General features: G+C 37.8%; 3 protein-coding genes across 3 annotated transcripts; 2 read left to right on the forward strand and 1 right to left on the reverse strand.

Moving 5' to 3' along the window:
* The first annotated feature begins 19191 nt into the window (after positions 1 to 19191).
* Positions 19192 to 19779, forward strand: LOC117336417 (proline-rich protein HaeIII subfamily 1-like). Its single transcript, XM_033896960.1, has one exon. The coding sequence runs from the start codon at positions 19192 to 19194 to the stop codon at positions 19777 to 19779; it is 588 nt and encodes a 195-aa protein (XP_033752851.1).
* An 11579-nt stretch (positions 19780 to 31358) lies between these two features.
* LOC117328774 (peptidyl-prolyl cis-trans isomerase-like) lies at positions 31359 to 73164 on the reverse strand. The gene is made up of 5 exons (XM_033886316.1): positions 72953 to 73164; positions 65849 to 65879; positions 55537 to 55722; positions 47929 to 48004; positions 31359 to 31753 (listed from the first exon to the last, which is right to left on the reverse strand). The coding sequence occupies exons 1-5, from the start codon at positions 73025 to 73027 to the stop codon at positions 31606 to 31608; spliced, it is 516 nt and encodes a 171-aa protein (XP_033742207.1). The 5' UTR covers positions 73028 to 73164; the 3' UTR covers positions 31359 to 31605.
* Positions 73165 to 89557: 16393 nt separating this feature from the next.
* Positions 89558 to 95187, forward strand: LOC117328784 (multiple inositol polyphosphate phosphatase 1-like). The gene is made up of 4 exons (XM_033886327.1): positions 89558 to 90404; positions 91741 to 91862; positions 93997 to 94112; positions 94694 to 95187. The coding sequence occupies exons 1-4, from the start codon at positions 89606 to 89608 to the stop codon at positions 95094 to 95096; spliced, it is 1440 nt and encodes a 479-aa protein (XP_033742218.1). The 5' UTR covers positions 89558 to 89605; the 3' UTR covers positions 95097 to 95187.
* The last annotated feature ends 14713 nt before the right edge of the window (positions 95188 to 109900 follow it).

A 109900-nucleotide genomic window follows, 5' to 3' on the forward strand; every position in this document is an offset into this window, starting at 1 on the left:
CCATCATACTCCTATGTAACACACACTGCCATCAAACTCCTATGTAACACACACTGCCATCAAACTACTATGTAACACACACTGCCAGCAAACTCCTATGTAACACACACTGCCATCATTACTCTCCTATGTAACACACACTGCCATCATACTCCTATGTAACACACACTGCCAGCAAACTCCTATGTAACACACACTGCCATCATTACTCTCCTATGTAACATATACTGCCATCATACTCCTATGTAACACACACTGCCATCATACTCCTATGTAACACACACTGCCATCAAACTCCTATGTAACATACACTGCCAGCAAACTCCTATGTAACACACACTGCCATCATTACTCTCCTATGTAACACACACTGCCATCATACTCCTATGTAACACACACTGCCATCAAACTCCTATGTAACACACACTGCCATCAAACTACTATGTAACACACACTGCCAGCAAACTCCTATGTAACACACACTGCCATCATTACTCTCCTATGTAACACACACTGCCATCATACTCCTACATGTATGTAACACACACTGCCATCAAACTCCTATGTAACACACACTGCCAGCAAACTCCTATGAAACACACACTGCCATCATTACTCTCCTATGTAACACACACTGCCAGCAAACTCCTATGTAACACACACTGCCATCATTACTCTCCTATGTAACACACACTGCCATCATTACTCTCCTATGTAACACACACTGCCAGCAAACTCCTATGTAACACACACTGCCATCAAACTCCTATGTAACACACACTGCCAGCAAACTCCTATGTAACACACACTGCCATCATTACTCTCCTATGTAACACACACTGCCATCATACTCCTATGTAACACACACTGCCAGCAAACTCCTATGTAACACACACTGCCATCATTACTCTCCTATGTAACATATACTGCCATCATACTCCTATGTAACACACACTGCCAGCAAACTCCTATGTAACATACACTGCCATCAAACTCCTATGTAACATACACTGCCAGCAAACTCCTATGTAACACACACTGCCATCATTACTCTCCTATGTAACACACACTGCCATCAAACTACTATGTAACACACACTGCCAGCAAACTCCTATGTAACACACACTGCCATCATTACTCTCCTATGTAACACACACTGCCATCATACTCCTATGTAACACACACTGCCATCAAACTCCTATGTAACACACACTGCCATCAAACTACTATGTAACACACACTGCCAGCAAACTCCTATGTAACACACACTGCCATCATTACTCTCCTATGTAACACACACTGCCATCATACTCCTATGTAACACACACTGCCAGCAAACTCCTATGTAACACACACTGCCATCATTACTCTCCTATGTAACACACACTGCCAGCAAACTCCTATGTAACACACACTGCCAGCAAACTCCTATGTAACACACACTGCCATCATTACTCTCCTATGTAACACACACTGCCATCATACTCCTATGTAACACACACTGCCAGCAAACTCCTATGTAACACACACTGCCATCATTACTCTCCTATGTAACACACACTGCCAGCAAACTCCTATGTAACACACACTGCCAGCAAACTCCTATGTAACACACACTGCCATCAAACTCCTATGTAACACACACTGCCATCAAACTCCTATGTAACACACACTGCCATCATACTCCTATGTAACACACACTGCCATCAAACTCCTATGTAACACACACTGCCAGCAAACTCCTATGTAACACACACTGCCATCATTACTCTCCTATGTAACATATACTGCCATCATACTCCTATGTAACACACACTGCCATCAAACTCCTATGTAACATACACTGCCAGCAAACTCCTATGTAAAACACACTGCCATCATTACTCTCCTATGTAACACACACACTGCCAACATACTCCTACTGGTATTCGATCACTAATTTCCCTCTCTCAATAAATATCATGTGTGTGGGCACACACACTGCCATCAATCAAGTCCGAATATATAGAAAAAAGTTTGTTTCTGTCATGAGTATCACTATTATTTAGAAAATGAAATGATGGCCATCAATGCAACGAATCCGGGAACATGCCTTAATGAATGTATCGAACCCGAGCCGATTGGGGCTTTTTATTACAAAAAGTTTGGACCTGCAGGAAACAAACTAGCCTATGACAACTTAGCCATGTTAAGGTTTGTGTGCTTGAACAAGAGACACAGAGGGCTTATATTGCTCACCTTAACCTTTAAACAGATTATACAGAATATATTCGCCTACATCCAATGATGCTTCAGGACAAATATAGACTGAATCCTTTTATTTCTACAGAATGATTTTAAAGAATTTGCTGTATTTCCCCTATTGGGACAAACCGTACAGTCCCTTTAGGGACAGGTAACTTATAAAATATTGGTTCCTCTTCATCCAAAGTTGCTTCAGACAACTATAGATCGAATCCTTTAATTTTTACAGATGAAGGATTAAGTCAAAATCCATCTAGTTCTTTATGACAGTAGCAATTTAAAGAGAAAATGTTAAGATGGACAACAGATGATGCGCCTTGACATATATGCTTACCGGTCCTTCGCACGGTGCTTTGCAGCATCATCTCAAAACTTCGTTTTCTGCAAACTTTTTTGTAGTTTTCAGTATTCTGATCACCTAAGTAGCTGTTTTGTTTTATAAAAACATTTCACAATTTTCACCGATTTTGGAAGCACTATGGTTTAAACGTCATATCAACCAAAGCCTAATAACTCAAAAATTTCCCCAAACTTCTATAAATTAATGACTTAATGGGCATTCGGTATGTTTACACACACATTATGATAATTGTAAACATGGCCTTAAAAACAAGCTAAAATGTATTTTACGAATCAGATTAAAGAGGGCTAGCTATTAGCTTGGTTCCGGTCGCGGTCATAATGGCCTTCAGAAAGGTTTAAAGCATTCAGGAACTACACAAGGGAATATAACAATGATATGTTACTCGTCAATTCCATCGGAACGAACCCACACTTGTAAATAGAAGACACACATGGTAGCTGTTGGAAAAAACTGACAAATTAAAATTTATGTTTATGTGATTTTATAGTGCTAGTTTTTTTTGTTTTTGTTATTGTTTGTTTGTTTGTAGCTCCAGTTCTTATCATTTCCATACGCCAATCAATTATAAGCTTGTAAAATTATAGTACATTTATTATTTGAAGGAAGTTACAACTGTACATGTTTGAGCGAGTAGAACATGGGGGCAAAACAAACAAGAGGCCCAAGGGAGATATTACAGACAACATTTTTGAGATTTGAAATTGCTTTCTGGATCAGATTCAAAATCAAATTGGCACAACTAGGGACCAAGGGAAAACGACGTATGAAGCTGAGACAAACGGAATAATTGAACAGCCCACCATCATCCCATGGTGGGGTATAAAACAAAACACAAGGTTAATCATCATGAAACTTTCACTCCCAGTGAGAGTCATTAAACATTGGAACAGTTTACCATCAACAGTCAATTACCCATCAATTAACTCACTGAAGAGTAATATCAACAAGACAATTAAGCAAATCCACAGTCCTCTTCCGAATGTAGAGTTAATGCCAAGAATACACATTTGATAAATAAATCAGATGCTCTAATTGAGGATACTTCTCATTTCCTCATTACATGTAATATTGTTTCCTATCTTCGACATAAGTTTATTCTCATGTTACCATATACATTGTACATAACTGTAAGTTTAATACCGTCTGGAGATGCTTCTCTTTCCGTCGACGATAACACGAGCATATTCCTTGCTGTGTAAAATATACTTGTAAAATCAAACAGATTTTCAATGCAAACCTAGCATGTACAACATTTTGTACATATTATTTTTTATTACATTTTTACCAGTGAAATATCAAAAATTATTCATTCTATAAAAGTGCTGATTTATAAACTTTTGCTGATTTGACCAATCAAATTAATGATTAGAAAATACCAAAATAATTGACCAATCAGAAAGCCCGACATATATGTCAGCACCTGGACAGGGGGAACTACTTTTTTGTATGCAAACTATCGCAATAGGCCTAGTCTAGTTAGCATACTAGGCCAGTGATATTACACTATATCATCAAAAAAAATGCAATAGTAACGATTTCTATCACAAAGTATTCATAAAATGTGAATAAATAACATATCAAAAGTATCGGAAAATATCGGTTGCGGAACATACTTAATTTTAGCGATCATTGTTGTACAAAATAACGCAAAATTTTTATAGCGCCACGGCCTTCCATACATACAAAGGGAGGTAACTAGATTGTTGTTGTTTGCCGAGACCTCCATGTGTTCGTCGGTTGACTGAAAGTGTTATTGCAAGGTACGACTTCAAATTACTTCGAATATTGTCTCAGTGATATTTGTTCATGTATTCAGTGATATTGTGTTATCATCTATGTCATGCCATACGAGTCAGTGTCGTATATTCATTCATATTAGACACGAAGTCCGGCGATTTCGTCTGCTTCGTATTATGACGAATGTATGATGCTTGCATCCGATATTATTATTATCCGATGCTATACTGAATTATCAATAAATATATCAGTATTTGATGAAGCACTCATTATAATAAAATGAAATACAGCATGAATTTGTACAATTTGGTGTCCTGTCACAGGAGGTTATTACTCGATCTTAAAAACTATGGAAGCCCATTATTGCAATACATTGATTGTGCAAAAGTGCCATATTTCAGACAAAAATACGTTTAATCTGTCATAGAACGGTCGTGTATAGAATTATTTTGATGTTATATATATTAACAACATAAGCAAAGTATTTGCAACTCATAATATTTATAGATTGTCCCGGTTTTGACAGTTTACTTTTTGTATTAAATATAATTTTTCATATTTTCTGTGTTTGTTTATTTTGTATCTTAATTTTCATTTATCTTTTTGCAACATCTCCCTGTTAAAATAGTGTGGGTATGATGAGGAGGATGCCGATGAAGGATTATGCGCGTTCTTAACAACAACACAACTATTTACAGAAACAAGTTTTAATATATGTACGGTGTATGCTAAGTGCTAAGAGTAAGGGGTAGGGGGTGTCATCTATAATAACTAATGTCTGTCAAATTAATATACATGCATGTAGTTAAAAATATGTTCTAAGATGAGAACATCACAATTGTATTTTTAACAGCACAGAAACCAGTTTAACTGGTACTTATATATGTAAGACCCGTCTATATATGATTTGTACCATGCTTACTGCAACCAATATATTCCGGAACTGCCAGGATGGAGACCATCGCAGATGTTTTGACCAGCTGCCCATAATTATCAGTTAAGTTTTTTGTTTTTGTTTATTTGCATTTCTTTATGTCATATTTTTTAATTCAATTTAAATTCAATTTGAGTTTGATTTTAACTACTATTATTATTTATTTTGTGTTTATAATTTTACGACATTGTTTTAACATGTTCATAGTATACTATTATATTCATGGCCAATGCAATAATAAAACAATGATAACAATTGTTTGATTAGGTATTTCGTTTTATTTCAGAGGCAAGACAATGAGCATATGCAAGATATGTAATATAGACATTTGTAATGAAGATGAGCGCGTGCAACTTCGCGAGAAAGGAAGTAGGGGAATTAATGTGGCAAGTAAATCACGAGGGGACAACATCATCACATATCCTGGGGACTACGTTCACACTGAGTGCCGTCGGACGTACATCAATCCTAATCAAATCAGCAAAAGTATCCGGGGAAAAAATGAACACGAGACAACAGGAGGGGAATGTTCCACGCCATCTGCCGTACTACGGTCGCAACAGCAATTTGTTTTTTCGGACCACTGCTTGTTTTGTGGGCAGCTGGCCAAAAATGTAAACAAGAAACGTGGAGGTGATATATATCCTGTACGAACGGAGGGCTTTAAACAACTGTTACTTGATATATGTAATGAGCGTGACGACGATTGGTCGGCAGAGGTCCGTGGCCGAATTGAGTTCGTTAGCGACCTGCATGCGGCTGACGCAGTCTACCACTGCACGTGCAGCACCAATTTTAGGACATTTAAACATATTCCACAATCATTTTCAGTAAAAAAGCGAAAAAGTGTAGGCAAGGGTAGACCTAGTCTACAAGAGACCTTTCTAAAAATTGTACAGTATATCGAAGAGAGTAATGAGTATCAGTTCACCGGGAAGTTTTATACAGTATGTTGCAGACAACGTGGACCACAACTCTTGTACCTTGGATGGAAAGAATACTTTTCATGGGATGGGAATCGTTGTGGGAGTTTCACCCGGGTCGAAACGTAAGAATCCAATCCCAAAACTGATGGTGTCAAAAACCGATTTGAAAGAACTAGGTGAAATAGAAATTAAATTTCAAGAGAAAACTCAGGATATCATAAAGGAAATAGCATATAAGAGACTTGAAAACATGAAAGTAACTGACGCATCATCTGGAGTTGACCTGCTATCACTTGCAGTATGGCCAATGAGATCGCCTACGCCCGGCTGGTCAGGGATAATGCAAATGTGCCAAAAAGGCTCCTACCCAGGCCAATCCGCAATAAACTTCCTTCCCATGATTGACATGAGCGCCAGCGACCCGACGTGTATATATTCCACGATGGTATTTGTATGTGAGCACTCCCGACGTTACGAATCGACGCCGGTCCTGACATTTGACCAACCACTATACTGGAAAGCCCATTCGATAATCAACAATGAGCCTTCAAACAGCCCCCTTCGATCAATCGTTCTGCGTTTAGGGGGATTCCACACCCAGATGAGCTTTCTAGGATGTATTGGACATGTAATGAGTGGATCTGGACTCCATGAACTCACTGAAACTGTTTATGCTGGCAATGCCGTAACCCATATGCTGAGTGGAAAAGCTGTCAGCCGTGCAGTTAGAGCACATTTTCTCGTAGACACTGCCATCCATGCCCTGCTGGTTTCACGGACATTTGGTATTGATATCCAATCATCAACTCCTTGCCCAAACAGCGAAGATGACAACGAAGTGCATAATGCTTCCACGTCTGTTCAATCCGAGGAAGACGATGAACCCGCACGTAGCTCGCCAGTGATAAACACGACTTCGGCAACGGAACAAAGTAAGGCCACAGTTGTAGATCAGGCAACTGAGCTGTATGACAAACTACTGAACGGAGATGTGTCGATGGAACATCTTTGTCGACATGAGGTGCTATTCAAGCTACGGGACCACCTCATGACAGAAAGACAGTCCATGCAATCAATGAGAACTGCATCTCTGTGGTTACAGTATTCCGATATGGTTGGCATTTTGAGACGATTCATCAAAGCTGAGCGAACAGGGAACTGGCCTTTGCATCTGAGCACTCTATTCGAGATGTTGCCCTACCTTGCCGCAACTGGACACAACCTGTATACGAAGTCGGTCTCTGTGTATCTTGCCGAGATGGCGGTTCTACAAGAAGATCACCCAGATGTATATTCAGCATTCACAGACGGACATCATGTGATGAGAAGGAGCGATCGTTATTTGGCGGGTCTTTCTTCCGACCTCATCATCGAACAAGTGCTAATGCGTAGTGTTAAAACATCAGGCGGCATGACAAGGGGTAGAGGCATGTCTGAAACACAAAGGGCAAAATGGCTCTTGTCGATGCCAGCGTGCGCCGATTTCAACAACGCCATGCAGGAAATAACCGGTGTTGGTTACCACACCAATGAACAGCACAAGGAAGCAACAAATGCAAGGAAGGAAAGAGATCGATCCGACACACTGACGATGCTCAGCTTTCTCAAGGACAGAAACCCATTTTCTGATGACGCAACTTTGAGAAATATTGAAACTGGAATTGTTTCAGAAAAAACAGTGAATGTTGACAGAGCCCTAAAAGTAGGAACAGACATCGTCCAGTCCATGGCCGGCCAAAGCGTATCGGAATTCACGTTCAGAAAGGCAAACCAAGTTGTCACAATGAACACGAAGTCCATTTTCAAAGTCGATGGGGAAACTGTCCAAGTAGATCCACAGCTTTTGTTTCAAAGGCTCACCACAGTAGCAAATGCTGGAGAATTTCAAATGGATGATGTAATGAAATACGAACTGTGCAGTTACCCATCATCCCTGTTTGATACATCAGGACTTCCCAGGGAGGCAAGCAAACCAGCCCTAGCAGATGCCATTTGGGGTATGGGGGATTGTGGAGTGGACCAAACGTTGCGTATCACCCCCGTATACGTTCTAGATGGGGGTTCCTTGCTGCAGCGCTTACCGTGGACCAAGGATGCGTTATTTTCATCGATCTGCAATTCGTATGTTGACCACGTTAAGCGGAAATACGACGATTCAGTTGTGGTATTTGACGGCTACCCTTCTCGGCCGAATACGAAGGACGTGACACACCTACGGAGATCCAACGGAAAAGTCTACCCGAAGGCAAACTTCACCGAAGACATGCCATGCAAGGCAAAAAAGGATTGTTTTCTTGGTAACACGGACAATAAACAGGATTTTATTAATATGCTTAGCAAGAAACTCTGTGAAAACAATATTCCAACAAGTCATGCCGTTGCGGACGCTGATAGAATGATTGTGCAAACGGCAGTTCAGTTGACTCTGACTAGGGATGTTGTTGTCATTGGCGAAGACACTGACCTATTGGTTCTCCTGTGTTTTTATGGACTAGTTGACGCACATCACCTGTATTTTCGATCTTCAGACACGTCAAAGCACATTAAGGTACGGGATATTAGAAAAACACAAGCAGTGCTCGGACCAGAAATGTGTCGGTTGCTGCCAGCCATTCATGCACTTACAGAATGCGATACCACATCCAGACTTTTCGGTATCGGTAAAGGAGCAGCATTGAAGAAAATACGGGCACATCAAGATATCAAAGACCGTGTGCAGGTCTTCTTGGACAGAGATTCAAGCAGTGAAGTCATAACGAGGGACGGAGAAGCTATCATTGCTTTCCTATATGGAGGTGTTACCCACGAAGGTCTAGATCTTCTCAGATTCAGACGATTCGCTCATAAAACCATGACAGCATCAATATGTGTGCAGGTCCACACCTTGCCCCCAACATCTGATGCAGCGTCCCTTCACAGCCAGCGGTCTTACCTACAGTGTCAAGACTGGGTACGAGATGAGAATGAAATGACTCTTGATCCACATGCGTGGGGGTGGTACACTGCCAATAACACACTCCATCCTACCAAGGCAACATTGCCACCTGCTCCTGAAAACCTATTGAAGATCGTAAGATGCAACTGTAAAGTGAACTGCGACACAAAACGTTGTACATGCAGAAAGCATGGCATCGTGTGTTCTGTTGCTTGTGGTGAGTGCCGTGGAGTTGGCTGCTCCAACGGTACCCGATTAGAAATAGATGACAATGATGATTTCGAATGACAAACTATCCGATGTGTGCAGGAAACGAAAGTTAAATTCGCACGTAGCTGTGCATACTAGTAAATGTAAAACAGTTGTAGATAGCACAGAGTCTGTTTTGTTAAAAAAAAAAAACGGGACCTGATATTCATTTGTGAACAGAACGTTAACTTGGTGAACAGTACAATATAAGGAAGTGTACATATACAAATAATACAGGTATAGAAAAAGCTTTCCGGGATTCTACAAAAAAGTACAAATTTATTAATGTGTTTTATGGCTAATATGAAACAAGGACATGAATAGACGATACAAATAGTAATGGTAATCGCTATCGTCAACAAAACAGTGTGATACCCAAGGCGTGTTTGGAATGAACAAAAGTAATGGATAAATGTTTGCATAAAAATAATCATGTGCAGGGGAGATAACTTTGGTATAGTAATGACGTCATATACGAAACTATTTCCAAATGTTTGTTTTTGTCCAATGGTTGTTATCGTATTATAGCACTAGACAATAATACACGAATACATACATATTCATTAAAAAATATAATGAAAAGTGTATCCCTACCTCTAACAGAGATTTGAACCAGTAACGAAATACATGTTCACTGCCACTATCATTCATCATTTGCCCATGTTCTTTAACTAGTTTCCTTTCGCTTATTGTTTCTATTGTATGTTAATAAGTTTATATAAGTGAATGTACCAACATATATTATGAAATTAATCAATGAAGGGAAGTTCAATGTATGAAATAATGAAAATTCTTCGATTTTGTTAAAGGGAGATAACTTTTGACGTGTGATGACGTCATGTAGAAAAAATATGTCTGCTCTCTCATATTTGTTCATTGCATGTTATCTAATCTTTACAATGAACCATTATTTACGAATATAGTGCTTTCCATTAATAAAATATAATGAAAAATTTACCCCTACCCCCCAACTAAAAATTGAATCGGAAAATCCTAACATGTCTTGAATATCTGTCGATTTAATCATTTTCCGAAAGTTTTATTGATCGATACTTTTTATATGGTGTTTCTAGAGTATGTACCGACATAAAAACAATGAAAAGAATACTATTGCAATTTCTTTGATGTTTGTCAAATTATCGTCCTAATATTACTGGCCTATACGGGGGGGTGAGTTCACCATGCATCGGACACATACCATTGGTCGGACACTTTTGTTTGAGCATTAAACATACACTGAATTGCTTACAGAGTTGTTTTTTTCACTATAAAAAAATATACAAATCAAACGTTGTTGCGATACCGACAACACAGGTCACGTGCCGTTGTAGCCCGCCAACTTACGAACTGGGATTGCCGGATAACAGAGGTCAGGTCAGTGCATTTTGACATTTAATTGCATCTTATGGTATAGGAGTTATCTCCCTTGCAGCAAATAACGTTAACAAGTCTTCATGTAACCAGATTATTTATTCTTTTAAAACATTTTATTACAGTATTTTATTGAAAAACTATTTGAAATCTCAGTTTTACCAAACCTTTTTTGCATTTTGCTGCGTAGTCCAAATTAACCATGCATCGGACGCTAATTCACCATGCATCGGACACTGTCCGATGCATGGTATGATAGTTATGTGCACTATATAAAAAGGTTTAGACGTAGGCAAGATTAATTGAAAATTATGAAATAAAATCTGCTTTCAGACAGAAATGAAGAATGTCATAATCAGAGGTGTTTATGCTGTCGGAATGCACCACTGGGGTCCAAGAAACCTGGAGATTGGCCAGGTGTTGTATCTAAAATATGAACCAGAAAACCCCTATGACAAAAATGCTGTTGCCATTTGCTCAGATATAGAGAGACGGAGGCATGTGGCATATTTACAGCGAGGTGATGCAAAACTTGTATCAATTCTTCTTAAAGATGATATTCCACGCAGCCTGGTTTACCTTAAAGCAAAAGACAAACCTTCCAAGTTTAGAAAACATAGTGGTCCGATGCAGATGTGCAATATTGGATTCAAAGCAGACAATGCAGATGTTGAAAAAATTAGATTCATTTGCAAAAATCAGCCAGTTGACATTACAATCAATTAAATTTACAATTACTGAATAAATGCATGTCAATGAAAATCGTGCTAACGTGTTTTGATTTCATTTTGATAGAAATGGGCCCAACACGGAATAAGTGGTCGGCTGAAGCCATGTCTGCCGCAGTGCACGAAGTTAAGTTTGGTGGGTGTAGCGTCAGACTTGCGGCCGCAAAATTTAACGTTCCCAAATCTAGTCTCGGGGACAGGCTGAGTGGGCGTGTCGAAGACGGTGCACTCAATGGAAAAGCCCCAACACTTAGCAGAGACGACGAAGAGTTTTTGATACAAACGGTAACACAAAGATCCCAAATGGGCATTGGATTTAACAAACTCAATTTCAAAAGGGCTGCTGCAGCTTTAGCCAAGAAAAAGGGCTTGTCGTTTAAGGGTGCCATTCCCTCAGAAAAATGGTGGATTTTGTTCAAGAAAAGAAACGGGGGGGGGGGGGGGGGGGGGTTGGTTTCTCTTAGACAGCCAGAGGGTACAGCAGGTGTCCGCCATAAACTGATGAAGCCGTAGAACTATTTACGGATGTGTTTGGCAAAATGTTACAAAACATCACGCTTTAATCCCCGATGCTATAAAACAGTTGTGTAATACGAAAAGAATTATTTTACACTTACCACATATGAGCACGTGGCTTATAAATGTGCTTTCCATTGATCGACGAGTCGGTGTCCAATTTGTCCCTCTACGACAATTTGCCGACAACATTTTGTAACGAGGTGGCTAGAATGTTCCTTTGATGTTAAGAAATCTACATTTCTCAATATCTTACACATATAATACATTTCGACAGCTGAATATATCACTGTCGATAGGGGCCGCGGTGGCGGAGTGGTTAAGGTGTACCGACACTTTATCACTAGCCCTCCACCCCTGGGTTGCGAGTTCGAAACCTACGTGGGGCAGTTGCCAGGTACTGACCGTAGGCCGGTGGTTTTTCTCCGAGTACTCCATCTTTCCTCCACCTCCAAAACCTGGCACGTCCTTAAATGACCCTGGCTGTTAATAGGACGTTAAAGAAAACAAACCAAACCAATCACTGTCGATAGCTACGATCTTCCAGCTCTGCTGTTGTTAACTCTTCATAACCGAGCATTTTCAGGAGGTTTTGTTTCTTGTTCAGCAATACTTGAATATAACTATATTTAATATAAATAATTTCGATATAGAGCGACTTGATTTAAACATATTTCATCCTGCTATACAAAGGAGTTGGGCACACGTTTTCCAACTTATACTTAGCCCTTTCCCTATAGATATTTCATATACATTTTTACAAGACGGCATATTTGCATTTCTAATGTGCTTAGTATTATTATTGAGAGAGAGAGAGAGAGAGAGAGAGATCCCTGCTTGTACTATTGTCCATCACTTACCGTGATAGGGCGATGAATTATGAAACATCGAGCTGAGAGTACAGATAACTTGTGCATACTGGTTTGATACTGTCTTTATTTTAGACACTATAGTCTATCCACGTAATTGTTTTAACCTTTCTCCCTATATAGGTAACGTCACCATCGGACACTGATTCGTCATGGCTCCTTGAAGTTCCGTCTGTGCCACTGCCCACCAAGAAATCATTTAACAATGGGAATAGCGGCTATTTTGTCATTTCCTGTGACAAGGCGTTTCAGGAAAAACAAGTTGCAGAAATGAAGAAGATCGCGCGGTTAGAGGAAAAAAAAGCTCGCGTGGCAAAAAAACTTGCAGCAAACAGTGGACCTAGTGTGAAGAAATGACATTTCGTTGTTACACACAGTATAAAAAATGGAATGTTTATTTGAATACGAGTTATTTGTTATTACACACATATTGGTTCATTCACTCCGTCAGTTAGATGTAGCTCATATTACCTCTTACGCAGTAGCATGCGTCATCACAGGACTTTGGGTATTAATAAACAATTGTATTTATTCGTCCCAATAAAATGAATATGCATTCCATTTCACTGTGTTCTCTTCTACAAGTGAACTTAGTTGACATGTGTAATAGCATATGTTACCAATTAATTTTAAGGCACGGAAGTGAATTACCCGATAGGCCTATAAGATAATTATGCGTCCGATGCTTACTCCGTCCGATCCATGGTGTCACCACACATATTAGAAATTAAATACCTTTCGTATTGTCTCTAGACTCATAGGCACCCATATCGTGCAAAAACGTTCGGAATGCGTTCAGTTACGATGTGTTGTACAGGGAGGGAGTACTGTATTACTAGCTCGAGGAGAGAACACGGAACAAGCGACAGAGGTGTCCGATGCATGGTGTTTTTCGTTGATAAAAAATGTAATAAACAGAATATCTAACAGCGTCTTCAGTAATACCAAATATATTTCACTCGTGTGGCTAAAATATTAGCCCCACTCGTGAAATATATTTGGTATTACTGAAGACACTGTTAGATATCCTCTATATATCAATACAACATAAAATATATATCTACAACCAGATGGAAGCAGCTAATCCCACTTTTACGTTTTCCTCCCATTTTATTAACTACAATGTATTTAGTTTAAATTGTATTTTATTTGTGATTCGATACAACATGTAGTACAGCAACATAAATGAAAATGATCGGATTCAGAAACAAGTGCAGTGTACTTATATTAATCTGTCTCCATAAGTTGTAACATATTGGCAAAATGACGGTACTGACAAAGTGGACTACATTATTTAATACAGGTAGTGAGGGGGTGCGGGGAGGGGAGGAAAGCGTGTGGGGTTGAGAAGAGGAAACTGTTACATGGATTTACCGATAGGATTAATTTGTTAATATATATATATGTATATCAATATTTTTGCACATGTATTAACCGAAATAATTGTATTACAACCTAACAACCTTATATCGGTAACCAGGTCTGCGGTATGGAATCGTATGGTGTTTTCGGTACGTATAGATATTGCGCATATAAAAAGCGTGTTAGACGTGTACCAGTGACTCTAGAATCTTTTAGAATGCATAATAAATATTTGAACAATATCAAAGATATTTTCGTTATACTGGTCTGGCATATCAGGGTTACCATATAATAAAATGTTAACATTGTAGTCGGGAGGTAAGTTTCTAAAACATTGAATTCTGATGTGCTGGTAGTTTGGACAGTGAAGAAGGAAGTGCTCTGTAGTTTCGTCAGATAAGTTGCATGAACACAGGGGACTGTTAACTAGATTGCGTATATATAAATGACTGTTCAGAGAACTACAATGCATCCTGAGTCGTGCGTGGTGAGTCTGACTGTGTCTAGTTTTACAACGATAGTAATATAGGGGTACGGTTTCAGTGCCAGCATTGAGGAATTTTTTAAGATTAATAATAGAGGGGTTAGTTTTTATGACCTCAGGGAGTGCGTTCCACAGAACAACAGAAGAGGGAAGGAAAGAGTCTTTGAAGAGATTAGTTCGGCAGGGAATTAATTTGAAGGAATCGGCTCTTCTTGTGTTGTAGGAGTGGATATTGGAGTGGCGAGCTGGAAGCAAGTTTGTTAAGTAGGTAGGACATTGGTCATGAACCATCTGATCAAATTTAATAATTTTATGTTTTCTTCTTCTGTTAACAAGAGTATCTAAACCAGACTCTAAATATAGGCGGTCGTGACTTGTAAGTTTTGTAGCCCCGGTAATGATCCTAGCAGCTTCAAGTATACTTTCCAATAATTTACTTCGGCCTGATGTTATATTGTCCCAGACAATGTCTCCATATTCTAGTAAAGGTCTAATAAATGAACAGTATAAAGTTTGAAGGGATTTCCGATCAATGCTAAATTTGAGATTTCTAAGGACAGCTAGTTTTTTAGAGGCTTTACTTATAATGTGCTGTAAATGATCAGTCCAGTTTCCGTTAGCTGAGAGTGTGATACCTAGATATGTGTGTGAGGTGACTTCCGTAAGTATGGTATTATTCATGAATAGGGAGGGGTGGATCGGTTTGTTAGTTTTTTTGCTTACGGTCATTGTTAGAGTTTTAGAAGTGTTAAAGTTAACAAGCCATGTTTTAGACCATTCGTTAATTTTACTAAAGTTATCATTTAACAGGTTAGCGCTAAGATGTGGAGATTCAACGATGACATACAGAGATGTGTCATCAGCAAACAGTTTTATGGTACAGCTAATGTTATTAACAATGTCATTTATGAAAATTAAGAGAAAAGTAGTGGGCCAAGGATTGAACCTTGCAGAACACCCGCTGTAATATAGGCTAAGTTGGATTGCTTACCGTTGATAACTACACTTTGGCAACGATTACGTAAATAATTTGAGAACCATAAAAAGAGATTTCCAGTTATTCTGAAAGATTTTAATTTGGATAGTAGGCCTCGATGCCAAACCCGATCAAACGCCTTGCTTATGTCACAGAATATCAATCTGATTTCGTTACCCTTATCAAGATTAGAGAAAATATCGTGGGAAATTGATAGAAGTTGATTGATGGTAGAATCACCAGATCTGAAGCCAGATTGGTACGGGGTTAGAAGTGATTTATCGATAAGGAAATTGTAGACATATTTATACACACATCTTTCCATTAATTTGCCAATAATAGACAATAAAGATATTGGACGGTAGTTACTGATAACAGAGGGGTCATCTTTTTTAAAAACAGGTGTGACATGTGCTTTTTTCCAGGGAGACGGAAATGTAGATGAGGTAAGTGATAGATTAAATAGTAGCTGTAGAGGGTAACTTAAAATATCGGCGGCTTCCTTTATCAATCGAGGACTTATCAAGTCAGGACCAGCCGCCTTTCTGGTGTTTAGAGAGTGTATTGCGTCGAGAACGTCTTGTCGAGAGATAACAATGTTAGCAAGGGTGTGAGGAGGTTGAAGTAGGTCAGGAGGGTGAATATTTGTGTCATTAATGGTAGATTGAGAGGAGAAGAAATTGTTGAATGCATTAGCTTTTTCCAGATCGTCATATATAATGCTATTGTTTACAGTGATAGGGGGAATTGAGCTTTTTTCAAAAGAGTTAGTCATGAAGTTATTTACAATTTTCCACCAATCCCTTGCACTAGTGTTAGTATTATTGTTTAACTTATTATAGAGTTTATTAAAGTAATCACTTTTGGATTTACGAATAGCATCAACACATAGATTTCGGAGTTTTCTAAAATTAGCCAACAATGTATTTAATTATTTGATCATTTCCAACTGTTTTCATATTAGACTCTATTGTCATTTTGATATGCTATTATGTAACGTCACTCTATATTATTATATATATAGGTGTCAGATTTATATAAGTGTTTTGACACTTGTTTCTGATTCCTTTTTGTATACATTATATGTAGTATTTATATTGTTAAATGGAAAGACAAATAAAACACAGTTTACACTAAATCTTATGTTTTTTTCTTCTGATAAGTGGTATCCTTTTACCGTGAAATTGGATCTGGTGACACCAATTCATTATTTGATTACAATGTGGAAATGCGCAGAAGATGGAGCGCGGACAAGACAATGTGCGGAAGGACGGACGGACAGAAAGACCCAACCCAGCCGGCCACCTCGGATTCCGGTTGGGGGACTAATGAGCACTGGCTTAACAATAACATTAAATACTCTCTTAGTTTGCTACCAGTATCAGAAATTACCAACATGCAGACTACAGAAATAAATTTATAGTGTAAACATCTGTTAGAGGTACAAATATGTATCTGGCGTATTTGTGACACAAAAAGTTTAAGTGAAAAGGAAGATAAAAAAAACCCACCAAACCACATGATTTAAGGAAACTTTGGAACTTGAGAAATGTCCTTTCTTAACAATACTTACTCGAGAATATGTATGAGAAAATATTGCGAAAGAAAACGATCAAGAAGCAAACTTGTTTAAAAGACCAAAGACACTTACTGCAAACACGGACGGGCGGCAAAGGTCCACTTGTGAGTAGTGTGTTGTTTGTCCACTTGTGGGGTGAACCGTCCAAGTCGAACCAAATTTCAAAATCAGTTTTTATTTCCATTCATTCCGTCGCTTAATAGGCACTTTCGTGAGATTTATTACTGAACAAGAGGCCCATGGGCCTAAACGGCCATCTGATAAACACTTGCAGAAGGGACATACCCATCAATCCATAATCATTACAATAAATTGTCTTCTCGCAGCCAGTTATGTTTCAGATCAAATTTGGTTTTAATCCGTTTTGGCTTAAAGCCACATACTCACGAAGAAACATATATCAATATTTACATTTTGAGCTTTTTATAGTTTTCGGACTTAATACATACCTAACAGATTATCGTGAATCAGAAACTGAAAGAAAATGTGTATTTTTGAAAGTATAGGGGGAATTCCCCCCCCAAAAAATAACTGTGGCTGCCGGACCAAGTTTCTTAGGAAAGGAAATGATTCGTTGGAACTTAACGAGAGAAGAAAAAGGAATTGACTCGAATTCCGATTTTTCCGGACGTCTACTGGATTGCTGGTTAGCTTTTGAACATTGTCAACTTCACAGATCTAAGATTTTATCGATGTTTTGTTGTATGCATATTGCTACATTTTAAAATCAAGTATTTTGTTCAGTTACCTGGGTATTACGCAAATATTCTGTTAATATGTTTAAATGAAAGCATTATTAGGCAAAGTTCACGTATGCTCGGTATGTGAACAACGGCCATGTGTGTAGTTTATGTGCAGTGCACGTTGTTATAGCTTCGATCTCGAGATAAATATAAATGCGGCGAGTTATTTTTATACACCGATGTCTCAAGGACTCCCCCGGTCAAGCGTCCAGGCCAGTGGTCATTTTAATGTTGGGGGAGTGTGAAAGAGCATCTTGGATTGCCATTAATACACGTGTGCAACTATAGAATTTTAGGTTGTTCGGGAGTATGTGGCTTTAAAGGAGGAGCAGCATCTTTAAGAAAAATGTCAGCAAAGTTCCCATTTTTGGACCACGCCCCTCTGTCCCATGGGTCGGAGCAGCCTCGTTTATATCAATCAGGATTGTCCTTCCCCATTGATGCTTTTAAAGCAATATTTAACCTAAGTGCTCCTTTTGGGGGCCCATCCTTTATTTATATCATGATTGCCGTCTCCTTATGATGTTTCAAACGAACTTTGGTTGTAATACATTAAGGCATTAAGGATGAGTAGCATTTTAAATAAAACAATAATTTTGGCAAAGTTCCCCTTTTGGGGCCTCTTCCCTCTGTCCCCAGGGGTCAAACCAGCCTCATTCATATAAATTTTACACCAAATTTGGTTGTAATCCACTGGAAGGTTGAGGAATGTAGGGTTTTAAAGCAAAATTACAGCAAAGTTCCCCTTTTTGGGCCCTACCACTCGGGGCCCCATTGGTCGCACTAACCTCATTTATAAAACAATATGATTGCCCTCCCCCAATGATGATTGACATTAAATTTGGATGTAATTCACCCTAGGGTTAAGGAAGATTAAGGTTTTAAAGCAAGATTTTAGTAAAGTTTCCCTATTTGAGCCCTGCCCTAGCTTGTCCCTAGGAGTTACACCAGCCTCGTTTATATAAAATATTATTGCCCTTCCCCAATGACGTTTCACATCGCTTTGGAGGAGTAGCGTTTTGAAAGTAAAAGTCTAACGACACAAGGCGCTCAGCGGATGATGACCACTAGGACGGCTGAGTGATACCCCTACAGTCTCATCACCAGAACCAGGATGGCTAAATAATATAATTTCTCTAATCACCACGACCAGGATGGCTGACAAATAAAATTTATGTCACCATCAGGATGGCTGAGCGATACCCCTACAGCCTCAACACCACCACCAGGATGGCCGACCAATTCCTCTACACTCTCAACACCACAACCAGGATGGCCGAGTGAGACCCCTACTCTCTCATCACCACCACCAGGATGGCCGAGTGAGACACCGACACTCTCATTACCACCATCAGGATGGCCGAGTGAGACACCGACACTCTCATCAACACCACCAGGATGGCCGAGTGAGACCCCTACTCTCTCAACACCACCACCAGGATGGCCGAGTGAGACACCGACACTCTCATCACCACCACCAGGATGGCCGAGTGAGACCCCTACTCTCTCAACACCACCACCAGGATGGCCGAGTGAGACACCGACACTCTCATCACCACCACCAGGATGGCCGAGTGAGACACCGACACTCTCATCACCACCACCAGGATGGCCGAGTGAGACCCCTACTCTCTCAACACCACCACCAGGATGGCCGAGTGAGACACCGACACTCTCATCACCACCATCAGGATGGCCGAGTGAGACACTGACACTCTCATCACCACCATCAGGATGGCCGAGTGAGACACCGACACTCTAATCACCACCATCAGGATGGCCGAGTGAGACACAGACACTCTCATCACCACCATCAGGATGGCCGAGTGAAACCCCTACTCTCTCATTACCACCATCAGGATCTTACTTGTACCAATACTCTCATCACCACCACCAGAATATCGGAGTGATACCCCTACACTACCATCACCACAACCAAGATGGCCGACTAATACATTCGCCTTAAGGACTAACCATGCGGATGCCTAGGGGAAGCAGATTATGGCAATATTTTGCCAGTTGAGTTATGATTGGTTGGTTGAAAGCTCAGTTGACCATGATATAGACATTTTTGTAAGTTATTAAATTTGGCTTCTTCATTTTGCCCTTGTTTGATCGATCTGAGTTTGAATTAAAGTTTCCTTGTCATTCTTAGTATTCTTTTTTATTTCCTACACTTGCGTCCATCTTGGTTTTTTTTCTCTTCCTTTCTATTTGGCAGGCTTTTGAACTATTTGTTTTACTGTCTTTCGATTTCGTTCATGTTCCATATCGATGAATTGGTGTAGTGTTCAGATAATGAAGTAGGACAGTTTTTCTTTTAAACCACCTGATGTAATTAGGGATAAACAGCATATGTCCTGGACTAGATCTTACGGGTAATCTAAAACTTTTGAGCATATTACATGTATGTTCCAGTTGTTCTCTTATTAATTTGTTCTTAATTATATAAGAGGTTCATGGCTTTAGAGATGGTAAAGGAGTGAGTTATTCTTTTTTTTTGATATCCACTACTTGTTACCTATCATCAAGTACCTGTTATTAATTGGGCCCATCTGATCAATCACTTGTTGCGGACTCAAGAGTGCGAGATAATAAATATTGTACATTTTACTTCCTCTGAGAGTTCACTCCAATGCTTAACAACTTTATGCAGTTCTTAAGAAGATGTTTACATAACAAGAGGCCTAGGTGGCCTGCAGTGTTCGCCTAGTTGGATTTGACCAAATGTCAAAAAAAATGTTTATGTTCATTTCATTAATAGCTTCATTTGTTTATGTCAAACAGTGCTATTTATGGTTGTGGTGAAGCAGGGATCTCAACTACTTTAAAGATATAACCCACAAACGCAGTCCAGGCTCCCTAGGGGTGTGAAAATAACCCACAAACGAAGTCCAGGCTCCCTATGGATGTGAAAAGTCCTCCAGGCCTATTTTCACATCAGGATTGTGTTTATCCCTTGATGCCCAACAATGCTATATATGGTTATAGGATGGGGATCTAAACAGTTTCAACAAGAGATCCTAGAGGGATTTTTGGGATCACCAATGCATGATCCATATCAGTCAAATGAAAGACTGATCTTTTCTCTTCTTTTTCCTTCTTTCACTCTTCCTTCAAAACATTTAAAAACTGTATATGACACAATATAGAGCAGAAGCAACCTGCAGTTATCAAAATCAAAGAAGGCCACTTGTCGGCCATGTTGTTTTCAGATTGGTCCAGAAATGCAGTATGCACAACAAGGCACCAAGGGAAACTTACATATGAAATTTGGGTAGGATACCTTTATTACTTTATGAGAAATAGCAATAGCAAACTTCAATTGTCAAAATCCTAGATGACTTCCTGTCAGCCATGATGTTTTCCTATCAGTCCCAAAATACAGTATGCAAAACAAGGGACCAACGGGAACTTGTATATGAAATTTGAGAAAGAATGAGAAATGTCAAAATAGAAGTTGGTCAATTGTCTGGCATGTTGTATTCTGATTGGTCCCAAAATGCAATATCCACAACTAGGGACAAAGGGGAACTTACATATGAAATATGAGAAAGATCCCTTTGAAACTTTCTGAGAAATTGTGATAACAATCTTCAACTATCAAAATCCTGAGAATGGACAAAATGGACTGAGACCGACGATTGACACTGCACCACAGCATAAGCGCTCCAGTCCTTTGGGCCAGGTGAACTAACAAGAGCTGTTGGAGAACAGCATAGCTCGTCTCGCAAATGTTTGTCAATAAATAATTAAAATATATTAATTGGAATGGTTTCACAAATTACATTAATAATATTTATATTGTTTACTTGATCAGATTATGCTTTGTGAATTCATGCAATTTTCAAAACCATACCAATTTATATATATATAAATTATTTATTGACAAACATTCGGGAGACAAGCTATGCTGTTGTAGATTAAATGAATATATCAAATACAAATGTAATTGCTTTTGGACATATTTCTTTAATTTTTTGACAAAATATTATCCTAATGAGAGTTGTCTCCCTTGAAAAATGTGGAACGGTATAAATTGTCTATTGTGAGCATTTTCACATTGTTTTATGTTCAGTTTCACGCTGAGAAGGGATAGTGTAACTCCATAGGGACTCTTTTACCAAATATCAGCACCCTAGTGCAATCATAAAGTGATGTGTTAAATAGCTTTCAACATTTGCACAGAATTTTTTAAAAAATGTGTTTTTTCCCCAAAAAAATATTTCAGTTTAACTCCGGCAAGGGATAGTTTAACCCCCACAGGGAACCTAATACCATGTATCACTATGCCTTTCAACACTCACAATATAAACTTAACAAAAAGTCCAAAGATTTAAAAACAAAAACAAAACAAGAGATCCCAGAGGGATCTTGGCGCCCACCATTGAATGTTCTTCATAGGTTCCATGTCAGATTGATCTTTTCTCTACTTTTCTCTTCTTCTAAGTCTTACTATTCTGTGTAAATTCAGAAGAAACCTCTAGTACTTTTCAAACACGGTAAACCTATATATAAAATTTAAGATTAAGGCACCAAGGGGAACCTATATATGGAATTTGAGAAAGATTTCTTCAGTACTTTCTGAGAAATAGCCATAACAAACTTCAATTGTCACAAGAGATCCCAGAGGGATCTTGGCGCCCACCATTGAATGATCTTCATAGGTTCCATGTCAGATTGATCTTTTCTCTACTTTTACCTTCATTTTACTAATCTGCGCAAATTGAGACATCCCTCCAGTACTTTTCAAACAAGGGAATCCTAGCTATATAGGAAATTTGAGATTTAACGATAATGGCTGTTTGTTTGCCAGGTTGTTTTCAGGACAGACTGGTCCAAAAATGCAATACAAGGGACCAAGGGGAACCTACTTATGAAATTTGAAATTTGAGAAAGATTCATTCGGTACTTTGAGAAATAGAGATAACTCTGTCAGCCATATTGTTTTCCAATTGATCTCAAAATGCAATTAGCATAACGAGGCACCGAGGGGAACCTCCATATGAAATTTGAGAAAGACCTCCATATGAAATTTCAAAAAAATCCATTCAGTACTTTCTCGGAAATAGCGATAACAAACGTCAATAGTCAAAATCAAAGATGGTTGCCTGTCGGCCATGTTATTTTCAGATCGGTCTCAAAATGCAATATGCATAACTAGGCACCAAGGGAAACTTACATATGAAATTTGAGAAAGATCCCTTAAACACTTTCTCAGAAATAGTGATAACAAACTTCAATTGTCAAAATCCAAGATGGCTGCCTGTCGGCCAGGTTGTTTTCAGATTGGTCTAAAAACGCAATATGCATAACTAGGCACCAAGGGAAACTTAAATATGAAATTTCAGAAAGATCCCTTAAATACTTTCTCAGAAATAGTGATAACAAACTTCAATTGTCAAAATCCAAGATGGCTGCCTGTCGGCCATGTTGTTTTCAGATTGGTCTAAAAACGCAATATGCATAACTAGGCACCAAGGGAAATTACATATGAAATTTCAGAAAGATCCCTTAAATACTTTCTCAGAAATAGTGATAACAAACTTCAATTGCCAATAAACCAAGATGGATGCCTGTCGGCCATGTTGTTTTCAGATTGGTCTAAAAACGCAATATGCATAACTAAGCACCAAGGGAAACTTACATATGAAATTTCAGAAAGATCCCTTAAATACTTTCTCAGAAATAGTGATAACTTCAATTGCCAATAAACCAAGATGGCTGCCTGTCGGCCATGTTGTTTATCAGATTGGTCTAAAAACGCAAAATGCATAACTAGGCACCAAGGGAAACCTACATATGAAATTTCAGAAAGATCCATTCAGTACATTCTCAGAAATAGCGATAACAAACTTCAATTGTCAAAATTCAAGATGGCTGCCTGTCGGCCATGTTGTTTTCTGATTGGTCTCAAAACGCAACATGCATAACTAGTCACCAAGGGAAACCTACAAATGAAATTTCATTAAGATCCATTCAGCACTTTCTCAGAAATAGTGATAACAAACTTCAATTGTCAAAATCCAAGATGGCTGCCTGTCGGCCATGTTGATATCCGATTGGTCTCAAAACGCAATATGCATAACTAGGCACCAAGGGGAACCTTCATATAAAATTTGAGAAAGATCCCTTCAGTACTTTCTCAGAAATAGCGATAACAAACTTCAATTGTCAAAATTCAAGATGGCTGCCTGTCGGCCATGTTGATATCCGTTTGGTCTCAAAACGCAATATGCATAACTAGGCACCAAGGGGAACCTTCATATAAAATTTGAGAAAGATCCCTTCAGTACTTTCTCAGAAATAGCGATAACAAACTTCAATTGTCAAAATCCAAGATGGCTGCCTGTCGGCCATGTTGTTATCCAATTGGTCTCAAAATGCAATATGCATAACTAGGCACCAAGGAGAACCTTCATATAAAATTTGAGAAAGATCCCTTCAGTACTTTCTCAGAAATAGCGATAACAAACTTCAATTGTCAAAATCCAAGATGGCTGCCTGTCGGCCATGTTGTTTTCCGATTGGTCTCAAAACGCAATATGCATAACAAGGCACCAAGGAGAACCTTCATATAAAATTTGAGAAAGATCCCTTCTGTACTTTCTCAGAAATAGCGATAACAAACTTCAATTGTCAAAATCCAAGATGGCTGCCTGTCGGCCATGTTGTTTTCCGATTGGTCTCAAAACGCAATATGCATAACTAGGCACCAAGGGGAACCTACATATGAAATTTGAGAAAGATCCCTTCAGTACTTTCTGAGAAATAGCGATAACAAGAATTGTTTACGGACGGAGGGACGGACGGAGGGACGGACGGACGACGGACCATGGACGCAGGGCGATTTGAATAGCCCACCATCTGATGATGGTGGGCTAAAAACAGATTTAAAAAGAAACAAGAGATCCCAGAGGGATCTTGGCGCCCACCATTGAATGATCTTCATAGGTTCCATGTCAGATTGATCTTTTCTCTACTTTTCCCTTCATTTTACTAATCTGTGCAAATTGAGACATCTCTCCAGTACTTTTCAAATAAGGGAATCCTAGCTATATAAGAAATTTGAGATTTAACGATAATGGCTGTTTGTTTGCCAGGTTGTTTTCAGGACAGACTGGTCCAAAAATGCAATACAAGGGACCAAGGGGAACCTACTTATGAAATTTGAGAAAGATCCATTCCGTACTTTGAGAAATAGAGATAACAAACTTCAATTGTCAAAATCCAAGATGTCGGTCTGTCGGCCATACTGTTTTCCAATTGATCTCAAAATGCAATTAGCATAACGACGCACCAAGGGGAACCTCCATATGAAATTTCAGAAAGATCCATTCAGTACTTTCTCAGAAATAGCGATAAAAAACTTCAATTGTCAAAATCCAAGATGGTTGCCTGTCGGCCATGTTGACTTCTAATTGGTCTAAAAACACAATATGCATAACTAGGCACCAAGGGAAACCTACATATGAAATTTCAGAAAGATCCATTCAGTACATTCTCAGAAATAGCGATAACAAACTTCAATTGTCAAAATCCAAGATGGCTGCCTGTCGGCCATGTTGTTTTCGGATTGGTCTCAAAAAGCAATATGCATAACTAGGCACCAAGGGAAACCTACATATGAAATTTCAGAAAGATCCATTCAGTACTTTCTCAGAAATAGTGATAACAAACTTCAATTGTCAAAATCCAAGATGGCTGCCTGTCGGCCATGTTGTTTTCAGATTGGTCTAAAAACGCAATATGCATAACTAGGCACCAAGGGAAACTTAAATATGAAATTTCAGAAAGATCCCTTAAATACTTTCTCAGAAATAGTGATAACAAACTTCAATTGTCAAAATCCAAGATGGCTGCCTGTCGGCCATGTTGTTTTCAGATTGGTCTAAAAACGCAATATGCATAACTAGGCACCAAGGGAAATTACATATGAAATTTCAGAAAGATCCCTTAAATACTTTCTCAGAAATAGTGATAACAAACTTCAATTGCCAATAAACCAAGATGGATGCCTGTCGGCCATGTTGTTTTCAGATTGGTCTAAAAACGCAATATGCATAACTAAGCACCAAGGGAAACTTACATATGAAATTTCAGAAAGATCCCTTAAATACTTTCTCAGAAATAGTGATAACTTCAATTGCCAATAAACCAAGATGGCTGCCTGTCGGCCATGTTGTTTATCAGATTGGTCTAAAAACGCAAAATGCATAACTAGGCACCAAGGGAAACCTACATATGAAATTTCAGAAAGATCCATTCAGTACATTCTCAGAAATAGCGATAACAAACTTCAATTGTCAAAATTCAAGATGGCTGCCTGTCGGCCATGTTGTTTTCTGATTGGTCTCAAAACGCAACATGCATAACTAGGTACCAAGGGAAACCTACAAATGAAATTTCATTAAGATCCATTCAGCACTTTCTCAGAAATAGTGATAACAAACTTCAATTGTCAAAATCCAAGATGGCTGCCTGTCGGCCATGTTGATATCCGATTGGTCTCAAAACGCAATATGCATAACTAGGCACTAAGGGGAACCTTCATATAAAATTTGAGAAAGATCCCTTCAGTACTTTCTCAGAAATAGCGATAACAAACTTCAATTGTCAAAATCCAAGATGGCTGCCTGCCAGCCATGTTGTTATCCAATTGGTCTCAAAACGCAATATGCATAACTAGGCACCAAGGAGAACCTTCATATAAAATTTGAGAAAGATCCCTTCAGTACTTTCTCAGAAATAGCGATAACAAACTTCAATTGTCAAAATTCAAGATGGCTGCCTGTCGGCCATGTTGATATCCGTTTGGTCTCAAAACGCAATATGCATAACTAGGCACCAAGGGGAACCTTCATATAAAATTTGAGAAAGATCCCTTCAGTACTTTCTCAGAAATAGCGATAACAAACTTCAATTGTCAAAATCCAAGATGGCTGCCTGTCGGCCATGTTGTTATCCAATTGGTCTCAAAATGCAATATGCATAACTAGGCACCAAGGAGAACCTTCATATAAAATTTGAGAAAGATCCCTTCAGTACTTTCTCAGAAATAGCGATAACAAACTTCAATTGTCAAAATCCAAGATGGCTGCCTGTCGGCCATGTTGTTTTCCGATTGGTCTCAAAACGCAATATGCATAACAAGGCACCAAGGAGAACCTTCATATAAAATTTGAGAAAGATCCCTTCTGTACTTTCTCAGAAATAGCGATAACAAACTTCAATTGTCAAAATCCAAGATGGCTGCCTGTCGGCCATGTTGTTTTCCGATTGGTCTCAAAACGCAATATGCATAACTAGGCACCAAGGGGAACCTACATATGAAATTTGAGAAAGATCCCTTCAGTACTTTCTGAGAAATAGCGATAACAAGAATTGTTTACGGACGGAGGGACGGACGGAGGGACGGACGGACGACGGACCATGGACGCAGGGCGATTTGAATAGCCCACCATCTGATGATGGTGGGCTAAAAACAGATTTAAAAAGAAACAAGAGATCCCAGAGGGATCTTGGCGCCCACCATTGAATGATCTTCATAGGTTCCATGTCAGATTGATCTTTTCTCTACTTTTCCCTTCATTTTACTAATCTGTGCAAATTGAGACATCTCTCCAGTACTTTTCAAATAAGGGAATCCTAGCTATATAAGAAATTTGAGATTTAACGATAATGGCTGTTTGTTTGCCAGGTTGTTTTCAGGACAGACTGGTCCAAAAATGCAATACAAGGGACCAAGGGGAACCTACTTATGAAATTTGAGAAAGATCCATTCCGTACTTTGAGAAATAGAGATAACAAACTTCAATTGTCAAAATCCAAGATGTCGGTCTGTCGGCCATACTGTTTTCCAATTGATCTCAAAATGCAATTAGCATAACGACGCACCAAGGGGAACCTCCATATGAAATTTCAGAAAGATCCATTCAGTACTTTCTCAGAAATAGCGATAAAAAACTTCAATTGTCAAAATCCAAGATGGCTGCCTGTCGGCCATGTTGACTTCTAATTGGTCTAAAAACACAATATGCATAACTAGGCACCAAGGGAAACCTACATATGAAATTTCAGAAAGATCCATTCAGTACATTCTCAGAAATAGCGATAACAAACTTCAATTGTCAAAATCCAAGATGGCTGCCTGTCGGCCATGTTGTTTTCGGATTGGTCTCAAAAAGCAATATGCATAACTAGGCACCAAGGGAAACCTACATATGAAATTTCAGAAAGATCCATTCAGTACTTTCTCAGAAATAGTGATAACAAACTTCAATTGTCAAAATCCAAGATGGCTGCCTGTCGGCCATGTTGTTTTCCGATTGGTCTCAAATCGCAATATGCATAACTAGGCACCAAGGGGAACCTTCATATGAAATTTGAGAAAGATCCCTTAAACACTTTCTCAGAAATAGTGATAACAAACTTCAATTGTCAAAATCCAAGATGGCTGCCTGTCGGCCAGGTTGTTTTCAGATTGGTCTAAAAACGCAATATGCATAACTAGGCACCAAGGGAAACTTAAATATGAAATTTCAGAAAGATCCCTTAAATACTTTCTCAGAAATAGTGATAACAAACTTCAATTGTCAAAATACCAAGATGGCTGCCTGTCGGCCATGTTGTTTTCAGATTGGTCTAAAAACGCAATATGCATAACTAAGCACCAAGGGAAACTTACATATGAAATTTCAGAAAGATCCCTTAAATACTTTCTCAGAAATAGTGATAACAACTTCAATTGCCAATAACCAAGATGGCTGCCTGTCGGCCATGTTGTTTATCAGATTGGTCTAAAAACGCAATATGCATAACTAGGCACCAAGGGAAACCCTACATATGAAATTTCAGAAAGATCCATTCAGTACATTCTCAGAAATAGCGATAACAAACTTCAATTGTCAAAATCCAAGATGGCTGCCTGTCGGCCATGTTGTTTTCTGATTGGTCTCAAAACGCAATATGCATAACTAGGTCACCAAGGGAAACCTACATATGAAATTTCAGAAGATCCATTCAGTACTTTCTCAGAAATAGCGATAACAAACTTCAATTGTCAAAATCCAAGATGGCTGCCTGTCGGCCATGTTGTTATCCGATTGGTCTCAAAACGCAATATGCATAACTAGGCACCAAGGGGAACCTTCATATGAAATTTGAGAAAGATCCCTTCAGTACTTTCTCAGAAATAGCGATAACAAACTTCAATTGTCAAAATCCAAGATGGCTGCCTGTCGGCCATGTTGATATCCGATTGGTCTCAAAACGCAATATGCATAACTAGGCATCAAGGGGAACCTTCATATAAAATTTGAGAAAGATCCCTTCAGTACTTTCTCAGAAATAGCGATAACAAACTTCAATTGTCAAAATCCAAGATGGCTGCCTGCCAGCCATGTTGTTATCCAATTGGTCTCAAAACGCAATATGCATAACTAGGCACCAAGGAGAACCTTCATATAAAATTTGAGAAAGATCCCTTCAGTACTTTCTCAGAAATAGCGATAACAAACTTCAATTGTCAAAATTCAAGATGGCTGCCTGTCGGCCATGTTGATATCCGTTTGGTCTCAAAACGCAATATGCATAACTAGGCACCAAGGGGAACCTTCATATAAATTTGAGAAAGATCCCTTCAGTACTTTCTCAGAAATAGCGATAACAAACTTCAATTGTCAAAATCCAAGATGGCTGCCTGTCGGCCATGTTGTTATCCAATTGGTCTCAAAATGCAATATGCATAACTAGGCACCAAGGGGAACCTTCATATGAAATTTGAGAAAGATCCCTTCAGTACTTTCTCAGAAATAGCGATAACAAACTTCAATTGTCAAAATACAAGATGGCTGCCTGTCGGCCATGTTGTTATCCGATTGGTCTCAAAATGCAATATGCATAACTAGGCACCAAGGGGAACCTTCATATGAAATTTGAGAAAGATCCCTTCAGTACTTTCTCAGAAATAGCGATAACAAACTTCAATTGTCAAAATCCAAGATGGCTGCCTGTCGGCCATGTTGTTATCCGATTGGTCTCAAAATGCAATATGCATAACTAGGCACCAAGAGGAACCTTCATATGAAATTTGAGAAAGATCCCTTCAGTACTTTCTCAGAAATAGCGATAACAAACTTCAATTGTCAAAATCCAAGATGGCTGCCTGTCGGCCATGTTGTTTTCCGATTTGTCTCAAAACGCAATATGCATAACTAGTCACCAAGGGGAACCTACATATGAAATTTGAGAAAGATTCCTTCAGTACTTTCTCAGAAATAGCGATAACAAACTTCAATTGTCAAAATCCAAGATGGCTGCCTGTCGGCCATGTTGTTATCCGATTGGTCTCAAAATGCAATATGCATAACTAGGCACCAAGGGGAACCTTCATATGAAATTTGAGAAAGATCCCTTCAGTACTTTCTCAGAAATAGCGATAACAAGAATTGTTTACGGACGGAGGGACGGACGGACGGACGGACGGACGACGGACCACGGACGCAGGGCGATTTGAACAGCCCACCATCTGATGATGGTGGGCTAAAAATCCAATTGTTTTTGAAGTTTTACTCCAGGAAGGGATTTTCTAACTCCATAGGGACTCTATTGCCAATTATCAGCACCCTAGTACAATATGAAGTGATGTATTAATACCTTTCAACACTTGCACGAAAAACTTAACGCAGAAATATTTTAAGTCCAAAAATTTGAAAATTCTGGTTTTTTCCCAAAAAATTCTTTTAGTTTAACTCCAGCAGGGGATAGTTTAACCCAAGAGGGAGTCTATTGCCAATTATCAGCACCCTAGTACAATTATAAAGTGATGTATTAATACCTTTTAACACTTGCACCAAAAACTTAACGCAGAAATATTCTAAGTCTGAAAATTCTGTTTTTTTCCCAAAAAAATCTTTTAGTTTAACTCTGGCAGGGGATAGTCTAACCCAAGAGGGACTCTATTGCCAATTATCAGCACCCTAGTACAATTATGAAGTGATGTATTAATACCTTTCAACACTTGCACGAAAAACTTAACGAAAAAATTTTCTTAGTCCAAAAATTTTCAAAAATCGTTTTTTTTTCCAAAAAATCTTTTAGTTTAACTCGAGCAGGGGATAGTTTGACCCCCACAGGGACCATATTACCATAAATTACTATGCCTTTCAACACTTGCACCAAAAATTTAACATTAGGAAAACCAACGCCGACGCCGGAGTGCAACATAAGCTCTCACTCTTCTTCGAAGAGACGAGCTAAAAATTGATGATAGACATTGTACCATAGCATAAGCTTTCATATTCATTCAAACTACTGTGTATCATTAAGATTAACCCAACAAAATGTGTACAGCACAGTTTATTCAGTCAATAGATGTACCAGCAATAAAAATATAAATACAACAGAAAATGTGCACTGATTTTTTGGCTGGTTCAAAATATTAAAATTGTTCAAAAACTGTTACAAAAGAGTCACTACTACATGTAAGAGTGAAATAAACAAAAATCAAAAAATGACTCTGGGGGAGGAGAATGAAGTATGTATACATCTGTACATCAGTACAAAAAAAAAGTCTTTTGGTAGTAATTCAATCATTTTTTTCCTCGTGCACGCCACAATCAGAGATTTTGATTTTTTTTGTGGTTGGTCCTTTGTCGGTGCCATATGATTCAATTTTCTTCACAACGTCCATCCCTTCCACTACAGTTCCGAACACCACATGTTTTCCATCCAACCTGTAAAAATATGTTTTTTATAAGTGACTGATGGACAAAGCAATGCTTCAGATATGGATACAAAGTGACTTATCTGTTACATATGGGCTACATTCTCATTAGCTGGTTATATCATTTTCAAAATGATGTAAGTGCTAGCTTCTGCTGGCCATTTCTAAGCTATAGGTGCCATTCTTAACTTAATCAAGAGATACATGAGGGATCGAGGCACCCAGCATTGAATGATTTCTATTTGTTTTATGCATGTTCTTATCCATTCTTAATGATCTGATAATCTGATAACAAGGAAGACTTCATAAAACATAAGATAGTATAATAAGATAGATCCAAGAAGTTTTCTGTGAACAGAAATAGCTTAACCATCAGAACTGTTGCTTTCTGGATCGAAATTAAAATCAGATGGACAAAACTAGAGACCAAAGAAAACCTACATATGAAGTTTGAAACAAGGGGAACCTTTAACGAAATCTTAAGAAATATCTTTGAAAAAAGTGTGAATTAGAAAATGTCATAAATACCAAACTTTCACTGCCATTTTGATTTCTGGATCAAAAATATACATCATACACATCTACCTCCACATCTGTTGGTTAACCGAATTGGCAATCCTTAAGATGTTTCCCACTAAGGACTAGGGTCATATTCCAAAATTCACTTCATCCTTGACCTTTTCAACCAAATGTCCTTTACTTTAGACACAGTGACCTTTGAACAGTTTATTCCTTGTTTAATGAATTTTCCTTTAGAAGGTCTTAACAAAAGTTTATTAATAAAAAAAAAAGATAAAAAAACCTGAACCTTCAGCTTTGACACAGGGACCTTGATTTTTGGTAAGAAGACTCCTTGTTTGAATGCCAACAAAGTTCACCTGGCTCTACAGCAATTTAGATGTAGATGTAGGTCATTTCTGCAGATTATGCTGATTACCATTCATTCCTAATATCAAGTCCCCAGGCCTCATGGTTATTGAGAAGAAGTTGTTTGATGATTTTAGCCTGTTTGATCCATGTCACCTTCAATGTAGGTCAAGGTCATTCACTTGAACAAACTTGGTAGGTCATTCACTTGAACAAACTTGGTAGCCATTCACACCAGCATGCTAAAGGCCCAATATCAAGTCCCTGGGCCCCTTGGTTATTGAGAAGAAATAAAAGATTATAGCTTATTTGACCCATGTGACCTTGAATGATGGTCAAGGTCATTCATTTGAACAAACTTGGAAGCCCTTCACCCTAGCATGATACAGGCCCAATATCAAGCCCCTGGGCCCCTTGATTATTGAGAAAAAGTTAAAAGTTTACAGCATATTTGATCCAGGTGACTTTGAATGAAGGTCAAGGTCATTTATTTGAACAAACTTCAACCTTCAACCTAGCATATCACCTGCCCTATATCAAGTCCCTGGGCCTCTTGGTTATTGAAAGAAGTTGTTTGAAGATTTAAGCCTATTTGATCCATAAGACCTTGAATGTAGGTCAAGGTCATTCACTTGAACAAACTTGGTAGCCCTCCATACCAGCATGCAACAGGCCCAATATCAAGTCTTTGGGCCTCTTGGTTATTGAGGAAAAGTAGTTTGAAGATTATAGCCTATTTGACCCATGTGACCTTGAATGAAGGTCAAGGTCATTTATTTGAACAAACTTTGTAGCCCTTCACCCAAGCATGCTACAGGCCCAATATCAAGTCCCTGGGCCTCTTGGTTATTGAGAAGAAATTGTTTAAATGAACAAGAGATCCCAGAGGGATCTTGGCGCCCACCATTGAATGATCTTCATAGGTTCCATGTCAGATTGATCTTTTCTCTACTTTTCCCTTCCTCTAAGTCTTACTAATCTGTGTAAATTCAGAAACAGCCCTCTATAACTAGTACTTTTCAAACAAGGGGAACCTATATATAAAATTTAAGATTTAGCGAAAATGGCTGTCTGTAGACCATGTTGTTTTTGGATTGGTCCAAATATGCAAAACTAGGCACTGAGGGGAACCTACATATGAAATTCGAGAAAGATCCCTTCAGTACTTTCTGAGAAATAGCGATAACAAACTTCAATTGTCAAAATCCAAGATGGCTGCCTGTCGGCCATGTTGTTTTCTGATTAGTCCCAAAATGCAATATGCATAACAAGGCACCAAGGGGAACCTTCATATGAAGTTTGAGAAAGATCCCTTCAGTACTTCCTCAGAAATAGCGATAACAAACTTTAATGGTCAAAATCCAAGATGGCTGCCTGTCGGCCATGTTGTTTTCCGATCGGTCCCAAAATGCAATATGCATAACTAAGCACCAAGGGGAACCTACATATGAAATTTGAGAAAGATCCCTTCAGTACTTTCTCAGAAATAGCGATAACAAACTTCAATGGTCAAAATACAAGATGGCTGCCTGTCGGCCATGTTGTTTTCCGATCGATCCCAAAATGCAATGTGCATAACAAGGCACCAAGGGGAACCTACATATGAAATTTGAGAAAGATCCCTTCAGTACTTTCTCAGAAATAGCGATAACAAACTTTGATAGTCAAAATCCAAGATGGCTGCCTGTCGGCCATGTTGTTTTCCGATCGGTCCCAAAATGCAATATGCATAACTAAGCACCAAGTAGAACCTACATATGAAATTTGAGAAAGATCCCTTCAGTACTTTTTCAGAAATAGCGATAACAAACTTCAATGGTCAAAATCCAAGATGGCTGCCTGTCGGCCATGTTGTTTTCCGATCGATCCCAAAAGGTAATGTGCATAACTAGGCGCCAAGGGAAACCAACATATGAAATTTGAGAAAGATCCCTTCAGTACTTTCTCAGAAATAGCGATAACAAACTACAATGGTCAAAATCCAAGATGGCTGCCTGTCAGCCATGTTGTTTTCCGATCGGTCCCAAAATGCATTATTCATAACTAGTCACCAAGGGTAACCCACATATGAAATTTGAGAAATATCCCTTCAGTACTTTCTCAGAAATAGCGATAACAAACTTCAATGGTCAAAATCCAAGATGGCTGCTTGTCGGCCATGTTGTTTTCCGATCGGTCTCAAAATGCAATATGCATAACTAGGCACCAAGGGAAACCTACATATGAAATTTGAAAACGATCCCTTCAGTACTTTCTCAGAATTAGCGATAACAAACTTCAATGGTCAAAATCCAAGATGGCTGCCTGTCGGCCATGTTGTTTTCCGATCGGTCCCAAAATGCAATATGCATAACTAGGCACCAAGGGAAACCTACATATGAAATTTGAGAAAGATCCTTTCAGTACTTTCTGAGGATTAGCGATAACAAGAATTGTTTACGGACGGACGGAGGGAGGGATGGACGGACGGAGGGACGGACGGACGGAGGGACGGACGGACGGAGGGCGATATAGCCTATTTGACCAATGTGACCTTGAATGAAGGTCAAGGTCATTTATTTGAACAAACTTTGTAGCCCTTCACCCAAGCATGCTACAGGCCCAATATCAAGTCCCTGGGCCTCTTGGTTATTGAGAAGAAGTCGTTTGAAGATTATAGCCTATTTGACCTATGTGACCTTGAATGAAGGTCAATGTCATTTATTTGAACAAACTTTGTAGCCCTTCACCCAAGCACGCTACAGGCCCAATATCAAGTCCCTGGGCCTCTTGGTTATTGAGAAGAAGTCGTTTGAAGATTATAGCCTATTTGACCCATGTGACCTTGAATGAAGGTCAAGGTCATTTATTTGAACAAACTTTGTAGCCCTTCACCCCAGCATGCTACAGGCCCAATATCAAGTCCCTGGGCCTCTTGGTTATTGAGAAGAAATTGTTTAAATGAACAAGAGATCCCAGAGGGATCTTGGCGCCCACCATTGAATGATCTTCATAGGTTCCATGTCAGATTGATCTTTTCTCTACTTTTCCCTTCCTCTAAGTCTTACTAATCTGTGTAAATTCAGAAACAGCCCTCTATAACTAGTACTTTTCAAACAAGGGGAACCTATATATAAAATTTAAGATTTAGCGAAAATGGCTGTCTGTAGACCATGTTGTTTTTGGATTGGTCCCAATATGCAAAACTAGGCACTGAGGGGAACCTACATATGAAATTCGAGAAAGATCCCTTCAGTACTTTCTGAGAAATAGCGATAACAAACTTCAATTGTCAAAATCCAAGATGGCTGCCTGTCGGCCATGTTGTTTTCTGATTAGTCCCAAAATGCAATATGCATAACAAGGCACCAAGGGGAACCTTCATATGAAGTTTGAGAAAGATCCCTTCAGTACTTCCTTAGAAATAGCGATAACAAACTTTAATGGTCAAAATCCAAGATGGCTGCCTGTCGGCCATGTTGTTTTCCGATCGGTCCCAAAATGCAATATGCATAACTAAGCACCAAGGGGAACCTACATATGAAATTTGAGAAAGATCCCTTCAGTACTTTCTCAGAAATAGCGATAACAAACTTCAATGGTCAAAATACAAGATGGTTGCCTGTCGGCCATGTTGTTTTCCGATCGATCCCAAAATGCAATGTGCATAACAAGGCACCAAGGGAAACCTACATATGAAATTTGAGAAAGATCCCTTCAGTACTTTCTCAGAAATAGCGATAACAAACTTTGATAGTCAAAATCCAAGATGGCTGCCTGTCGGCCATGTTGTTTTCCGATCGGTCCCAAAATGCAATATGCATAACTAAGCACCAAGTAGAACCTACATATGAAATTTGAGAAAGATCCCTTCAGTACTTTTTCAGAAATAGCGATAACAAACTTCAATGGTCAAAATCCAAGATGGCTGCCTGTCGGCCATGTTGTTTTCCGATCGATCCCAAAATGTAATGTGCATAACTCGGCGCCAAGGGAAACCAACATATGAAATTTGAGAAAGATCCCTTCAGTACTTTCTCAGAAATAGCGATAACAAACTACAATGGTCAAAATCCAAGATGGCTGCCTGTCGGCCATGTTGTTTTCCGATCGGTCCCAAAATGCATTATTCATAACTAGGCACCAAGGGTAACCCACATATGAAATTTGAGAAATATCCCTTCAGCACTTTCTCAGAAATAGCGATAACAAACTTCAATGGTCAAAATCCAAGATGGCTGCCTGTCGGCCATGTTGTTTTCCGATCGGTCTCAAAATGCAATATGCATAACTAGGCACCAAGGGAAACCTACATATGAAATTTGAAAAAGATCCCTTCAGTACTTTCTCAGAAATAGCGATAACAAACTTCAATGGTCAAAATCCAAGATGGCTGCCTGTCGGCCATGTTGTTTTCCGATCGGTCCCAAAATGCAATATGCATAACTAGGCACCAAGGGAAACCTACATATGAAATTTGAGAAAGATCCTTTTAGTACTTTCTGAGGATTAGCGATAACAAGAATTGTTTACGGACGGACGGAGGGACGGACGGACGGACGGACGGACGGACGGACCACGGACCACGGACGCAGGGCGATTTGAATAGCCCACCATCTGATGATGGTGGGCTAAAAAGTTGACGCCGGACGCCGCACCATGGCATAAGTTCATTTGCCCTTCGGGCAGGTGAGCTAAACAAGAGGCCCATGGGGCCTGTATCGCTCACCTGGTTGGATTTGACCAAATGTCAAAATAATGTTCATGTTCAGGACACCAGTAAACCGCCAAAAGGCGTCGTCAGCATGACTAGGGTTAATACATATACAACAAGAGATCCCAGAGGGATCTTGGCGCCCACCATTGAATGATCTTCATAGGTTCCATGTCAGATTGATCTTTTCTCTACTTTTCCCTTCATTTTACTAATCTGTGCAAATTGAGACATCCCTCCAGTACTTTTCAAACAAGGGAATCCTAGCTATATAAGAAAATTGAGATTTAACGATAATGGCTGTTTGTTTGCAAGGTTGTTTTCAGGACAGACTGGTCCAAAAATGCAATACAAGGGACCAAGGGGAACCTACTTATGAAATTTGAGAAAGATCCATTCAGTACTTTCAGAAATAGAGATAACAAACTTCAATTGTCAAAATCCAATATGGCGGTCTGTCGGCCATATTGTTTTTCAATTGATCTCAAAATGCAATAAGCATAACGAGGCACCAAGGAGAACCTCTATATGAAATTTGAGAAAGATCCCTTCAGTACTTTCTCAGATATAGCGATAACAAACTTCAATTGTCAAAATCCAAGATGGCTGCCTGTCGGCCATGTTATTTTCAGATTGGTCTCAAAATGCAATATGCATAACTAGACACCAAGGGAAACTTACATATGAAATTTGAGAAAGATCCCTTAAAAACTTTCTCAGAAATAGCGATAACAAACTTCAATTGTCAAAATCCAAGATGGCTGCCTGTCGGCCATGTTGTTTTCAGATTGGTCTCAAAACGCAATATGCATAACTAGGCACCAAGGGGAACCTACATATGAAATTTCAGAAAGATCCATTCAGTACTTTCTCAGAAATAGTGATAACAAACTTCAATTGTCAAAATCCAAGATGGCTGCCTGTCGGCCATGTTGTTTTCAGATTGGTCTCAAAACGCAATATGCATAACTAGGCACCAAGGGGAACCTACATATGAAATTTCAGAAAGATCCATTCAGTACTTTCTCAGAAATAGCGATAACAAACTTCAATTGTCAAAATCCAAGATGGCTGCCTGTCGGCCATGTTGTTTTCCGATTGGTCTCAAAACGCAATATGCATAACTAGGCACCAAGGGGAACCTACATATGAAATTTCAGGAATATCCCTTCAGTACTTTCTTAGAAATAGCGATAACAAATTTCAATTGTCGAAATCCAAGATGGCTGCCTGTCAGCCATGTTGTTTTCCGATCAGTCTCAAAATGCAATATGCATAACTAAGCACCGAGGGGAACCTACATATGAAATTTGAGAAAGATCCTTTCAGTACTTTCTCAGAAATAGCGATAACAAACTTCAATTGTCAAAATCCAAGATGGCTGCCTGTCGGCCATGTTGTTTTCTGATTGGTCTCAAAATGCAATATGCATAACTAGACACCGCGGGAAACCTACATATGAAATTTCAGTAAGATCCCTTCATTAGTTTCTTAGAAATAGCGATAACAAACTTCAATTGTCGAAATCCAAGATGGCTGCCTGTCGGCCATGTTGTTTTCCGATTGGTCTCAAAATCCAATATGCATAACTAAGCATCAAGGGGAACCTAAATATGAAATTTCAGTAAGATCCCTTCATTAGTTTCTTAAAAATAGCGATAACAAACTTCAATTGTCGAAATCCAAGATGGCTGCCTGTCGGCCATGTTGTTTTCCGATTAGTCTCAAAATCCAATATGCATAAATAAGCATCAAGGGGAACCTAAATATGAAATTTGAGAAAGATCCCTTCAGTACTTTTTGAGAAATAGCGATAACAAACTTCAATTGTCAAAATCCAAGATGGCTGCCTGTCGGCCATGTTGTTTTCCAATTGGTCTCAAAATGCAATATGCATAACTAGGCACCAGGGGGAACCTACATATGAAATTTGGGAAAGATCCCTTCAGTGCTTTCTGAGAATTAACGATAACAAACTTCAATTGTCAAAATCCAAGATGACTGCCTGTCGGCCATGTTGTTTTCCGATTGGTCTCAAAATGCAATATGCATAACTAGGTACCAAGGGAAACCTACATATAAAATTTGAGAAAGATCCCTTCAGGACTTTCCGAGAAATAGCGATAACAAGAATTGTTTACGGACGGACGGAGGGACGGGGGGACGGAGGGACGGACGGACGACGGACGGACGGACGGACGGACGACGGACCACGGACGCAGGGCGATTTGAATAGCCCACCATCTGATGATGGTGGGCTAAAAATAGCGATTTAAAGGATAAACCCCTATTTCCCTATTTGGCCCCGCCCCTCAGGCCCCTGAGGGTACAGAGTAAAAATTTATCCAAACTCGGTTCCCCTTCTCCTAAGGATGTTCTTGACCAAATTTGGTTAAAATCCATTTAAAACTTTATGGCAAATAGCAATTTAAAGACTAATCTCTATTTCCCCTATTTGGCTCTGCCCCTCAGGCCCCTCAATATTTATACAAACTCTTTCCCCCTTCCTCTCTGGATGTTCCTGACCAAATTTAGTTAAAATCCATTCGTAACTTAATAATTAATAGCGATTTAAAGGATTAACCCCTATTTTCCCTATCGGACCCCACTCCTCAGTCCCCTGGGGATTCAGAGTAAAAATTTATACCAACTCGGTTCCCCTTCTCCAATGAATATTACTGACCATATTTGGTTAAAATCCATTGAAAACTTTATGACTAGTAGCAATTAAAAGACTAATCTCTATTTCCCCTACTTGGCCCTGCCCCTTAGGCCCCTAGGGGTACAGAGTAAAAATTCATATAAACTCTGTTCCCCCTCCCCTCAAGGATGTTCCTGACCAAATTTGGTGAAAAGCTATTCAATACTTTAGGACTAGTAGCGATTTAAAGGAGTAACCCTATTTCCCCTATTTGGCCCCGCCCCTCGGGCCCCTGGGGCCCCTGGGGGTTGAGAATAAAGATTTAAACAAACTCTGTTCCTCTTCCCCCAAGGATGTTACTGACCAAATTTGGTTCAAATTCATGAACAACTTTATGACTAGTAGCGATTTAAAGGAGTAACCCTATTTCCCCTATTTGGCCCCGCCCCTCAGGCCCCTGGGGGTTCAGAGTAAAAATTTATACAAACTCTGTTCACCTTCTGCCAAGGATGTTCCTGACCAAATTTGGTTCAAATTCATTCATAACTTTATGACTAGTAGCGATTTAAAGGAGTAACCCTATTTCCCCTATTTGGCCCCGCCCCTCAGGCCCCTGGGGGTTCAGAGTAAAAATTTATACAAACTCTGTTCACCTTCTGCCAAGGATGTTACTGACCAAATTTGGTTCAAATTCATTCATAACTTTATGACTAGTAGCGATTTAAAGGATTAACCCTATTTCCCCTATTTGGCCCCGCCCCTCAGGTCCCTGGGGGTTCAGAGTAAAAAATTATACAAACTCTGTTTACCTTCTGCCAAGGATGTTACTGACCAAATTTGGTTCAAATTCATTCATAACTTTATGACTAGTAGCGATTTAAAGGATTAACCCTATTTCCCCTATTTGGCCCCGCCCCTCAGGTCCCTGGGGGTTCAGAGTAAAAAATTATACAAACTCTGTTTACCTTCTGCCAAGGATGTTACTGACCAAATTTGGTTCAAATTCATTCATAACTTTATGACTAGTAGCGATTTAAAGGATTAACCCTATTTCCCCTATTTGGCCCCGCCCCTCAGGCCCCTGGGGGTTCAGAGTAAAAATGTATACAAACTCTGTTCCCCTTCCCCCAAGGATGTTCCTGACCAAATTTTGTGAAAATCCCTTCAATACTTTAGGACTAGTAGCAATTTAAAGAAAAAGTTGACGGACGCCGGACGCCGGACGCTGCACCATGGCATAAGCTCACCGGCCCTTCGGGCCAGGTGAGCTAAAAATGGAGACACTTCAGACTGAAAGAAGTTAATAGGAAGATTAAAGTTGATACCAATGTATGTGTTCAAGTAAACGGAGCTGAAACATGCTTTAGAAAACTATTGATCTCGGAAACTTGAATACCCCACTTAACTCCGTCCCGACCGAATTTGCTCTTTATCCAAGTAAGAAAATTTGGTCCCAACAATAACAAGAGGCCCATGGGGCCTGTATCGCTCACCTGGTTGGATTTGACCAAATGTCAAAATAATGTACATGTTCAATTTGTCAATACATATACAACAAGAGGCCCATGGGGCCTGTATCACTCACCTGGTTGGATTAGACCAAATGTCAAAATATTGTTCATATTCAATTTGTTTTATTTGTAAATCTCTAACAATGCTATATATGGTTATAGTGTGGGAATCCGAACTGCTTTAAAGATTAATGAAGTCCACTCTCTAAGGTCTGAATGACCTCAAGAATTGTTTTTAGAACATGCATTAATAACTTTATGACTAGTAGCAATTTAAAGGAATTATACCTCTATTTCCCCTATTGGGCCCCGCCCCTTTGGCCCCTTTGGGATCAGAGTCACCATTTATGCAAAATCTGTTCTCCTTCCCCCATGGATGTTTCTGACCAAATTGGGTTTAAATCCATTCTTAACTTTATGACTAGTAGCGATTTAAAGGAATTACCTCTATTTCCCCTATTGGGCCCCGCCCCTTTGGCTCCTTGGGGGTCAGAGCCACTATTTATGCAAAATCTGTTCCGCTTCCCCCAAGGATGTTTCCGACTAAATTGGGTTCAAATCCATTCATAACTTTATGACAAGTAGCGATTTAAAGGAATTACCTCTATTTCCCCTTATGGGCCCGCCCCTTTGGCCCCTTTGGGGTCAGAGTCACCATTTATGCAAAATCTGTTCCCCTTCCCCCAAGGATGTTTCTGACTAAATTGGGTTCAAATCCATTCATAACTTTATGACTAGTAGCGATTTAAAGGAATTACCTCTATTTCCCGTATTGGGCCCCGCCCCTTTGGCCCCTTGGGGGTCAGACGCACCATTGATGCAAAATCTGTTCCCCTTCCCCCAAGGATGTTTCTGACTAAATTGAGTTTAAATCCATTCTTAACTTTATGACTAGTAGCGATTTAAAGGAATTACCTCTATTTCCCCTTATGGGCCCGCCCCTTTGGCCCCTTTGGGGTCAGAGTCACCATTTATGCAAAATCTGTTCCCCTTCCCCCAAGGATGTTTCTGACTAAATTGGGTTCAAATCCATTCATACTTTATGACAAGTAGCGATTTAAAGAAATTACCTCTATTTCCCCTATTGGGCCCCGCCCCTTTGGCCCCTTGGGGGTCAGATGCACCATTTATGCAAAATCTGTTCCCCATTCCCCAAGGATGTTTCTGACTAAATTGGGTTCAAATCCATTCATAACTTTATGACAAGTAGCGATTTAAAGAAATTACCTCTATTTCCCCTATTGGGCCCCGCCCCTTTGGCCCCTTGGGGGTCAGATGCACCATTTATGCAAAATCTGTTCCCCTTCCCCCAAGGATGTTTCTGACTAAATTGGGTTCAAATCCATTCATAACTTTATGACAAGTAGCGATTTAAAGAAATTACCTCTATTTCCCCTATTGGGCCCCGCCCCTTTGGCCCCTCGGAGGTCAGAGACACCATTTATGCAAAATCTGTTCCCCTTCCCCCAGGGATGTTTCTGACTAAATTGGGTTCAAATCCATTCATAACTTTATGACAAGTAGTGATTTAAAGGAATTACCTCTATTTCCCCTTATGGGCCCCGCCCCCTTTGGCCCCTTTGGGGTCAGAGTCACCATTTATGCAAAATATGTCCCCCTTCTGCCAAGGATGTTTCTGGCCAAATTTGGCAAAATCCAATAAGAACTTTTAGACTAGTAGCGATTTGAAGCAAATGTTGACGGACGGACGGACGACGGACGCTGCGCCATGACATAAGCTCACCGGACCTTCGGTCCAGGTGAGCTAAAAATGTACTCTCTGAAAGACCATATGGATTATTTTTACACCATAATGGTGTTTAAAGAAACTAAGTCCCTTAGGGTGGGGAAAACCCTTTGGCCTATTTTTACATAAAAATTGTGTTTATCCCTTAATGCCCAGCGATACTATACATAGTTATGGGATTGAGGGTCACAGTAACCATTTATGCAAAATCTGTTCCCCCATCACCAGGGATGTTTCTGACCAAATTGGGTTCAAATCCATTTAAAACTCAAATCTCTATTTCCCCTATTTGGCCCCTCCCTTCAGGCCCCTTGGGGGTCAGAGTCAATATTTATATAAACTCCCTTTCCCCCTTCCCCTAAGGATATTCCAGACCAAATTTGGTTCAAATCCATTCATAACTTTATGAAAGTAACGATTTAAAGGAGTAACCCCTATTTCCCTATTTGGCCCAGCCCCTCAGGCCCCTCAATATTTATACAAACTCTTTCCCCCCCTTCCTCTCTGGATGTTCCTGACCAAATTTAGTTAAAATCCATTCGTAACTTAATAATTAATAGCGATTTAAAGGATTAACCCCTATTTTCCCTATCAGACCCCACTCCTCAGTCCCCTGGAGATTCAGAGTAAAACATTATACCAACTCGGTTCCCCTTCTCCAATGAATATTCCTGACCATATTTGGTTTAAGTCCATTTAAAACTTGATGACTAGTAGCAATTAAAAGACTAATCTCTATTTCCCCTACTTGGCCCCGCCCCTTAGGCCCCTAGGGGTACAGAGTAAAAATTCATATAAACTCTGTTCCCCCTCCCCTCAAGGATGTTCCTGACCAAATTTGGTGAAAAGCTATTCAATACTTCAGGAGTAGTAGCGATTTAAAGGAGTGACCCTATTTCCCCCCGCCCCTCAGGCCCCTGGGGGTTGAGAATAAAGATTTAAACAAACTCTGTTCCCCTTCTGCCAAGGATGTTCCTGACCAAATCTGGTTCAAATTCATTCATAACTTTATGACTAGTAGCGATTTAAATGATTAACCCTATTTCCCCTATTTGGCCCCGCCCCTCAGGCCCCTGGGGGTTCAGAGTAAAAATTTATACAAACTCTGTTCACCTTCTGCCAAGGATGTTCCTGACCAAATTTGGTTCAAATTCATTCATAACTTTATGACTAGTAGCGATTTAAAGGAGTAACCCTATTTCCCCTATTTGGCCCCGCCCCTCAGGCCCCTGGGGGTTCAGAGTAAAAATTTATACAAACTCTGTTCCCCTTCTGCCAAGGATATTCCTGACCAAATTTGGTTCAAATTCATTCATAACTTTATGACTAGTAGCGATTTAAAGGATTAACCCTATTTCCCCTATTTGGCCCCGCCCCTCAGGCCCCTGGGGGTTCAGGGTAAAAATGTATACAAACTCTGTTCCCCTTTCCCCAAGGATGTTACTGACCAAATTTGGTTCAAATTCATTCATAACTTTATGACTAGTAGCGATTTAAAGGATTAACCCTATTTCCCCTATTTGGCCCCGCCCCTCAGGTCCCTGGGGTTCAGAGTAAAAATTTATACAAACTCTGTTCACCTTCTGCCAAGGATGTTCCTGACCAAATTTGGTTCAAATTCATTCATAACTTTATGACTAGTAGCGATTTAAAGGATTAACCCTATTTCCCCTATTTGGCCCCGCCCCTCAGGCCCCTGGGGGTTCAGAGTAAAAATGTATACAAACTCTGTTCCCCTTCCCCCAAGGATGTTCCTGACCAAATTTTGTGAAAATCCCTTCAATACTTTAGGACTAGTAGCAATTTAAAGAAAAAGTTGACGGACGACGGACGCCGGACGCCGGACGCCGGACGCCGGACGCTGCACCATGGCATAAGCTCACCGGCCCTTCGGGCCAGGTGAGCTAAAAATCTTACTTGAAATTATCGAAGTATCGTTTTTGAGTCTAACAACGATCGGTGGTAATCGCCAACATTTTTTCAACATCGAACTTTCGTTTGTAACACTGAAGATATCGGCACTACAAACCTACCGATTGTAAATTAATTAAACAAATTGTCTGTGGAACCTTATAACAACAGCTCTCAGTGATAAAAAGTACTGCTTTCCTACATAAGACGGTTGCCGATAATAATACACACTACAGTCAACAATTCATCTACCTGCTCGCTCAAGCAGAACTAATCTCTGACACACAGACACTGGTACTCTGCAAATGTTTTTACAGGTGTAGAAATGAAACAGTCATGGCTGCCTATTTAATCTGAAACAATAGCGAGGTGTTCAGAGTAAATCTGTATAAACTGTCACTGCTGTCTATTAACTCGGATAACAAGCAAACTCGGCAACAGACTAACAGTAACATTTTATACGCACACTCACAGTACAACTCCCTGTGCTAATACAGATGGAATAAAATGGTCATCGGTAAAATGTAAGTAGGCCTATGAAACAGTATTCTATATATCTAGAATAAGCAATGGTTCTGTTTTGTTTTACATATAATTTGTGTTAAATTTAAGCAGTTATTTGATATGACTTTAATAAATTGTTATTCGGTTTTTTTCTGTTTTATTGTTATTCTTTTTGCAAACATGACATGAACATTATACTGTTATTGAAGTGACTAAGTGAAAGAAACTCTATTGTGACTGTATATCGGCAAAACTACACCAAACTACGAGTGACATACAGAACAAAACATTACATACACATGTACATGTATAAACTGATGAGTGACAGTGCGGAGTTATAATAATCATATAATGTTGACAAATATTGACCAAAGTTTGCACCAAAAATGACAACTAAGATTAATTCAAACACTCAGATAACTTGAAGTTTTATCGTGGTTTCGTTGAGTTTAATTTGAGTAAACGAAGTTCCACTGTAGATAAATCAAGGTATGAAAGAAGAGCAGGAACTCCTGGGTCCAGGTTTGAAAATGATTCTGTCAACATGTTTCGGCCTGCTATAGGCAGGTCGTCATCAGGGCACAATTTATTAGTGTGACTGTTACATTTTGAAACCTGAAAGTATGGTAAAGTTCCTATCTCTACAACTGTGATGGATGTATTACCGGACTCATCCAGCTCATTTACTATACTTATTTCCCTAATTGTGAACTCCACAGACTTGTTCTGGATACCCATTCTTTTATTTACATGATACTTATAACTTACTAATGAACTAATTATTGCTTATGGAACTAGCATTACCAGAAAGGAAACTTCTTTGCAAATCTACTATACTAACCAGCGATGAACACATATCCAAAACAGACCCAACTCTAATGCCTGAAAGTTATTTTGTCACCACATGATATCTGCTGCTTATATACATGTCATTATGATGGGAACTTTACCATACTTCCTAGGATACTCGCGTAACTTTCCATGGCAAGGACCATTCCTTCTTTGGGACATATACTGTTTTAGTGCTTATTGAAGGAGTTTGATGTCAGATCATTTTCATACTTATCATCTTAAATACTTTTTATCACATAATTATTGTTTTATTATTATTTTTCTAGACATTTTGTAATTAAGGCTCTTATACTTACACAAGGACTTAAACTTTAAATTTACCATTATCTACCCAATTCTTGTAACAGTGGGGCCGCGGTGGCCGAGTGGTTAAGGTCAATAAGGTGTCCCAACACTTTAACACTAGCCCTCCACCTCTGGGTTGCGAGTTCGAAACCTACGTGGGGCAGTTGCCAGGTACTGACCGTAGGCTGGTGGTTTTTCTCCGGGTACTCCGGCTTTCCTCCACCTCCAAAACCTGGCACGTCCTTAAATGACCCTGGCATGTCGACAGGATCATTTTCAAACCACGACCAATGGGGTTGCTGCTCTTCTTTCATACCTTGATTATATTCAGTTTATGAAGAAAACCTATCCAAAAATCAACTATCAAATAGTAATAATTAATTGTCCAGTGTTTGTACGCAGAATGCGGCTTTCTGATCGGTTGAGATTTTTTCATACCTGGTATGAAGAAAATCCGAAAATGGTGTGAAATATGTGACGTCACAATACGGCCATTGACATTGTGTATTGTGTATAAGATCAGTTTAATTGTATATAAAACATGTTTTAATTTTGAAAATCAATTTCAACAAGTGCAATCAATGATTGTGAAAACTCACCGTCGGCAGCAATCACACTATGCATTCATTTTTTATTTATGTATAATCATGTCATTTTAAAATTGTACGTCAAATAATATCGCTCCTAGACCTCTTATGGATGTATAAACCAAACAAGAAGCTTTCCAAAACTTACCCCCAAAATCTTTTAAGAGGGTTTTTCAAAATATTGCAATACAATTTTGTCCGCAATACACAGCCCTAAGGGGCAGAGACCCATTCTTTATACAAATTGATTCCTCTTTACCAAAGGATACTTCAGACCAAATTCAAGGAAAATTCTGCTCATCGGATTATGACAAGTATCAGGTATTTATATGAACGACGAATGCTCCACCACAACATAAGCTTGAGTGCAATAATGAACCTTGGTCCTCTGGACCAGGCAAGCTAAAATGAAATCTCCCTCTTAGCAATAGCAAAACTAGTTCACTTACCAGATATGAACAGACTAGGTTAAGAGATCTAAGACAATTGAGCAGAACATACTTTTGTACAGTTATCTAGGTAGCAATTTCCACATACAACCATTCTAGCATTAAATCAAAATACATTGGTAGATTATAGATACATACCACTCAGTCTTGGTAAGGCAAAAGAAAAACTGTGATCCATTTGTGTTGGGTCCAGCATTGGCCATCGACAAAATCCCTGCAAAGATATAACAAGAGGCTCAATGGGCCTATATCACTCACCTGCTTCTAATGCAACTTTGACATTGTTCTAGGTTACTTATGCTACTAAGCTCAATGTCACTATCTTCAAATATTAAAGTAGGCTAGGTTTTTTATTTAGATGAATTTTGTGGTTTCTATTTGAAAATACTACTGGTCAAAAACACTACTGGTCCAATATCTTGCCTTTGTGTCTCTTGGCCATGAAGAAATCTTTGGTTAAAGATTTTAGCATATTGTAATACTCTGACCTTGAAAAAAACTCAAGGTCATTTAAACAGGCCCAATATCAGATCTCTGGGCCTCAAGGTTATTTAAAAGAAGTTTTTTTAAAGGAAAAAGGTGATGCTGGACAGACAGACGAGCAGATGCTGCACCATGGCATGAGCTCACTTTGACCTATTACCGATAAACCAATACGTCTCGATATGGCCAGATGTTTTGGTATATCGATGCATAAGCTTTGGCTGTATCGATACACATATCCAAGTTCAAAAAGAATTAGCTAAACTTTAAACTGGGATTAACTTTCTGGCCTGTATATGGTCAAAGCATGTTGTCCCCCCCCCCCCCAATCAACAGTTATAACTTATAGATTCATTTCAAAATATCAGTTATACTATGAAATAAATACATATTTTTATATGCTATCCTGAGTGATCCTTTTCATACATAAACATAATACAACAACAAGTGTATCAGAGACTATATTTAAGACCTCATGCCCTTTATTTATTTGAAAAGGTTAGGTTTTTTTTTTTTAATATTTTGGCCGATTTAACTCTTTCAAACTTAAATTATGATCAAGGTTATTCATTTGAACAAACTTTCTAGTCTTCATCCAAGAACGCTACAAGCCAAATATAAGGTCTCTGGACCTTTCAGTTATTGAAAATATGTCAAGGAAATATTTTAGCCTATTTGGCTGTTTTCACCTTGAAAGGTTAAGGTCATTCATTTGAACATGGTAGCCCTTCACACTAGCATGCTACAGAGTCAATATCAACTCCCCAGACTTGATTATTGAGAAGAAGTTGTTTAAAGATTTTAGCCTATTAAGGTCATTCATTTGAACAATATTGGCAGCACTTCATCCCATAATGCTACACAGACCCAATATCAATTCCCTGGGACTCTTGGTTATTAAGAAGAAGTCATTTGAAGATTATAGTCTATTTAAACTATGTGAACTTTACCCCAGCATGCCATATGGCAAATATCCTGTGTTACAATGTGTAGCTTTTGTTTTTATAACGGTACATTGCTTTTTCTCTACAACCTAAATGCTACAGTATTAAAGGATTTTATAGTATAGTCTTGCTTTTATCAACTTGACGTACAATATCTATTAGTTATTTTACAGACGGCAACTTTTATAGGAACACATATTGCTATTTCGTAGTTAGCAAGAATTTATGTACAAACATACAGTACGTGATACGATAATTAATCAATCTAAAATACATGTAATGAATTTATGATCGGTAATTAACATCATTAACACTTGTATTGGGTAAACACGGATATCGGCTTGTAACACCGTTATGTGTAACGACGACTCATTGAAAGATGCATGTTATTAATTACATACACATTTACTTATTAAGCAGTGATCACAAGAACTGGGTTTATTACACACTAATAAGTTAATAGTCGTCCGATACCTCTGATCTACTTAATTAAGCGTCACATTGTTAAGTGAATACGGGTTTAATAATTATCGGACAGCTTGGGTAGTTCTCGCTGGTGTTGCATACTTTTAAATAGATAGCTTGGGGTTTCTGGTACAGCAAAGTGAGTTACGATTCACCACATTAATTAATTATTTCAGATTTTTAACTTACGTAAAAATCATAAAAAAACATGGACTGATGGTAAGTTGTACAGACCGCGGGTCTTTCATTTCAGGTTTCTAATTCACGTAAAAAACGTACATTGTTCATAGCGGGTCTTTCATTTTAGGGTTTAAACTTATGGTAAAAAAAAAAAAACGCAAAAACATGGACTGTTGGTAAGTTGTAAAATCCGGGTCTTTTATTTAAGGTATTTAACGTTTGTAATTTCTACTTGTTTGTGAACCTCCGGGATGTGACACATGTGTGTTGTTTGTAGGTCATATATGCCCGCTATAAATAAAACAACTTTCACTTTACATGTTCTTTTAAAAACATAGTTTATTTTAATGTTGGGACGATTGTCGCTAAAAATCGATATCGATCGTCAAGATGTCACGTCGGCGACAATCGATCGTAGTCTTGTCGCTATCGATAGTCCAAAAATTCCTTTGCGGCAATTCTTATAACGGAACACGCGGAAAGGGAGATAACTCGAATGGCAATTCTTATACTGGAACACGGGAAAGCATTAAGCATGGCTGAACATGTGGGGCAGTTGTACCCCTATCCGGGATCTGTAAAATCCAATGTGTGGAAATTTTTCATGTTTGAAAAAAAAGAGGGGGTGATAGGGCCCACATCCAAGTCCAACTTAGATATGACAACAGTTGTATGCACAATATGCACAAAGAAATACGCCAACAAAGGTAAAATACACAGTTGATATTTACGTTTTTTGTCGAGATTCTTTTAGTTTTAGCAGATTTTTTGTTTTGTTTTGAAAGATTGAAAATCGCCAAACAGTGCATTGTAAAACCTGACATCATGTGGAGACGAGTGAGTGGCATACACAACTCTAGTTAAATTTTTAAAAAATCATTATTTCACTCATATTTTCAGTTGTTTGCTAGCAGGAATAATGAAGAACCTGTAAAGCACTTAACTTCATGACAAGTACATAATTATGGATTAATAATAAAGACAACAAATACCAGTAATCCAACACTAATTTTAATAAATAAAAATAAAACCAAAATGCAGCATATACGTACAACATGATATTTTTCCAATGTTTCAAAAACATGTCTTGAAAACCGATTGTACTATCGATAATCAATCGGTTTGGGTGTCCAATTAATCGATTGTGATTTTTCCGTCCGATTCCCAACACTAGTTTATTTTTTACTTTCTACAAAACAAAACAAGAATCATATCAGAAACATAAGTATATTTATTGTTAAAAAGACTGACAATTAGACATGTTTATGAAACATCTCGGATTGTATATAGTCAAGGGAGATAACTCTTACACGACATTTTTTTGACCTGGTAGACGAAATTTGGCAGTCCGGAAAACTCGTAATCCGGACGGTTTGGACTGGGAACGAAGGTGTTCGGATTATCGAGGGTCCACTGTACACACATCAGCAAGTAATTTATAGTGTTATCAACTGAAAATATTGAGCTAATAATCAAATATCAATTTGATAAAATCTTATGCAAGCACCAATAGGTATTGTGTAATGAAACCAAATATTGACCAATACATATTGTATCGAAAGAATATGACCAATACCAAGCCCTAGTTATTATTATATTTTAATATTATAATTTAATTATCAGAGACGGCAAACTAGGTTTATATCAAATTGAATTAGCCTCTATTCCAGTATACCACTGGCACAATACCGGGTGTGGGGAGTCTCTTGACTATAAAGAAATTAATGTTTAAAGATTATAACACATTCGACCCCTGTGACCTTGAATGTAAGTCAAGTTAATTCACTTGAACAAACTTAGTAAACCTTCATCCTAACATGCAACAGACCCAATATTTAATCCCTGTGATTCTTTGTAATTAAAAAGAAAATGTTTAAAGATTTTAGCCTATTTCATCCCTGTGACCTAGAATGTAGGTCAAGGTCATTCATTTGAACAAGCTTGGTTGCATTTTACTAAAGCAGGCTACAGGACCAATATCAAGTCCCTGTGCCTCTAATTAATTAAAAAGAAGTGATTTTAAAGATTTTAGCTTATTTGTCCCTTGTGACCTTGAAGTAGGTCAAGGTTATTCATTTGAACAACTTGGTAGCCCTTCACCCCAGCATGCCATATGGCAAATATCAGGTATCTGCCTCTTGGGTTTTGAGAAGTTGGTTAAATGAACAAGAGGCCCAAAGGGCCTTAACGGTCACCTGAGATTTGAAAAATTTCAGTTAATTTAATTGACCCTTTTTGGCCCCACCCATCAGTCCTTGGGGTCAGTAAGGGCCAATATGTGCTTATCATTAAGCTGTCATCCCATGCTGATAATTTTAAGAAAGTTAGAATGAATTCCAATAGAAATATAACAAATGAATGTCAAAAATATGAATTCCCTATATAAACTATAGCAAAGTTTACCCTCTCCCTAGGGGCAAACGTGAGACCCCAGGGTCATGAAATTCACAATTTAAGTAAAACACCATGAAACCCTTCCTTCTATGAAAAGTATTTGATTCTATTTTATAAAGGTATTGAGAAGAAGATTTTTGAAATTTCAGTCGATTTGACCCTTTTTAGCCCCGCCCATCAGCCCCTGGGGTCAGTCAGGGCCAACATATGCATACCATCAAACTGTTATCCAATGCTGATAATGTTGACAGGTTAGAATGAGTTCCAATACAAATCCAACAAATAATGGTCAAAAATGTGATTTCCCTATATAAACTATACTAAAGTTTACGCCCTCCCCAGGGACAAACGTGAGACCCAAGGGTTATTAAATTCACAGTTTTAGTAAAGCACCATAAGACCCTTCCATCTATGGAGAGTTTTTGATTCTACCAAATATGAGAGTAAAGAAGATTTTTAAAATTTCAGTCAATTTGACCCTTTTTAGCCCCGCCAATCAGCCCCTGGGGGTCAGTCAGGGCCAACATATGCATATACCATCAAACTGTTATCCCATGCTGATAATGTTGACCAGGTTAGAATGAGTTCCAATACAAATCCAACAAATAATATTCAAAAATGTGATTTCCCTATATAAACTTTAGTCATGTTTACCCCTTCCCCAGGGGCAAATGTGATACCCAAAGGGTCATGAAATTCACAATTTAAGTAAAACACCACGAAACCCTTCCTTCTATGAAAAGTATTTGATTCTATTTTATAAAGGTATTGAGAAGAAGATTTTTTAAATTTCAGTCAATTTGACCCTTTTTAGCCCCGCCAATCAGCCCCTGGGGGTCAGTCAGGGCCAACATATGCATATACATGTACCATCAAACTGTCATCCCATGCTGATAATGTTGACCAGGTTAGAATGAGTTCCAATACAAATCCAACAAATAATGGTCAAAAATGTGATTTCCCTATATAAACTATACTACAGTTTACGCCCTCCCCAGGGACAAACGTGAGACCCAAGGGTCATTAAATTCACAGTTTTAGTAAAGCACCATAAGACCCTTCCATCTATGGAGAGTTTTTGATTCTACCAAATATGAGAGTAGAGAAGAAGATTTTTAAAATTTCAGTCAATTTGACCCTTTTTAGCCCCGCCAATCAGCCCCTGGGGGTCAGTCAGGGCCAACATATGCATATACCATCAAACTGTTATCCCATGCTGATAATGTTGACCAGGTTAGAATGAGTTCCAATACAAATCCAACAAATAATATTCAAAAATGTGATTTCCCTATATAAACTTTAGTCATGTTTACCCCTTCCCCAGGGGCAAACGTGATACCCAAAGGGTCATGAAATTCACAATTTAAGTAAAACACCATGAAACCCTTCCTTCTATGAAAAGTATTTGATTCTATTTTATAAAGGTATTGAGAAGAAGATTTTTTAAATTTCAGTCAATTTGACCCTTTTAAGCCTCACCCATCAGCCCCTGGGGTTCAGTCAGGGCCAACATGTGCATTCCATCAAACTGTTATCCAATGCTGATAATGTTGACAGGTTAGAATGAGTTCCAATACAAATCCAACAAATAATAGTCAAAAATGTGATTTCCCTATATAAACTACACTGTATACTAAAGTTTACCCCCTCCCCAGGGGCAAATGTGAGACCCTAGGGTCATGAAATTCACAATTTTGGTAAAGCACCACAAGACCCTTTCATCTATGAAGAGTGTTTGACTCCACCATATCTGAGAGTAGAGAAGAAGATTTTTGAAGTTTTAGTCAATTTGACCCTTTTTGGCCCCACCCCTCAGGCCCCTGGGGGGTGGGGACCATATAATTCAAAATTTTGGTTGACCTTCAGCCATAGTAACTTTCTGCAAAATTTCATTGAATTTGGTTAAGTGGTTTTGGAGAAGTCGTCGAAAATGTAAATACCGTATTTATTCTAATAAACGCCCCCACCCTAATAAACGCCCCCCCACCCTTTTTTTGGAAAGAAAATTCCTCAATTCGAGAAAAAGAACTTACCGTGGCACATCCACGTGTGCCCAGAGGTAATTATTTAAAGGATATCCAACATAAAACTAACACAAACCACAAAACAAAGTTTCAGTAACTATATACACAGTACCACTATATCGTATCAACAAACGTTAATGTCCCGGGCTGTCATACGCGCCACTGACCTCGCTGTCATCATCACTTCCGGTGGATTCACTTTCACTTTCACCGAGTTCAACTGCACCTACCATTAAATTTTCCAGTACATCCTCAGCTTCCTGGACGTCAATATTTTGGAATTTTACTGACCTTCCTCCTCCCTTACAGCGTTTTGATGTTTTAGAAATGTTTTTTAGTTTTTGTTTGTTTTGGCACCAGTCCCGCACTCGTTTCCGGTCAACCTGAAACACAGTAGCTGCCGCATGTTTTCCCTTTTGCTCGGCGTAGTTTACAACTTTCACTTTGAAACTTACTTCATATAACTTCACTTCAAACCCGACATGATTGATAGCAGATATAATAAACTACAAGTGATGAGAGTAAACTGGATCGTGACCGGTTTATGACGCAATTTAATTAACACACTCGACCCCGTGTTTCAAACAATGTATATGTTGTACGTAATGTACAACTACCGTAAGTATAAATAACAAAGTTTATGTTTCTTGCAATTTCATACACAAAATGTTTGTCACTTAGTTTTACAATGTTTTGGATACATATACACATGTTTCATGGTGTGAAATGGGTACATACAACATATCTCACAACTTACCGACTCTGAAATTTTGATCTCCATTTAACGCCCCCCCTTGGAAAAATTTCACGCCCCCGGGGCGTTTATTAGAATAAATACGGTAGTTTACGGACGCATGGCGACGGACAAAAGGCGATTAGAATAGGTCACTTGAAACTTCGTCTCAGGTGACCTAAAAAGTTGACGCCGGATTGATGGACAGACGGAGGACACTGCACTACAACATAAGCTCACTTGACCTAAGGGCAGATGAGCTAAAAATCAAGATGGCTACCAGTCCGTCATTTTGTTTCTAGATCAAGCTCAACATTAAATTGGCAAAACTAGGGAACAAAATACATGTTAAGTTTGAGAAAAGTCCTCCCAGTAATAGAAATAGCAATAAGGACGATTGTTTGGGGAGGAACAGACGACCACCTGACAATGGAGATGACGAAGGACAATTTGAACAGCCCACCATCTGAAAGTTTTCATTAAGATTCTATTTAATAATCTTTTTAATCAAAACTGAAATTACCTGGTCCTGTATGCTTGAGTATGAAGTTTTCATCAGCAAACTTTCCCCCGTAGATGCTCTTTCCACCAGTTCCATTAGATCTGGTGAAATCTCCACCCTGACACATGAAACCAGGTATAACCCGATGGAAGGTAGAATCTTTATATCCAAAGCCTTGTTCATTAGTGCATAGGGCCCGGAAGTTTTCTGTTAATGTGAAAAAAATTAATGAATCAATGAAATGGAATCAAATTAGTTTCAGGATTGCCAACCTCTAGAGATGCCAAAATGGGATATTTAGCATGACAACAACTTATCAGAGTTTCTGTGCACCGATTTTCATCATAGAGTGTATGGTATAGAGCTATATGTTATTTTTTAAATGTATAAAAGCAATTCTTACTTTCATTTTTAATGATTAGTATATAGAGGATATTGAATGGTTTCCCATTAAATATTATATATATTTCATGAGTATGACAGAATATCAATATTTTCATTGGTGCGAAGCACGAGTGAAAAATACCATACGAGTGAAATATATGTTGTATTTAAGGGGCATCTAAACAGCAAAACCAGTTAAAACATTGATATTTTGCAGGCCTATAAATCCATATTATGGTGCAATGTCACAGAAGTAACATGATGAACTTTTAGTATGTATCATGGCAAACCATGGGACTTGCTTTTGACATGTAATTTGTTAAGCTGTTTGTAAATTTCAACAAAACGTAAGAAAAATGCATGTTTCAGGGGGACATAATTAACTCATTTGTATCCCATATATCACACAAACTTGCCATGTCGTTTTGCTCACGAGTGTCTAAAGCACAAAATAGGAGCATTGGTTTGACCAGCTTTGACGTTATTATATGTCTAAACGCTGTTTTTATTTTGACCTTGAATTGCAAATGGTGGTCGTGAATGATATCACATAAATACGGCATAAAAGGAGGTATCTAAAACATCAAAAATGCTCTTATTAGACAAAATAAAGTATTCTTGAAGTGGCAAGAAGACTGCTTTTATGAAAAAAATGTTCAACCGTTGAGTTTGGGGTAAAATATGCCTATTTCTGAAAAAGACTGCAAACTCACCAGTTTAACAAATTGACATTCAAATGTTCATGTTACTTTGATGAGATGTCTTAAAAGTACAATATAGGAGTATTGTTGTTAAATGAAATGCTTCCTTTAAGCCATATTTGTGGAATGTTATTCTCAGCCGCCATTTGAATTTCAAGGTCAAAACAAAATAAGTGTTTATACGTACATACAATAAAATCCGGTAAAACAAATGCTCCTACCCTGTGCTATAGACACTTGTACATGTGAACATAACAGCATGGCTATTTTTCAGGTTTGATCATTTGCGTGACTTAGAGTTATTCCATGCTACATCTTACCACAAAGTTACTCTATAGAAGAAACTGGTAGCATCTATAGCAAATTATAGGTGATTGCAGAAAGCTACATGTCCAAACAAACATTTTGGTATATTACATGACATTTTTTATGTAAATCTTTAGGTATTTATTCGTGTTTGAAATTCAACATAATTCTGCTGTATAGATGACCCTTAAAGGGGAAACTATTCAATTTTCTTTTTATTGCATTTCATAAACTTAAAAACAAAATTAAAAACATCGAAAAATTAATAGCGTCAAAAAGTGCTGGAATCGGAGTAATGACGTCATCTCTTTGTGATGTTACTCAACGACAAATGCAATTTAAGCGTTTTCTGCTGTTATAGGAGAATCTGTGCATAAAATAGCTAACATCAAGTGTGTATTTTGTCAAAAACTAGTCTGAATATTTCAGAAATACAGCAAAATAACCAATTTATCTATCTCCGCTTCGATTGGAAAAATAGGCAAGCTTCAACAAGGTGAATCCAAAGGTCCGCTCTGATTGGTCAAAAAACTGAAAACTTATATTTTCACTGCAAAAATTATATTCATTTTAACGGCAAAATTTTATATTTTCACTGCTCATCGCTGCAGTGAAAATAAAAGTTTTATTAGTTTGATAAATTTCTATATTTCACAATCAAAAATGCAATAAAAAATGTTATTTTAAAATATTGTCCTACCTATTAATGTTTCAGATTCTCATTGTAATTTATCAATTATCCATTTGCTAAGAAGGAGTAGCATTTAAAAGCAAACTTTTACACAAATTCCCCAAAGGGGCCCTAAATCCCTTGTACCTAGGGTCGAACCAGCCTCATTTATTGAAGAAATGATTGCCCTTCCCCAAAGTTCAGACATATTTTTGGTTGCAATCCAGTCAGGCATTAAGGAGGAATAGCATTTAATATATAATAAGATCTTTTTTGGACCTCGCCCCTCTTTAGCCAGGGGTTGAACCTGGATGAGCCTCACAGAAGTATTATGAAGATACCTGCCTTTAAGCATTTTAAAATAAAAGGTTAGCCCATTTCGGGACTCTGTCCATCTGTCGTTAGTTCCAAACTAAATTTGGTTGAAATCCGACATGCATATGGGAAGAGATGATTTAAAAGCAAAAGTTTATGCATGGTGGACACTCACAATGGACGAAACATGATGGAACTTTGAGACATGATGAATATTGATGACCTTATAGCTCACGTTGCTCTATGGACAAATTTAAGGCAAGTCTTTAAATTAAAGTGCACCCTTGATCACATATTGTGATGATATATTGGAATGGATCTCCAGCTCAGATCCTATACATTGGCTGTTGCTATAGGCCAAATGTAAACACATAAATATGTACATCCATATGGGGAGGAGGATGTGTATGAAAACTTGCATCATTTTTTTTTTTCCAATTCATGTCAGAAACATACATGTATTCTTTGTCTTTATACTTCATATTTTACTATAAATATTTCATAACAAAAAATTATTTGCCAACATTTTAGGCAACAATTCCTATTTTGATGCGACTGTATTGTGGTGAGTGGTCCCCCTAGTCCCATTTGAAGACAGGTGTTTCTTTCAGCCCTATTTACAGATTACTCCAGCATTGTAGAATCTGAACTTACACAATACATTTTGCGAGAAATACATACATAATTGTCTTTGTCTCTTTTTCTTACTCAAATTTCAACCATCATCTACACAAATAGATATGCTCAAAACCCCATCATGGTCAGCGATATCCCAACCATCAATCAAGAACTTTTGATAAAACAAGAAATCCGAGAGTGATCTTAGTGCCCACCACTGGGTGATCTTTATTAGACCTATGAAAGGCTGAACTTTTCTCTACTTTCTCCATTTTTCTCCTCCTCCTCTAAATCAATTGATAATATGGAGATTGAGGAACCTACAAATTAAGTCGAAGAAAGATCTATGAAGAGCTTTCTGAAATGTAACAACAAATTTCAACTGTCAAAATCTAAGATAGTTGTTTAACGTCCATTTTGTTTTCCTGATCAGACCCAAATTGAAAGGACACAACTAGGGACCAAACATTCTGATCTATCAGAGTTACCTCCCTTCGTTCTGCCCTGCTGGTTGGGCAGAAAAATTGTACCTGCTGCCCCCACTGCATGATCGTAAGAGGCGACTAAATTTGGGATCTTATCTTTTCTCTTCTTTCTTATCAGCTTTCTTCTTCCTAATGTATCCCTTGACAATGCCTCACTTTTGGCATTTAGTTGAGTGTTCGCCCCTGTGAGGAGGGCTTTGGGTTCTGTCACCTGGCCGAGACATACCGGAGTCTTTAACAAGAGCTGTTGGAGAACAGCATAGCTCGTCTCGCAAATGTTTGTCAATAAATAATTAAAATATATTAATTGGAATGGTTTCACAAATTGCATTAATAATATTTATATTGTTTACTTGATCAGATTATGTTTTGTGAATTCATGCATTTGGGAGACAAGCTATGCTGTTGTAGATTAAATGAAGATAGTAAACACAAATGTAATTGCTTTTGGACATATTTCTTCAATTTTTTGACAACATATCCTAATGAGAGTTGTCTCCCTTGAAAAATGTGACCGGTATAAATTGTCTATTGTGACGTTTTCATATTGTTTTATATTCAGTTTCACCCCAAGAAAGGATAGTGTAACTCCATAGGGACTCTTTTACCAAATATCAGCACCCTAGTACAATCATAAAGTAATGTGTTAAAAAGCTTTCAACATTTGCACGAAAATTTCAAAAAAATATTTCAGTTTAACTCAGGAAAGGGATAGTTCAACCCCCACAGGGAACCTAATACCATGTATAACTATGCCTTTCAACACTCACAATATAAAATTAACACAAAGTCCAAAGATTTAAAAACAAAAACAAAAAAACACAGATTTAAAAAGAAAAAATCCAATTTTTACTCCAGGAAGGGATTGTCTTTCTCCATATGGACTCTATTGCCAAATATAAGCACCCTTGTACAATTATATAGTGATGTATTAAAACCTCTTAACAATTGCACCAAAAACTTAAATATTCTAAGTCCAAAAATTTTCAAAAATCTGTTTTTTTTCCAAAAAATCTTTTAGTTTAACTCCGGCAGGGGATAGTTTAACCCAAGAGGGAGTTTATTACCAACTATCAGCACCCTAGTACAATTATAAAGTGATGTATTAATACCTTTCAACACTTGCACCAAAAACTTAACGCAGAAATATTCCAAGTCCAAAAATTTGAAAATTCTGGGGTTTTTTTTTAAAAATCTTCTAGTTTAACTCTGGCAGGGGATAGTCTAACCCTGGAGGGACTCTATTGCCAATTATCAGCACCCTAGTACAATTATAAAGTGATGTATTAATACTTTTCAACACTCGCACCAAAAACTGAACGCAGAAATATTTTAAGTCCAAAAACTTGAAAATTCTGGTTTTTTCCCAAAAAAATCTTTTAGTTTAACTCTGGCAGGGGATAGTCTAACCCCAGAGGGACTCTATTGCCAATTATCAGCACCCTAGTACAATTATAAAGTGATGTATTAATACCTTTCAACACTCGCACCAAAAACTTAACACAAAAATTTTCCAAGTCCAAAAATTTTCAAAAATCTGTTTTTTTTCCAAAAAATCTTTTAGTTTAACCCCGGCAGGGGATAGTTTGACCCCCACAGGGACCATATTACCATAAATTACTATGCCTTTCAAAACTTGCACCAAAAATTTAACATTTGGAAAACCAACGCCATCATTTTTTTTTTTCCAATTCATGTCAGAAACATACATGTATTCTTTGTCTTTATACTTCATATTTTACTATAAATATTTCATAACAAAAAATTATTTGCCAACATTTTAGGCAACAATTCCTATTTTGATGCGACTGTATTGTGGTGAGTGGTCCCCCTAGTCCCATTTGAAGACAGGTGTTTCTTTCAGCCCTATTTACAGATTACTCCAGCATTGTAGAATCTGAACTTACACAATACATTTTGCGAGAAATACATACATAATTGTCTTTGTCTCTTTTTCTTACTCAAATTTCAACCATCATCTACACAAATAGATATGCTCAAAACCCCATCATGGTCAGCGATATCCCAACCATCAATCAAGAACTTTTGATAAAACAAGAAATCCGAGAGTGATCTTAGTGCCCACCACTGGGTGATCTTTATTAGACCTATGAAAGGCTGAACTTTTCTCTACTTTCTCCATTTTTCTCCTCCTCCTCTAAATCAATTGATAATATGGAGATTGAGGAACCTACAAATTAAGTCGAAGAAAGATCTATGAAGAGCTTTCTGAAATGTAACAACAAATTTCAACTGTCAAAATCTAAGATAGTTGTTTAACGTCCATTTTGTTTTCCTGATCAGACCCAAAATTGAAAGGACACAACTAGGGACCAAACATTCTGATCTATCAGAGTTACCTCCCTTCGTTCTGCCCTGCTGGTTGGGCAGAAAAATTGTACCTGCTGCCCCCACTGCATGATCGTAAGAGGCGACTAAATTTGGGATCTTATCTTTTCTCTTCTTTCTTATCAGCTTTCTTCTTCCTAATGTATCCCTTGACAATGCCTCACTTTTGGCATTTAGTTGAGTGTTCGCCCCTGTGAGGAGGGCTTTGGGTTCTGTCACCTGGCCGAGACATACCGGAGTCTTTAACAAGAGCTGTTGGAGAACAGCATAGCTCGTCTCGCAAATGTTTGTCAATAAATAATTAAAATATATTAATTGGAATGGTTTCACAAATTGCATTAATAATATTTATATTGTTTACTTGATCAGATTATGTTTTGTGAATTCATGCATTTGGGAGACAAGCTATGCTGTTGTAGATTAAATGAAGATAGTAAACACAAATGTAATTGCTTTTGGACATATTTCTTCAATTTTTTGACAACATATCCTAATGAGAGTTGTCTCCCTTGAAAAATGTGACCGGTATAAATTGTCTATTGTGACGTTTTCATATTGTTTTATATTCAGTTTCACCCCAAGAAAGGATAGTGTAACTCCATAGGGACTCTTTTACCAAATATCAGCACCCTAGTACAATCATAAAGTAATGTGTTAAAAAGCTTTCAACATTTGCACGAAAATTTCAAAAAAATATTTCAGTTTAACTCAGGAAAGGGATAGTTTAACCCCCACAGGGAACCTAATACCATGTATAACTATGCCTTTCAACACTCACAATATAAACTTTAAGTCCAAAGATTTAAAAACAAAACAAAAAAACACAGATTTAAAAAGAAAAAATCCAATTTTTTAAAAGTTTTACTCCAGGAAGGGATTGTCTTACTCCATAGGGACTCTATTGCCAAATATAAGCACCCTTGTACAATTATATAGTGATGTATTAAAACCTCTTAACAATTGCACCAAAAACTTAAATATTCTAAGTCCAAAAATTTTCAAAAATCTGTTTTTTTTCCAAAAAATCTTTTAGTTTAACTCCGGCAGGGGATAGTTTAACCCAAGAGGGAGTTTATTACCAACTATCAGCACCCTAGTACAATTATAAAGTGATGTATTAATACCTTTCAACACTTGCACCAAAAACTTAACGCAGAAATATTCCAAGTCCAAAAATTTGAAAATTCTGGGGTTTTTTTTTAAAAATCTTCTAGTTTAACTCTGGCAGGGGATAGTCTAACCCTGGAGGGACTCTATTGCCAATTATCAGCACCCTAGTACAATTATAAAGTGATGTATTAATACTTTTCAACACTCGCACCAAAAACTGAACGCAGAAATATTTTAAGTCCAAAAACTTGAAAATTCTGGTTTTTTCCCAAAAAAATCTTTTAGTTTAACTCTGGCAGGGGATAGTCTAACCCCAGAGGGACTCTATTGCCAATTATCAGCACCCTAGTACAATTATAAAGTGATGTATTAATACCTTTCAACACTCGCACCAAAAACTTAACACAAAAATTTTCCAAGTCCAAAAATTTTCAAAAATCTGTTTTTTTTCCAAAAAATCTTTTAGTTTAACCCCGGCAGGGGATAGTTTGACCCCCACAGGGACCATATTACCATAAATTACTATGCCTTTCAAAACTTGCACCAAAAATTTAACATTTGGAAAACCAACGCCATCATTTTTTTTTTTCCAATTCATGTCAGAAACATACATGTATTCTTTGTCTTTATACTTCATATTTTACTATAAATATTTCATAACAAAAAATTATTTGCCAACATTTTAGGCAACAATTCCTATTTTGATGCGACTGTATTGTGGTGAGTGGTCCCCCTAGTCCCATTTGAAGACAGGTGTTTCTTTCAGCCCTATTTACAGATTACTCCAGCATTGTAGAATCTGAACTTACACAATACATTTTGCGAGAAATACATACATAATTGTCTTTGTCTCTTTTTCTTACTCAAATTTCAACCATCATCTACACAAATAGATATGCTCAAAACCCCATCATGGTCAGCGATATCCCAACCATCAATCAAGAACTTTTGATAAAACAAGAAATCCGAGAGTGATCTTAGTGCCCACCACTGGGTGATCTTTATTAGACCTATGAAAGGCTGAACTTTTCTCTACTTTCTCCATTTTTCTCCTCCTCCTCTAAATCAATTGATAATATGGAGATTGAGGAACCTACAAATTAAGTCGAAGAAAGATCTATGAAGAGCTTTCTGAAATGTAACAACAAATTTCAACTGTCAAAATCTAAGATAGTTGTTTAACGTCCATTTTGTTTTCCTGATCAGACCCAAAATTGAAAGGACACAACTAGGGACCAAACATTCTGATCTATCAGAGTTACCTCCCTTCGTTCTGCCCTGCTGGTTGGGCAGAAAAATTGTACCTGCTGCCCCCACTGCATGATCGTAAGAGGCGACTAAATTTGGGATCTTATCTTTTCTCTTCTTTCTTATCAGCTTTCTTCTTCCTAATGTATCCCTTGACAATGCCTCACTTTTGGCATTTAGTTGAGTGTTCGCCCCTGTGAGGAGGGCTTTGGGTTCTGTCACCTGGCCGAGACATACCGGAGTCTTTAACAAGAGCTGTTGGAGAACAGCATAGCTCGTCTCGCAAATGTTTGTCAATAAATAATTAAAATATATTAATTGGAATGGTTTCACAAATTGCATTAATAATATTTATATTGTTTACTTGATCAGATTATGTTTTGTGAATTCATGCATTTGGGAGACAAGCTATGCTGTTGTAGATTAAATGAAGATAGTAAACACAAATGTAATTGCTTTTGGACATATTTCTTCAATTTTTTGACAACATATCCTAATGAGAGTTGTCTCCCTTGAAAAATGTGACCGGTATAAATTGTCTATTGTGACGTTTTCATATTGTTTTATATTCAGTTTCACCCCAAGAAAGGATAGTGTAACTCCATAGGGACTCTTTTACCAAATATCAGCACCCTAGTACAATCATAAAGTAATGTGTTAAAAAGCTTTCAACATTTGCACGAAAATTTCAAAAAAATATTTCAGTTTAACTCAGGAAAGGGATAGTTCAACCCCCACAGGGAACCTAATACCATGTATAACTATGCCTTTCAACACTCACAATATAAAATTAACACAAAGTCCAAAGATTTAAAAACAAAAACAAAAAAACACAGATTTAAAAAGAAAAAATCCAATTTTTACTCCAGGAAGGGATTGTCTTTCTCCATATGGACTCTATTGCCAAATATAAGCACCCTTGTACAATTATATAGTGATGTATTAAAACCTCTTAACAATTGCACCAAAAACTTAAATATTCTAAGTCCAAAAATTTTCAAAAATCTGTTTTTTTTCCAAAAAATCTTTTAGTTTAACTCCGGCAGGGGATAGTTTAACCCAAGAGGGAGTTTATTACCAACTATCAGCACCCTAGTACAATTATAAAGTGATGTATTAATACCTTTCAACACTTGCACCAAAAACTTAACGCAGAAATATTCCAAGTCCAAAAATTTGAAAATTCTGGGGTTTTTTTTTAAAAATCTTCTAGTTTAACTCTGGCAGGGGATAGTCTAACCCTGGAGGGACTCTATTGCCAATTATCAGCACCCTAGTACAATTATAAAGTGATGTATTAATACTTTTCAACACTCGCACCAAAAACTGAACGCAGAAATATTTTAAGTCCAAAAACTTGAAAATTCTGGTTTTTTCCCAAAAAAATCTTTTAGTTTAACTCTGGCAGGGGATAGTCTAACCCCAGAGGGACTCTATTGCCAATTATCAGCACCCTAGTACAATTATAAAGTGATGTATTAATACCTTTCAACACTCGCACCAAAAACTTAACACAAAAATTTTCCAAGTCCAAAAATTTTCAAAAATCTGTTTTTTTTCCAAAAAATCTTTTAGTTTAACCCCGGCAGGGGATAGTTTGACCCCCACAGGGACCATATTACCATAAATTACTATGCCTTTCAAAACTTGCACCAAAAATTTAACATTTGGAAAACCAACGCCGACGCCGACACCGACGCCGGAGTGACAACATAAGCTCTCGCTCTTCTTCGAAGAGACGAGCTAAAAATGGTAGTTGCACTATAAATCAGCAAAAGTCCCGGCTTATCACAAGGAGAGTTAACACGAACATACCACAGCCTCCCAAAACACACATACGCACTCACCACACGCATGCATGTCGCATGCATGGGAGGCCGTCCTTAAATGACCTTAGCTGTTAATAGGACATTAAACAAAATAAACCAAACCAAACCAAACCTCCCTTCATTTACTTTCAGTACCTCTGATGTTTCCTGCTAGTTTTTTAGGAGTGAGACTAGGTCATGTGACCCCGCTAATTAGCCAATTATAGCTTTTTACTACAAAGATTGTCAATGAAGCATTGATAGCTCCCTTGGACTTTGTCCCAACAAGCAAAATTAATTCAAGGTATACTTTAATCATCTACGAGTACCTATTCTTACCTGCTGTTTTCGGCACCACATCTCCACGCAACTGAAAAAAAGATGAAACAACATAAAACTTGGGTGTTTTGAAAACAGAAACACTTTCATAGAATAAAGCATACCTATAATAATTATATAGAAGTATCCTTAAAATACTACCATATACATGCCACACTTTTTTTGGCCTAAAATAAGTGGAATACTAATATTCACGAAATGAATATCAACATTTATACTCAATCTTGGGACAATAAATGAATTACAAAGTTAAAAAAAAAAAAACAGTTATATTTTTTGGAGATATAGGGTAAATCTGCAATAAGTATTCATTTCGATAATGTCAAAATATTTTTCCATTTTTTGGAATGCAAAGTTTTTACAGTTTTGTATTGTATATATTACATAAAATAACAAGAGTCCCAAGGGGCTTAACAGTCGTCTGACTCTATAAGATTCTTGTACTGTTGTAGTATACATATATATATACTAGCAAGTAAAGTGGTACTGATGGCTATGGCGGCAGGGCTTTTTTGGAGCCGATTTGGGGCCGAATTTCCATTCCCAAAGTAGTGAAAAAAAGCCCTGGACGGTCATCTTACCAATTGGATTTCAGGCCGAAAAAAACAACAACAATTGGTCGGGACCATCTCGGGATCATTCAGGTCAGGCAGAGCTGAATCCCACTGGTGAACTTTAGAAGAAGCTTGAAATAGGTGTTGTTTTGGAAAACCATGATTGCTCAATCATGTTATAAAATAGCTGCCATGGCTACCATGTACAAGTTTTCACAAGGCCAAAAAAGAGCAAAATTTTGTTGAGTCCCCTTCCTTAACATTCCCAACAATTACCAGTTCGATGGCACAGTGGAACTGGAGAAGGAATTTAAAATATGTTTTTCAAGATGGCAGCCATCATGGATGTCCGACTGACCTGAGAAATAACAACACATTGTCAGGACCATCTTAGGATCATTTCAGGTAAGTTAGAGCTGAATCCCACTGTTGGAACTTAAGTAGAAGTTTGAAATAGGTGTTTTTCAGGATAACCATGATTGCGCAATCACGTTACAAAATTGCTGCTGTGACAGCCATGTCAAAATTTTTATGAGGCTGAAAACACATTGTTGGCCCCCCTTCCTTAACATTCCAAGCTATTATTCAGGTTGATGGCACCAGTGGAACTGGAGAAAACTTTTTTTAATTTAAAATGTTGTTTTTCAAGATGGCTGCCGTACTGGCCTGGCATCTTGGATTTCGGACCGACCTGAAAAACAAAATTAGGACCAGGTCAGGATCATTTCGGGCGAGTTAGAGCTCAGTCCTACAGATGGAACTTGAGAAGAAGTTTAAATGTGAAAAGCTAATGTACTCCACATATAAAGTGGACAACGACGGACGAAGCACGATGAGAATAGGTCATCCTGATCCCTCAAGTCAGATGAACTAAAAATTGAAAGTTACATGTTTTTGGTGAAGACTGAAGCTGATTTATTTATCAATTTGGATTTTCCTTAAAACAGGAAAAAATCCCCTCTCAGGCAACACATCAGTTGTAAATTAATTATTGTCATAAAATGTCTTTCTGATGAGGTCCCTATATAATGAATGACCCTTTTAAATTAGATACAAGTGGAAGTAGTTATGAGAACTGAAGTCTTCACCCACTACCGTAAATCGTACCACAAACTTTAAATCAAGATACAGTGCCTCTGTCAGGGAGAGTTAAAAAGTTAGTGTAAACCAGGTTGGGGAAATCTGCCATTTTCAGCTATATATCTGATTTCAGCTACTCTAGCTAAACATATCTACTATCGATAGCTGGATTCAGCTACTCCAAAACAATTTACCTGTTGAAGTGTCAAATACACAAAGTCGCATGTGCGCCGCAAAATGATCGGGTATGCCACCCTACCAGACACATTATTTAAACAACTTCCACGAATATAAATAAAAATATAAACAAGAGGCTCAATGGGCCTGTATCACTCATCTGGCTCTACAGCAAATTTGAAGTTGATTAAGGTCATTTCTACAGATTTCCATTTTATTCAAATATCAGAGCCAAGGTCATTCATTTCAACAAACTTGGTAGCCCTACACCCCAACATGTTACAAACAGGCCCAACATCAAGTCCCTGGGCCTCTTGGTTATTAAGAAGAAGTCATTTGAAGATCATAGTCTATTTGACCTGTGACCTTGAATGAAGGTCAATGTCATTTATTTGAACAAACTTTGTAGCCCTTCCCCCTAGCATGCTACAGGCCCAATATCAAGTCCCTGGGCCTTTTGGTTATTAAGAAGATGTTGTTTTTATGAAATGTTGATGCCGGACGGACGACGCACCATGGCATAAGCTAACTTGCCCTTCGGGCAGGTGAGCTAAAAATGAAAAAACAACATTGTTTATATTCGTGAAAGTTGTAAATATTATGTTTATATTCGTGAAAGTTGTAAATATTATAAGTCCAAAAAATTTCAAAAAATCTGGGTTTTTTTCCCAAAAATTCTTTTAGTTTGACTCCGGCAAGGGATAGTTTAACCCTCACAGGGACCATATTACTATAAATTACTATGCCTTTTAACACTTGCACCAAAAACTTAACATTTGAAAACATAAGCTCTCCCTCTTCTTCAAAGAAACGAGCTAAAAAGGTGTAAACATTAATAAGTTGAAGTTTTGTGAATCCGTGTCATAGCTGCTATTTGACAACTGATCATATGATTACAAAATTTAGCCAAATCTGATAGTTTCAGACTCTAAATCCAGGAAGTAGGACATGTACGGCACTACTCCAGGTGTAGCACCTCGTCAATTGACTATGTGCACATTTTACATTGCTTGATCAAGTTTAATAGCAAATTTTTTTGAAAATCTAACTCCATTTTGCGTCAAAATCATATTTTGCACGGTTGACTACAATCTAATGGTTTGCCCAATAGGTAGCACACCTGTAGTTGCATGAAAGTAATGTGCAGCACAACATAGTGGTCAGAATAGAGACAGATTCCGGCCCAAACTCCCAAAGAAATATACATAAATGTTTGCATTTCGATGTTAGATTTCAGACTTAAGATATACCTAACAAATTATTGTGAATCAAAAAGTGGAGGAAAATATGGTATACGGGAAATTCCCAAAAATATTAACTGAGTTTCTATGCAAATTAGTCCCACAATGCAATGGGTGGGTTATCATTCATTCTACCAAGTTTGCTATGCAACGCCAGTTTTGATTGGTTTAAAACCGAGTATTATTTAAGAAATAATTAACGATGATTCGTGTATAATTGCAGGATATACAACGAGGACGAGGATATTTTGCAATTAAATTAATAACGAAGGCCGCAGGCCTGAATTATTAATTAAAATTGCAAAATATCCGAGTCCGAGTTGTATATCCTGCAACAATACACGAGTCAAAGTTGATTATTTCTATTCTACCATGTACTGTTTTGTTCTGAGATCTACCTCTTTCTAATACAAAAACAGCAAAGAAACCCCGGGAAAACCTTGTAATTTATTTCTTGAGTATTGCATTATTTGTTGATGAAATATACAGGCAATACAGTACTACGATCAAGAGCATCTATCATATGGCATTGATCTTGAAAATTAAAAAAAAAGGATAAAAAAAAAAGAAAAACAAGAGATCCCAGAGGGATCTTGGTGCCCACCATTGAATGATCTTTATAGGTTCCATGTCAGATTGATCTTTTCTCTACTTTTCTCTTCCTCTAAGTGTTACTAATCTGTGTAAATTCAGAAACAGCCCTCTAGTACTATTCAAACAAGAGGAACCTACATATAAAATTTAAGATTTAGCGATAATGGCTGCATGTCTGTCGGCCACGTTGTTTTCGGATTGGTCCCAAAATGCAATACCAGGGACCAAGGGGAACCTACATATGAAATTTGAGAAAGATCGGTCCCAAAATGCAATACCAGGGACCAAGGGGAACCTACAAATGAAATTTGAGAAAGATCCTTTCAGTACCTTCTGTAAAATAGCAATAACAAACTTCAATTGTCAAAATCCAAGATGGCTGCCTGTCGGCCATGTTGTTTTCCTATTGGTCCCAAGATGTAATATGCATAACTACAGACCAAGGGGAACCTACAAAAAAGTTTGAGAAAGATCCCTTCAGTACTTTCTGAGGAATAGCGATAACAAACTTCAATTGTCAAAATCCAAGATGGCTGCCTGTCAGCCATGTTGTTTTCCGATAGGTCCCAAAATGCAATATGCATAACGAGGCACTGAGGGGAACCTACATATGAAATTTGAAAAAGATCTTTTCAGTACTTTCTGAGAAAAAGTGATAACAAACTTCAATTGTCAAAATCCAAGATGGCTGCCTGTCGGCCATGTTGTTTTCCGATTGGCCTCAAAATGCAATATGCATAATAAGCCACAGAGGGGAACCTACATAATAAATTTTGAGAAAGATCTCTTCAGCACTTTCTGAGATATAGCAATAACAAACTTCAATTGTCAAAATCCAAGATGGCTGCCTGTCGGCCATGTTGTTTTCTGATTAGTCTCAAAATGCAATATGCATAACTAGGCACCAAGGGGAACCTACATATGCAATTTGAGAAAGATCCCTTAAGCATTTTCCAAGAAATAGCGATAACAAACTTCAATTGTCAAAATCCAAGATGGCTGCCTGTCGGTCATGTTGTTTTCATATTGGCCTCAAAATGCAATATGCAAAACTACGCACCGAGGGGAACCTACATATGAAATTTAAGAAAGATCCCTTCAGCACTTTTTGAGAAATAGCGATAACAAACTCCAATTGTCAAAATCCAAGATGGCTGTCTGTCGGCCATGTTGTTTTCCGATTAGTCTCAAAATGCAATATGCATAACTAGATACCAAGGGTAACCTATATATGAAATTTGAGAAAGATCCCTTCAGCACTTTCTGAGAAATAGCGATAACAAACTTCAATTGTCAAAATCCAAGATGGCTGCCTGTCGGCCATGTTGTTTTCCGATTGCTCTCAAAATGCAATATGCATAACTAGGAACCAAGGGTAACCTATATATGAAATTTGAGAAAGATCCCTTCAGCACTTTCTGAGAAATAGCGATAACAAACTTCAATTGTCAAAATCCAAGATGGCTGCCTGTCGGCCATGTTGTTTTCCGATTGCTCTCAAAATGCAATATGCATAACTAGGAACCAACGGGAACCTATATATGAAACTTGAGAAAGATCCCTTCAGTACTTTCTGAGAAATAGCGATAACAAGAATTGTTTACGGACGGACGGAGGGACGGACGGCCGGACGGACCACGGACCACGGACGCAGGGCGATTTGAATAGCCCACCATCTGATGATGGTGGGCTAAAAAGTGGTGGCCTCCGTAGGATTCGAACTCGCGTCGCGATAAAATATATTGAAAGACTAACCCATTAGCCCACTCGGCTATAGTAACCTTTTATGAAACGGGTGAATATTGATATTTAAAATTTTAACAGCCGTGACTCACGAGCGTGTATTATTGGCACGAGCGTGGGTTATTGGAAAATAATACATGGTTTTTAACCAATCAAAACTGGCGTTACATAGCAAACATGGTAGAATTGCCAGTAATCCACTCTCGTGTCAATAATACACACTCGTGAATCATTGCTGTTACAATCTTTCCCCTCTAAAATCGTGCATTTGTAAACAAACATGGCGGCGCCAAGATCTAGAGTAGACCACTCATTTATCGAATCGCTCTGATTGACCTTTAATAGGACGTGTAAAGCGTCAATTACAATAAACGTGTTAGGAGATGAATCTTTCTCTTTGCGTCTTTCATGGTTAAAAGGCGGATTGAGAATTTGCAGCTTGGGATTGACGTCAGCTTTTTAATATTCATTAGCATGCACGCTTTATCGTTTCTTGTGAATTGTAACAGCCATGAAGCGACACATTTCCAGGGGTTTCTTTGCCGTTTTTCTATTAGGAAGAGGTAGATCTCAGAACTTAACAGTTCATGGTAACGGTCCAATTGGTAGAATAGAAATAATCAACTTTGACTCGTGTATTGCTGCAGGATATACAACTTGGACTCAGATAATTTGCAATTTTAATTATTAACTAAGGCCTGTGGCCTTCGTTATCAATTTAATTGCAAAATTCCCCGTCCTCATGGTATATATCCTGCAACAATACACGAATCATCATTATTTATTTCTTAAACAACAATATTGTAGTGTACGTTATTGTAGCCTCATATTGGCTCTGTGACAAAGCTCGCGATTAAAATAAAGTTATTTTTAATACACTCATGATGTTGCAAGGATTCCCCCAATCAAACGTCCAGTCCAACGGTCATTTTAATGTTAGGAGAGCATGTGCAAGCATCTGGCATTGCTATCAATACATGTGTGCAAGTAATTTGGGAGTATGCGGCTGAACATTTTTTATTTCTGATTTCATTGTTCAAAATGATACAAATACTGCACAAAATGTTGCCTGTTAAAATGTGTTGAAGATGCACCTTGCTTTTATGTTTTTTCCTCACGAATGATTGAATTTGAGTCGCCAAGAGCCAGTATGGCAAGAATAGTCTAAGATATTTTTGAGTTTATATACATCCATTTCAGAAAATCCCTCATTTCAGAGACAATTTTATTTTGTCTCTGAAATGCAGGACTGTCTCGCATTTTCGAGACTGTCTAGGCTCCTTCATAAAGTCTTCGTCCTTAAAGACAACCGCAACCCAGCTATATATAGTTCCAAGGAAGCTTTCAACCTCCTATAACTTTCACATGGTTTGGCTAACAGCACAAAATATGTAACAAGCCTAGGAAAGGAGTAGAGAAAAATATTCTGCCTATACGGAGTATATGCCAGCCAGAGCGGTTGTCGTAGTCTAGTATGAGTTATTTCCCTTCTTTTGCAAATACTGCTCTACTAAAATGCAGAATTGAATAGAAATACGACCGCGATTAAGTTACTCAATGGTTGTACTTACGAAAACAGAAGACATAACGTTATGCGACTTTATAAATCAACGATATCGATGAATGTGTGTGAAGAGCCTGCTTTCGGTTCTACATTAGGCCTAGTAAAATTGTCTCCGAAACACTCTGACTCACACAAGCCTATCAATATTTACCTCCATCACAATTTTCCCCAAAGAGTTTCCGTCGTCAACAGCAACATCGAAGAAAACTTTGATTTTTTTTTCCATTGTCGAGCAACGACGAGTGAACCGGAATGCGGCGAAGAAAGCAATGATGGCGGAAGAGGAGAAAAACACGAGTCGAAAGGGCCAATCGTACCCACAGAAAACCACGTGGCCTCAGACCACAATTATACTTCCGGGTCGTTGTAAAGTAAATTTCAGGTATGTTACTAAATAGTTTTTCCTGACTTAGCTATTGCAGATATGTGCATAATTTTAACATATATTTGTAGTGCAATATCTATTCTAGTGAGAGAATTTTGTTTTGACACCATTTCCATGTTTGTTTGTGTGCAGGGACACAAGGAGTTATAAGGCCGGAGTAGTGATATTTTGTAATTTTCCGGATTTTCCCATAATATAGAGGGTGGTAACATTTAAACAGAAATATCTTTCTTAAATGCAGATCATGAGGTACTTTCCAGTTCATTGTAGATTCAGCTTGAATAGTTGTAAATAATCATATTAAAACTAGATTTTTTTTACAAAATTCTGAAATATTTTAATTTTCATTTTACATTGGTATAACATAGATGGAAATTAATTGTGGTCTGAGGCCACGTGGAAAGCGTATCACTTCAGATAATGCGGAAGTAGGCATGCGCAATGAAAGGCGAGTGCTTTCACATTACCGGTTGAACTGAGCGAACAGGCGGCTATTTTTCCATTGAAGATGACTGTTGCATAAATCTCGATAGTCCGAGAATGGGCAGAGCCTAGGAATACAAAAACTAACCCGATACATTGAAACAATGTTCGTGTATTGATTTTTAGGAGCCATTTCCAGAGCGAAATGCCTACAACACTGTTCGCTACAAAACAACATCAATTCTGTGATTCATATTTGATACTTTTTTTTGGTCAAAATCATGAAAAAAATAAGGTTATTTTGTCCATGAATACTATCAAGCAATAAATATATACCCTCGATCCGATCAGAGACGTATATATCTATAGGTAAGTCTCGCTACATCACGCATGTCCCTTCTGTTATCTGGAGCGGAAACATTTGTTTCTGCATGAATTAAAATGTCACTTAATTGTTCCTGACATTACTTAAAGGCAACTTGGCAGTTGTTAAAAATAGTACTAGTCGGGATAGTATCCATACCACTGAGAGGCAATATTGGTAACACGTTTGGAAGCGGGCTCTTCTTGGTGTCATGTCAGTTTTATTTTTAGGACTTTTTCTTTTCTGAGGAGGATCTAACACTGAAGAAACTTTGCATAATACGGATTCGTCAGCTGTATACAAGTACTTATAACAGATTACACACACCACTGTCATATAAAAAAAAAATGAAAATCACATTTTCTATGCAAGCGCCTGTGATCTATGTCCAGTTCTGTTCACGCTAACTTGTTAATCAACCCCGGCAATGTAGAGTTGAGTAACGCATGTGCGTTTCCCTGAATGACTGATTTCATCTTCCTCTGCATATCCCGCGCGTGCACAAATAATTTTCATGAGATTTCTCAGTTTATTAACTCCTACCAGTTGATTCCCAAACCTCGGAGGTGTGCCAGGTAACGTCTATACGACCCCCCCCCCCCCCCCCCCCCCCCCCCCAAAAAAAACTAACTGAATACCAAACTGTCATCAATTGATTTGATAAGAGATAACCTTATAATTAGCCTCCGAGACAGACGGTTCCCCATCCCAGCTGGTCACAAAAAGATATGACCTGCTGCTAATCAGTTGTTATTGATAGCCTAAACAAATCCAATACATACTAGGATTAATATTCAGTAGGAACAGTTACAGAGATAATAGTATACATTCGTACGATTTCAGCCAACAACAATTGATAAACTGATCTATGATGTATTTCATCACAGTATTTACGACAGAACACTAAAGCATGAAAAACAGTATTACAATAAAGTAAGCGAAGGATAATATACCGGAACACGTACAGTAATTACACGTGTCTCTTAAGTTTAAACAGTATTTCATTTCTCAATTCATTTGTATTTTAAATATACATAGCCAGGTTTTGAATGATGGCACAGTTCTCTGATGACATAACATCTATAAATTTAAACATATTTGGTCTAACATAATATTTCATATACACAAAAAATTGACATAATTTCTGAGTATAAGGAACATTTCATTTAAGCATTGATGTCATTTTTTTTTTAGTTTCATCGCTTATAATTAATTTTTGAAAATGATTTTCTTATTTAAAACATGTTTTATGTACAATTTTACTGGTTTTAAATGGGATTCTTTTTCTCAAATCAATACGCAACGTCAATTGTCGTATTGTGACGTCACATTTTTCGCGCCATTCTCGGAATTTCTTTCATAGAAGAATGAAAAGAATTTTTCGACCAATCACATTTGAGTATTTACCATGAAAACAAAGAAATATTAATTATAGAAGAATGAAAAGAATTTTTCGACCAATCACATTTGAGTATTTACCATGAAAACAAAGAAAAATTAATTATAAGAAAATGATATTCGTTTTCAATTTGAGTACTAAAATTACAATAATAACGCATTTCCGGAGGTATTGGAATCGGGCGATGTCATCTTAATTCCCGCTTCTATATTTAATCTATGAGAAGATACCCAAAACCATGTTAAATATTTTGATTTTCTTTTTTGATATTAACAATATCAAGATATCTCTTTTAACCAAATTCACATGTCTCGTACCCTCGATTGGAATAAGGATAAAATACGCGAATATCTCCAACTGCTCGTTATATATATACGTAACCAGTAAATTCTTTGGTTGTGCACGATTTTTAACCAATATTTCGTAATCTTGATGTATCTGATAAATAGAAAAATAAAAAAATTAATAAAAAAAACATGTAGATGACTTAGTTGGAGATAATTCGTCTGTTCTAACACATATCACTGTGTACACTGGTGACCGTAATATATACTACGGTCATCAAAGATGGATGCAGGCGAACTCTGTGAGTTTCGGATTTTTGTTTTACCGAATTTGCTAGTTTATGATAACATTAAATTGAATTTTCTGAGGCGAGCCGTAGGAAGATTTTAACATGCTGTTTCGAAATATCATATAATATATTCTTGACAATAACCCATTTTAACGCAAGAAGCGTTGGAAAAATATGATGTCTATGCCTTTTTTCAACTTTGGTGTTCGTCATGGCCCCTCATGCCAAATAATTTACAGTTATAGAAAAACATTGTAGATTGGAGAGTCTCTGCTGTGTGAAATGTGAAAGGCTAGGCCTATATATTGTCAAGTGTTTGAGAAAACTAAAGAGCTTTGGGATGAAACGTCCGGTTCCGGCGAAAGTTCTTTCCTTGCTGCGGTCCGTTCATCAATGACCTGGTACATGAATGGAACTTTTTAAGGTAAACTTTTATAGGTCGTCCCAGCAGCTTTCCGACCCCCAGGGCACTTCATGTCCATGTATGCTTGGACCGTGCAGTACGACGGACAGAGGAAGCAGTTTTCATTGCTGTTTGTTTTGATGTTAAGTGGGAATGGGGCTACGTTGCTCTGAATATAGAGGAACAAATTATTAATGATTGATTATCAAACTGTGTTACTTGACATGTGTATTGTTCCGGACATAGATTAATATTTAATTTCCACAACCATAGGTATGTAGAGGAACAAACTCTTTAATGATTCATGTTTAAACTTCGTACTTGTATCTTTCCAAATATATAGAAAATAGCCAAAGTTATGCCTCTTTTTAAAAAAGGAGATAGGCATTCTATAACAAACTATCGTCCCATATCTCTTCTTTCTACTGTTGGGAAAGTGTTAGAAAGGGTAATTTTTAAACACTTGCACAATTATTTTTTTGAAAATGCATTATTTTAACAGTTTCAAGCAGGATTTATGCCTGGTCATTCAACTGTATACTAACTAATTGAATTTTACCATAACATTTGTCTAAATCTAGAAGAAAAAAACATACTTGTATGATATTCTGTGACATTTCTAAAGCCTTTGACAGAGTCTGGCACAAAGGTCTTCTAATAAAGTTTAAATCATATGGTATTTCGGGTATCCTCTTGTCCTGGATAGAAAACTACTTAAGTAACAGACAACAAAAAGTATATATTAACAGTACTTCTTCTGATTTGGTATGATAGGGGCCGGAGTTCCCCAAGACTCAATTCTTGGACCTCTCCTTTTTCTTATTTTTATAAATGACCACATCGATGAAATTTACAAATCAGTAATGAAAAAAATTAATGTCTTGAGGAAAATTAAATATATGTTAAAGCGTGATGCTCTTTTAAGAATTTATAAATCATTTATTTTACCTGTACTTGGATTAAACAGTATTTGCAAAGTTGTACACATTACATGAATGTAAGGATTCGAAAACAAGCCTAAAGCTTATATTAATTCGTCTCCTTATAAAAGAAATAGCAAAATATATACAGTCGACGGTAAGTCAAAAGAGCATGGATATGGTAAGTTTAGTACAAAGTTTAAACCAGAAAAATTAGGTAATAATGAAAATCATAATTCAAAATCTTAATCCATATCCCAACTGTGTCAGTACCAGTATGTACATGTACATGATACATGTTGGCGCGTATTCTATTTAATACATTATTGTGATAAACATGTTATATATATATTATATTTAGATATATGATGCCATTGAAAGACAGATAAAGCTCCAAGAATCACCCGATCGAGCTCTTGATATACGATATCAATTTGAGAAGCGTCTGCTTTCTAGAATAAAACGTTGAACAGTAAGGAATATGTCTTCATTTTGATCTGGAAGAAGAGTACTGTCCCCACAGAGAGCAGACTTTAAGTTAACATTATAAGGGAGGGAATCTATTGTTTCTCTTCTAATACGAGTATATTGGGGACAATGAAAGAGGAAATGTTCAGGAGATTCTACTTCACCGCAGTGACAAAGAGGATTATCAGTAATATTTTTGAGAAAGAGGTGTTGTGAGAGACTGCTACAGCCAAGTCGTAATCTGCACTTGAATATGCATGTGAGGTTTGGGACGGATGCTCTCAAGCTGAGTCAGAAAAGTTAGAGCGGGCTCAGCGTGAAGCAATAAGAATAATAACCGGGTTACCATCTTGTACAAGAAAGGAATCTTCATATTTTGAAACAGAATTGGAACTCCTTTCAGACAGAAGAGCTAGAAGAAAACTTCAATTACTATATAAGATAAACAATAATATGATTCCAAGTTATCTATCAAACTTATTACCTCCTTCAGTAGGCGATATTAATCCATACACTTTAAGAAATAAGGACAACTTCAGAATTCCAAATTACCGACTTTCCACTACAACTAACTCCTACTTGCCCTCTACTTTAAAAACCTGGAATAACTTAGACGACAATGTTAAATCCCTACCTCTACCCAACCTATCTCTACTAGTCTGCCTTGTTACTTTAATTATGATGAAAGAAAGTTTAACATTATACATACTAAATTAAGACATCAGTGTAGTTCCCTCAAAGATGATCTTTTCCGTGTAAATTTAGCACAGGACTCTATTTGTGTAAACTGGGCAATATTTGTGAAAATGTCCATCATTTCTTTTTTGAGTGTCAGAGATATTTTACTGCCCGTGCTGAAATGCTCCAAGCTTTTAATGACTTAAACATACATGTAAATTTAAATTTATTACTTTATGGAAATGAAAACTTGGCTTTGGAAGTAAATTGTTATGTATTTGAACATGTGCAGTCATTTATAAAGTCCAGCAGAAGATTTTGAATATAATATACTTGTATATCTTTATTATGTACATAACATGTTAAATTAAAATATTCAGTTTTTTTTTCTTTTCTTTTCTTCCCATAAATGTTGATTTTACTATATATTATACCTATGTCATCGTTTGTAAATAATAATATGTTTATTGGAGAAGGCTTCATAAGTTGGAATAACTTGTGCCTAATCCCTTTGTTCTTACAATAAAATATGTATAAAGTCAAAAGTCTTAAAATATAAGCTGTATTTTGGCGAGGTTAAAGAAAGACAAAAGTGGCGAGCCTTGGCGAGCCACTTTTGTCTTTCTGTCCCGAGCCAAAAATACAGCTTATATTTTAAGACACTTAAGGGCGTATCTCACTGGCCTGGAGACTAACTGGCGACCTACTGGCGACTCGAGTCTCCGCTAGTCTCGGCGTCGTCGCTGCGACGTCTCCTGGAGACTAACCGAGTCTCCGTGGAGTCGCGGGAGAATCGAACATGTTCGATTTTTTAGGAGACTTTTTTTAGTCTCCAGTAGGTCTCCAGCAAGTCTCGGCGACGTCTCCGAGACGTCCCTGCAACGTCGCCGCAACTGATGGAGATTGATTTTGTCCGCGACCAGAGGGACGTTTTCACGACGTTGCGGAGACGTCTCCGAGACCTAATAAAGACTAATAAGACTGAGGAGACGTTGCGGCGACGTTGCCGCGACGTCTTCGCGACGTCTCCGCAACGTGTCCGCGACGCTGCTTGACGTATTTCAGAGACCACGTGACACACCCCAAGCTCACATCGCCGATATGCCGCGACTAAGGAGACGTCTCAGCGACGTTTCCGCGACATCCCGGCGACTTTTCGTGCAAATTGATCGTCAACTTCTCGGAAGTCGCCTTGATGTCGTCATGGTGAGAGTGCACGACATTTTTTTCTCCCCAGTCGCCGCCGCAGTCGCGGCAATCGCGGCGACGTTTCCGCCAGTGAGATACGCCCTTTAGGCCCTACCATGTATTCTATTACGTTGTTTCACTTTGAAGTAGGTCAGTCGAATTGACGCACGTGCTAATATTCCAAAATACAGCTGTTTTCCGTCACTGCCGTATACAGCAAAACTATATATACGGTGGATGTATTCCGACAATGCGGTGGCAGTTGCAGGATAAAAATGTATTTATGTATTTGAAGGACTAACAGTATGGCTGCCAGAGCCAGCTTTCTGGAGAGCATGCATTGACTCTACCGTCAGTTATTGTTATCGTGTTGGCATGGGGTGTAATGCTGATACAAGAGACACCCCTGTACAAAAGTGACACTTTTTTCTCTCTCCATTTTATGATAGAGTTTATATTGATTAATTTTACTAACTTTATACGATTTTTCAATATACGACGGTGACATCTGGTTTTGCGTATTGGTCCCAGTTCTTAGCCCCATAATCCATGATTATTTTCATACATGATGGATCATATGGCAGCCGACCACCATAGACGAACATCTCGTTATCTGTAAACTGCATTTATAACATGGTATAATGTGTGATGTTCTGTATAATCCCATCAATTTTCAAAGATGACAAAACTACCAAATCGCTGATTTTCGTGTCGTTGAGTGCAGACACAACTCGGAACGTCTGTAAACAATGTGACGTCATCAGAATGTACCAGTTACAGTAGTGTACAACGATGTATCTTACAGACCTACACAAATGACCAAAAGAACGAAGCACAGTGAAAGAGGAAAAATTTGTTGGTTCATTGCACAAATTTGATATTTTGATACGGTCTCTGTTTTAATCGGTTTTCAGAAATATCAGCATCCTCTTTAATGTGTTGATGTTCTGTCAACGCGTACTGTAATATTCTGTCATTAAATTGTTTGAAATACCGATATGTTTCAAGATTTCAGGATTTCTTTTTTCACTCTGACACACAGCGTGTGTAACAAGAGGTCAAACATGTCGCAATATCCACCAATGTAATCAGGTGGAATAAGACCTCATATACGTATAAAGTAAGACGAGCCCACTAACGAATCGCAACATCCTACCCATCGGAGTCGACTACAAAGGAATCGTCAGTGTTACACGCGCATCACATCGAATTCTTCCACCTGACGGTTTTGGCGTAAGGCAATTTGTTTCATCATGCATCAGTTCCTGTTCAGGGCCTTGTAACCAGAGATCTATATATATACTAAAATAAGTATATAGGTCTCTGTTGTAACGATATATTTGAAGCACTGTCAAAATTTAGTGAAGTCACAAACCGTGTATATATATCGGGTATCATACATGTAATTAAAAAATGTATACCATATGTTCATGTATATGTAATCTCATGTCTGTTACCTGTCTGTTGGTCACTCTATTTTTATTTGTTTGTATTGTATTCAGTGTTGCCCAATTTTGGCTGGAATTAAAAAGAATACATTGCTTCACATCGACGGTCAAGAATACGTGTACAAATATCGACGCCAAACCAACACGTAACAGCACAGTCGATAGGCAATTAAAATAATTTACAAAACGTTTATGACTAAGATTCGTGTTCTTCTTTAATCAAACTATGACTCTTTCTGGTATAGAGGTACAAATATGAAGTGGTATCATCATCGAAACTCGCGGGGTTACGATCACAATACGCTTTCCGTGATACATAGGGTCTAGTTAGTAATAACGACGGTAAGGTCCAATATAGGTACTGCATATAAGTCAACTGGGATGATTTTTTGTTCGTAAATTAAGAATTATATGGTGATTTATTTTCTCGGTAAATATCATTATAGACAAGAATATTATCCTAGAGTGAGCCATAGGAAAACTTTTAGTACTTGTGTTCTCCTACAGGATTTTTTTTAAATACGCGAAGTCCTACCCATCTTACAAAATGTAAGCCTTACACACGATATCACAGATAAACTTTTTTTTCACTTTAATTTGTCTTGCGTGTAACTTTTGACAACTTTATTTTATATTTATAATAGAATGCAGATCCTCGATTCTTCACTTACAATGTTACTGTAAGTTATAGTCGAGGATATCTCTGACGCCGATCGAAACAAGATTTTTAGCTCACCTGGTCCAAAGGACCAAGGTGAGCTTATGCCATACCGTGGCGTCCGTCGTCCGTCCATCGTCCGTCCGTCCGTCAACAATTGACTTCTTCTTCATAACCACTGATCAGAATTTGACCAAATTTGGTCAAAAGCATTCCTATGGGGTGAGGACTCAAAATTGTACAAATGGTGGGGCTGACCCCCCGGGGATCTTAGGGGCGGGGCCAAAAGGGGTCAATTTGGCGCTATTGATATAAACGACTTCTTCTCTGAAACCAAGCAATGGCTATCTCTCATATTTGCCTGGTAGCATCACTATGGGGTGGGGATTCAAAATTGTACATGTGATGGGGCTGACCCCCCCCCCAGGGGCCTGAGGGGCGGGGCCAAATGTGATCAATCTGGCTATATTGATATAAACGACTTCTTCTCTGAAACCAAGCAATGGCTGTCGCTCATATTTGCCTGGTAGCATCACTATGGGGTGGGGATTCAAAATTGTACAAATGATGGGGCTGACCCCCCAGGGGCCTGAGGGGTGGGGCCGAATGTTGTCAATCCGGCTATATTGATATAAACGACTTCTTCTCTGAAACCGAGCAATGGCTGTCGCTCATATTTGCCTGGTAGCATCACTATGGGGTGGGGATTCAAAATAGTACAAATGATGGGACTGACCCCCCAGGGGCCTGAGGGGTGGGGCCAAATGTGGTCAATCGGGCTATATTCATATAATTGACTTCTTCTCTGGAACCAAACAATGGATATCTCTCATATTTTCCTGGTAGCATCACCTTCGGGTAGGAATTTGAAATTGTACAAATGACGGGGCCGACTCCCCTGGGGGCTGAGGGGCGGGGCCAAAAGGGGTCAGTTTTGCAGAATTGATATAAACGACTTCTGCTCTGAAACTAAGCAATGGATATCGCTCATATATTTGCCTGGTAGCATCCATATGGGATGGGGATTCAAAATTGTACAAATGGTGGGGCTGACCCCCCAGGGGCCTGGGGGGCGGGGCCAAAATTGGTCAATTTGTTTTAACAACTTCTTCTCTGAAACTAAGCAATGGATATTACTCACATTTGTATGGTAGCATGGTTATGGGGTGGGGATTCAAAATTGTAGAAATGTTGGGGTTGACCTGGGCCGCCAGGGTGCTGACGGGTTGGGCCAAAAGGGGTCAATTTGGCTAAATTGATTTAAACAACTTATTCTCAGAAACTTAGCAATGGTTTGACTGGTAGCATCCTATTGGAGTAGGGATTCAAAATTGTATAAAGGAAGGAGCTGACCCCCCAGGGGGCAGAGGGCAGGGTCAAAAGGGGTCAATTGGTCTAAACAAGTTCTTCTCTGAAACTAAGCAATGGATATCACTCACATTTGTGTGGTAGAATCCCTATGGGGTTGCGCCAAAAGTCAAATTTATTTCATGGATTAATGCACTTTTTGGCATTTTTAGTATTAAAATAAAACCAATGTACATGTACCCATATAAAATGCTTATGATATATATTGACATAGCAATACCAGCGACAAATATACTTAAGCATCATTCTTGTTTCATATCTCATGAAACCAGGTGAGCGATACAGGCCCTCTGGGCCTCTTGTTTTTAATCATGATCAAGATGCTACAACAATGTTTTCTTTAAGAGGGAATGTGAGGTCGGCTAAATCAGCGACGTATACATATTCCTGGTATCACGTGCATGTTTCTTTGATGTCGTTATGACGGAGGGTTGCTGTGATTCGATAGCGGACTGATGGTAATCCCCGTCCCTAATTTCTGTTCTGAACCGTGGATCGGGATACTTCAATGCAGTTTATTGTAGAAGTGTTTCTACAATTAACATGATAATTTTTTTAATGAAATCTTGAATAATGATAAAATCAACAATAATGCGATTTTTCAAGGCAATATGCCAATAACTAATGCCCATCATCTCCGAAGAATTGCGTGAAATATCATTGGCTGACATCCACCAGTATTATCGAAATATTGGATATTTAAATGTTTAAATTGGACCTCAAGTTCAACGCAGTTAATGAACAATACAAAGTAAACGGATTGTTGTAGTTATTGTTTCTAATATACATATTTTGATATTCCGAAACGTTTTCTTCATTCTCACAATTGTTTTAAAATAGTAACAAAAACAGGTTACATTTAAAATAGTTCTAATAGACTATCCAAGTTTTTGGCCAAAATACCATACAAGCAAGTGTCATATACTCAATTTTTAAAAATATTTATCATGTTTCGTTCTGTGATATAAGATTTTTAACTTATTGGGTAGGCTTATCTATTAAAAAGAATATTTATTTTTTATATGGTTATAAAAGCCTATCTAACACTCTTTCCCTCGTATTCTTTTTAAAATTCTGCAAATCAACGCGTTCTTTAAGCTACTCGCTACTTAAAATGTGATTGTGATATGTTGAACACTTGATGAAAACACCATTTTAAAACTACTGTACATGTAAACAAATTCTAGGTGCTTGCATACAAAATCAATTTTGAAAAAATTATTCGGAAATTTTGACCGACTATTTTAGCCCCGCCTACTTGCAAAACTGCAAATACATTGTACGTCAATCGAACGTTTGTAGTGTTTGTAGTGTTTCACTGATTGGTCAACCAATCAGAAACGTTTGCCTTCTGAGAGTCGCCGAGCTGTGTGGGACATCAAAGGGTAACATAGTATTTACCGTTAGTTCTTTTGCTAAATACATATGTAATATGCGGTATTGCTGTATTCTGTCTTGTCGTTGAATACCTGACCACCTTCCTGTTTCGACCGGAAGCTTTATGTTGGACGTTCTAAATTTACAAAGTACCTTTCTGTTCTTTTTGTTTAATCGTTTAAGGTAATCTTCCATGCCAAAGTTGTCTTTAAATATACTATAAGTTTGCCCTCGTGGCAAGTTTTCCAGCTGATCAAACCAAGTCTGAATGAACTGATCGTGTAATTTTTGTGTAATTATTCTTTTAAGTGATTAATATCAGGTAAACATATTTTCTGTTGCATCCACACGATATGTAATAACAAAAAAAAAAACAAACATCTGCAGACCAAAACAAACCATTTGAGAACAATGGCACGCCAATTATAGTCTGTTCTGGGAATGTGCATATGTAAAGGTAGATATTTTTTACCTGTATTGTCAAATTATCAAGTCATACTACATGTACTTTATAGATTACAATATACCCGTTTACTATATTAAAGGCGACTGTCAATGTATCGGTATTTTGTACAATTTTTATTTTAATTTTTAATTTTTTTTTTATTTATTTCTATTATTTCTAATTTTGTATTTGATTATTTTTGTAATTATGATATTTTCCAGATTCCACTAACCAAGTTCAATTTCAGAGCATAATACATACTACAGAAATTCTGAAGCATGTGGCAATCAATATTAGGAGAAAGAAAGATAGAAAGAAAGATAGTATACTTCTATACTTGCATGTATACAGAGAATACACTAGTACATACCATTTACATCATTGTACGCGATATGTGCCTGAAGTGAAAATGCTAAAGTAAAAAGCAAATGATATATGGTAAGTAAAAATTGATTAAATAGTAACGAAATGAGATGAATTCAAAGTTTGTGTAAAATAGAGGTAAAAACCATGTAATGTGGGAGAATACAGGTAAAATCCAGGTAATGTGGGAGAACACCGGTAAAATCCAGGTAAGGTATATATGAAGCAGACTATAATGACTGTCACAACATACCTGTCCCTATGTTATTTTTAAAAAGTCGGAGAAAGGAGAACACACCGTTTATACACGCCCACTGACAATATCGCCGACGGGACTGAGGGATTGTCTTGGCACAGCTCCAAGGCATTCTTGAACCTCTGCCCGAACCTCTCTCCTCGAAGCCTCCATATTTCCCCGCTTCCATGAAGAACTTTCACCCGAATGCTGATATGCAAGGGTGCAACTGATTGGTTAATCTGATAAACTTTAACGCGTTAAGATTTAACGCGTTAAAATAATCATGAACGTGATAAAACTGTCTTTAACGCGTTAAATGGTAACGCATTAAAACTGTACGTGTTAAGTATTAACGCGTTAAACCTTAACGCACGCGTTAAATGTTATGTTTAACGCGTTAAATGCTAACGCGTGTTAAATGCTAACGCGTTATATGTATCTCGTTTTTGACATGAACGGCCTTTCATAGTCTTTAGACAACCAGTCCGCACCACTGAATGACATCAATCTAGATCTTGAATGATTTCTGTGATGTATGTTGGCGTTTTCCCATGAATGAAATTTAACTTTCTTGACATCCTTCCGGCTGCACATGCACTTCCAGTATCATAAGAACGTATTTACACTTTCAGAGTTCCAGAACACATGAATATATACACATATTATAGGTTTGGCGCTGAGACTGTTAAAAAGTATGTTAGATTTGTATGGTGTACACAAGTGACATGTTTTAATATTTGGTTTTGCATCCGAAATGTCAATTATTGACAATAATCATTATGCATCAATGTAAAGTACTTGATTGTTTTCTTCATTTAGGGCACAGGCGCTTGCATAGAAAATGTGATTTTCATTTTTTTATATGACAGTAGTATGTGTACTCTGTAAAGTATTAGTACACATACCACTGATATCATTTTTTTAAATTCTCATTTTCTATGCAAGCGCCTGTGATTTAGGGTGGCACCATAGGCTGAACATCAAAGCAGGACATGGCACTGTCTTGTTCTACAGACTGCCCACCCTTCTTATAAGAAGGGCTACTCTGGTGCAGACCAGTGGGCGGCCGACGATTATTCCAGAATGGACACGCTACTGATCGCCGCCACCGACAGCTATGGCCGACTAAATATCGACATCAGCGTTCCTGAGGAGATATGCGACGGGGCAGAGAAGAAAGAGGACAGATGCGTATGAAGGAAAGAATTTTGTGTTCACGCTAAATTCATTTGTGTGTGTGTGTAAGCGATTGTTTTATATTTCCTATGGTTGTTATACTATTTTATGTATAAACGGAATTAATGAAAACAATTCAATCCATGAAAAAAATAAAATAAAATAATAGGTTGGAAAAGGGTGATCATGAACCATCGGGCTACATCAAATCCTAGTCAGACCTCCTCGTGGTGCCAGCTGAAAACACTTTATTTCAAATATAGTTTGATGTAAAGTGGCCGACGTGACAGGGTGCTTTTTAACCGAGTATATCACCTTATATTAACACGATGGGGAATCACATGGTCAGAAGATACGAATTCAAAATGGCGGCCGCTAGTGCAGAAATGAGGTAAGATATTGAATTTTATTGTAGCGAGCATGTCATACTATAATCTCGACAAATCCATACCTTATGTGTGCTGGGACCAACATTTCGAATCGAAAGGATTCCACTGACGAATTCGATTCAAAATTTTGGTCAGAATGTTGCGGAAAACTACGGACTGTTCGAGCATGCATGAGGTATGTATGCTCGCTACAATGAAAAGCCTATGTAATGAATATTTTCAGTGTTTTACCTCATTTTATGCTTTCTATTTGTATCTTCAGATCACGTGATTCCCCTCCATGCCATGGCAATGATGCGGCGTCCGTCGTCCCTCAACATGTGCTTCAAATCGCTACTAGTCAAAAAGTCCTGAATGGATTTTAACCAAATTTAGTCAGAAAGATATATAGGGAAGGGGAACAGATTTTTCATAAACTATATTGTAAAAGTAAACTCTGGCGTCTTCCCCGTCCCTAGCGACTTACTTTCTTGGTTATATTTTTGAAACCGTTGAGATCCCCATTCCATAGCCATATACATGTATAGCATTGCTGGACATCAAGAGATTAACACAATCCTGATGTAAAAAAAGGTCCATGGGTCTTTCCCACCCCATGAGACTTAGTTTCCTTAAACACAATCATCTTGTAAAACAATCCCAATTTGATCTTTTCACACCCCTAGGATGTCTGGACTTCGTTTCTGGGTTATTTCTTTAAAGTAGTTGAGATCCCCGTGCCATAACCATTTAAGCATTGAACGGCTTTCAGTTGGCATTCATATTGACTATGAATGCCAACTGAAAGCCGTTCAATGCTTATATTTACCATCTGCGATTTTTTTATTTGTCGTGATATTTTTTGTTGAAATTTTCAAATTCAAATTTCAGTTGGCAGTTCATAGGCTGGTGAACTCGCAACTGAATTGGTAGGGTTATATAGTGGCAGTGTCATACAATGGTAAATATTTAGCATTGTTCGACATCAACAAATATTTACATTCTGTGTTGCATTTGCCTATATGTCGTTAGTAAACCAAATTGTATTCATGAGACTGTATACTACAATTTACAGTGATTCGGTCAGAGTAGGGATACAGCCCCAGGTGTTGCTGGTCAAAACGATGGTCCCCAGTTACATTCGGCCAGGAGAGATTTCGAATGCTAGCATTTATCTACATAAACAACCACAAAAAAAGCAACGCAAGTTATGAGAGTAAAATTTAATAATAGTAAAAATGAAGTCGACCGACTCGACACAAAATTATTATAAGCTCTAGGCCTATTCCTAATCTTTAGGTTATCAAATTGTCACTGTCGTCACACAGGGGCTCGTTGTCGAATTGTCAGAAATGCTAGACACGACAACATTTAAAGTCCAGCATTTTTTTTAAAATCTTGCGAAAAATCGGCATTATCGACATGGTTTCTGGTTGTGTATGTATACTGAATTATAGTTATGTGGTTATTCACTGATGTCCAAGGCCTGCCTTACTCCAAAATCGAGCCCCTGTGAAGTTGAACATCGTCTGCTAAGTTAGCTACACTGATGTGACCGGTTAGACTGGATTCTGTTTCTAATGAAATATCCTTGGAATCGTTTTCACCTACTGTCAAGTCGACGTTCATTTAGAATTTAAGAGATGATATTCCTCTGAAAATAAGGTAAATCCAGTCGATAGAAACATAAGTGTTTCCTAGGAATCGAGTCTGTCCTGTGCAGTACCCATTCAACGCCGCATCACTTCTAAAAGTTAACCGTATGTCATGCGCGGAAAAACGGCTTTATTTTTAAACAATCAGAAATTATGCAATTGCGAACAATTTGAAGATATCTACAAACGTTTATAAAATATAATATAAAGCCAAATTATGCAAAAAACATTTCATGTGATTGCTATTGATAACGACATGAGGGACTATATTATTCCCTCTGGAATTTTCGGCTGTTCCGGTATTAAACTTGATGACGTCAGTGATAGGAGAAGCGGCAAATTTAAAAGCGTCTTAAGCTACAGTAAATAAAATAAAATTATGAAGGTAAATATAAGCATTGAACTGTTACCAAATGGTAGTATACAGTCGATATGAATACAATTTGGGTGACAGATAAATATTTCATTAACGGGCGACATTCTATTTATCTGTCACCCAAATTGTATTCATATCGACTGTATACTAGTTACCATTTGGTAACAGTTCAATGCTTAAATAGAGCTATTAACGAATTGACATGAACGTTATTATATATGGCGTCAAATCAAACCATGTGAGCGATACAGGCCCTCTTGGTCTCTTGTACATGTATTGAAGAGAAATTGGTAAGTTTGGTTTGTTTTATAACTAGTTTAATAATTTGTACAAAAAATATATACCACTTGACCAAAACCATGAAAAAATAGGGCGAAACAACCTGAGGCGAACGGGATTTAATAATCATTTAGCGCGAACCACCCTTAGAGAGAACAGGATTTAGTCTCCGTACTGGAGTACGGGTCCGGTATGGACATACAATTTTCTACCGTACCGTACGATCAAACGAAAGTAGGCTGACAGGGAAGATGTCGTCTGCGCTGTTCCACGGATCGTTTCAAGTGGTGTTGCTCTTGTTGTTGATGTGTACTGTTTTAAATACATATGTACATGCTGATAGTGATGGTCGCTTCGCACAGATACCGATATTTTCCACAAAGACTCCGTATTTCTGGGTAAGAAGTAACGACGAAATCATCAACGAAGATTCAGAATTCACACACGACGCTACAGACTCAGCACATTCATCCAAGTCCTGTCTCAGTTTTCACATTAACTCTCTGATACGACACGGTATTCGGTATCCAGGTTTGAAATGGATTAAGCGTATGGATGAAGTTCATGAAAAATTGATAAAAGCAGCTGTACGTTCAAAATCAGGATTTATCGAGAAGTGGATCAACCCCTTTCCTTACGACAAAGAACATGCATTATCTCCCTTGGGGGTGGCCGAATTATTTGCACTTGGCAAGCGATTTGGTCAGCGTTATAAGGCACTTTTTGATGAAGAGACGGACAAATTAGAATATATTATATCCAGTAAAGAACGGACATCAGACAGCAGACGGGCATTCCATGAAGGATTATCAGAGATAATATCGGTCGACGATGCTGATGCCAACGTAGATCACATGCTTGTTCTTGACGATAAAATTCTAAGATTTCATTCTGGATGTAAAAAATATATTGATCAAATAGAAAACAACGACACTGCATTAGAAGAATACTTCAAATTCAAAGACGGTCCTGAAATGAAAGGAGTTGTCAGTGATGTTATAAAAAGGATTACAAATACTGATGCTGATGATGCAAACTTATTAAATGGAGGTAAAAATAAAACATCTACTCTACAGACAGTAATATATTAATGTTACCGTAAAGGACCATGATAAGTCCTAAAGTATCATTTTTAAACTGTAACGTTAACAAGACTAACAACATGTGAATATGGCATTCTATCAATATGAGTTATTCATTATATATTCTTTGTATTTCCAACTTTATTCAAAGAATTCTCACGACTTTGTTGATAGATGGATTTTGACAATTTTTGGTAGTTTGGTACAAGATCATTCCAGGTACAAGATCATTCCAGGTTTCTTTTATTGAATTTTCTGTTGTACATTTCTGGATTTATACAGAATTATCTACACTGCTATTTATTGTGTGACACCAGACATAACATTACCAAAATGACGTCAAAATGGTGTCCCAAAAATTGGATGTTGTATAAATTATGATTCCTCTAGTCATGACTCGTGCACAACAGAAAATGGTGAAAGTATTATGAGATGAAACAGGAAACAATTCTCTATTATAAGTGTAAAGTAGGAGTGGAAAAATGCATGGCAAGACCGGGTTCGAACCCGGGACTTCCGAACACTAGCCGGATGCTCTACCGATTGAGCTACCTGGTCACTGATGATCGACCCAGTACAGTTCTGCTACACTCTTCCCTTTCTTTTTTAAGTCTTCGACCCAGAAGACTTCACCACTCACAACCCAGCCTCGAGTATCCCCTTGTCAAGTATTCACCTAACTTGAAAGAAGGTTTGGTCACAGGCACCAAATGTAGTAGGAGTGGGAAAATCCACGGCCAGACTGGGGTTCGAACCCGGGACCTCCGAACAATAGCCGTATGCTCTACCGATTGAGGTACCTTAGTCGCCAATGATCGACTCGGTCCAGTTCCGCTACATAAGTACACAGAATTTCATTAAAAATCTTCAATAAAAAAAGTCGTGAAAATTCTTTGAAAAAATTGGAAATTGATCCATAAAAGAAATATAGAAAAATGATGAAAATGTGAAATACCTTTTGGACACATCACTCATATTATAAATATGATATGTACATGTATAGCTATCACAGGAAAATATTTAAAACAAAATTACTGCCTGTATCTAAGATAATAAAAACAACAAAATTCTGCTCAAAATTAAAGATAACTAGTCAAACTGTCAACTGCATATAATAAATCTGTTACACACACATTGATCATTGTCATGACGCGAAAAAACGAAAGTGGAAATTCCTATACGATCAAATGCAAGAACCAAGATTAAACTTAAAGCTTGTTTAAAAGCAAACTTAACAAAAATCTTTCTTGATTAATGTTTATTATACTGTCTGAAACCTGACCTTTCTTCTTAATTGTTTTCAGATGAGGTACAAACAATCCACCAGATATGTGCTTTTGAATTGTCATTCTTTGGCAAGTCGGACTGGTGTCAATATTTTGATCAGAAAGATATGGAAATTATAGATTACTTAAATGATTTAAAGGTAAGATTTTGATATTTGTTAGCTAATATCATTATATGTTGTTACAGTTTTGTATTGTGTTGTCAAGTTTTTATCTGTCTTTTCTGTCTGTCCTTCTCATATCCGGAGCAAAGTACGGTACAGTGTTGAACATTTTCTGTCCTTTTCATATCTGGAACATAACTTTGCCCACCGTTAAGCAAGGATCATACAACATGGTGTGTAGATTAGTCACATTAAGGCAACGTGCCCTGTAGTATATTAAATGCACACAATCCCTTATTTATAGAGTTACAATTTCATGTCTGGAGCATTACTTTGTCGAAAAATACTTAGTAGGCATGCAAGGATAATGAAACATAATGCTTGTACATCAGTTACATATACACTAAGTCAATGTTGTACATGTACATCAGTTACACTAAATCGAAATGCATGGCACTGAGATTTAAGGCCCACAACTACTTATTGACAGGTTTTTTACAGGTTAAGTTGGATGTGTGTGCATTGTATCAATTAAAACAAAAAATAAGCCTTATAACTACATGTAAAAAGGGAAAACTTGCAATGAAATGGATGCATTGTTGTGGTTGGCACATCTGGAAATTGTTCCAAGTACTGTTTGTCCCATTCACTTTTATTTTGTACTTGTGCATGGTCCAAGAGGTAAAACACAGGTATTTTAAGATTATAGGAATGGTCAACGGTGCATTTATCATGTCTTGGACAGATTACTGCATCCTTTGTCATTTTTATGTTACAAGCTTAAGTCTAGCAGGTGTAAAAATGAGTTACCAATGATCAATTTATGAGTGATTTTTAGGTCATCTGACCTGAAAGGTCAGGATGACCTATACTATAGCCATCATGCTTTGTTCGTTGTCGTGCATAAACTTTTCATTCAAACAACGTCTTCTCAATAACTATAAGTTCCAGGGTACTGATATTGGGCCTGCAGCATGCTTGGATAAAGCCTTGCCAAGTTTGTTCAAAAGGATGACCTTGGCCTACTTTCAAGGTCACAGGGGTCAAAAAGGCTAAAATCTTCAAACAACTTCTTCTCAATAACCAAGAGTCCCAGGGACTTGATAGTAGCTAAAATCTCCAAACAACTTTTTTTCAAAAACCTATAGACCCAGGAACTTGATATTAGGTATGTAGCATGCTGGGGTGAAGAGGTACCAAGGTCACAGGGGTTGAATATGCTGAAATGTTTAAACGACTTCTTCTTAAAATAATAACCAAGAGTGCCAGGGAGTTGATATAGGGTCTGCCTTCACCTTCATTCAAGGTCACATGGGTCAAATAGAGTGGAACTTCGTTAACTCGAACTTGACGGGACCACGAGAAAACTTCGCGTTATCCGAGTGTTCAAATTAAGCGAGTTGTCATTTTTGGTGCAAAGTTTGGTCATTATTTGTCAACATTATATATATGATCATTATAACTCCGCTCTGTCACTCATCAGTTTAGTGTAATGACTGGTCAATACATGTACATTTATATGTAATATGTCCTTCTGCCTCTCATAGTTTTGCCACTACAGGCACGATAGAGTTTCTTTTGAACACTTAGTCCCTTCAATAATGGTATAATGTTTATCATGTTTGTAACAGGAATAACGATAAAACAGGAATCAACCAAATAACAATTTATTAACATCATATCAAATAACCATTTAAATTTAACACAAATTATATGTAATATGTAACAGAACCATTACCTTCTATTAGACATATAGAAATACTGTCTGATAGGCCTACTTTCGTTTTACCGATAACCACACCATCGACCAACTTTTAAGGTCATGGGGGGTCAAATAGGCTAAAATCTGTAAACAACTTCTTCTCAATAACCAGTAAGCCAAGGGATTTTATATTAAGCCTGTAGCATGCTGGGGTGAAAGGCTACCAAGTTTGTTCAAGTGAATAACCTTGACCTCCTTTTAAGATTACAGGACTCAAGTCTTCAAACAACTTCTTAGCCAAAAACTCCATGCCATTCAGCAATTTAGGCCCTCTTTCTATTTAATATTTAATGAAATACACAATCACCAATAGTTTAGTCAGATGACCGTTAAAGCCCATGGGCCTCTTGCAAGCTTTAAAAAATGATCAGTTAATGCTTTTTTCTTTTTTTATCTTTGTTCAAATAGCACTACTGGCAAAAAGCGTATGGATACAAGCTTTCTTCAGATATGAGCTGTCCTTTAGTTAGACATATATTCCAGAAGATGGATAATGCTGTGCATAACTTTGAAGATGGAGAAGAGTATGTTCTATTTTGTAATGACTATACCTGTCTGAAGTTTTCATGATTCTACATCTGTATAAGGTGGAAATTTTGGTAAATCTGCATAATCCCTTATTGATCAATATTTCATATTCTCACCATATAAGTATCATAAAACCAAATTCTACAATGAGTTTATGCCATGAAGCGATGTCAATTGTCCATTGTCAGTCAACATTTGCTTCTAATCGCTACTAGTCAAAAAGTCCTGAATATATTTGAATCAAATGGTCAGAAAATCCTTGAGGGGAAAGGGAAAAGATTTTGCATAAATGGTGACTGACACATGACACACACACACACACACACACACACAAAAAAACCGAAAAAAAACAACTCTTAATTCTCTTTGTTTGAAGAAGAACTGGATTTGGTCCATATTTGGTTTAAACCTTATAGTTGGAAGATTCCTTAAAAAAGGTAGAAAAATAATTGTTATGTCTTGTTGCCATGGTTTCTGGAATATCCAGGTAGGCAATACAGGTCCTCTGGGCCTCTTGTTATTTAATACACATGTATCCTTTGTTCTTAATTTTGCTGTGGTATTTTATATTTTGCAGTTTCACTTTGGGTATGTTTCGATTTGCACATGCAGAGACTTTGGGACCATTATATGCTGCTTTGGGTCTATATAAAGACCAGGAGCCATTAATGGCTAACAATTTTAAAAGACAAGCAAACAGGTTGTTCAGAAGTAGTAAAATCCTGCCTTTTGCAGCAAATCTTGCCTTTGTTTTGTATGAATGTGAACCAGACAGTGATGAGGAAGACATTGAGGAGTCTGAAGAAGAAAACATATATGTGAAGCTATTTGTGAATGAGGAAGAAATTATCATCCCAGCTTGTGGAGAGATTCTCTGTAGGTACACTGATGTTCGACAGTACTACTCACACCTCATTGACAAATGTGACTTTGGCAAGATCTGTGAAATAGAAGAAGCACAAAACCATGATGAACTGTGAACTAGATACATGCAATAAGAGTGTAAAATTTCCTCTCTATTCACTGCTTTGTAGAAACATGGAATATATTAATTTTGCTGTTTGATATTAATACTGTGACTAGTTCTGTTTTTGTGGGGGGGGGAAATCAACATGTGCCTTGCATATTTGATGGCTTTTCAGTGAAGAATTATCTTAACTTTTTAGCCCACCATCATCAGATGGTGGGCTATTCAAATCGCCCTGTGTCTGTGGTCCGTCATCCGTCCCTCCGTCCCTCCGTCTGTCCGTCCCTCCGTCCATCCGTCTGTCCGTCCCTCCGCTCCTAAACAATTCTTGTTATCGCTATTTCTCAGAAAGTACTGAAGGGATCTTTCTCAAATTTCATATATAGGTTCCCCTTGGTGCCTAGTTATGCATATTGTATTTTGAGACCAATCGGAAAACAACATGGCCGACAGGCAGCCATCTTGGATTTTGACAATTGAAGTTTGTTATCACTATTTCTCAGAAAGTACTGAAGGGATCTTTCTCAAATTTCATATATAGGTTCCCCTTGGTGCTTAGTTATGCATATTGCATTTTGAGACCAATCGGAAAACAACATTGCCGACAGGCAGCCATTTTAGATTTTGACAATTGAAACTTGTTATCGCTATTTCTAAGAAAGTGCTGAAGGGATCTTTCTCCAATTTCATATGTAGGTTCCCCTCGGTGCCTAGTTATGCATATTCCATTTTGAGACCAATCGGAAAACAACATGGCCGACAGGCAGCCATCTTGGATTTTGACAAATGAAGATTGTTATCGCTATTTTTCAGAAACAAATGAAGGGATCTTTCTGAAATTTCATATGTAGGTTCCCCTCGGTGCCTAGTTATGCCTTTTGCATTTTGAGACTAATCGGAAAACAACATGGCCGACAGGCAGCCATCTCGGATTTTGACAATTGAAGTTTGTTATCGCTATTTGTCAGAAATTGCTGAAAGGATCTTTAAATTTCTGAAATTTCATTTGTAGGTTGCCCTCTGTGCCTAGTTATGCATATTAGATTTTGAGACCAGTCAGAAAACAACCTCCCCAACAGGCAGCCATCTTGTATTTTGACAATTGAAGTTTGTTATTGCTATTTTACAGAAGGTACTGAAGGGATCTTTCTCAAATTTCATATGTAGGTTCCCCTTGGTCCCTGGTGTTGCATTTTGGGACCAATCCGAAAACAACATGGCTGACAGACAGCCATTATCACTAAATCTTAAATTTTTTATATAGGTTCCCCTTGTTTGAAAAGTACTAGAGGGCCGTTTCTGAATTTACACAGATTAGTAAGACTTAGAGGAAGGGAAAAGTAGAGAAAAGATCAATCTGACATGGAACCTATAAAGATCATTCAATGGTGGGCGCCAAGATCCCTCTGGGATCTCTTGTCTTAACAGGTATTATACATATTTAGATGTCTCTATTACCACAACAAAACAACAACCATTTGATATGCCTTCCATAATTAATGGTATAATATCTTGAGTAATGACAGTTATAGCCATCGTCAGTGAAAAAGACATAACAGGGTATATCTATAGCAATTGAACATTGAGATCAACTTATATGTTAGAGTATGAACTTGAGTGCTTGATTTATGTAATGATTGTTTTGTTCACTTGACCCAATGGGCATTTATAGGATTTAGTACAAAAAAGGACAAATGCCCAAATTGTGTTGACCATTAATTTCTTAGTTCCACTTTCTACTAGATACAAGGAGAGTTTAGGGAGGTACCAGTACCAGTTTTCAAAAGTGCACAAAAATTATTTTAGTTTCAATTTTTACCATATAATTACACAACATTAACAATGATCCTTTCAGAAATAATTTTTTTTTTCACTGGAAAAACAAAAGGTCTTAAAAGACACAATATTGCAATCATGTCACATTTTTAGCCCACCATCATCAGATGGTGGGCTATTCAAATCGCCCTGCGTCCGTGGTCCGTGGTCCGTGGTCCGTCCCTCCGTCCGTCCCTCCCTCCCTCCGTCCGTCCGTCCCTCCGTCCGTAAACAATTCTTGTTATCGCTATTTCTCAGAAAGTACTGAAGGGATCTTTCTCAAATTTCATATGTAGGTTCCCCTTGGTGCCTAGTTATGCATATTGCGTTTTGAGACCATTCGGAAAACAACATGGCCGACAGGCAGCCATCTTGGATTTTGACAATTGAAGTTTGTTATCGCTATTTCTGAGAAAGTACTGAAGGGATCTTTCTCAAATTTCATATGAAGGTTCCCCTTGGTGCTTAGTTATGCATATTGCGTTTTGAGACCAATCGAAAAACAACATGGCCAACAGGCAGCCATCTTGGATTTTGACAATTGAAGTTTGTTATCGCTATTTCTGAGAAAGTACTAAAGGGATCTTTCTCAAATTTCATATGAAGGTTCCCCTTGGTGCCTAGTTATGCATATTGCGTTTTGAGACCAATCGGATAACAACATGGCCGACAGGCAGCCATCTTGGATTTTGACAATTGAAGTTTGTTATCATTATTGCTGAGAAAGTACTGAATGGATCTTTCTCAAATTTCATATGAAGGTTTCCCTTGGTGCCTAGTTATGCATATTGTGTTCTGAGACCAATCTGAAAACAACATGGCCGACAGGCAGCCATCTTGGATTTTGACAATTGAAGTTTGTTATCACTATTTCTGAGAAAGTACTGAAGGGATCTTTCTCAAATTTCATATGTAGGGTTTCCCTTGGTGCAGAGTTATGCATATTGCGTTTTAAGACCAATCAGAAAACAACATGGCCGACAGGCAGCCATCTTGGATTTTGACAATTGAAGTTTGTTATCGCTATTTCTGAGAAAGTACTGAATGGATCTTTCTGAAATTTCATATGTAAGTTTCCCTTGGTGCCTCGTTATGCTTATTGCATTTTGAGATCAATTGGAAAACAATATGGCCGACAGACCGCCATCTTGGATTTTGACAATTGAAGTTTGTTATCTCCATTTCTCAAAGTACTGAAAGGATCTTTCTCAAATTTCATAAGTAGGTTCCCCTTGGTCCCTTGTATTGCATTTTTGGACCAGTCTGTCCTAAAAACAACCTGGCAAACAAACAGCCATTATCGTTAAATCTCAAATTTCTTATATAGCTAGGATTCTCTTGTTTGAAAAGTACTGGAGGGATGTCTCAATTTGCACAGATTAGTAAAATGAAGGGAAAAGTAGAGAAAAGATCAATCTGACATGGAACCTATGAAGATCATTCAATGGTGGGCGCCAAGATCCCTCTGGGATCTCTTGTTAAGATTATTATCTCTCCAAAGCCAAATACATGTATTGTGTTGTAATATTGATAGAATATGAAAACATAACTTATCAAAAAAAAGTTTCAGTTTATCTGAAATTAAAAAAAAAATGGTTGCCTGAAAAGTTTCATAGGATTTACTGAGGGTAGTGTATTATCTTTAGCTCCCATGCTCGAAGGGCAAGTGAGCTTGTGGCGTGGCGTGGCGTCTGTCGTCTGTCCGTCATCGGGCCATCCATCCATCCATTCACTTTTCCATTTTAACAACTTTTTCTCAATAACTAAGGCGCCCAGAGACCTAATATTGGGCCTATAGCATGCTTGGGTGAAGGGCTACCACGTTTGTTCAAATGAAAGAAGTCGACCTTCATTCAAGGTCACAGGGGTCAAATTGGCTAAAATCTTTAAACAACTTCTTCTCAATAACCAAAGATTCCCAGGGATTTGATATTGGGTCTGTACCATGCTGGGGTGAAGGGCTACTAAGTTTGTTCAAATGAATGACCTTGACCTTGATTTAAGGTCACAGGGGTCAAATAACCTAAAATCTTTAAACGACTTCTTCTCAATAACCAAAGAGTTCCATGGAGTTAAAATGGGCCTGTAGCATGCTTGGATGAAGGGCTACCAAGTTTGTTCAAATGAAAGAAGTTGATCTTCATTCAAGGTAACAGGGGTCAAATTGGCTAAAATCTTTAAACAACTTCTCAATAACCAAAGAGTCCCATGGAGTTGATATTGGGTATGTACAATGCTGGGGTGAAGGTCTATTAAGTTTGTTCAAATGAATGACCTTGACCTTGATTTAAGGTCACAGGGGTCAAATAGCCTAAAATCTTTAAACGACTTCTTCTCAATAACCAAAGAGTCCCATGGAGTTGATATTGGTTCTGTAGCATGCTTGGGTGAAAAGCTACCAAGTTTGTTCAAATGAATGACCTTGACCTACATTCAAGGTCACAGGGGTCAAATAGGCTGAAATCTTTAAATGACTTCTCAATAACCAAGAGGTCCAGAGACTTGATATTGGTTCTGTAGCATGCTTGGATGAAGGGCTGCCAATTTTGTTCAAACGAATGACCTTGATCCATATTCAAGGTCACAGGAGTCAAATATGTTAAAATCTTCAAATGTTCTCTGAATAACCAAAAAGGTCCAGAGACCTGATATTGGCCCTGTAGCACGCTGCGATGAAGGGCTACAATATTAGAGCAAATCAATGAATGGCCTTGACCTACATTCAATGTCATAAGGGTCAAATAAACCATGATTTAAGAATTAAATACGCCAATAGACTTAAAAGACTCCTGAAATAACTGCAGGGTCCATATATGCAGGGATCACTGCATTGCAGGTGAGCGATTCGTTTTAGTACAAGCCACAGGTTTATGTGAATTTTATCTATTTTGATGTTTTGATCCATGAACCTAGTCACCAGATGTAGCATCGAACCATGTAGTTTGATTATGTTGATCTCTTCATTTCCTAGCAACTGCATGACTGTATATGGTCATTTATCACGGGAGTGGGATCTTGATGGATCTGATGTTATTACCCAAGTATACAGGAGTATTAAAGCTAAAATCTGAAGCAACTGATAGGTTATTTTCCATACTGCTTGATTATGGGAATGGATTTAAAAGAAAAATAGTTTCAATGAATTTTCCAGGCCCACTATTGCAATGTTGTTAGTGTGATATTAAATTCCTTGGGTTCTTTTCGGCTCAATAATGGTTCCCCAGATTAAAAAAAGGTATAATCCTTCCATCCATAGAGAAATGGAAGGAATTTATATAATTAACAAATGGCATTTTCCTGCATCTCATGAAGGTGACATTTCTCTTTCAAGATGAAGTTTGAAATCTTTTATCCGTATGGTAGTTTAAGTTTAGTTCTTCTCTCTACTGAGTCCTATACCTCTGACCCTGAGGTAACCATGCACATTCTGCATTTGTACAACATAGATATTGTATCCTCTTCACCTTGCAATAAACTACAGACCAAAGTTCAAATAAACTTGGTCATCCTGAACTAGTATATATACAAAAGTTTATGGTGTTCTAGCTTTATGACCTTTCATTCAGACCAAGTCAACTATAGAAATACAGCTATAAAAAGGTTCATATATAATTTTAAGTGCCACTGTAAACCTGCATTACTGTGATATATTAGATAGTTTATGATTAATAAATCTCAGGTGGATAATTTAACATATCAACATGCATTCATCATTTGTTTTGTCATCAGCATTTTCTTTTTTATTGACAATAAAATATTTCATTTTTAGCCCACCATCATCAGATGGTGGGCTGTTCAAATCGCCCTGCGTCCGTGGTCCGTCGTCCGTCCGTCCGTCCGTCCGTCCCTCCATTCGTAAACAATTCTTGTTATCGCTATTTCTGAGAAAGTACTGAAGGGATCTTTCTCAAATTTCATATGGAGGTTCCCCTTGGTGCCTCGTTATGCTAATTGCATTTTGAGATCAATTGGAAAACAATATGGCCGACAGACCGCCATCTTGGATTTTGACAATTTAAGTTTGTTATCACTATTTCTGAGAAAGTACTGAATGGATCTTTCTGAAATTTCATATGTAGGTTTCCCTTGGTGCCTAGTTATGCATATTGCGTTTTGAGACCAATCAGAAAACAACATGGCCGACAGGCAGCCATCTTGGATTTTGACAATTGAAGTTTGTTATCGCTATTCCTGAGAAAGTACTGAATGGATCTTTCTCAAATTTCATATGGAGGTTTCCCTTGGTGCCTAGTTATGCATATTGTGTTTTGAGATCAATTGGAAAACAATATGGCCGACAGACCGCCATCTTGGATTTTGACAATTTAAGTTTGTTATCACTATTTCTGAGAAAGTACTGAATGGATCTTTCTGAAATTTCATATGTAGGTTTCCCTTGGTGCCTAGTTATGCATATTGCAATTTGAGACCAATCGGAAAACAACATGGCCGACAGGCAGCCATCTTGGAATTTGGACAATTGAAGTTTGTTATCACTATTTCTGAGAAAGTACTGAATGGATCTTTCTGAAATTTCATATGTAGGTTTCCCTTGGTGCTTAGTTATGCATATTGCGTTTTGAGACCAATCCGAAAACAACATGGCCGACAGGCAGCCATCTTGGATTTTGACAATTTAAGTTTGTTATCACTATTTCTGAGAAAGTACTGAATGGATCTTTCTGAAATTTCATATGTAGGTTTCCCTTGGTGCCTAGTTATGCATATCGCGTTTTGAGACCAATCAGAAAACAACATGGCCGACAGGCAGCCATCTTGGATTTTGACAATTGAAGTTTGTTATCGCTATTTCTGAGAAAGTACTGAATGGATCTTTCTCAAATTTCATATGGAGGTTTCCCTTGGTGCCTAGTTATGCATATTGTGTTTTGAGATCAATTGGAAAACAATATGGCCGACAGACCGCCATCTTGGATTTTGACAATTGAAGTTTGTTATCACTATTTTTGAGAAAGTACTGAATGGATCTTTCTGAAATTTCATATGTAGGTTTCCCTTGGTGCCTAGTTATGCATATTGCGCTTTGAGACCAATCAGAAAACAACATGGCCGACAGGCAGCCATCTTGGATTTTGACAATTGAAGTTTGTTATCGCTATTTCTGAGAAAGTACTGAATGGATCTTTCTCAAATTTCATATGGAGGTTCCCCTTGGTGCCTCGTTATGCTAATTGCATTTTGAGATCAATTGGAAAACAATATGGCCGACAGACCGCCATCTTGGATTTTGACAATTGAAGTTTGTTATCTCTATTTCTCAAAGTACTGAATGGATCTTTCTCAAATTTCATAAGTAGGTTCCCCTTGGTCCCTTGTATTGCAGTTTTGGACCAGTCTGTCCTGAAAACAACCTGGCAAACAAACAGCCATTATCGTTAAATCTCAAATTTCTTATATAGCTAGGATTCCCTTGTTTGAAAAGTACTGGAGGGATGTCTCAATTTGCACAGATTAGTAAAATGAAGGGAAAAGTAGAGAAAAGATCAATCTGACATGGAACCTATGAAGATCATTCAATGGTGGGCGCCAAGATCCCTCTGGGATCTCTTGTTTAACAGAGCTTGTGATGTTTTAAGTTTAAATATAATCAACCCTGATGTTTTAATTCTGGAAAATAGTCATGTTAATTTGGTTATTGAATTACATATGAATCAGGGAATGGATCCTTGATTTGATGTAAGTGGGGTGAGACAGAAAATTATGGTGAGGGTAGGCCCCCAGTACCAAATCCTACATTCTGAGGTTGTTGGGACCATAAAGGAATAACTGAAATTTAAGGATCATATATTTTGTATGACAGTATTTCATTAGGGGAAACAATAAAATGAAATTCTTCTGAAATTCCAGGATTTGATGTGAAGGGGACAATGGACAGAAAGGAAAAGGTTGAGGGGGCTGGGGGCTGCCTAGGTGCTCCAGAAACTCGAAGAAATTGTGTGAAAGGCTGCATTCTTAGACTGACTGTATGTGTCAGTATTATTATCAGTTTCGATCTCGTGTGACTGATGGAGAATAAAAAAAAAGATGGTATACATATATATTATGATTTATTTGTATTGTAGCAGTAGAGAAATTGGTATATTAAACCTGTGAAAAGACATGCGAAGGATAGGATTGGAAATTAAATGGAGCTTATAGGCATCAGTTATTTTATTCCTGAGGGGAAAGGCCTGGAATTTTGTGTCAAAAAGCATATTTTCACTTTTTGTTTTTGTTTTACACAGAAGTGTGTGATGCATCAAATTGTATTAAGATTTGCAATTGCAAAGGTAGTGGATATGGTCTCGATCGTTAGATCTGGGATAGAAGGGCGAGGTAACAGGAGAAAGATAATCTCCATACTCATCAAAGGAAACATTTTTGTTTGTATCTTTGTTATTTATTTGGTGTTAACATTAACCTTTGATGTTATCAGCCATTGGAGTTCTGAATAGGCTATTGAAATTGAAAAAAATAACCCTAGTCAAAGAAACGAAACGACCAGCATTTCTTTAGAACAAATCATATTACTCTCTTTTATTTCACATTTTTAGCCCACCATCTGATGATGGTGGGCTATTCAAATCGCCCTGCGTCCGTGGTCCGTGGTCCGTCCGTCCGTCCGTCCGTAAACAATTCTTGTTATCGCTAATCCTCAGAAAGTGCTGAAGGGATCTTTCTCAAATTTCATATGTGGGTTCCCCTTGGTGCCTAGTTATGCATATTGCATTTTGAGACCAATCGGAAAACAACATGGCCGACAGGAAGCCATCTTGGATTTTGACAATTGAAGTTTGTTATCGCTATTTCTGAGAAAATACTGAAGGGATCTTTCTCAAATTTCATATGTAGGCTCCCCTTGGTGCCTAGTTATGCATATTGCATTTTGAGACCAATCGGAAAACAACATGGCCGACAGGCAGCCATCTTGGATTTTGATAATTGAAGTTTGTTATCGCTATTTCTGAGAAAGTACTTAAGGGATCTTACTCAAATTTCATATGTAGAATCCCCTTGGTGCCTAGTTATGCATATTGTATTTTAAGACCAATCGGAAAACAACATGGCCGACAGGCAGCCATCTTAGATTTTGACAATTTAAGTTTGTTATCGCTATTTCTGAGAAAGTAATGAAGGGATCTTTCTCAAATTTTCATATGTAGGTTCCCCTCAGTGCCTTTTTATGCATATTGCATTTTGAGACTAATCGTAAAACAACATGGCCGACAGGCAGCCATCTTAGATTTTGACAATTGAAACTTGTTATTGTTATTTCTAAGAAAGTGCTGAAGGGATCTTTCTCAAATTTCATATGTAGGTTCCCCTCGGTGCCTAGTTATGCATATTGCATTTTGAGACCAATTGGAAAACAACATGGCCGACAGGCAGCCATCTTGGGTTTTGACAATTGAAGTTTGTTATCGCTATTTATCAGAAATTGCTGAAGGGATCTTTCTGAAATTTCATTTGTAGGTTGCCCTCTGTGCCTAGTTATGCAAATTGGATTTTGAGACCAGTCAGAAAACAACCTGCCCGACAGGCAGCCATCTTGTATTTTGACAATTGAAGTTTGTTATCGCTATTTTACAGAAGGTACTGAAGGGATCTTTTTCAAATTTCATATGTAGGTTCCCCTTGGTCCCTGGTGTTGCATTTTGGGACCAATCCGAAAACAACAGACAGCCATTATCGCTAAATCTTAAATTTTATATATAGGTTCCCCTTGTTTGAAAAGTACTAGAGGGCTGTTTCTGAATTTACACAGATTAGTAAGACTTAGAGGAAGGGAAAAGTAGAGAAAAGATCAATCTGACATGGAACCTATGAAGATCATTCAATGGTCTTCTTTTCCTCGTTTCTTTTAGGGGGTGGGGAGTTACCTGAAATTCATATATTACCAGGTAGGTTTGAAACTAAACTGATGCTCTCTTAATTGTCATTAGCAAATTCTGTAAACCAAGGGTAGTTATCATTCCCCTCTATCTCATACACAACTTGTCTCTTGAACTTCATATGTGGGACATGTGTTCACCTAAGTAAGGCTGTGTCATGTACCAAAAGTAGGTCACTGACCTACATTTTGACCTTCGACCTACATAAAAAAAGTTTGTCCAGGCAGTATCTCATACACTACTTGTCAAATGACCTACATACTTGGGCATGGGTTCACCTAGGTGAGGCGATTTGTCGAGCACCAAAAGCAGGGCACTCTGAAGTAAATTTTGATCTTTGACCTATGTCGGCAAAAAAAAAAGATTCTCCGGGCTGTATCTCCTACAACTTCATATTTGGCAGTATACATTGGTTCACTTAGGTGAGGTGTCTTAGCATGAAAAAATGGGAAAACAACTTAAAGTCATGTTTATAAAGCCTACCAAGTTTTAAAAAAATCTGTTGAAAAATGTAGATATGTGGACACAAATTTTAGTATTGAAATAAACAATAACATTAACATAAATAGTCAAATCAAAATGCCTCTCAGTTAAGTTTAAATTGTGTTCATAAAGATTATCAAGATGAAAGGAAATCTGTTGAAAAATTTAGATATCTCAACAAACAAAAGTTTATGCTAAATGGATGGACAATGCTGCAACCATAAATACACCTGTCAAATTTGATGGCTATGAAATTGTTTGTGCCTATTCTCCTGCACTACTTAAGGCTTATGGGTTCACTCACTTTGAACTTCTTTCTTAAATCTATTGCCTACTAGAATTGGTAATATTCCTGAATTCCTTCATATTACAGACCAATCAGTGTGGATTAGTTCCAACAAATTACTGGTATTTGTGCATAGTTCTTGTAACAATTTCAAATCTGGTTGGGAACTGCAATTTGCCAAATGGTCTTGTTTTGCATAGTATGTAAAGTACACCTCTGTTTATACTGAAAAAAGATGCCCAAAGGGCCTGTATTACTCACCTGGATATTTGCTGACTAGGGCAGCACAATTTCCTTTAACGTTATATTACAAATACTGTCCAAGGTTGGGATCAGCCATTCGGTATCGCATGCATTGCAGTTAACACTTTCCTTTTAGTAACATTTAGCTTTCTGGTTCCAAATGTTTGATGTCTGGATTTCAAAAACAATCTCAATTATCATACATGTACTGTGATTTGACATATTTGCTCTTGTGACTTCCTCCCACCTCCATATTAGCTGGGCTAGTGAAAATGTAACTATCAGTATGATACTTACATGTTGGCTTATTTAATCCTTATACCTCCTTCACTAACAGCCAAGGTCATTGTCAGACATTCACCTTGTCCTTGACCTTTGAACCCATCTGGTCAGTTCTTTGCTTTGTAATATGAAATATTCATCAGTAAAAAGATACAAAGACATTAGCCTTTTGGTTATATGACCTTGACCTTTGACCTTGATTTTTTACCTATGCATGTTTTTTTGTGAACTGAACATCTTCACCAAATTTCATGTAAATCGGTCCATAAACATTAAAGTTATCAGCCGGGAACTTAATTTGTGGATATATATTGGACGGACAGACTGACAAAGTGATTACTATCTGGCCACATGTTCTCCGTAAATACTGTCATTCCTACAAAAGAAAGATTTTAAGAATTAGGTAAATTTCCCCTATTTGGCCACATGCACCCCTCAGGCACTGGTGGTTCCAGACAGATGCAGTTTAAATGAAATTGATTTCCCTTAACCCAAGGATGGTTCAGATCAGACCGAATTTCGACAATGTCCTACCATTGAAACAAAAGGATTTAGATTTGCGATATTTGAACCAAATCCTTTTATTCCTGCATTAAAGGATTTTAAAGAGTTTGCTATATTTCCCCATCTGGTCCCACTCTCAAGCCCAACCTCATCATTTGTAAAATTTGAATTCCTTTCACCCAGGGATGCTTCTGTTACGAATTTACAGTCTACCAGTCGTAGATTATCTATATATTTCATAACATGAAATGAGCCCGACGTAAATACGTATTTCATAAGAGAAATTTCCGACAACTTTCCTTACCACGCTTTGCCGGTTGAGCATGCCGTTCAAAATGGCGAGATTCGTCAACTTAGATTCAGACACAATTCCAGACCAATTATCTTACCTTATATTGTAAACGAAGCATGCCTGGATCCTTCGTGATGTTATTAAGTTACTCATAATTGTATTATGCCTTTACATCCACCGCAAACATGGTTATTCTGCGAAATTCTGTGAGTGAATTCCGCGTTTGTTTACACTTTGGCGGACTACAGAATATGACGTCATTGCTCGACGCTGATTGGCTGATGCAGTCCCGGCGGAAAGTATAAAAGCCGGCCGAGACATCAGCAACCGACTCACTTTCTCTGACCGCTACGAGCAGACAGACGTGCAGATCCAGTAGTACACTTTCATTACAGAATGTCTTCTGTACCACCAAAACGATGGGTACGCATTTAAAAATGATATACTAATCATTATTAGCGATGTTTTGGGTATCAGAGGCTTGGAAAGGTCTGTTGAAGTTATTGTTTACCTTCGCAACCAAGACTGACGTGATGCATGATGGGATACTCCCAAAAGCAGACGATATAGTTAAAGAAGGAAACAGATATCCAACCAGTCCTTACGTAATCATTACATATACCAAACAATAGTTATCAGCCGATCATAGTTCCCGATCCAAGGGAAGTAACTGGAATTAGAAATGGGCAACAACTACTATTTCTTATATTTATAATTAAGTATTCATAACGCCCAAAAATATTACCAGTAACGTGACATTGGCTAACAGTATCAAAGTTATGTGTTGTATCCAAGAGACCTATTATCCGTTTTAATAATAATAAATGTACCACTATTTGTATTTTACGTGTTTGTCAACTGATTTCAATTCCAAGATACTGGACAGGAGCGAACCTAAATTTATGTAACTCCTTCTGTTTCTGTATTTCTACCATAAAAGTTATCTACATAAACTGGGTTGGAAATACGGGAGCAGGGGGCGAAACGTTACACTTCCATTCAAATAAAGTTGAATTACAATAACTGGTTGAGAAGTCGTTTGAAGAAATTGGGACAGACGGGCAACATACAACAAATGATGATGCCACAGTATATCGTGGCAGAAGGTTGATCACTTTGGTCCTTAACATATTTCATTTTGTAAGCTAATGTTTTGGCCCTGAATGATTTTTTTTTTAAATTGTGGACGGGCCATAACAAATCAAATCAAATCAAACTTTGAAAGCCATCTACTATACTCCAAAAAGGATCGGGTGTTTTTTGTTCTTGAGAAGCTCTGTGATATCTTCTCGAGGCTTACTATATTTGGTGTGTTTCTCTATCAGTCCATTTTGAATGTTTGAACAAGCTTGCTCAAAAAGGCCACAACTTCAATGGTACAATTTATCATTGGGATGGCCTTATCATTGGATATTGACTTCATTTCATTACCAGCTTCTGCACTAATGTATATACAGAACACAGCACAAAATATTTCACTTTTATTATCATTGATTATTAACACTATACATCAATACAACATCATTGAAGATCACAATTAAATTCAACAATGTTTTCATACCAGTGAATCATGAAAGTTTACAAGTAAAGCTATTGTATCACATAGTTTGTGTGTAGAACAAGGCATATCACTACCAACAAACAAGTGTACCAACAATGAACTTTGACCATCTCAAATAACTTACGTATTTGCAAATCATTTGGCGGCTGTAAAAGACTACCCATGTACTTTTTCTTGTAAACTATATTTCATTGTCAAAAGAATAAAAGAAAATGACTTTGACCATCTTGACGTAAAGTATAAAAAATTCCAACAATTAAGAAAATAACTGTACATACAATAAAATTAATGCACGGAGGTTCAACCACGCACGTTTCATAAAGAGTGATAATGTTGACCACATGGAGGTTCAACCACGCACGTTTCATAAAGAATGATAATGTTGACAACATGGAGGTTCAACCATGCACGTTTCATAAAGAGTGATAATGTTGACCACATGGAGGTTCAACCACACACGTTTCATAAAGAGTGATAATGTTGACCACATGGAGGTTCTACCAAACACATCTATAAAGAGTGATAATGTTGACAGCATCAGTATCTATAATGAACACTTTACCCAAGGCCTATCACCTTTACAAAAAAAAAGAGTATATATATCCATTTGTCATTCATTATCTTAAAAATACACATTATCAGTTGCATTTTGTACAAATCTATCAAATAAACAAAAAACAAAGAATTACATGCTAGATAAAGAGGATATTACATGAATGTTATATCACAACTGGAAGATTATGTTTATATCAAAATTCATATTTAAGTGCAAACTTTCTATAATATCTATATATATGAAAAAGAGAATTTTGACTTGGACGGTATACATTCTCCAATTGTACAATATCATATTTATTGTAATGTCATCAATTATTTAAGACATCACAAGAGTGTTATTACATGCATCTTACTATATTTCAATAATAATTCAGACTCAATGTGCTAGTTTGTTTAAGAAAAAGAAAACAAACAAGAGGCCCATGGGCCTTAACGGTCACCTGAGATTTGAAATATTTCAGTTAATTTAATTGACCCTTTTTAGCCCCACCCATCAGCCCCTAGGAGTCAGTCAGGGCCAACATGTATATACCATTAAGCTGTCATCCCATGCTGATAATGTGAACAAAGTTAGAATGAATTCCAATAGAAATCAAACAAATCATAGTCAAAACTGTGATTTCCCTATATAAACTATAGTAAAATTTACCCCCTTTCCAGGAGCAAACTTGTGACCCCAGGTCATGAAATTCACAATTTTGGTAAAGCACCATAAGACCCTTCCATCTATGAAGAGTATTTGATTCTACCTTATTTGGGTCTTGAGAAGAAGATTTTTGAAATTTCAGTCAATTTGACCCTTTTTAGCCCCGCCCATCAGCCCCTAGGGGTCAGTCAGGGCCAACATGTGCATACCATCAAACTGCCATCCCATGCTGATAATGTTACCAAATTAGAATCA

This window comes from Pecten maximus, chromosome 1, assembly GCF_902652985.1.
Source record: "Pecten maximus chromosome 1, xPecMax1.1, whole genome shotgun sequence".
Classification (NCBI taxonomy): Eukaryota; Metazoa; Mollusca; class Bivalvia; order Pectinida; family Pectinidae; genus Pecten; species Pecten maximus.

Coding starts and splice junctions, on each gene's coding strand:
- LOC117336417 (XM_033896960.1), top strand. CDS start 19,192: ATGTCACCATCAGGATGGCTGAGCGATACCCCTACAGCCTCAACACCA.
- LOC117328774 (XM_033886316.1), bottom strand. CDS start 73,027: ATGGAAAAAAAAATCAAAGTTTTCTTCGATGTTGCTGTTGACGACGGA. Junction 48,005..55,536: donor ACTCAAGCATACAGGACCAG/GTAATTTCAGTT, acceptor ATATCTTTGCAG/GGATTTTGTCGATGGCCAAT. Junction 31,754..47,928: donor TGCCTTACCAAGACTGAGTG/GTATGTATCTAT, acceptor ATATTTTTACAG/GTTGGATGGAAAACATGTGG.
- LOC117328784 (XM_033886327.1), top strand. CDS start 89,606: ATGTCGTCTGCGCTGTTCCACGGATCGTTTCAAGTGGTGTTGCTCTTG. Junction 90,405..91,740: donor TGCAAACTTATTAAATGGAG/GTAAAAATAAAA, acceptor AATTGTTTTCAG/ATGAGGTACAAACAATCCAC. Junction 94,113..94,693: donor AACTTTGAAGATGGAGAAGA/GTATGTTCTATT, acceptor TATATTTTGCAG/TTTCACTTTGGGTATGTTTC.